The following is a 113,538-nucleotide window of genomic DNA, read 5'->3' as shown; positions in this document are numbered from 1 at the left end:
TCTTCCAAAGGACCCTGATTCAATTCCCAGCACCCACCAGTTCCACAGGTTCCAGCACCCTTACACAGACATATATGCGGGCAAAAGACCAATGCACACATGAGATAAAAATAAATTTAAAAAATTTTTAAAGTTAAGAACTTTAAAAAAGGTGAGACCTGTTTGAGGAGTGGCTGGAGAACCATGGGGAACAAGCCTGGAAGGGGAGGGCTTCGGGTATGGCAGGTCTAGAAGGCAATGGCGAAGAGTTTGTAAATGAGTGGCTTAGCTGGGTGTTTCAGCTGGGTGCCCTAGAAAACTGCACCCCACAAAACCCTTCGGCAAACTCTTCTGGGAAAAGCAATCCCGGAGAACCAGGCTGAAGGAAGATAGAACAAGGAAAGAAAGCTTCCTGGCCACCGTGCAGGCTCACGGGAAGCCACAGGACTTAGCCAGCCAGTAAGAGGTTGTCTGGTCAGGGAGGAAAGAACATTTCTGTAGCTTTCTCTCCACTTTCTCAGGACTCGTTTGAAACTGTGCTGTGATTCGGAAATGTCCCAAGGGACCAGAATCAGCCACAGCAGTGGCTATGAGAGCAGAGAACTGGCCCACAAATTAAGTCTGAGCCGGGGACCTGACCGCCCAGAGGGCGCTGTGTGCCAGTGACATCAGAGGTCCTGGCTAACTCTGTGGTGCGGGATGCTGGGCCAAGCCTTGTTTCTCCAGGAAACATCTGCTGAGAGTTAGAGCTGACAGAAAAGGAGCAAGAAAGGAAAGGATTTCTGAACCTGCGGAGTCTCTATCTGACCCTGAGGGGAGGCTCTGAGGGAGGATGGTCAGCAGCCATCCCCCAACTCATTGCTCAGCCATTGCTTAGGACTTGTCCTGAGGAAAGGCGCCTCAATCACAGACACAGAGGGGCATGGGGGTGTGGGGGGAGGGGTTCCCTGCTGAATTCAGCCCCTTCTGGCTCAATAACTGATTATTAAGTCTTCGGGAAATTTATGAGTCAAAGTTACACATAACCATTATTTAAAATGAAATCATGCAAGCTTACAATTAAATAAAGACGTACTGAAGGCAAACACAAGGCTGGCCAGATGTGGTGCAGTCGATAGGGTGCAGGATGCCTTGAGTTTGGTCCCCGGCGCTTCATAAACTGGACTTGTTGGTACATGTTGATCCCAGCACTCAGGAGGCAAAATGAGGAGAACCAGACATTTTAAGGTTATCCTCAGCTACCGAGCTAGTCCAAGGCCAGCCTGGGAGATGTAAAACCATGTTTCAGAACAAAAACACATTTAAAAACCATATCATAGTGTTGGTGATAAATGAGGACCTGACTAGAGAGGCTCAAGGTCATTGGCCACAAGGAAAATCCAAATCAGAGCTGGCAAGGGTAAGAGAAGACGGGACAATTGTGCTCTGGTGGGTGATGACAGAAGAGAGTCCACAGACTCTGGGAAGTAGTTTGGAAGTTTCTCCTAAAGTTAAGCAGGGCCGGATCATGTGACGTGCCTCTTCCTCCTGCGCGTTTATCCTAAGGAAATGAACATTTGTGTTGACATAAAACCTCAACAGCGTCCCAGACCTAAGGATATAAAGGAGGAAGCTTAATATGGCAGATGAAACTTGGAGATTTGTTGTGGTTGGAGACCTTACGTTACAGCTAGCACCAGCACATAAGCGGCATGTGCTTCCAGTACTGGGAGATGGTTTTCTGGTTCACAGAGAAGTCATCTGTGCCACCAAAGAAGGAGCCAAGTTCTCCGCGTGCATCTTTGTTGTTTTAGCTTCAGAACATCCCCTAACACAAACAAGTCATGCTTGACTCGTGCTTTGTCAGTTGCCGGCTGGACACAAAAGCTCAGAAGCAGGAACTAGGCAAATAGCAACAGAAGTTTTCTGGGAGACTTCACTGGCTGGGTGGATCCTACTTTATGCTCGATCATTGCTTCTAAGTTGTAATCGCAATGTGCACATGTGAAACATATAGTGTGTACTTCCTACTGCAAATCTTTTCTGCAGTGTGCCTACTTGTTAAATTTTGTTTGTGTAAGTTTCATTCCTGACCCTGGCTGCTTTCACAGTCTCCTGTAGGTGTGGAGGGGAGAGGAGGGGTTTTGATCTCTAGGCACGCATGCTCCCAGCTGAGTGAAACGTGTCCCTATTCTGCTCTGTCATTCACACTCTAAGACTAGTCCTGGCGGGCTGGAGAGATGGCTCAGTGGTTAAAAGCGCTACCTGCTCTTCCAAAGGTCCTGAGTTCAATTCCCAGCAATCACATGGTAGTTCATGACCATCTGTAATGTGATGTGGTCCCTTCCTCTGGCCTGCAGGTATACATGCAGGCAGAACACATAATAATAAATAAATCTTAAAAAGAAAAAACTAATCCTGGCTTATCTAGAGCCCATGTTTTCAAACCACTGGCCTTTGGTGTCGCTGTTGTTTAAAATAGTCTTCAAACTTAGTGTTCAAGTCCTGCCTAGTGCTCCTACAGCCAAGAAGCTTGTGACATATGTCATGGTGAAAGAAAGTATTACATAAGCTGTGTTTGGTGTGAGCTCTAGTGCTTCAGAGCCACAAGTTCAATGCTAATGAATCAACATCAAGCATGGGGAAAGGGGTCCTTAGACAGGAAGTCATGTAAAACAAGTGTACGGTATTTCTCCTTGGCTTTGCTTTCTGAAGTTGCAATTGCCCTTTATTAGCTACAGCCCAGAAATACTAAATGGAAAGTAATAATAAATGATAATTTATTATTTATTTATTGTTACACATTTACTATTTATAAATAAATATTATATACTTATTATTGATAGATAAACAATTTGCAAGTTTTAAATCAAGTCCTATTCTGAACCGCATGAGGTCTTGGTGTGCTGAGAATGATCCCGGTGTCTAGCCTCGCCACGCTGCACCCATTACCCACTTCTCAGCAGCACCTGTGGTCATCAGACCAGCTCTCTTGGCAGCACAGCGTTCATGTGAGAAGACACACCTCACAACACTGAGATCACACGCCTGCCTCACTCTGTCTCACGTCTTTCACTTCGAGAGAGTATAGAACACTAACGTGTTTTGAGAGAGGGAAAGACTGGATTCACATAATATTCATTATGTGGCTATGATTATTCTGTTTTGCTGTTAGTGTTCATCTGTGCCTGCTGTATGAGTTAAACTTGACTGGAGATTGGTAGAAACAGGAAAAATAGTATCCTTAGGACTCTGTACTATCCAAGGCACCCACGAGAGGGTCCTGGGACGCATCTCGTGTGGAGAAGGGGAGAGTGCTGCACATATTGGAGGGTTGATGAAACTGTGACCAGAGGCTCACAGGAGCCTAACTTCTTATTTCTTTTATAATTAACTATTCATTATTTCAGTGTTTGACCCAGTGTGCAGGGTTTACAGAACCAGAGACAAGAATGAGAACAGGGTCTATAGATGCAAAACTCCCCCCTCTGAGAGCTGGTTCTTAATTGTTGCCGGCACCCCAGTGACTGTAGGAGTTACCAAACGTGGCTGCCATCTGCTAAAACCACGCTGCCTGCAGCTGTGCCGTGCAGTCCTCTCTTGGAGCGAGACCAGAATGTTGTTATCTTCCAGGCCTTGAGTTTGGAAAAGTCGGTATTCTGGTCACCAAGACCCAAGTTCAAACCCACCTCATTGCCTTTGTGTGTGTGTGTGTGTGGCCGCCATTTTGTAGATACGGTGAGGATCCCAGCGAGACCCGTATTGAAAACGAAACACCCCATACAGAGCGCGGCACGGGGCAAACAATGACCGCGCACTCATCGTCCGGAACTCCACACTCCAGCAGGGAGTGAGTCATGGAAGGGACCCCCACCTCCTTCTCAGCCTGCACCCGATCCGGATCTCGGCAAGGCTGGGTCTGCAGCAGCGCTGTGCCAGGTAATCCTACATCAGCTTTTGGCACAGATGCTCACCGAGAGGCTCAAGCTGGTTTGCAGCGGAGGTGTTTAAACCTCAAAGTCTACAAGAGGGCTCTCTTCCTTATTATCTGTGCCTGTGGCTTCTGAGTGGCGTGGGGGTCAGCGCGGCCGTGGGTGGGGGTTTCGGGTGACAGGGTGGGTGTGTTTGCTTAGTGTATTTGCCTCTTCCTTTCTCGATGCCTTGGTCTGAGCCTCAGAGAAGCCCAGGCTGCCCCAGCCTGTGACTCAGCACTACCCCGGAGACACAGTTCCACGTCTGAGTCATCAGGCTGAGTTGCTTTCGAGGATAGCAGTCTGGCACTGGCCTCCATCTTCTGGGGAAAGGTGCTGTGCCTCCACACCCCAGTGCCAGCCCCATGCCTAATTAAGCTCACAGTGCCCAGAAATCAAGGAACACATTCTTGGAGGTGTCTGAGAGTGCAGAAGGGTTCCAAGACTGAGACTTGGAATGCCCAGGGTTCTGTTCCAGTTCAACCAAGTAGCCTGTGTGCCCTTGGGAGAGTCACTGAACATACCCAAAGCAGCCTCACACTCCCTCAGAGGGAAGAGGCTATCTGAACTGGGGGTCTGCTGCATAAGGATGTTGAGAGGCCAAACAAAACTGTGTGAAGCACAAGGTTACAGGGATGGGGCTTAGCGGTTTTAAGTATGATTTATTTATTTTTACTTTTTAATGTGTGAATATTTTACTTGCACTGTATGTATTTGCTCCATGTACATACATGCCTGGTGCCCCAGGAGGCCAGAAAAGGGGTAGAGTAGCCTGAAACTAAAGCTACCAGTTGTGAGCCAACATGCCAACACTGGGAATACAACCCCTGCCCCCTCCCCCACCCACCCACCCGCCGGCCCGCAAGAGCATCACAGGCTCCTAACTGCTGGACCATCTCTTCAGGGCCAGGCTTAGCATTTTTAAAATGAGTGGTCTAAAAATCCAGAGATCTCACTTAAGAATGTGGGTTTCTGGCTTCTCTGGGACCACCCCCCCCCCCCAGCTGCTCCAGTCATATAAGCTCCTTTCACTGGATGACAACTCCCCTCCCATAACTCCTTTGTGGGTCCCAGCACTGAGGCCAAGCCTCCATTCCCATTTTTTTACTGCTATCGTGAAAGCTTCGTGGAAATGAAGTCATCCTAATAACTATGTTTCTGTCGAAACGGAAATTAAATGTCCCTTGATTCAAATTATCTTTCCCATCTGGGTCACAATGTCAAAAATAAAACTCCTTGGGCTGCTTTCCGGGCGTGGGTGCTAGGAAGGTGGGCCAGGAGGGTCACAGCTGGGCTCTGGAGACTTGCTGGCTGCCATCTCCTTCCGCCCTGCCCTTTTATGTTGGTCCTCTCTGTAGGGGACAGGAGAAGCTACTCCACTCCTCTTTCCGGGTTGGTGCCCAAAGTGGTCCTTAGCTATCTGTGCATTCAAAGCAAGTGACTTTGAACTGGCACAAAGCTGCCGCGGAGGTGGGTGTATGAAGAGAAAGACAGGATTTTAGTGGGGCTGCAGCGCTGATTTGGGAGGAAATTGAAAAGGAAACGACTCAGAAGACAGTTAAATCTTGTGGTGGACGACCCTCACACTGTCACACCCCGGCTCACAGGATCTCGATCAGGCCTTGGTTCGAGTACTAACCTGGGCAGTTATTATACTGTCTGATATTGTTTCTCCATTATTGTGGGGACAGAAACGTCTAGACTCTACAGTCTAGAGTCTAGACGAACTTAGAGAAACGCACGGGGGAGTCCTGGGGAAATCTGGAAAGCGCGCTGTACAGGCTAGTTGGTTTTTTGTGGTTTTTTTGTTTTTGGTTTCTTTTCTAAAAGTTTTTCTTCTTAACTCTGTCCAAGGCTAAGACCCTCCCCTCGGTGTCGCAATTCTGCCCCTTCCTACACACCAAAGCCCGCGCCGCGTCAGAAAGGCGGGGACTCGGGTGGCGGCAGTGAGGATCCGGCTCCTGCGCTCCCAGTCCCGCAGCCGGCGCGGTGGGTGTGCCCGCAGCCAGTGCGCCCCTGCTCCAGGCCCAGACCGCAGACCAGAGGGCGCCTGGAGGGTGTGCGCGCCCCGGACAGCAGGGTGCGGCGGCGCGCGGTGCGTGCCAGGACGCGGACGGTGCAGAGGAGGGAGGATTGGGCCAGGGAAGACCGTGCAGCCGCAGCTGCGTGCACCCCAAAGCCGGGTGGGCGCCCGCGCTGCTCCTACACGGCGGTCAATTCCAGCCAGGACCCCGAGGCGCTCCAAGGTAAGCGACCCGGTGCCCTCTGGCCCCGAGCTCCAGCCCCCCGCGACGCAGGCTGCGCCCGCCGCCTCCACGACCCCTACTAGCGCCGTGTCCCCGCAGAGGCTGCGGCAGCCTGAGCCCAGCGTTCGGAGGATCGGAGACAGTGTAGGAAGGTAGCCGCTCTCGCTTTCCAGATCTGGGGACTGAGGAGCCGGTGGAAAGGGGACCGCGTCGTCCTTGAGACTCAAGTAGTGCAGACCCTCGCAGCAGTCCTCAGAGAGACTCTGCGGTCCTGGACGCAGCTTGCCGGACTTGGGGGGGGGGGCGCCTCCTGCCTGGCTTCGGGACTGTCTGCAAACCGCTGAGTCTCTTTCCTTTTACAAAGCATCGCGCCTGGTTCCCAGCCGCACCTCTCTTCTGGGTGAAGTTTCTAGAGCTACGATGGGATGCGACCTTGGGCAGAGAGGGAGGGCTGTCCAGGATCCCCGCGCTAGGCGCTGGTGTGCTAGGCGCTGGCTGAGGATACTTTGCCTACCCCAGCACCTCTTAGTTAGTTCTCTCCCCCCCCCCCCCGCTCCCCCATCCCCCACTCCCACCTCCCCCAATCTCCTTTAAGGTCAAATCTTTGACCCCCATACTTTGTCGCTGCGCACTAGCCAATTACAGACAGGGGCTGGAAAGTCCATGTGTTCTACACTTGTCTGGAACCTACTCTCACTCGTGGGTTGCAGAAATCCAGACTACTACTTCCCAAGCATCCTGGGATGCAGACTTGTAGGATGAGGATGGGCATTTTCCAGGAGAGAGAGATTATTCCATTTCAAGGATGACCACTGAGGCTTGCTCAAAGAGGGCTGGGGAGGACCACCTGCAGCCAGTGATGGGGTTACTGCCAAGAGAGAAGGCATCTCTAGTTTAAAGTGCAATCCCGAAGGACCTAACCAAGTAAACGAAATTGGATTCCTTAGCCTCTCAAGACCAGGCACAGAAAGGCATGTTACTACCCACAGAAGCAGAAGTCTGCTCTGATAGCGCCTTTGAAGTCCAGCCTCCAATCTCAAGGGGCTATAATGTGTTCCGGGGCCAGTGAGCTGTGGGAATGATGCAAGGTCCGCATGAAAAGCACAGAAGTTCAGAACCGGGCAATCAGGCAAGGTTTTCAGATACAAAGGTGATAAACAGAACGGTATACTGGCCTCAGGGAGCTTGCAGTCCAGTGTCCAAGACGGAGGCAAAGCACATCACTTGGGTGTAGAATTCCGCATAGCTGAGTTCTTTGATTCTAAACTTGAGTTCCCTGAGAACGGTGATGGACTGGCTGCGTGTCAGAAGACAGAAAGCTAACTGGTTAAATGGGTTGGTAGACTTTCCAAAGAAAGCGGCCGGAGGCAGAGTCTCAAAGCCTTTGTTTGCTGAAGACCAAGGGCCCAAGGTGGCTGCCCCTTAGCTCTGCATTCCACTCACTGGGCTAATCAGTGGGCTTTCTCAGCCATGATGTTGGATTATTAGAGGCCTCTGGCTAGGTCAAGTGTACAGGGGGAAATGACAGGGTTTTTTGTTTTGTTTTGGTTTTTGGTTGTTTTCTGGAGGGGGGGTTGTTTTTTGAGACAAGGTTTCTCTGTGTAGCCTTGGCTATTCTGGACTTGATTTATAAACCAGGCTGTCCTCGAACTCACAGAGATCCGACTGCCATTGCCTCCCAAGTGCTGGGACTAAAGGCTCCCTGTGAACAATGACAGTTTTTTACCTACACATTTGTTAAAATTCATGGGCTTCAGAGCAATGGTTCTTTGCTATGTTGTATCTCGCTGTCGCATCCAACCTGTAGCCTGAAAAAGCCTTTGCTCAGCATTCGAGGAAATACATGTTGGAAGTGGTGGCTCATGCAGTCCTGTGCGTTTAGACCTAGGGAAGAGGGAGGGCATAGGGTGGGGGTGGGGTGCCCACATGGCCCCTGCCAACCTCTCTAACCTCGGTCCGGCCTTCTACCATTCCCTGGCCTTCTAAGCTGCTGTGTTTCACTCCAAATTACAATGGAGTCAGTTCCTTGGCCATGTGTCGCTCTTGTACCTGGTGCTCTATCTAAAACGCTCCCCACTGACTCACCCAGTGAACGCACATACTTCATCAGCTTCAACGATTAAGTTTAAGCTCCTCCATAGAAGGCTTTCCTTAACCGTGTGAGTTCAATGGTGCCTTTTTCTTGTTTCCAATGTCCTTGGGACATGTTCCTGAAGTGATGAGCGTCAGTGGCACTGTGTACCCCTTAAGCAGGACTCTCCTGTCATATCTAAGTTTCAAGTGCCTGGTACAGAGCAAGGACACATAGATTATTTTTGGAGATGGAAGGCATCTAGCATTTTTTTTAAAACTTTTAGTGGGGAGAGGTGGCACTCACACATCTTTGGGAATCTGACGAAAACGACGAGTTCTCATCTCCAGCGCATGTGACTTTACAGTGTCCTGCGTTCAGTTCCCACATGGTTCACCCCATCTCCCAAAACTTGGCCTGTAATTTTCCAGGAAGCAGAGGTCAGAGAGGTGCAGTAACCGCCAAGCTCCCACAGCTAGTTAGGAGCAAAGAGTCCAAGCTACCGACTTCCAGGCTCAAGCCCCTTCTAGGACTCTAGGCTTTTCTGAGCCACGCTGCCGTCTGTTTCATCCCTGGCGTTTAGTGAAGGCCACTGCTCATGACTACAAGATGGGTGAGTATCTGGCTTTGTCTCGGTTCAGCATCAGCTTAAGGTGGAGCAGGGGGAAAGCCTTACTGTGGGCAGAGTTGACAACTAAGAAGACAGATGAGCTGTTTCCCTGCCCTGTGTGCCTCCCCTAGCCCACAGTGGCTGTTAGTACATCTGTTTCATCTGATGAAGGAGCACACTAATTTTGGTTAGCTTCTGAGCCATGGACTGAGTCTGACGGGCCAGGCAGTGAGAACAGAGGCTCAGCTATTGGCCTTGCCAAAGGCTTCTTCCCCACAGAGCAGGCTAGGAAGGGTATTATGGGGTGCTGGCCTGCTGCTGATGGAGCCTTGCCTGCTGCCCATGCCTTTTGCAACAAGACACCTGCTGCGGGCTTTCCTATTCCTGTGTGCATCTTCATTTGTTTAATTCAGCCATCAAAAGGGCATCATGCAGGCCTGGAGAGATGGCTCAGAGGTTAAGAGCACTGTCTGCTCTTCCAGAGGTCCTGAGTTCAATTCCCAGTAACCACATGGTGGCTCACAGCCATCTATAATGAGATCTAGTGCCCTCTTCTGGTGTGCAGGTGTATCTGCAGGATACTGTATACATAATAAATAAATCTTAAAAAAAAAAAAAAGAGGGGGGCATCATACCTCTGTAATGTGCCAGCCACTGTGCTGGTTCCAATCTCTAAGTGTGTGCGCAGGATGTGCACACATGCATGTGTGTGTATGTGTGTGGAACATTCATATGCATGCATGCGTGTGTTCCCCAGTACCTTGGCATGCTCTTCCTCCTACCGTGTTGGTCCTGGATACTAAACTTAGGTCATCAAGCATGATGGCAGTTGCCTTTACTTTGCTAGTATTTGAATGTTTTTTCTTTTTCTTTTTTCTCTTTTTGTTGATTAATTTATTTACTCTACATCCAGACCAGTTTCCCTCCCTCTTCTCTTTCCTCAGTCCCTCCACCACACCTCCCCTCCCCCACCCACTTCCAGTGCTTGAATTTTAACAGTGTTTTCATATGTCATTCATGTGATCTTCCAATAAATAACTACGTATCAAACATCATGACCCACTTGCAGGAATGTGGAGAGGAAGATAGGGCAAATGCTTCCCAGGTCATCAGTGCATTTGAGCCTGGCAGATTACCCAGAGTCACTTATCTTCAGCCTCCTCCACCAGAGAGCTGATTACCCTGAAGTATGGCTCTTCTGACTTGCAAGGCAGATGCCTGTAAGCTGGGAGGGAGGAAGAGAGGAGCTGGGTAAAGCAGCGTTGACATTAAGCCCAGGTTTGAGACAGCGATATTATGGTAAGGGACCTGCTGTAGGTTCAGCGGCACCGTCCACCTCATCCCTGGCCTGGCCCTTCCCTGAGTTCCAGAGAGCAGCCCAGCCACTGATCCTGTTCCTAGGAACTGGACTTCTCTTCCCCAGGACCTAGCAGGGGTCAGGCAGCCTGCGCACTGGCAGCTAAGAAGGGCTGTGTCTGTAGAACTGGGCCTTTGGGGCAGGAAGGGTGTGGTGAGGACTCTCAAAGACAAGAAGAGTGAGCTAGACCACACATGTTTATCCTGGGCCAATAACCCCAAATTTTCATTTACAAAATTTAAGAGGAGTCAGTGAACTTGAATTGGGGGATGGGGGAGGGATTGACATCTTTGTTTGACATTTCGTTTCCAATTGTCAGTGTTGGCAACAAACCACAGTTTATGTTCAGGATTCATATAAAATAAAATCGCCAATAAAAAATAATAGATCTTTCCACATTGCACTTTAGTTGCTATAGATATTGTGAAATATTATTTACCTTGATTGTGTTTGAGATGCCGGTAGTTGCTACATCAGCTTCTAAGATGTGTAATTTAATGTGTTAATAAAATAAAACATAGTGCTGTATTACACACTTGGCTTTTCAAACTGTAATAATTATATTTTACTTATATTGGTTTTCTTTGTAGTCAAGTTATGTATTTTCTTTTATGTTATTTTAAAACATCCTACGAGAGGGTTCATAAGCTTCACCAAAGGGGTGAAGGGTTAGTCAGGAGTCCTGAGAGGAAGTCTCCCACCCTGACCTGTCATGGCCTCATCTGTCTCCCTCTATTTAGCTTGCTTGGGGGGAGGTGCAGACGGGAGACTCCTGAATGGTAGTAAATCCCACTTAATAGTTGGCGGATCCTCAAAGGCTCAGTTATGGTTGGGGTAGAAGGCTTTGATGTACATCCCGAAGTCAACTTACAAAACTCAGGCAACACGTGGGAAACTAGTTCAGTCATTCCTAGCAGCCCACAAACCCAGCAGGCCCAGCTGTGTTGGCTCCACCAATCTCTGGCCCAGCTGTGTTGGCTCCACCAATCGTTGGCCCGGCTGTGTTGGCTCCACCAATCGCTGGCAAACAGTCATTAGGAGGATGATTGTCTTCCTGAGCCTTAGAGATTCTGCGCGGAGGAACTAGTGATTCACTTGATGAGAGACACCCTCCAGCCCTAGGAAGAGATGCAAAGACAGCAGCGTTGTAGAAGAGGTTCTGAGATGGAGGGAATGGAAGGAGGCAGCGTGGAGGGCCAGCGTGGACTGGCCAGAGGCTGATTGTGAGGAGCCAGGAGAGGGGAGAGCCACACAGCAGCTTTACATTAGGGGAATGGTTGGATTTTTTTGCTAGTTTTTATTTACTTATTCAGAGATGATGGAGCCCAGGCAGGCCTCAAACCCTCAATTGTCCAGTTTCAACATCCAGAGTGCTTGGCTACAGGCATGTGCCGCTGGACCCACTTTATGCTCCCTTCCATGGGATGTTTAATGGTTGTAGACACATTGTGCCAAAAGTCATTGATCCTTACCCACCACCCAACAAGGTCGGAGTGCCTTGGTCCTCATCATCACCTTCATTTGCTGAGCCAAAGAAAGTCCCAAGAGATTAAATATTTGCTTTAACATCATTGAGCATTAAGTGGAGGGACCCAGGAGTTCAGCCCAGATCTAGCTAACATTGGAACCCTGTACTTTAAAAAAAAAAAAAATTCCTTTAGGCAACCAGAGAAAAATCCACTAACCATCTTGTGTCAGTAGGAAAGCGATTGCTATCCACTCTCTTTGCTCCCTAGGGATCTTTTTAGCCTTTTCTCTGTTCTTAAGACACCTTCTTTTCCTTTCCTTAACCCTTAACCCAAGGAAGGGCACAGTCTGTGGGAATAAAGACAGATTAAAAATTACAAATGCCCTGGAGTTGGGCAGAACTGAGTTCTAATTCCACCTTTGTCACCTGACTCTGGCCATCTGAGAAATGGGAACAATAATGCCTCCTGCCTGAGCACACATGCTCTCTCTCTCTCTCTCTCTCTCTCTCTCTCTCTCTCTCTCTCTCTCTCTCTCTCTCTCTCTTGCCGGCCTTTCACTTGTGGGCCTCCAGCCTCTTTTTAGACTGGCAAGTACCTTGTTCCTCTTAGGCTCAGGCTCTGCTAGAGGGCTTCTGGGAGTCCCTCAGATGTAGCCTGGGGCAGCAGGCTTAACACCTCAGGGCAGCTGCCGGGCCTCTGCTGGGTGTTAAGGCATGGCACTGTCTCCTCACCCCTTCCCAGTGCTCAGCCTCACCTTGAACCTTCTCACTAAACAGCTTCCTAGCAGCTGGTGTTCATCCTTACTTTTTACAGGGCTCTTGCTCCGTCTTGGCACACACACGGGCACACCCCCATCTCCCTGAGCTGTACACCTGTTCAAGGGCTCCATCACCTTGACCTTGTTTTCTCCTCCTTTTGCATGCTGCCTCTTCTTCCCTCAGTGCCGTCCTGCTCCTTTTGTCCAACAGTGCTGCCATCCTCGGTCTGGGTTCACAGCACTCCAACCGATGTGTATTAGTGGAGGCCCAAGGAACCTCCCTGGTCCCCTAGACTACCTCCTCATCCCATGAGGGTACTGAGGGCCACCAAGGGCAGGTGCAGGCGTGGGTAGCACAGGGACTGAGTGGCTGAACTGAGTGAGAACACCAAGCCTCCTCTTCCAGCTCCTTGCCCTCCCTGCCAGGGTGACGCCGTGTCGTCCATACTGTAGATAGAATGGTGTTTTGGGTAGGGGGACATTCACGGAATACATTTTTCTGAAGATACGGGCTTGTGTTCCTTTTATGCTTGCCCAAGGCTAGCCACTTCTGGCCTACGCTTCTCCCTTATCTTCACCCCTTTCCCTCAGCGTTTCCAACCATCAAATGGAGCCCTGTATTATCTAGACCCATGGGTGATACCCAGTGGTGCCAAAAGGCTCTTGCCCAGAGCGCTCTGCCCACGGCCAGAGCTGAGGCCTGACATTCCCCACATTGGCGCCATTCCTTTGGACTATTGGGCCTTCAGAGAACTATTGTTTAAATACAGTCTGCCAGCCCACCACGGTGTAGTGCTTGAGTGGGGGAAGGCCAGAGCACTTCTCTGCTAGTCAGGGTCCTCCTGTAAACTGGGATGACAAAGACTCTTGTGGGATGCACAAACCTCTTAATATGTAACCATTAAAATTGGCTGTTGTCAAGCTGGGTGTGGTGGCTCATGCCTTTAATCCCAGCACTTGGGAGGCAAAGGCAGAGACAGGCAGATCTCTGTGAGATCAAGGCCAGCCCAGTCTACAGAGTGAATTCCAGGACAGCCACAGTTACACAGAGAAACCCTGTCTTGAGGGGGCAGGGTGGAACAAAACAACAACAACAACAACAAAAAGTGGCTATTTCCTCACGTTTTTCAAGTCATCAAGACTGTTAGTGAGCTCCTTATTCTGCTAGGTTTTATATATATATTTGAGATAGGGTCTCACTATGTGGTCTGGCTGGTCTAGAACTTACTATGTAGACCAGGTTGGCCTCAACATTGCTTGCTTCTGTTTCCCAGATACTGGAATTAAAGGATGTACCACCATACCCAGCCCTTTTAGCTTCTTAATAAGTATTTTGTCTATTTAAGATATATGACCTTTTTGTTTGAGTCTCTTTTTTCCCCCCTGTCCTTCTTCACTCTGATTATGAAATTGTTTTGAACTCCATTTTCTTGCCTGTAAGGTTTGTTTGGAATCCCACTTCACTGTTTTCATTGGGGATTTGATAAGCTGACCTACTGTGGACACCTGGCCTACCCATGACCCTCATGTGGCTTTATGCCACCATATGGAAGTTCGTGTCCTCCTGGCTCATTTTAAAATCCTACCCCTCAGTGTGGTGGCATTTTGGAAGGTAGTGACCATGTAGGTGGCGCTCTTGTGAAGGAGACTGCTCCTTATCAGACGAAACCCAGAGAACATTCTTGTTTCTTATCCTTTGTGAGGACATAGCAAGAAGCTGGCAGCCTGTTACCCTGGAAGTTGGCCTCACCAGAACTAGCCCAGGCTAGCGCCCTGGCCACAGCCTTCCAGGTCATAACTGTGGGAAGTGTCCCTTATATAAGCCACCTTGTTTCTGTCACAGTGGCACTCATAGGGTTAATCCTATAGGCGGTCCTTCTGTGGGTCACTGAGAAAGAGGAAAGAGCCAAGGAACTGATGGGTTCCCCCTCCTCCCCCTCTTTTCCCTCTCCCTCTCTTTCCCCTCCTCCTCATCCTCTCCTCTTGGCTGCCAGGAAGAAGTCTGGGTGAGGCAGGCTGGCCCCCACTCTCTCAGGCCATCTACCAAGGCTCTGAATTCTCTGCTTCACTGCCCTGCTGCTCCTCCCTCCCTGGCTTGGCTGGCGATTGCAGTGAGAAGAGTGGGTTCTCTTCAAGTTGATACCAGGGTGGGAATCAGTGGTTTGAGAGACACCCAGGCTCTGGAGAACGCAGGCAGCGCCAGCCTCTCTGTTGCTGCCGGGACCAGAATGGCAGATTCCTGCCTGGGTCAGAGAAGAGTAGCCTGGGCCTCCACCAGCCTGTTAAAGGGAAGGCAAGAGCACTGCTTCCCGAGTTGTTCTAGACCCACGGAGCCTCCTTTCCAGGGGTTTCTGTGAGCGTCCCCAGCTTGTCCTGAGTCGGCAAAGCCCACTCTCTGGACGGACAACTGCCTGGACATCTGAAATCTGGCCAGCTCTTTGTGCACATGGTCTGCTCTGAGCCTTCTCATCAACACTGGGAGGCCCTTACCCACTGTCACACTTCAGCTGGCTTCCCAAAGCAGAGCCTGACTGAGGTGGAAGATCTCTTTCCCTAGAGCTGGACGTCGGAGCAAAGGGTTCATGGAGGTGAATGGTTCCTGGGCCCAGAAGCCTTGAGCTTCCAGCCATGCCGGGGTGAAAAAAAATCCATACTGGGATAGGGCAACGACTGGGACCATTAGCCTATAGCACAGTACAGCTGCTATAATCTCAGCCAAATAGCTGGCTCTCTTCTGAAATAAAAATAATGTGTGTATTATTGGTTTTTGCCTGAATGTGTGTGTGTGTTTGTGTGTGTGTGTGTGTGTGTGTGTGTGTGTACCATGTGTGTGTTCAGTGCCCACGAAGGACAAAGGAGGCGCAGGATACCACTAAAGTGGAGGAACAGACTATTGTGAGTCACCATGGGGTACCAGGAACCAAACCAGGATCGTCTCTTAACAGCTGAGCCCCAAACCTCTCCAGTCCCGGGTCTCACACCTTTTAGTGGCCTGTGACTCCATTCTTTCACTCCTTCTTCCTCTTGTCTTTTCCTTCCTCCCTCCACCTCCCCCCTCCCCCCCACACACACACTTCCTGACAGCCAGTAAATGTTTCCTGATCATGGGCACTGGCCTAGGCACTCCACTAGGAAGGACTTCGTGATCTATCAGAAGAAATGAGATGGAGTTACCAAGCTATCTGATGTGGCCTGACAGACTGAGCAAATGCTGCAGGGCACAGGCATAGGGAGGGGACCCAGTGCCATCCGATGTGTGGGGTAAAGCAGATGCCCACAGGTAAAGCTGGATAGGAGTCACAGACTAAGAAAAGAGGAGAGTTTCAGTCAGGGGAATTGTCTCAGGAAGAGAGTCTACACGGCATGCAAAGCTATGGGGGCCACACAGAAGGTTGAAGATGGCCACAAACCACTCAAAGTCATAACTCAAAGCAAGAGTCCCGTTTTGCTTTTGTTTTTTTCTTTCTTCCAATGTGGGATCTAACAGAAAGATCCCAACACCGAGAGACCGCAGCAGTCGCAGAGAGTGTGAGGGGGTGCTAGTGACCAAGAGTGATGCAGACTGGACACAGGAGCGGTTTCTGAGGTGACCCAGGGAAAGGCGGTATTAACGGAGCCTGGACTTAGGAGTAAATCTATCTGCTACTGGGGCAGGTCCCTGAGGGATGCCCTGATGCGGTAGGCATGATGCTGGCGTTGGCACAGGCTGCCCAGGTCCAGCAGGAGCATGGACTGCCTTTATGGGCAGGGAACATGGAGGTCAGGCTAGAGCTATGGCCTGAAACCACATTTCCTACTTTGCTGCTTACACTGTTTCACCTGGTGGCATTTGTTCGTTTTGCCTGTACAGTATTTTAAAAACTAATTTTATTAATTCTTTGAGAATTTCATGACATGTGTTTTGATCTGTACAGTATTTTTTTAAAAAAGAAATTCAGTCACCATTTTTTAAAAAATGGGTTTTACATAAGTCCACATTCCTGCCTTCTTCTGAGAAAAGAAAAATCCAGTGTGGAAAATGCTGGCCTTGAATTAACCCACAGCTCTGTCTCCTGAAGTTGAGCCGTGGGTTTTCAGATAATAACTGTGGTTCCACAGTCACACAGCTTGCTTGAAATCTTCACACAATACCAGTCTGGGATCAATGTCATGTGCCCAGAACGTACCAAATAATTCATTACGTGGTAGGAGAAAGGAAATTCCAAAGGACGGGCGTTGTGATCCCTTTATCAGATTGGAGCAGTGAATGCTACCACTCTTTGGAGAATGTTTAATTGTCAATTAAAAAAAAAAAAGTAAGCATTTGAGGTGGGTGGGCATCTTGGAGCCTGGGTGGACAGGAAGTGAAAGGGTGGGTGCCACACCAGGAAGGATGCAATGGTGGGGCCTGGGGGTGAGCCCTTTTGATAGTATCAGTTCATAGCAAATATTTAAAATAATGGAGAAAACTCCAAACTGTACAGAGCTGGTGGGTGAGGGTATTCGAAAGTTTGAGCTGCTCTGGACTTAGCACTGTCCATGTAGACTCTCACTGTAACCCTGTATGTCTTTACTTCGATAGAACAGAGATGAATGGATGGGTGGGTGAAAAGACAGCTGTTGATCTATAGATAGACATTTTATAAACCAAATCGGAGCCTTACGGTCCCGCTGCCTGTATCCTCTGATGCTCTGTCTTGAGCAATTGAAGGTCTCTCATCATCACGTCCAGGCTTGTACAAAGAAAGCCTTATGGAAGGAAAGAGCAGGCTTTGGACTGTACCCCTCCAAACCCTCAGTTTTTCCTCCTCTATAAAACGGGAATGAGAGTTCCGTCTTTCAAAGGGCCACGGTGACGTTTTTAAGTACAGTATGAATGCCCTCGGTGCAGCTCTGGGGGTCCGGTGACCCCAGCCCACAGCACCATAGGCAAGAGCAAGCCCGGCCTATGTCTTCCGTTCTTGGGATTCCACATTCTCCACCCTTCACCGTGATGGGGGAGGGTTTGGAAGGAGAGCAAGCCTGGGATGAATTATAACTTTTCACTGTATAAAATCTTCTTCTTGGTGTTGGCCAGACTTAAAATCTCAAGTAGTTCATTAACAGCATGATTCAGGGGTTTTTGGGTTTTTGTTTTTGTTTTTGTTTTTTTCCCCTGAGATGCCCCTTTTTAAAATTCAACTGAAGGAAAAGTCCCAAAGCCAAATATGTATGCTCTGATGGAAAGGCTGTGTCCTGCCTTTGCTGGTCCTTGGGAGTTGGGGGTGGGGCGGGTGCTTTTCTACTAGTGGGGAAAGTCAACCCCTTAACAGAACACCCCCCCTACCTCTTCACTTCCCCAGCTAGATTCCAACAGCACCTCCACCTCCCTTATTATGTTTAGTTTGTGTGTGTGTGTGTGTGTGTGTGTGTGTGTGTGTGTGCGCGCGCGCGCGCGCACAAGTGCCCTGGGCAGCCAGGATCACCTGGAGCTGGAGTCACAGATGTCTGCACTGGAGCCGCTTGAGAGGGAACGGCATGCTGGCCCTCTTTATGAACACTAAGTCATCTCTCCAGCCTAGTCCTTTTCTGTTTTGTGACCTTTAATGAAGCAAACCCTGCTCCCATTGCCTCATTAATTCCACTCCCAAGACCATAGCTTTAAAATCAGAATTGCGAGACCAAAAAGGTTAAGAAGCTGAAGTCCAGAGGAGTTTTGATGAGCCTTAAACTCAAACAAACAAGCAACAACAAAAACTGACAGGCAAATCTGAGTTAGGATCTAGTCTCCCTGGCTTGCAGTCCATACTCCTGTATCACGTTGCTGCCTTCCTAATTGCTACCAGGCATCTTCTACAGGGGAATGGGGGTGGGGAGCGGGTCAGGGTTAGCAGTTGGGGGCTGGGGACATTTTAAAATTGTATGTGTGCACGATGCATGTTTGTCAGCAAGTATGCCACAGTGCACGTGTAGAGGTGGAAAGACAATTTGAGGGACTAGGTTCTCTCCTTCCAACATGTGGGTTCTGGGACCCAGACTCAGGTCATTAGGTTTGGCGGCAAGTACCTTTACCCACTGAGCCATTGCACTGGCCCCAGAGGAAATTCTTTGGGAGGCAGGATGTGTTTGGCACTGGTGCTCAGGGAGAGACTGATGGAAACAAGTGGAGGGGGTAGCAGTCAGGTCAGTGGTGGAAACAGAGTGCAGGGAGGTGGAGGGGGATGGGAATAAGGGGGGGGGAAGAGGGGGATGGGGATGGGGGATGGGAGTAGGGGGATGGGGATAAGGGGATGGGTATAGGGGATGGGGGATGGGGATGGGGGATGGGGGGATGGGGATGGGGGATGGGGATGGGGGATGGGGGGATGGGGATGGGGGATGGGGGATGGGGATAGGGGGATGGGTATAGGGAGATAGGGATGGGGGATGGGGATAGGAGGTTGGGGATAGGGGGATGGGGGATGGGGATGGGGGATGGGGATGGGGGATGGGGATGGGGGATGGGATGGGGGGATGGGATGGGGGATGGGGATGGGGATGGGGGATGGGGATGGGGGATGGGGATGGGGGGATGGGGGGATGGGGGGATGGGGATGGGGGTTGGGGATAGGGGGATGGGATAGGGGGATGGGAATAAGGGGGGGGGAAGAGGGGGATGGGGGATGGGGATGAGTAGGGAAGTAGGGGAGGTTGGTTGTGAATGACCTGCTACAGAGCCAGGGCACCAAAGTCGATTTTGAATCTGAAGTGGATCCAGGGTCAGTTTTTGTGGTCACTGGAGTCCGTGGGCCTTCTAGGCATTTCCTACCAAACCTTCACCAGCTCTACCTCCTTCTCTCAGAAGAGCTGTGAGTTCTGTCCACAGAAGCTCCTGCTTAAGTGGTCATAGGGGCCTCACACATTTAGCCTGAACTTAATATCACTGTTGCCTGAAAGATCAGTTTTTGCTAACTGCAGTATAGTTTGGGCCTCATTTGAAGCACTTAATAGAACAGAAAATAACAACAGGTAAACTAATTGTAAGTACATTTAGCACAATATATCCAAGATGTTTTGATGGACACTCAATGTTAAGAGAGCATTAGTGTTTCATGCTAAGCCTCTGGAGCCTACCTGTGGAGCATTTTATTTAGGCTAGCCACAGTCTAGTGCTGTATACACAGGAAGTCAATACACTGACTTCCTGTAAGTATTGGAAAGCTTGGGGCCCCTATTCAAATGAGTGCCTTGGGTAGGGTGACCAGTCAACAGACCTCAAATATCACATGACTCAGCTACACGCTTGTCCTCGCCATGCTGCCTGTTGGCGTGTATGGCAAGATATTTTAAAAAATACCCCCCTTTCCCAATTCTCTCCTTTGCTGTGTAATTCTCTTTTGTGCCCTAGAGCCGCTGTCTGCCCCCCCCCCACTCCCCTGTGGTTGAACTTCACTGCCCCATTTCCCTAACTCAAGACAACAAGATATGTAGGAAATCTATGCCCTTTGACCTCATCTGCTACATGGTCCCACTCATGTTTGTCCCAAAGACCACTCAGCAGCCCCATTTTCCTCACTGCCTGGTACAACTCTCAGCTGTTTTCCACAAGTTCCCAGAGCCTCCTGGACCCCTCACTTGTGGCTTAGATACCTCCATCTTCGCCACCCGTGTCTCTCCATCTTGCTTTTCCTTGCCAAAGACAAACTTCCAACGTCTTCTTCCCCTCTGCTGTGGCCAGAGCCTCTGGCTTCCAGTTTCAGGCCCCTCCAGTTGCTGATGTGTAAAAATCATCTTAACCTCTGGCTGGGTCTACTTGGGCTGCTGTCACAATCTGACATACACTGGGTGACTTAAAAACCAAAAATGTTTGCTTCTGACAGCTGTAGAAGCTGGACGCCAAAGATGTGACAGGCTTGGTGACTTCCTGGCTCTCGGAGGGCATCTTCTCCGTGTATGTTTTGATGTGTGGGAAGGGCAAGGTGGCTCTTGTAGGAGGCTTAGTGGCAATCAAGACGGCCCCACTTCACCCACCAGAGCCCACTCCTGACACCACCATATCCAGGAGTGGATTTAACCTGAACTGGGGCACAATACTCCATTTGCAACACTTTCCCTGTGTGTGGTTTCCTTTTTCTTTTTGCTTGGTGTTTTATTTGTTTGGTTTTGAGACAGGGTTTCACTGTGTAACCTTGGCTGTCCTAGACTCACTTTGTAGACCAGACTGGCCTTGAACTCACAGCAATCTGCCTGTCTCTGCCTCCTGAGTGCTGGGATGCCACTGGCTTTTTTTTTTTTTTTTTTTTTTTTTTTGGTAAAACATGAAATAAAATGACTAAAAGCACCCAGCTGCTGAGTCTCCATCACAAAAGGATTTAAGAATGAACTCAGAGGAAAGCTCAGAGACCATGTTATTAGTGTTTAAAAAGTAAAACCTCAAGATGGAAGCAGGCAAGGTGGAGTCTCAGCTGCTTCGTGGAGGAGGAAGATGGAGGATCGCGGAGGAACCAGAGCGTTTGGAAGCAGCCACACAGTGGGGAACAGGGCTTCAGAGAAAGAGCGAAGGAGTCTAAAGCACCAGGGAAATCATGCCTAAGCTCTGACCAGCATCCGAAGGAAACAGAAGAGAAGAAACAGAGGACGAGCTCAGAACTGTGGGCAGACTAGCAGACCCTCACAGCAGCTCTGTAGAGACTGATCTAGGGACAGAGTTGGGGGTGGGATTACATTATCTCATTAAGGGAATAAGTATTCCTCCCATCTCTTTAGCATAGGATGAGGTGAATCTACCTTCCTGGGGGGTGGTCCCTTGGTACCGAGGAGACAATTACGTGTCTCCACCCAGAGGTAGAGTACTTTCTCTTGACTAGCAGGAAATCACTTTTCCTTGGTGGTGTCATGTGCTACACTTGGACAGGCTCTATGCACTCCTTCCTCTGAGTTTCAGTGAGATATAGGAGTTGGGCTGGTTATCTACAAAGGCTGGTCCAGTGCTTACGCTCCACCAATCTGCTTGTATCCCTTTTCACTCGGAACCTACTTACGGTGTTCTCCGTACATGATAAAGGCTGCTTGGCAAGGCAGAGAGAGCACCAGAGACATCTTCCCAGCTGTGACAAGGCTCAAAGCAATTCAGGAGGGCAAAGCCGGCACACGGGGGAAACTGCCAGCGGTGTAACAGGTTATATGCCTAGGCCTGTATTTCACATATAGCTGCCGTTCGGTCAGTGAGATGCTCAGTGGGTCAACGGGCTTTGCTGTGCAAGTCTGAAAACCTGGGTTTCATCCCCAGAACCCAGATAGTGGGAGAAGAGAACTGACCTCTGGCCTCCACAGGTGTGCTATGGCATGCTCCTACCTGCATGTACATATCCACACACACAATAATACAAATAAAATTTAAACGTACTGCTGCTGTTCTTTTGACAAGCAACAACAAAAGGAGTGTCTAGTGAAGAGTCCTAAGTCTGGCCAAATTTCTCAGCAGGCTCACTGCTTCCTTCTCTTCCCTCCCAAAACCGGTTGTTGAGACTGTGCGTATCTGTTGAACATTCATTCTCTAAAGCGTAGTGTCTGGGGATATGCTTCGCTCACCCCAGGCCTGTATTCCTTCTTACTCCTCTCCTGCTAAAGAATTTAGGAGCAACCAGAGCAGACTTCCAGCCTTGCCTTCTCCATCACTGGCTGCTGCTGCCCAGCAGGCTGGCCAGGCATGTGATCACCTGAAGCTGCCACGGGTTTTTTTCTCAGCCCCATTTGCTTGATGAACTCTTATTCATCATTCAAAGGCCAGGTCAAGTTTGCGATGGTCTGTCCCCTCTCTGGAATCTCTCTGAAGCTTTATCTGCCCCCTTCTCACACCAGAAGTCCTTATTTAAGTCTCTAGTTTCCACCCGGGACACTGGACTGCTCAAAGGAAAGAACCCCATCTTATTCTTCCGCAAGCCCACAGAACCCGGCCCGATGTCTGGCCCATTGTTTCAGACAGATGGGTGCGAGTGCACATCTTGGAGACTGGCCTTTGCTGCTCAGCTGCTTGACTCCCAGCTCATGAATTCTGGCAACCTTATCATCACTATCTCCAATAGCAAACAGGGAGACCTGGCCCCTGGGGCGTCCCTGGCTTTGGAGGAGGACTTGCAGGGGCCACATGCTCCAAAGGGCGATGGTGAAGGCAGCCTTTATGTTTGGCTTTGTAGGCGGAGGTCTCGGTGCTCCAGAACACAAGTGGGTAAGTATGCTGGGCAGGCTCCAGGCTTCACACACATGCCAAGCGCCTGCCAACTGCAAAGAAAAGGAGGCCTTGTGTGCGCTGGCGGTGCTCCAAGGGAAATGGTCGGGTTGTTCTTCAGTGTTGAGCCGTAGCTCCCTCTTTTAAAGAAGAATAGCTCCAAAGAGACAGTCTCTCATGGAGTCTAACACATCTTACAGACCAAACCAAGTTTCAAACCACTTGCTGCCCTCAAAATGTATCTTGTCAAGGATTAATTGATGCAACCAGCATATCCTCATGGGGCATGGCTGTGGGTCAGCCCTGTGGTAGAGTAGAGCATGCGGTCCTCCTCGCTTTAGCTCCACTCCCTGTTGCCAGGGGTCTGAAGACCTTGGGCACATGACCCTCTTCCTTCTCCTGGCCCTGACCTCTCCTGGCTGAAGGCCTTACCTCTGCCTCTTCTCCACCTTAGCATCTGAAGTTTGCCTCCTGCTGGTTCCCCGTTCTAAGCCACCAGCTTCCCTCAAGCCAGGCCCGTCTGGTCTGGACAATTCTGGACTGAAGCAACCTAACTGGTAAAACTTAATCAGTTCTGTCCTGTGTGGTGTTTGTGACAGTGACTGACTTTCTAAACCTGTCTGTGCATTGGCCTCCAAATCTCCACATAGGAAAGATGTACGGTACTGGCAGAGGACAGTGCCAGGCAAGAGTAAGCGACAACAGTTTATTACTTGGCCTGTACATAGCTCTCCACAAACAAGGACAAAGCAACCAATAACTATTGAGTGCCTACTGTTTTCCTTCTTCCCTGGAACAACACGGTGTTAAGAATGGGTGTGTAGCTGGATATAGTAGATCATACCAGGAATCCCAAGGACTTGGGAGGTTGAGACAGGAGAGTTGCCTTGAGTTTGAGGTCAGTGTGGGCAACAGAATGACTTCCAGGAAGGTCTGGGTTATGTAGTGAGAACGTACCTGAATACAGACGCAGAGTGGGAGGGGAGGGAAGGAGAGAGAGAGAGAGAGAGAGAGAGAGAGAGAGAGAGAGAGAGAGAGAGAGATTCTGCCTCTAATAAGCAGACAACAGGAACAGGCTGGGAGATGGCTCCTTTAGAATGGTGCCTACTGTGCAAGCATGGGGCGCTGAGCTTGGATCTTGAGCACCACGTAAACCTGGGTGTGCCGCTGACTCCGCAGGCCTGCAGTCCTAGCACTGGGGATAGAGAGACAAGAGGAACCCCTGGGTTTACTGGTCAGCTAATCCTACCAAATCTGTGTGCTCCAGGTTCAGTGGGAGAGCTTGTCTCAAAAATAGTAAGGCGAAGAGTGACAGAGGGGAACACCTGGCATGCCTGTCTCTCCTCCACATCCACGTGCACACACACATATACACCTGGATACACAAAACAGCGGGGACAAACAGCAGGGTGGCCTTCTGAACAGTGTTAGGTAATGAGTATTTTACAGCTCCATCTTATAGCTGGGGAGCTCGGTCAGAAGGCAGAAAGACTTGCCCAACAGCAAGTCATTTGCAAACTCTGGAACATAGAATTGTGCTGAGAGATTTTTGTCTTGAAAAACAAAACAAACAGACAAACAAACACCACAAACAAAACAACAAAAAAAGGTTCCCTGTTACCCCAGTCAGACAGCATGCTAGAGAAATGTACTGAAAGATCATTTATTCATTGCAAGGAGGAAGGTAAGTTTGTTCAGCCCAAGTGGAAATCAGTGTGAAAGTTTCTCAAGAACTAGACATGGACACATCATTATGACCTGCCCTTACCACTTCTGGGTATATACCCAAAAAAATATAAAGTGCCATGCATCGTATTTGTTGCTGTGCTGGTTATAATACCCAAAAAATAGAACCAGCCTAGATGCTTATCAATAGATGAATGAATAAAGAAACTCACAGGCTGACCTCAAACTCACAGCGATCCACCTGCCTCTGCCTGCAAGTGCTGGGACTAAAGGCATGCACCACCACACTCGGCAGGTTTGTTGTTGTTAATATTTATTTATTTATTTATTTATTTATTTATTTATTTATTATATAGTGTTCTGCCTGCATGTAACATCTGCGGGCCAGTAGAGGGCACCAGATCTCATTATAGATGGTTAGGAGCCACCATGTGGTTTCTGGGAATTGAACTCAGGACTTTTGGAAGAGCAGACAGAGCTCTTAACCTCTGAGCCATCTCTCCAGCCCCCCACAGAGGGATTTTACAATGCCATAAAAATGAAATAATGAGGAAAAAAATGGATGCACCTGGAGATCATTATATTAAGTGAAATAAAAACAAAATTTATTATTTACTCTCATATGTGCAATTTAGATTTAATTTATACAAAATAAGCATTAATACTATAAATATAATAAACAAATATTCTACTTATTATACAAAAACAGATGTAAAGTAGATAAAAGCAGACAGGGTGACATATGCCTCTAATCCTAGTAGTAAGAAAACAGAGGCGAGAAGATAGGAAACTTGAGGCCAGCCTAGGCTATGAAGCAAGCTGTGTCCCAAGAAGCAAGCAAGCAGAGCGGCCAGTGAAGAGGTATCACTGGGAAGGCTGGGTTAAAGAGAGTCCAATCCGGCGTCCTTCCACCCGGCCATGCTCACACTGTCGTGCATCAGAGCTATAGGGCTGAACGTGGGACAGGGCTATGGCCTTGGGGTAGCTCCTGGCTTTTATCTGCGGCTGGGGCAGGCCAGGTTTGGGCTGCTGCTGCAGTGCGGCATCCCTCTGAGTCTGTGGGGAAATGCTTCACAGTCAGGGAGATACGTCTCCGTAGTTACGCAAGGTGGGAACCATGGATGTTGTCATCCCAGCTCTATACAACTCAGTGAGTGACAGGCAAACAAAATTAACTGGCAACCCCAAAACCCTTGTTTCTGTCTCAAAAATATGTCTACAGAATGGAAATTTTGACAGAATGCTGGTCTTGCAAATAACATTGTAGATAAAATTGATGACTGTGTAACTCAACGGCTGTTAAATAGCTGTTAAAACACCCCAAGTCTCCTTGGGATCTTTGAAGGTTATTTGAAATTGTATTTTATTGATTAAGTAAGACTGCACTTTTCCTACTCTACTACTTGGCAAATAAATGTATTTATGGACCTATTGCATGCCCTGAAAATATTTATATTTTAATAGTCACTTGATACCCAGTGAGCGTGGCTATGATGAAATCCAAGTCTAGACTGCTTCCTTTGTTGATCTTTTAAAATTGAAAACAATGTATTAGTTTTTGTTATTGGTGCTTTGCCTATATATATATGTCAGTGTACTACATGTTGAAGGAGGCTAGAATTGTAGACGGTTATGAGCCACCATGTAGGTGCTTGGAATTGGACCCAGGCTGTCTCTGGAAGAGCATCCAGGTCTCTTAACATTAAGCCATCTTTCCAGCCACCGTTGCTAATGTTTGGTTTCTTCTCTTTCGGTTTAGGCTCCAAACAACTTGTTTTACAGACAGTTACAGAAACTGGAACCCAAAGGATCCGCTCTGTGCTTCATAGCCCGGTGTGGTGGCGCACACCTTTAATCCCAGCACTCAAAAGGCAGAGGCAGGTGGATCTCTGTGAGTTCGAGCCCAGCCTGGTCTACAAAGTGAGTCCAGGGCAGCCAGGGCTGTTACACAAAGAAGCCCCGTCTCAAACAAAACAAAAACAAACAAACAAACAAAAAGAGTTTGCTCCGTGAAGTTGGTCAAACCCTGCCTCTTACTAGGTCTGGGCCCTGAGAAGGATATAATCTACTTAATATGACCACTAGCCGGTTATATAAGCACCCTTAGCATCTGTACAGGGCAGTATGCACATAACAGTTACTATTATAACCATGTAAGCTATTTGTGTTATGCTTAAGCCTTAGCTCTCTCACCATTGAACAGTAATGATGCAGAATAGAACTCTTTGTGAGCAGCCATAACTTTACCCATGAAGCCTTCTGGGTAATTCCTTTCTGAGGAAATGTAAGGCCAGCCTGCTTCATGGCTGTTCTCTTACTACGTAGACTGGACAATCCGCAGAGAATAAAGCCCCAGACACTGGGCCAGCGCTGGGATTGCTGGGGAGAGGGCAGAGAGAACTCGGTGGAGGTGAATTGTGCCAGGTGGGGAGGAGGGTGATGGAGGCGCCAGGAGATGATGCGCAGAGGATGCTGGGAACAAAGCTCTCTGCGGCTGGAGCAGCTGCTCTACTGGAACAAGGTGCCCAGAAAGGCACAGAGGAAAGCAGAAGTTTTGTTTTGCTCTTCTTCCCCTTCAGTATTTTCTCTGGAGACTGCAGCGAAGGCTTGGATTGCTTCCAGTTAATTTTTTATCTGCTTAGCTGCTGTTTCTTTGAACACGGCACTGAGCTTGGACTGGATCATGAGGCAGCCATCTTTATCTCGTTTGCCGAGGAGTCGCAACTGCAGGGCCCCAGGTGCTGAGGAGGGAGGAGCAAGGGATGGGACACAGAGAAGGCGCTTAATTGACGTTGGCAGCTGTTTTTATTATTGTGTTTGGCGCTGGCTCTGCAGCCAGAGGCTGCACGCAGAGGTCACCAGTGGGAGCAGGAGCGTTTTCTGGCGGGCAGTCGTCACTACATTGAAAGCTCCATTATTCTATGTGCGAACTGGGAATGCCAGCCACGTTGGTTTCAGAGAAACCACCAAGTCAGTTGTCCTTCAAAGCAGAAGGCAGGGCTGGAGAGATGGCTCAATGGTTAAGAGCACCGACGCACTTCTAGAGGTCCTGAGTTCAGTTCCCAGCAACCATGTGGTGGCTCACAACCATCTATAATGGAATCTGATTCCCTCTTCTGGTGTGCACGGAAAGCACAGCATTGGTATACATTAAATAAACAAACAAAGCACAAGGCAAGCAAGCACCACAGCATGAGCTTCCAATGCAAACACTAGACAGCGGACTGAGCGAGGAAGCAGATTTTGACTTCAGCTATGTATAACATACACGTGCTATGGGGCCTCAGTATCCCCATTAGCCAATGAAGATGATGTCCACCGTCCCGGATGGACACTCACCACTTGTAAAGCCCTGGCTGGAGCTGGGAAAGATTTGCAGAAGCAGGAACAGAGGCCTTTTGACTTGAAAGAAGTCGCAATGTGGCTTGAGGGAAGATGTAAGGAGAGGTCTAATGAAAGTCAGCCTGAGCCGGCCGGTGGTGGTGCACACCTTTAATCCCAGCACTCAGGAGGCAGAGGCAGGCGGATCTCTGTGAGTTCAAGGCCAGCCTGGCCTACAAAGAGAGTCCAGGACAGCCAAGGCCACACAGAGAAACCCTGTCTTGAAAAAAAGAAAAAAAGAAAGTCAGCATGTACCGTGTTATATGTCCAGCATGATGCCTCTGGGCTGCTCTCGGATGGTTTAAACCTGGGGCGTGACTTCCAGAAACATATTTCCTTAGTGACCTCACTACTAATTTTAGTCTGTTTTCTAAGATAATTCTAGGTAAGAGAATATCTGAAAGTGAGTAATTTCTCAAGAATAGGCCTCTAGTTGACTCATTGATCTTAGGCTGGGAAGCCCCAGAGCACGGTGCTGGCACTTCCAGAGGGACTTAGTGTTGTGCTAACCCTGTGAAAGAACACAGAGGGGAGAGAAAGAGACAAGCAATTAAGCAAGTAATGGGCAAACTCGCTTTTTTATGTGAGCATACTCTCTCAACAGCTAACCCTCTCCCAAGGTGTACCGTCCATCTACTCATGGGGGCATAGCCCTGGTGACCCCTAACCTCTTGTTAGGTCCCACTCTCCAAGATCGCTGCCCGGCTTAAGTTCCAACACCTGAGGTTTGAGAAACACATTGAAACACAGCACCTGCTTTAAGCACAACAAAACAAAACTCAGGTCAGAACAGTACCCAGCCTTCTCATGTACTGCCAGATGGCACACTGAGTGAGCCCCATCTGCTTCCAGAAAACATTTAAATCGATAGAAGTTTCTAGAGCCCTTTGTCTCTTTGGCTCATCTCCTCTGATGATACCCACTGTTCCTTAAGCTGACGTGTTGCTGAAAGTAAGTGCCCATCATCCTTATTTGATGCACATGGCAGACGTCTACTCTGCACACTGAACTTGTAGAAGGCTTCGTCAGGGTGTTATGCAACTAAAGAAAACAAAACAAAACAAACAGTATTGGCCCCGCGCAGATATCTGGGGATCACTTTTCATCTTCAGTTTTGTATAAACTGATTCCTGAGTGGGCGGGCTGTGTATATTGGAGCCAAGAAAAACCTTCCTCCCAACCCAGAAGGCAGAAGCCACAGCCCACGAAAGCTCTGAACAGCTGCACCTGGGGCTCAGGCGAGGCATCCATGCTGGTGCCTCAGAAGGTTTCAGTTGGATTCTATCCAACCAGTCATGCTAGGCTGGGGAACTGCCCATAGAGCTGCAGAGGTGCCTCCCACCCCCACCACCGGGAAGGTATCAGTCTCTGCCCATGAGATGGTCCCACTGAAGGGACCCAGGAAGGAGAAGTGGAGCTGAATTCCTGGTAAATATTTGCTCCAAGTTGTGGTTTTCAAACTATCCAGACGGCAGCCCACAGCATTGGAGCAAAAATCCTTGTGGTCTCCTGAGTCCACTCACTCCCATGGTCCAGCGGGGGTGGGGATGGTAATGATGGATTAAAGAGGAAGAGAAAAACAACGAAGTGGTGATAAAGCAACTACTCATGAGAGCAATCAACAAAAATTCCCTAAAATGATTTTATGAGTAACAGAAGTTAAAAGACTAATTTAACAGCCAAGCCTTATAGCTGGTGGGGGGGGTCATAGTTGCAAGCTTTTAGCCCACTCTAGCAAGCTTGCAGAAGAGGAGTTCATAAAGGATGCCAAGCAGCAGGAAGCTACTCCTCTGGCCTCCCAAAGTCACGACCCAGCAGTCTGTCTTCTGGACACTGCCTTTCAGGTGGGAGACTGGCCTGGGCATCTCCAGAGTCCACTTGGCTGGGTCCTAAGTGAAGTGGGCTGACACTGTGAATTCCAGTTTCAACCTTAGAGACTCACAACTCCTAAGGAGGGAGTCCTGCACACAGGCAGGGCGTTCACTGAGTTCCGGATGGCTGGGAGAAGCACAAATGTCTTCGGCACTAATAACAAAACGCCCTCTTTGAGAATGGCAGGAATTCCAGACCTTGAGTACCCAGGAGTTTTGCAGTATTGTCTGGTGGTGATAGAGGCCATCTTCTTCGCACACAGAATAGTCAATGTTCTTAGCATTCTTATAACAGACATATTTATTTATTTGTTTGTTCTGTTTTGTTTTTTAAAGACAGGGTTTCTCTGTGTAGCCCTGGCTGCCCTAGAACTCACTATGTAGACCAGGCTGGCCTCGGACTCAGAGATGGCCTGCCTCTGCCTCCCAAGTGCTAGGATTAAGGGTGTGTGCCACCACAACCCTGCCAGTTTTTGTTTACTAATGCCAGTATTTAATTAATTCACATATTTTGTTTCTAATTCCTTGTACCAATAAAGTCACATCACTAGGCTACTTACCTTTAAGAGTCAGAATTTGGGACCCATTTACATCTCTTTAGGGACCTTTCGCCCTCTTCCCCTGGACTTTGCTGTGAGAAATATAGGTTTTAGAAGCAGGTGTTTCCAGGATCCCATTTAAGAGCCTGGAAAGTTGAAAGTGGTGACACATGTCGATGATACGAGCACTTGGGAGGAAGATTAGGTATTCAAGTCATCCTTGGCTGCATAGCAACTCTGAGGTCAGCCTGGGCTGCAAGAGACCCTGTCCAGAACAAAACACAAACATGCACACTACAGATGACTTGCACGAGCAAGAGGAAGCCTTAGTGTTCGGCATCAAGGAACCTCCTGTGTATCAAGAGAAATTAAACAACAGTACAAGGGCGAGAAAGAAGGGAAAGGAAAATAGATGGCAGTAGAGTGCATATCTCTAGCATACATAAGCAAAGCATCCAATAAAGTAGCTTGAATAATTTTCAAATACATCTGATAAGAACTTAATATTTAGAATAATATAAACTGGGCATGGTGGTACATGTAATGCCGGGGAGGCTAAGGCGGGAGAGTGGTTGCAGGTCTTCGGCTCCCACAGTAGGACTCGTAACGAATCGTTCACGAATGCCTGTGCAATTGTATTGCAGCCGTCTGACACCCGTCTTCCCTGGACACTTTCTGGCTGATGGGAGAGTGCAGAATAAAACTTCCAGCAGGGAGTGGGTTTGCAAAACAATGCGCAAGTCAGTGCTCTCCTGTGCAGCCACGTGCAGTGATTACTATAAAGCAACCATGACTGCATTTTCAATTGCCTATGTGATAACACTTTAAATACAATATGGAAGTCACAATTGAATTTGTATTATAATAATCACTAGTGTGCTTATTTCCTGAGGAGACTCTGGCAGACTGTGTTCTGCTCACACTAAAGACCCTTTAGTTGTGTTAGGTTTTTAATCTCCCTAAATGCCTAAATGAGCTAAACAGTTGAACAAAGCTCATAGGGCGGGTACTGGGAACTATCCTTGCGTCTGAGCATTGTCACCTGGTACAGTCTCTGCTGAGATGGGAGGGCATCTCATTATATGATTAATGAGGATCTTTCAGGATCTTTCCTTGAAAGAAGTTTTTTGTTTGTTTGTTTGTTGTTCTTGTTGTTGTTTTTAATAAATGCCTTTATTTTGTTAAAGATTTGTTTATGTATAATTTATACAATATTCTGCCTGCATGTGTTCCTGCACACCAGAAGAGGGCACCAGATCTCATTATAAATGGTTGTGAGCCACTATGTGGTTTCTGAGAATTGAACTCAGGACCTTTGGAAGAGAAGCCAGTGCTCTTAATTTCTGAGCCATCTCTCCAGCCCCTGTTGTTTTGTATTTAATATAACAAGCAAGAGAGTGTGCTTCATGATTTACAACAGTGTGTTCACATTAGAAAAACATAAATTCAGCCGGGCGTGGTGGTGGCACACTCCTATAATCCCAGCACTCAGGAGGCAGAGGCAGGTGGATCTCTGTGAGTTTGAGGCCAGCCTGGTCTACAAAGCAAGTCTAGGACAGCCAAGGCTACACAGGGAGACCCTGTCTCGAAAAACCAAAAGCAAATAACAACAACAACAAAAACAACAACAACCCAAAGATACCGGCCATCTACATGTTTTCCTTAATGAACTGTCTGCTCTGCCTCTTTTCCTTGGTTATTTGCATCTTGTTCTACAGTATGTTTCAGCCAAAGACTAAGCTGCTTTTTTTTAAAGATGTATTTATTTATGATGTAGACAGTGTTCTGCTTGCATGTACACCTTCACACCAGAAGAGGGCACCAGATCTCATCATAGATGGTTGTGAGCCAACATGTGGTCACTGGGAATTGAACTCAGGACCTCTGGAAGAGCAGACAGTGCTCTTAACCTCTGAGCCATCTCTCCAGCCACCCACCCACCCACCCCCACACACACTTTTTTTCTTTCTTTCTTTCTTTTTTTTTTTTTTTTTTCTGGTTTATCAAGACAGGGTTTCTCTGTAGCCTTGGCTGTCCTAGACTCACTTTGTAGACCAGGCTGGCCTTGAACTCACAGTGATCCACCTGTCTCTGCCTCTTAAGTGCTGGGATTAAAGGCATGCACCACCACCACCCTAAGATTCTTATAGAAGGCTGAAGATACCAGAGTGTAGGTCTCCCACCCCACCCCACCCCACCCCACCCCACCCCGCTGTGATCCTATTCCACAGGAGTTTTGCCATTCTTCTACCTCCTTTTCTTTGCTTGGAGGAGAACATCTTAAGTGATTCACCTGCCTGGATTGCTATACCCATGCCTTCCCACTGATGATTTCTTTCTTTCTTTTCACTCCATGTGGGAGATTGTGGCCGTGGCCACTCTACTCAAAGAAGCTGTTTTGATCAGTGTATACCTGATACACACGCCTCTTCCCCTGCTGTCTGCCAAATAGCTGCCTTTTTTTTTTTTTTTTTTTTTTTTTTTTTTGAGAAAGTGTAGAAGCCTTCAAGACTGCTTAGAGGCAGGCACAAGCTTGCTGAATATTGCCGAGCCCCCATCTCATCGATGTTTTTCCATCATGAAACAGAAGGAGCATTGGTCACAGACGTAGGGTATTCCTATATTGCAAAGGGGATCAACCCTCTCTCCTGGTAATGATTCTCAACAGAAAAGCCATGGAAGAGAAATGCACTCAGGCCCGGAGATTCTCTTGGCTTTTACAACAAAGCTTGCTGTAAGTCCCAAGAGTGAAGCACCAGAGTGGGTCACTGCCTGACTGCAGAGACATCTTTCCAATGCAATGCAGACTCTCCCAGAGGAAATGGCTGAAGTACCCTGGAAAAATCTCCCCTCAAGATGGGACACAGAACCAGGCACAGTGGTACATGTCTTTAATCCCAGTAGAGGCAGGTGGATATCTGTGAGTTCGAGGCCAGCCTAGTCTACAAAGCAAGTCCAGGACAGCCAAGGCTACACAGAGAAACCCTGTCTTGAAAAACTACAAAAGAAGGTGGCACATGGTTTGGGCTGTGTGGTGTAATGGGAAGGGAATCGGGCTGGAAGGGAGGAAATCTGGCCTGCATCACAGCAGGGCCTTGTTTTAGCTCCGAAATGCTGAGAACAGACTTTGCTTCCTCATGTGGAAAGAGGGTCACCTTGCCTGCTCTGCTCCTCTCTTGGAGTTCCAGTGAGGGCACTAGGTGGGTTACAGAGACACCAGATGACTTCTCTTGTGTGAGATGCAGCCATTCAGCCCAGGGCCTGCATGGGTGTCTCACTGAAGGCCAGAAAATCGAGCACCATTTTGCTCCAGAGGGAGAGAGTATCTCTGCCCTTCAGCCATGTCTGGTCTGATTCTCCTCCCAAGTGCTGGCTTGCATGTATGTGCCACCAGGACCAGTTACATCTGTCTGTCTTTTATCCTGATTATCTAAGGCAAGCTGATTAGTGACGCTAGCACTATACACACACACATATATATATATACACACATATATATATGCATGCATCTATGTGAGCCTGTGTGTGTGTGTGTAGGTGTAGGTGTAGGTGTACAGGTGCATGTGCAAAGGCCAGGAGAGTGCTTCAGATCCTTTGGAGCAGGAGTTAAGGTGAAGCTGGAATTACAGGCATTTGCATAACTGTTACCTCAGTGTGGATGCAAACCCTGGTCCTCAAGATTGTTCACCAAGTGCTCTTAACCACGGAGCTGTCTCTTAAGCAACCCTTTTCCCCCCTTTACTTTTAATATTTGATTTTTTTCTTGAAGATTTAAGTGTGTGTGTGTGTGTGTGTGTGTGTGTGTGTGTGTGTGTGCGCACGCGTGCGTTGTGTGTTATTCAAGCATGCCCTAGAGCATGTGTGCTCCATCTGTGTGGTGGTGAGAGGGCAACTTGTTGGCTCTTTCTTTCCACCGAAGGGGTTGGTGGGAACAGAACTGAGCTTGTCAGGTTTGGCAGCTAGTATCTTTAGCCATGTCAAGCCCACTCCACCCCCCAAGCATGATTTTTATATTTATCAAATAATGGTCAACTCAGGAAAATCAGCTCACACTTAACACCATCTCCTTAAGTAGGTATAATGCACAGACCATCTAACTGTAACCTTGCACCCTTGATGGACCCACCCCCTCTATCCTTTCTACCCTCCGCTACCTCTGAGATTCACCTTTTACTTTATTGAGATGCCTGGAGCAGAGGTGTTCTCCTGGCACACAGAGGGTGTTTACTCACAGTAGTCACGGGTAAGTTCACTTCACGCGCTTTCTGGAGGCTGTGGTTGGGGTCAGGGACACAGACCCAGAGGCAACCACTGTAGCAGAGGACAGACAGGAAGGGTACGGTGGAAAGGTGACCACTGCACCTGGAGAGCTATGTGAGACTCAGAGGACAGACACACAGACAGCCTTTGAGAGCTGTGTCCACCTGTAGCTCAAGGAGCACTTTGTCCTGAGAAAGGGAAAGCCACCATCTGTCTCAGTCACACAGAACAGAGGGGAGGGTGACTTGCTGGAGAGGTACAAGACAAATGGAGGGCCTTTTCTTATCCCCTTTTCCACAGAAGTGTCTTGTGTGTCTAGCTGTCCTCTGGACCATTCCGAAGTGATGGACAGAGGGCCTTTCTAATGTATCCTAGAGAAAATTTGCTCCTCAGGGCATTTTTCATATAACCTTAGCACTCAAGCTATGTTGGGGATCCTTTTCTACGCTGGTGGTCTTGGTTGACCAAATACTTTTAACAACTGAAAAGCAAAAAATGCCAATTCTGTAGCTGTGTCTATAGCTGTAGGTATCATCCTGTGCCCTTCAGAAAGCCTGTTCATCTCTAGGTAAAGCAAGATGCTTGGAAACCTTCCAAGAAAGACTGAGAAGAACTCCATTCCACCCCAGGAGTTTGACTCCCAGGAGACCCAAGGGAATTCACTTAGACCATCCATCTTACTTTCCTTACCTGTACAACAGGAATACGTGAGCCTGGCCTGGCTGCACTAAGCATTGGTGTTGGGGGTTAAAGGGGACACAGAACGGAATGGTGTGCTTTCTGCGTGTGTGTTAGTGAGGGGCAGGCAGCAGTTCAGGGTGAGGTGACACTCAGTGCCAGCATCAAGTGCAGCACAAGTTTAACAGGAGCCTAATCTGAGCTGGAAAAAAGAGCTCAGTTAATCTATACGAGAGGCAGCTGCCTGTGACATGTCTTAAGGGGCCACTTAGAGCCCAGGTGGTATCAGGGGTTCAGGCCTCTCTAGTACTGGTGCTCTCCGAGCCCCTGCTGGGCGTGTCACCCCTGTCTATCTTCAGTAGGAACAGGAGAAGTGTCAGGTTTGCAGAGATTCGGCCCCATCTCACACCTGCCTCTGCTGTGAGAGCTGTAGCAACTCTAGACTGGACTCCGGTCTTATCTGCCATGTCTCTTCCATCACTTTCCTTCTCTGTCTGGCGCCTGCACTTTGCCCTGCCAAAATGCCGGGTCTTCCTTCCAGCAGGTAGAAACCAGGAGCAGGAGGCATCTGGCCCTGGGAACTCACTAGGCATCTTTCTAGCATCACCTCCACCCTACCAGCTTGACTTTAATTCACTTGAAGATCCAAGGGTGGCTGGTCCTGGGTGTTGGGGAGGGGAAGGACGCTTCTGAAGCTGAGCTCAGAAGACAGTGAAACCAGGAGTGTTTCCAGTCCAAAGGGGACTGCACTCCCGTTCCAGTCAGTGACGCTCACGAGCTGTAAAGCGGGAAGGGGGAGGGAAGGCCCTGAATTCCCAGATTCGGAGGCAACTAGGAAAAGGTTGTGTGTTTTGTGGGTGCCTTAAGATGTGCCCCTCTGAAACAATGGTAATTCCCCAGGAACAAAGTTTGTAGCTGACGGCTCTGAGCAGCCTCCTTCTTCCTGTCTGATCCCGTATTAACTTATTGAGCAGTGAATTCCTTCCTGACCCAGCTTTGCCTATTCCAGAGAGCAAAAAAGGAAGTCAGTATTTGCTTTTCCAACGAGGTCACGGATCACCTGACCGACCTTTAACAAACAGCTGGGAAGTGGACTGGGCTGTTCAGAACTTACCAGTTCCATTCCTGCAGCTTGAAGCCGGCCTGGTGGGAGGGAGCTGAGTCCTTCCTGCTTGGGCTGTGAGTGAAGGGCTTCTTGAGGAAGGCGATGCATACAGAGCTTGCTTCCTGCTGGCCTCTCTTCTCCAAGAAACCCCAGACGTAGCTGCTGCCCTGTGGGCAAAAACATAAGAGAAACTAGAAGAAAAGCATGGAGACGGAATGAATGAGATTGTGTTAATAATATGTGCCTTAGTGAGTCCTCTTCCTCCCCTCTCCTTTCTCCTCTTCCTCTCTCCTCCCTCCCCTCCACGCCCATCCCCCACCCTCCGCCCACACACGCCTTGGTAAGGGTACGGAGTGATCCTGGCTGAGAACTCAACAGGTAGAATCTTTTAGTAGTGCACCTCACTTCTTTGGTACCCCATCTTCAGCCATCATAGCATCTTAGCACAGGAAACAGTTCCTCTTGGAAAACTGGGGGTCCTGGCATGAATACTGAAAGTTCTCACAACATCACTGGGGTAAGGTCATCCTGGGTATGGGAAGCATTCTTTTCTCTTGGGAAAGAGTGCTTTGTCTCTGTTAGGTGATCATGAGGGGACCGGCGGGGCTGCTATTTGGTGTGCCACCAGGCTAAGTATTTGACTTTGTAAGGTTGAATTGTCCAAGAATTCTGTGGCAGTGAGGCTGTGCACTGAGCCAAGGCTCTCTTTTCAAGGAAATCCAAGGTGCTATTTATTTTGGCATGCAGCCTGTTCTGTGATGAAAAGTGGCATTTTTATTATTGCAGTATAAAGAGGGGTTTGAAGAGAACAGAAATGCAGATGCAGGTCTCAGTTTCAGGACTAAGGAAGGGACGCTTTTTTAGTGTTTCGACTTGAGGTTAAATGAGGTTTGAAAATAGCACCATAAAAGGAATAAATGTGGGTAGGGAGAGGGCAGGGGTGGTGCTGTGCAGGAGTTGGGCTGACTAAGGGAACCATTTGTATCTTTTTCTTTCTTTCTTTCTTTCTTTCTTTTTTTTTTTTTTTTTTTTGTTTGTTTTCCAGACAGGGTTTCTCTGTGTAGCCTTGGCTGTCCTGGACTTGCTTTGTAGACCAGGCTGGCCTCGAACTCACAGTGATCCGCTTGCCTCTGCCTCCCGAGTGCTGGGATTAAAGGCGTGCGCCACCACGCCTGACTAGGAAACCATTTCTAACAAGGCCTGGCTGCACAGAGACCGTCATGGCTGACACTGACTGCCTTGATGGACTGCACAGGCAACCTCAGGCCCTTCCTCCTCACCATCCCTAACTTTTGAACAGCGCTTGCCCTCCTGCCCCTAGCTAACTGGTGAACTAAACCTTAGGCTGGCCTCTTAGCCTCTGGCTGCCTCACTGTCCTCGTCTGTAATTCAGAGCCAGGTCTCAGGCTTGTTTGCTTGGGGGAGGGGGAGGCGACACCCAGTGTTCGGCTCCTGTTTATTCCTCCCCACAGTTCCGTTTGGAGATGATGGATAAAGTTGTTTCCTTCTTTTCCTTGCTTAAGAATCACACACAGAATGTCCAACAGGCTTTAAGTGGAGAGTCGGGGGGGGGGGTGTGAGGAGGGGTGTGATATGAAGGATGCATCTTGCAGGAATTCTGACCTTCAGGCGCCCTGCTGATAGGGAGAGGAGCTAGAAAGATAAAGCTATGTACTCCGAAAAGGTCGAGAGTGTAATGAGCTGGTGAGAAAGGCTGAGCCCTAACTGGGGATCCTTGAGCCTGGGACACACCGCGGACAACAGCAGCAGATCTTCACACCGGGGGTGGGGGTTGGGGGTGGGGAGATGGGGCAGCTGGTAGCTAAAAGTGGCTGTGTGTCAAAGCGCAAATGCCCCAGATAGTTGCCAGGTTCCACGTGGAAGGGGGAGTTATGCCTGACAATGCAATCCTCATGCTCATGCTTTGTGTTTCAAGCCGAGTAGCCAGTGCTAGTGCAGTAGACTTTGTCTGCTCACGTGACTGTCAAACATCCGCCCCACTTCAAGGAACCTCCCTTGGCCAAAACTCCAAGATGTCTACTGTAAGCATCGTGGGAGAAAGCGGACCCAGCTGGGGTGGGGAGGAGACTGGTGAATTCCTTCACTCACTTTCTGCGTTTAGCGCCCGTTAGAGTGAAAAGCCGTGGAGCCTTCCTCAGAGAGCTGGGTTCCAACTCCATTTAATATCTATAGCGTTGAAGCTATTAGTTTAAGTAAACTGCAAGTGGGGGCGGGAAGGGAGGCGGAGCATTAGAGGCCTCCGCAGAGTTTTTCCATCCTGCAAAATCCAGCCTGTGAGGAATGAGCCCTAGAAGTCATTGGATCCCACATCTCTTGGGCTGAATTCAGAATTCTAGCCAAAGGCAATAATAACTCTAGAGATCGCAGCCATGGGTCCAGCTACAGGTGGTGGTGTCCAGGTCAAGAGGCAGAGTCAGGAGGCCCGAGCAGTCCTTTCTTCTCCAGGCTCAGAGGCTTTTCATGAACTGAGTAGTGTTGGAAAAGGTATTGGTCAGAAACAGTCCCCTCCCAAGGAGAACAAAGGGACAGACAGCACAAGGGTGAATTGGGCTGGCCTACCAAAGGCCAGGTGTTCACAGCCACTACCCCTAGCACAGACTCGGGGCTGGCTAGGGCGAGAGCCCCTGCTACACATGCTTGTTAGGGGCCTTCACTCTTAGCCTCAGTTTCCCCATCTGAACAATGAGACTAATAATCCTACTGGGTTAAGGTAAGAACCATATGGGACAATTCATGTACATCAACAGCTTCCATCCCCACCCTAATGTTATAGTATGTGGGGGAGCAGGAAGCAAGATAAGAAAGGTTAAGCGAGTAGGGGGTTACCTCAGGCGTGGTGGTGTATGCCTTTAATGCCAGCACTTGGGAGGCAGAGGCAGGCTGGTCGCTGTGAGTTCCAGGCCAGTCTGGTCTACAAAGTGAGTCCAGGACAGCCAAGGCTACACAGAGAAACCCTGTCTTGGAAAAAAAGAAACAACAACAACAACAACAAAAAGATAATAGGGGGCCAAAAATCACTTCCTAAGCTTGGCTTGACACAGTCTACCGGCCTTCTGCCACCCCTCACCACCACCCCGACCACCTTGCCATTTCACCACAGAGGCTACAGATATGAGGTCATGGGAGAGTCTCCTCTTTACCACACACCAGCCCTCCCTCACCCCAGGTCAGAACCGTCCATGCTTTTCCACTATTCCCCTCCAAGGCCACTCAGCTCCAAGATAACTCCACCGTCAATGACTCACCGGGACTGTGATCTTCGTCATCCCTGGCATGTCTACTCCAGCTCTGTTCCCTACAACAATCGGGTGCTTGCTAACTCCAAACATGGTCAACACTGGCATTCTTGCAGGAGGGACTCTGCTTCCACAAAACATGTCTGCCCTTTGAGGCTCAGCCAGACTTCAGCAGGAACAGCCCTGTGGCTCATGCGGGGGCAGGGGAGGGGGAGCGGCAGGCTGGGAGGGGGAGGTGGCTGTGTGAAGGATCCCAGGTAAAAAGTAGGCCACAGGCTTGGGAGACACAGACAGCACTCACATGATTTATGTCACACATAGTATTGGGCAATACTGAATTTCCCTTACCTGGCAGGCAATAATGTCATCGATTGATTCTCCCCCACCCCGCCCCTCGGTCTGATGTGTGTCCTGGAGGGTCACTCCTCATTCCTAGACCCTTCCCTCATGTCTAGCCTCCCTGATCCCTCCTCTGGCTATTGCCAGACGCATTAAAATTCCTAAAACAACTCTGCTCCCATTGCTGTGGAAAAATGTATTATTCTAATGTAAATTGACTGATAGCCATAAAAAGCCGGTTTCTGGGTGACTTGTTGTAATAGGACAGGAGCTAGAGAGGGTCCTTAAAGTGGACTAAAACTTTGAGAACTGATGGCTGACCATTTCTTTTTTCTTTTCTTCCAGAACTCTCCACAAACTGCACGGGCTCAGTGGATGCGGAGTGCCTGAGAGACTGAACATTCACATGATGGAGAAGTCAGATGGTAGGCAAGGGGGTTTCCAGTCCCTGATTTAAAGGGTTAGTTGGTTTGTAAAGGGTTAATTAGCACCAGTCCCTGAGTGACACCCCAGAGAAGAGAGAAATTCTCCAAAGGGGCAGTTCTGGGACCCAGAGCACCCACTTTAGCTGTGAACCTTGGTGGATGGTAGAGAATGAAAATTGAGTCTTGTGAAGTTAAGAAAGAAATAAAGAGAGAAAGAAACAAAGGAAGAAAAAACATTAAATGCGAATAATGTATTTTTTTTTCTTTTTTATCTCATCCAACTATCAAGAATGGAATAGTATCCCTACCTTTATCACCTTAAAAAAAATGAGGGCATAAGAAGTTTTGTGACTTAAATAACATTTATTATTTTTCAAAAGCTCATGGAAGCCGTTGGAGGCAGTGTTCTGGTTTAGGCAGGTGTGGCTGATCTCTCTTGGGCGCATTCATGCCGATTCCTTGATGGTTAGGCTGGGTCTAGGTGGTTAAAAGCGGCCTTGTTTGGGTGTCTGATAGTTAACTTGTGGGCCGTCCGTCATGACCTAACCACATGTCGCTCATCACCCAGGAGGATAGCTGGGCGTCTTGCCATATGGAGGCAGAGGACAAGCACTGGAAGAACAAACACATCTCCATGGGCGGTCAGTGGTCATGATTCTGTCTACGTCATGATTGCTGACCCCTAACCCTCAGCCAAAGCCAGTTCATGGACTGGATGGTAGAAGAGTTACCCACCAGTGTATGATAGTGGATATTTCCCCCAAACTATCTGTCATACCTCATCTATAAGTGGGTATCAATACAGTCTCCCATGGCTGGTACAGAGGGAAGCAAGATGGTGCACATAAACTCACTGAGTAATAACCGTCTAGCATAGTGAATGCCTCCTCCCAAGAAACACTCTGCAGCCACCCACGCTCCCCACTCTGAGGGTCTTTTTCCAGATCACCCAGCTTCAGGAAATGGGAGAGCCCACAATCTTTCAGTCACGTGGCCCTGGCTAGTGCAGGACGTAGGACTAGATGTCATCCGCAGCCCTGCCTCTCGCTTGTATCCACATGCCCCGCCCTATATTTCTGGAGCCTGCCACTCCCCCACAGAGAGCTGCTTTTCCAGAGCACCCCTGGGAATGACCCTCTCCCCCCACCTCAGTGTCACTCCCCTTCACTGACTGGCCTACTCCCCCACCCAGTAACTCAAAAAAGGCGCCCCTCCCTTCGGGTGCATCCTCTGTATCCCGACTTCTTTTGCTTCAGACGGGGTGTCATTGTGCATCCCTGGCTGGCCTGAACCCTGCTATCTAGGCCAGACTGCCAGAGATCCTGCCTGCCTCCTACCTCTACCTCCCCAGAGTGCTGGGACTCAAGGCATGAGCTACCATGTTGCACTATCTTGGCTTTTCAAAGAAGTTCACTTAATATTCCTTCTTTGCAGCTTCTCTTTCAGCCACTTTTTCTTAGTTCTGTCTTTCCTATTTCCTACAGAAACTGATGGCAGACATTTTGCTCTCTCTCTCTCTCTCTCTCATGACTTCTGATTGATTCATTCACATAGCTTTTGAGGTAATCACTGTCACTCCCAGCTCCGTTCCTTTCCTACTCCCTGCCTCTGTGTGTGTGTGTGTGTGTGTGTGTGTGTGTGTGTGTGTGTGTGTGTGTTGTGTGTGTGTGTCTGTCTGTCTGTCTATAGTGGCTGTGTTTGCAGTTCGTTTCCAAGTGCCCACCACCCAACTTTGCTTTTTTGAAGCAGGACAGTTCCCAGCAGCTCTGAATCTCCTGTAGCCTGCGTTTTCTCTTCTCCCACCACGCCACGATTTGTTGTCCCCGTTTACCCAGTAATTTGGGGAGCTTTCACCACACCCCGCCGCCCCAATTAAGCTCTGAGCCTCACAGAGTTAGACAGCCCAGGGAAAGTCCACAGCCAGTGGTCCTCATCAGGCTCTCCCCATCACAGCTCTAGGAGCCTCACTAAGGGCCCACACAACCAGGCAGGCAGGCATCATTTCCTCTACTTTACAAAGAAAGAAAGAAAAAAAAGAAAGAAAGAAAGAAAAGAAAAGAAAATGAGATTCCTTTTTCAGAGCCACACGAACGGGAGGGTTGGTTTACCTGACCTAACTTTAGTTTTGAAGGGAGCCAATTCTAAGTACTCTTGCCTTGAGGCCATGCCTGAGCTCCTACAAACCAGTCACCAGCTAGAACTAACAAGAACACAACATAATGTGAGCTTGGGTCTCTGGCATAAAGGCTGAGGTTCCAGCATGACTGTGCCCCTGGGAGAAAAGAGGAGAGCAGAGGGCGGGTGGCATGCAGAGCAACATTGAGGATCACCAAGTTGATCTGAGAGAGAGAGAGAGAGAGAGTAGAAAGATGCCTCTTAAACTTCTCACCTCTTAAAAAGAAAAAGATATATTTTGGGGGCTGGAGAGATGGCTCAGTGGTTGGGAGAACTGGCCGAACTTCCAGAGGGCCTGAGTTCGATTCCCAGGACTCACATGGCAGTTCAAAACTGTCTGTAACTCACGCCTTCACACAGACATACATGCAGGCAAAACAAGCAATGCACATGAAATAAATAAATAATTTTAAAAAATATATTGCATTTATGTGCATATGTCTGGGTAAGCATACATTCTATGGGTGCCTTTGGAGGTCAGCTGCAGTTCCAGGCAGTTGTGAGCTGCCTGACATGCATGCCCTGGGGATGGAACCCAGGTCCTCTGGAAGAGCAGCAAGCACTCTAAGTGCTGAGCTGTCTCCCCAGATCCATAAACCTCTTACCTCTGATGTCTTCCCAGTTCTAGGCTCCTTTAACTCCCCTTGGCTCTCAGCTGAAAGATTTGGCTTTTCAACACTCTGCTTCCACTTGATGTTATATACGCACGCTCCAGAGCTACTCCCAGAGGCTGCTGGGAAACTTGGAGCATTTCTACTGCATAGAGAGAGGCAATAGACAAATACAATAAACAGTGCAGCCTCTCCTTTAGGAGAAGTCTCTCCTCTGGGTCCTGGGTCTGCTTGCTTAACTTTGGACAGACATCTCCTCTCAGACTTGGCTTGTCCTCCTAGTCCAGGGTTCTCCTGAGTGGACCAGTAGGTGTCCAAGTACAACTTGGGAAACAGAAGCTGTAACGGAGAATGTTTTCATTACGTTGATTGCAAATGTGTCTCCTTGGGAAGTGGGCAAGATGGGGAAGAAAGCTGTGTGGGTAGCTGGGAAGTTGCGTGGTTGTGTGGAGGGGCACAGTGCCTCCTTGTCTACCTGAAGTCTGAAGGCCAGCAGGGGCCATGGTGTGATAACAGCCCACAGCACTGGAGATCTATTCAGCAACAGAAATGCAGAGACTTCACGTGTCAGCTTGGCTCCATCCCATTCTCCAGCAATGACTTAGCAGAGATCCGCTGGGAAGGCATGTAACACCACTGCAAGGAGGCACCATCAGACACACAGCCCCAGGCGGTCTCCCCCAGCAAGCGCATCTTTAGTGCCTTCTTAAAGCCTGCCTCTTTCCCTCCAAATTACTTTCAGTTTCTCTCACCTTGGTCTTATCAACGCTCTCACTACTGGTCCCTGGCTTCTTATTTATCTTTCTTTTAATCTTTGGCAGGAATGTTCATTTTGAGCTGCACAGGATGTCACACAACTATAATCCCAGTGCTCCAGGGTCTGAGTGACTTAGAAAGAGTGATTTAGTTCAAGCTGGTCTGTGCTACACAGTGAGACCCTATCTTAAAACCAAAGTAAACCAAAGCAACTTAAGAAAAAAAAATTCTTCTTGAAATTTGACCAACCCACCTTTTATTTAGAGCCTGATAGTGAATCCTGTTACCTAGACACTAAGTCACGTGGTTGGCATATGTACAAGTTGCTCCGTGGTCCAGCTTTTTCTTTTTTAACTGTCTGCATTTTGTCTCCCTCTTCCTGCTCCTTCACCCCACAGGTCAAGTTGTGTAGGTAGACTTTGCCTACCCCTGACGTGCTGGGTGAGCTCACACGTCCATGTCTTTGCAATGTCTTTGCCATTTCTCTGACCTCTACCTAGAGAATGCCTGTTCTGACTACCTATTGCTGCACAGACCACCCTGAAACTCAATAGCCTCCCACAGGAGTTGATTATTGATCCATACATATTTAGCTGAGAGCCCCTCACTACTTGGGGTCCTTCCTATAGTCAGATGCTCCTAGCATTTGGGCTAAGGGGGCTAGAACTGTCCTTTTCCTTCTGTCCCTCTTCTTCTTCTTCTTCTTCTTCTTCTTCTTCTTCCTCCTCCTCCTCCTCCTCCTCCTCCTCCTCCTCCTCTTCCTTCTCCTCCTCCTCTTCCTCCTCCTCCTCCTCCTCCTCCTTCCTCTTCTCTTTTCCCCCCAAAACAGGGTTTCTCTATGTAGCCTTGGCTGTCCTGGACTTGCTTTGTAGACCAGGCTGGCCTCGAACTCACAGAGATCCACCTGTCTCTGCCTCCTGAGTGCTGGGATCACTGGCATGTGCCAATACACCTGGCTTCCAGGTAACTTCTATGGGAAGCTGCCTAAGCTTCCTCACGTCATGACAGCCAGATAGCCCTGGAGATTCATCTCTCGGTAGCTGGCCTCCCAACCATTCTGAGAGTCCCTGCTAGAACCTACCAGTTTCTTTATGGCTTAACTTTTGAGTTCTCTTAGCACCATCGCTGCCATATTCTTTTCAAAGCATCAAAAGCCAGTAGAGATCCAAAGGTGTGAAGGAATAGGTGGCTCCTTCTTAGTGGAGTTAGCTTGCTTGTCTAAACAGGCAGGGAGCTGATAGGGCTAGCTATCTTGGAGATAAACTGCTCCAAAGTCAGTTACCCTCTCGTTCTGGAAAATTCCTACTTGTTCACTTAATATTTCACATTAAGTCACTCTTGTGAAGTCTCCCTCCATTGGCAAGGCAAGTCTTTCCTTTACATCGAGAAGATACTTCCAGAGAAAGGAGGAAAGTAAATCACTGAAGAAGACGACTGACCATCAACCATGCCCTTACCATGCTTGCAGCTGCCTTGTTCTTTGTTTTTTGTTTGTTTTTTGTTTTTTTGAGGCAGGGTTTCTCTGTGTAGCCTTGCCTGTCCTGGACTCACTTTGTAAACCAGACTGGCCTTGAACTCACAGTGATCTACCTGCCTCTGCCTCCCGAGTGCTGGGATTAAAGGCGTGCACCACCACGCCCAGCCACAGCTGCCTTGTTTGATCATAAATCCTTTGAGAGAAATGGCTGTTCCTGACTTGTCTTTGTGTTTCTAGATATATAGCTCAGCAACCAACACATAGGTACTCAGTAAATAGAAGCTGGGGCAAATGGATTGAATTGCTGATCTTTTATATTTTTGCACTAAAACCCAGCAATCAATCAACCCCAGCGAGTGTGTGCTGGCCCTCCCTCATTTCCAGTGGTGAGTCATGTGTGCTCATATCCACCATGGGACCGCAGTCCTCTACCTTTTTTGCTTCCACAAAACCAGTACCTATAATATTGAGAACATTTATCATGCACCAGGCATGGGGCTGAGTATAATATCATATTCATTATTAATTAATTGGTGCTCAAAATAATCTTACATTGCCTATTATAATTCCCACTTTATGGATGATGAGACACAGAAAAGCTGAGTAAATTTCCCAAGGTCACAGAACAGAACAGAAGGTATTGGGACTTGAACTCCTGCCTCGGCCTTTGAGTGCTGGGATTATAGACGCACACCACTCCCCGGCCAGGCTCTGTATTCTTGACTTCTGAGCTCAGCTTTCTCACACCATGTTCAGAGGTGACAAGGGTGTCATATGAAGAGCACCGAAGGGTCAAAGACTATTTAGCCTGGGCTGGCGGGGGTGGGTGGGGGAGCAGGGGGGTTGGTGAAAATCCATATGCAAGTCCCAATGACTTCAAGTAAGTAGTCTTTGGACTGACAGGTTCCTCACGACTTCCGTGGGAGTCAGGAGGGAGACTGATGGTGGCTTACAGGAGAGCATTCTCCCTACCATGTCTCCCTCCCACCAAGGTTCGTGCTTTCCCTAAGAGGCCATGGGACCGACGCATCTAGGAAGATGTACGATTGTCCCTTTTTGACATTTATGGGCTTGCCTCCCTGGACAGTTGTTTCACAGTCCATGAAAAGGGTGGTATTTCCTCAGTAGCATGGGCTTTTAAAAGCAGAACTCATGTTGTTACCGCCCTAGGCAGTTCAGGGGGGAAAGAACACTGGGTATCCATGACCACCTGTTTCAGTTCCCTTTGGTCTTTAGGTAACCAGAGGCTCAGGCACCCCAGGAGCTTAAATAATGCAGGAGTCATAAATTATCAATAGCTTAGCCTTTTTTTTTTTTTTGCAAGATTTACTGGAGCCTATTTGAGGCATGCCAGTTTCTTTTCGAATGCTGAGGAAACTATCTCATCCTTCCGAATCTCCCATGTCCATAACAGCCAGTTGGTACCCTCCTCTGGCAAATTGCCAGACTTCAGCTCAGCAGATACAACCCAGAAAAACAGTGGGAGACGATGCTGTTTTCCTTTCTTGCAGGCATGTTCATGATAACCACTGAGGTGGCATACTGAAAATGAGAAAGTGCAGATGTTGGCTAAATACACATTGATTTGATAAGACGATATCCCAGCAGAGGCACCAAGCCCATAGGTGACGCAGCATCCTTCAGTGTGGCTAGAGCATTGGAGAGAGGCCTCATACGGCAGCGGGGGAGGTCAAAGTCACAGACACTCAGCCTCATTTTTAACTTTATGCATGTTTCTTTATGCCTCGTGTTTTCCAGGCAAGGACCCGTCCTCTCAGGCGGATGAAGAGAAAGATCCCCCAAAGAGCCTCCCTTATTCTGTGGAGACCCCATATGGCTTTCATTTGGACTTAGACTTCCTCAAATATGTGGATGACATTGAGAAGGGACACACCATCAAAAGGATCCCGATCCACAGGAGAGCCAAGCAAGCTAAATTCAGCACTCTGCCCCGAAACTTCAGCCTTCCCGACGGTGGGGCGCGCACCCACGCTGCTCCTCCCCAGCAAAACTGGTCTCCTGTGGTGCGCAGGAAGATATCCCTGGGGACCCAGGAGCAGTCTCAGTCTCTACAGCCGGGGAATCTCCTCCCCCAGGCCTCAGTGCAGGGCAGTGAGCCGAGCTACCATAGGAAGGCCCTGTTGACGGAGGATACCAGACAGGCAGAGGTTGGTACTCAGGAGGAGGCCGGGGCGTGTGGCCGGCCCCAGCTTCTGAGAGCATCCAGCATGCCTGCTACGCTGCTGCAAAACCGGGTCCCCGAGGAGCCTAGCCTGACCTCGGGTCCTTCCACACTTTTTGCCCTCCCTCTGCTCCAGGATGAAGGCGGTGTCTGTGATGGCACCTTTGACCCTGCTTCTGAAGGGCTCACAGGTTTCCAGGCGTCAACCCAGTCACCGGACAGAGACCTGGGGGAACTGGAACCAGCAGTTCCAGAGCTGGTCTGGGAGGGGGCTGAGCCTGAACAAGTCGACATCAGGGTTTCAAGTCACCTCTCTCAGCCAGGCCCTCCCCCCTCCTCAGTCCAGAATGTTCCCACAGCTCTAGAGGAAGCTAGAAAAGCAGAGGTAGTGTTAACTCCCGACTCCTCCACTCCAAGCCCTCCCCCTCTGCCATCCCCCATCCCTGAGAGTGAGCTGTCCCTGGAGGAAATTGAGCTCAGCATCAGTGAGATCCCGCCCCCTCCACCCATAGAGGTAGATGTGCAGAGCATTGGCATCTGGGTAACAGAGGAAAGCCTGGGCCTGGTTGGGAGGGATACCAGCAGTGTCTCCAGCCTGAAGAATCAGGTCTTGGCCCTTGAGAACAAGTTGTCAGCGAGAACAGAGGAGCTTGCCCACGTCAGAGCTGCCCTCGAGCAGCAGCAAGAGGCGACCAAGGCCGGGGAACAGAGAATTCAAGAGCTGGAGTGCACCGTAGCCCACTTAGAAGAAAGGCTTAGTCAGGAAAAGGCCAGCGACACTCTGGACCGGACTGATGTCACCGTGAACACTGACCCCCTTCAGGAACTCATCCCCAGAGAGTCATGTGACAAAAACATTGGGGTCAACCTGCTGAGCATCCCAGATCCTGAACGCTGGGCGCCTAAAGCAGAAAAGAATGGCTTCCCGTGGGTCCAAAACAGTCACAGACAAGGCCATCAGAGTCCCACAGAGCCTGTGCCGCCACCCCAGCTGTCACTGCCAAAGGGGCCTGAGCAGGTTCTCGCCTCCTCCTTATGTAGCTGCCTCTCCATGGAACTCCGGATCGAAGAAGAGACTGCTGAGCCCGAGAGAGGTCCCCAGGTGGGAGCTGAGGACTGGGGCAGGGCAGCAGGAGGCTCTCCCTGGGGTAGCAGCAGCAGAGAGTCGCTGGCCTCAGTGATCAGAGAGGAGGCCAGCTCAGAAACCCCAGGGCCAGAGCGTCCAGGAAGACCAGCGAGTTCCCCACAAGATGCCACAATTGGTCAGTATGTTAAGAAGATCCAAGAGCTACTGCAGGAGCAGTGGACCTGCCTGGAGCATGGCTACCCAGAGCTGGCCAGCGCCATCAAGCAGCCTGCCTCCAAACTCAGCAGCATCCAGAACCAGCTGCTCAGCTCCCTCAACCTGTTGCTCTCCGTGTACTCAGCCCAGGCCCCAGAGCAGAAGGAGCCCCCTGCCCCACCCTCCTCCACCCCTTCACCGACGCAGCCGCCACTGCAGGGTAAGTACTGATACCTATTTCTCCTTTGCATGACAAATTGTAGGGACTAGGGGTTTTAATTCTATGCATATGTTTTTGGAAAGAAAAAAAAAAACTTAAACACCCCCAGGGACTCAGGGGAGTAAAAACTGGTCTGTGGAGGCCTTGCTACTGGGTTATGTATAGCCGCAGGGCTGCTGCATACAGCTGCATAAACTGCACAGGCCACAGAGAGGGGTGGAGGAAAAGCCATTTGCTAAGCCCGGAGCCTGCAGTACTGAGTCTTCGCAGTCCTGGGCCAGGAGTCATACTGCCTGCACATGCTTCTCGCCCCTCGGCTGTCCCGCCTTTCCTTCCTGGACCCTAGAAATCTCCACCTTCCTTTTCTGGCTTTTCACATCCAAGGTTCTCTCTGGCTTGAAGAGATCTGAAATAGTTTGTTTGCTGTTTGGAGTGAGAAGATAAGGAAGCAGGAGGGAGGGAGGGAGAAACGGGTGGAAGGAGGGAGGCAAGGAGGAGGAAGGGAAGAAGGAATGCTCACATACAGACGTCACCTCTTAGCTGGGCACTGTGACACACTCCTGTAATCCCAGCACTCAGGGAGGCAGAGTCAGGCAGATCTCTGTGAGTTTGAAGTCAGCCTGGTCTACAAAGTGAGTCCAGAACAGCCAAGGCTACACAGACAAACCCTGTCATGGAAGAAAGGGGGGGGGGAGCCACCCCTTAGCTGAGCAGGAAAGACTAAGTCATCACATACACTCTCCTCTGTTGAGCAGAGGGGAATCACATATCACTCCTTGCAGAATACAAGTGGGTTCCCTGCCACAGGCCACAAACTGCTGCCGCCCTCTCACTTTTCTGCTACTTCTAGATTTTCCTGCGGGGGACTGTCCTCCATGCCATTACATAGCACAAGATTTGTGACCTGGTTCACGTACCAGTCACAAGTCCAGTGTCATCACAAGTGGCAGTTTGCATGCCACCCAAGGACTGCTGAGATGTCCCTGAGAAGAGATGGGTGTAGACCAGCACCCAAAGTTGTGCCATCCCATTCTGTGTGCATGTCTGAGCCCCCAATTTCCCAGCCCTGAGATAAAGACCACGCTGACACTACACACGTGGTTGTGAGACGTGCTCCAATACCTACTCCGACACTCAGACACAGAGAGGTACAACATTCCTGGGAACAGTTCTACAAACATTGACCGTTAGGGCCTCTGACTACCATCCCTTAAAAACCTGATCTGCATTACCTGCCCCTCTTTTTCCCTTTTCATATACCCATATCCTCTTAAAGCGATAGTCCTAGTTTGGTTACCCTGAGGTAATTCTAACCTGTGATATTGTGTCTGCCTAGAGATCTCTCCATCGACCAGCCTTAAATCCATAATGAAAAAGAAAGACTGTGGCTTCCGTGCAGGAGGTAATGGGACCAAAAAGAACCTTCAGTTTGTTGGGGTTAACGGTGGGTAAGCATCGCTTGTGAAGCTCAGACTGCCTTCCCTGCTACCTAACCCAGTGCTATCCTTAGTGCCCTTTCCCTGGGGGATATGTCTGTCTCTCATCCTTCTGCAGGGGCTCAATCTCCATGGCTTGTTAAAACTCCATGTCGGGTTTGCACATGTCTGACTCCTTGCCAGCTGTGCTGGTCTGTTGGAACCGCTACTTTTAATATGGCTTGTCCCGGTCTGTCCAGGGCCCACTGCCAGGTGGCTTGTGGGAGTTTTAGGGTTTCTGGGCCCTGTGAGGAAGGCCTCTGACTTGAGCACAACACAGAAACCAGCTTTGCTGGTTTATTGAACTTTAAGTTTGATCTCTTTGTTTATTGCCGGTGCTGAGACTTGAACCCAGGCCCAGGCTAACAGGCAACTCTGTCTACCACTGCACACCCAAGCCCAAACCAAAAACAACTAGCCTGTTGATACAGAACATAAGCCAAGCCTTCTCTAGGCTGGGGAGTCTGAGCATTAGATACGGTCGGACAGCAAGGATGCATTCTGAGAAAGGCATCCTTGGGGGATTTCATCACTGTGTGAACATCAGACTACTACACAAGCTAAGGCATTGGTGACATCACTAAGCAATATAATCTGGGGTGTATGCAGTCTGTGGTTGAATGAAACATTCTTAAACTACCTGACTGCAGCCGAAATTGGTTGTTTCACAATGTTCATTAAAAGACAGCTATATGCTAGGTGACAGGGTTAAAAAAAAATCAAGTAAATCTTGGTTGCTACCTTTAGCTCACAGGTAAGTCAAGAAACAAAGGGAGCCCAGGGAGGTGGCCTGGCAGGTGATGTGCTTGCCACCAAGCCTGAGGTCCCGAGTTAGTCCCCAGGAGAAAACTGACTCCTGTGTATGTGTGTGTTGTGTGTGTCTATATCTGTGTGTGTGCGTGTGCATGTGTGTGTGTTTGTGTGTGTCTGTATCTGTGTGTATGCGTGTGTGCACACGTGTGTGTTTGTGTGTATGAAAGAGACAGAGGGAGGGAGAACACAAATAATACATAGATGTAATACAATTTTTTTTTAATTTATAAGGAAGGAACTACTGATTGGCAGTTTCCTTGGCAAAGGAGTACAAGATGCTCCGGAATCCTGAACGAGCTCTGGCCCAGACCTGAAAAGGCCTTGATGGCTTGGCCGCCTTCCTCTCTTTCTGTTTGCTTGCCCTGCCCAGAGAGTCATCTCCTGGCCACTCCTCAGTATGTGTCACTCTAGAACCATGGTGCTCCTTGTGGCTGTACGCCGGAGACACCAAGCTTTGGAAATTCTCCATTGCAAACTTGGAGACTGGCACAGTCAGCTTGGAGTACACTCCACATACTGAGAATGCTAAAAAACCCCAAAGGTTCCGGTATCACACACACACACACACACACACACACACACACACACACAACATTCACTTCTGCAACAGGATCTTACTGTGTAGCCCAGGATAGCCACACACTCAGCTCTCCTACCTCAGTCCCTGAGTGCTGAAATTGCAGGTGTGTGCCACCATGCCCAGCTGTAGCCTATGTTCTGCTGGAAGCAAGTCTTCCTCCTTCACTGTCACTCACAGACATTTTTATGTGTGGCTATTGTCACATAGGGCCTGCATGAAGACGGTATTGAAGGGTTCACCATTGCCAGATGTAATCTGGGCTGGAGTAGGGGGTGCTTAAGGAAGAAACTTAAGGTGGATGTGGGGATGCTGAGACTTTGGGCTCCTCTCTGGACCTAACACTAGGACCCCAGAAGTATATTCTGGGGTTGACATGAACCACCAGCCCTGGTCAAGAAGGATAACCCCAATGGCCTTTGTCTGTTTCCCTAGCTACGAGAGCACATCTAGCGAGGACACCAGCGGCGAGGACAGCTCCCCCGAGGACTTGTCTGACAGTGAGACCGAGAAGAAACATGATTTCTCAGAGCCCAGAGAGGACAGAGACATGCACCCACATTGTGAGGCTAGCCAGCGTGTCCCGGAAGGCAGCAGTGACTCAGGCCGCACAGGTGGGCCTGGGGAGGAGGTCTCTCACCTGAGGCCTGAGAGGTGAGTCGCGTGTGGAAGAAGTGGGGTGCGTGTTCCTCTAAAGAGGGGAAAAGGCACATTTCTCCTTCATCTAGTCCAGTGTGTGTGTGTGTGTGTGTGTGTGTGTGTGTGTGTGTGTGTGTGTGCGCGCGCGCCTTTTTACCAATCCATTCGGCAGTGTTTGTTAAGGTTCTATTTTGTGCCAACCTCTGTGCTGAGTGAACTAAAGAAATGTGACTTTTGCCTTCATGAGGAACAACCCGGATGTCCCATGTTCTTTGTATATATAAAACCAGCATTTATTGGCACTGTACATATGACGGACTTGACACATGTTATGTTATGGAATCCTTGTAGCAATCCTGAAAGTAGATGTGGAAAACAAAGGCATTTGGAGATGAGGTGACGCCCGGAGTAGGGCAAGGACTTGGGCCCAGGGACGTCTGACTCCTACAGACTCTTTTTTGTTATTGTTCTTTTTAAAATATATATATATATATTTTATTAATTTATTCATATTACATCTCAATTGTTATCCCATCCCTTGGATCCTCCCATTCCTCCCTCCCTCCTGCCTTCCCCCTATTCCCCTCTCCTATGTCTGTGACTGAGGGGGACCTCCTCCCCCTTTATATGCTCATAGGATATCAAGTCTCTTCTTGGTAGCCTGCTGTCCTTCCTCTGAGTGCCACCAGGCCTCCCCATCCAGGGGATGAGGTCAAATATGGGGCACCAGAGTTTGTGTGAAAGTCAGACCCCACTCTCCACTCAACGGTGGAGAATGTCCTGTCCATTGACTGTTTGGTCATAGTCTGAGTGCTGGAGTTTCATGTGGCGGCAGCACCACACTTGCAGTTCCATACTTTGACCACCAGGGAAGCAAGGCAGTAGCAGCCATGATCTGAGGACTGTATGAAGAAACACCCTCAATGCGTAGAAACACGGCACCCAGGACTGCTGACGTCATCTCTGCCCTCCTCAGCCTGAGCGTGGAGGATGTAAGCACAGAGCTGACTGTCAAGCAGGCCCACAGGCTGCTCCACTGCAACAGCCCAAGACGACCATGCTGTTCGAGAAAGGATGTGCACCTCCTCATAGTCATGGCACAAGCGCTTGTCACCATGACACCCAGTGTCAGAAGTTTTTATTTTACCAACTCTGTTCATATTTCTGGTGTCCTTCATGGAGGACTTGCCGGAAGAATCTGCCGGTATGGGCTGGGTTCCTTGGATTTTTCTGTGCACCCAGGCAGAACGGCAGTGCTTTCCTTCCCAGCGAGGCAGTAACTACCACTGAGCCTTTGCCCCATGCCTGCCTCATCTGCTCCAGCCCCTGCCGAAAGCAGCATGAAAAGACAGAGTCTTCTGGCCTCCAGAAGCGCTCAGATGCTGAGCCACAGCGAACTGTGAGCAGCCATGTTTTTTTAGGACTGCCCCTCGTTGTGGGACCAGTCACACGCTTGATTGTTTGTGTGGCTGAAAGCAGAGAGTGAAAGTCCTTTTTGTCAGCACATTGAATTTGATACATAATCTCTCTGTTTTCTTTAGATATAAACCCACAGAGGAATTTCTTACTGCATGCCAGGCACTGAGCCAACACCTGCCGGAAACTGGGGCCACCACCGAGCAGCTCCTGGTACTTGGATTGTCCGTTGTCACACAGAGTTTTCCTGTGGGGTGACTTTGGTCCCTTTTCTGAGGCAGCAGTGTGTGTGCTGCATTCTGTGATTTACCCAAATGTTGTCCCTTCAGGAGATGGGCTAGGCTGAGGGAATAGTAGGATTAATACACACAAGAAAACTAAGCCCAGTATTGTTTTATAAAATTATCTGTATTACCTGTATTGTCTGTAGGCCTGATCAATCAAGACACAGACACTTGTTATATTTTAAAATAGCCTTAGTTAACCTGGGGCAGGGCAGATATCAATCCTCTAAACTACCTCCCATAGTGGGGCAGGCTTGGGATCCCTGTCGCAATCCCATGCCATCTGCTTCCAATAACTTCTATCAAGTTACCTCCCATCCATAATCCCAAATACTTGCTCACGTTCTTCATCTGGGCTGGATTCTCCATCCACGCCACTGGCCATGTGCTGCTCCTCCAGCTAAGCCATGGCGGCCTTCCTCTCTTCCCTTCAGGTCTCTCTCCTTTCTCTTCTCTCATGGCGGTCTCTCTTCCCAGAATTCCTTCCTCTCTAAGCCCCACCTATCTTCTGCCCAGGTGGGATGGCTTTTTATTAAGTAAAAGGTGGGTCAGACAGCAAGCAGTAATTAGCATCAAAATACACCAGATTATCCCCCAACAGCCCAGCACTTAGGAAGCAGAGGCAGTCAGATCTCTGTGAGTTCGAGGCCAGCCTGAGCTACAGAGCGAGTTTGAGGACAGCCAGGGCTATGCAGAGAAACCTTGTCTTAACTCCCCACCTCAACCCCAAATGAAGGTAGCCATAGGCTCAGAGGCATTTTACCATGTATTTTCGACTCTGTGGCTTAGGCGTCAAAGTGCCCAGCAGCTCACAAAATCATGGGTAAAGTGGAAGGGACATGTAGGACATGACCTAGGTTTTACTTCCCGGAGTTAATTCAATGCCCAGGGCCTGGTATCCCCATCAATAAATGACAGTGATTGCTGGCTTGTCTCCATCAACCTTGAGCACCCACATTTGAGTCTACCATGCCACTGCTTTGCTTAACGTATACTGATGGCCAAGAGACCAAAAATAAGAACATACCTTCATTCAATCTTCCTCACCCTCATGTCCCATGGGGACTTGAACCTGTAATTCTTATGTTCTGTTTTTAATCAGGAGACAGCTGTCAGACCCGAAGTGGAAAAACCTGTAAGCAGACACTTTCAGCGGCCATATGCTCCCTCGGAGGTGTAGCCCGGAGATTAAAAATGACCAATTCAGCAGCATTTGTTATTCGCCCGACCTACTTATTTATTTATTTATTTTTAGCTGATTTGCCAAATAGTATTTCCCAGTTTCCCAAAGAGACTGTTAAGGGGCCAAACATGAGATGGATGTTGATGGAGACTCTTGATGCTCAAATTATATAACTGGGCTCTGTTTTGACCATTCATTCATTCATTCATTTATTTATTCATTCATTCATTCATTTTGAGGTAAGGTTTCCTGTAGCCCAACCTGATCTCAAACTCATTATATAGCCAAGCATGACCTTGACCTTTCTGACCCTCCTGCCTGTGCCTGATTTTATGGGGTATTGAGAACTGGATACATCTAACAAGCATTCTGCCAGCTTCAGCTCTTTGTGGAAAATTTACCACTATGCTCCCTAATACCTGGGCCTTCCTGCAGAGTTTCTTTCTTTCTTCCTTAAGATTTATTTATTTGTTACACATACAGTATTCTGCCAACGTTACATGTGTACCTACACACCAGAAGAGGGCACCAGATCTCATTATATAGATGGTTGTGAGCCACCATGTGTTTGTGGGAATTGAACTCAGGACCTCTGGAAGAGCAGCCAGTGCTCTTAACCGCTGAGCCATCTCCCCAGCCTCCTGCAGAGTTTCTTGATTCCCTAGATAAAGAAGATATTCTGATATGTAGAAATGTTTCAGCCACAAACAATCCTTCTGTTTCTGCTCTGGAAACATGACAAAACCCCACGTACATGCAAGCTTGGCACCACCCCACACTAAATCAAACCTTAGGATAGGAATCCCTTTATCTCTGCCACCTTTTCCCTTCCTGAGAGACAAACTAGGTTTTAAAGTTACCTCACCAGCCTTTCATGGTGCATGCCTTTAATCTTAGCACTCACTTGGGAGGCAGAGGCAGGCGGACCGCTATGATTTGGAGGCCAGCCTGGTTTACATAAGTGAGTTCTGGGACAGCCAAGGTTACAAAGAGAAACCCTGTCTCTAAACAAACAGACAAACAAGTAAAAATTACCCTCACTCTATAGAATCATGGAAACCAGGAAGCCAGCCTCATTTTATAGCAAGGACAGGAAATGTTCAATGGAGGTGTTTGGTCACACAGCTGAGCCAGGACTTACATCTATACGGTCACGTGCATTAAATAACTAACCCTGGTGTCCCTTCCAGAATGAGCATACAACCATTTAAAGCAACTGCATCCCAGGAGCACCTCTTGCCCTTTCAGATAAAATATAAAATATTATAAACATGTGCCCTTAGCTATTGGGACTGTCATACACAGAGCTGATGTCTCCACTTCGTATCTGTTTTGTGCATGGTGCTAATGGGTGGGAGATGGGGCCCTGGGCGGATCACACAGGCATCGCGTGTGCTGTGGGATTCTTGCTCCTGCTATCTCAGATCCCCCAGATAAATCATTCCTTCGAAGAGCTGTGGAGAAGTGAGGGATGAGAGGCATCCGAAGCTGACCTGGCCAAGTGTCACTGGGCTCTCTAACTTGGGTTCCCAGGCCAGGGAAGCTCTTGTAACCAGAATCTTCTGGCGTTTCAGAGGCAGAGCTTGAATACCATCAGTCAAGAATGGTTCCGTGTGTCCAGCCGGAAGTTATCTAGCCCTGCCGTGGTGGCCGCCTACCTCCTCGAGGTCCAGCCTCACTCCCCACATCTTCTGAAGCTGCTTGTCAACTTGGCTGACCGAAGCGGGAACACAGCCCTTCACTACAGTGTGTCACACTCCAACTTTGCCGTAGTGAAGCTACTGCTGGACACAGGTTAGAACTGGTTGTTACAGTCTGTGTCCTCCTTGAAGGCCACCTTCTTGCTCTTATAAAATGGGACATATCTGTATTGCCCCAGCTATCCCTGCCCCAGCCTCTTGAGTAGCTTCCTGTATCACACTCCTTCTCTCATCATACTGCGTCCCTCTTATAGTGCAGGATCAGGGCCAGACCATGTGTCTGCTATTTTCTTTTCTTTTATTATTATTTTTTTCTTGGGCTTTTTTTTTTTCAAGCCAGTGTTTCACTAGGTAGCTTAGGCTGTCTGTAACTTACTATGTAGACCAGGCTGGCCTCAAACTCACTTGTCTGCCTCTGCCTAGCAAGTGCTGGGATTAAAGGTATATTTTGTTGTTATTGTTGTTTTAATATTTACTTATTATTTACACACTGTTCTTCCTGTACTCCAGAGCAGGGCACAAGATCTCATTATAGATGGTTGTGAGCCACCATGTGGTTGCTGGGAATTGAACTCAGGACCTTTGGAAGAACAGACAGTGCTCTTAACATCTGAACCATCTGTACAGCCCTTTGTTTTGTATTATTTTATGTGGAAACACTCACAGGTTTACATGTCTTCCTTGCACAGGACCCTCACTAATCTCTGCATTGTATCATCTTAGTAGATGCACAGCTAATACAAGTCCCCACTGCCTGTACTCTGTCATTTATTCTTTGAAATATTTCTTATCCCTTGTGTCATCAGTATTTGCAATTGAACAAATTGAGACTGGGGCTACAGAATTTGCTCAAGTTATACAGCAGATTTTGTGTTTGGTCTGTCCAACTCCAGAGCTGTACCATATCTTAGGAAGGCCACCTTCTCTTGTCCTCATAAAATATTATTTAACAAAAGCATGGGTCTAGTTAAGCAATTTGACAGATTTATCTCTCACCAAGTATCTATTGGTTACTTGTGACTTATGAATTAAGGATGCAGAAGTGAGCCAGGAATGAGCCCTTTGTTTCTCAGAAGCTTATAGTTTAAGTCAGAGCTGGGACTGGAAAGATGGCTCATCAGTTAGGAACGGGCCATACTTCCAGAGGACCCAGGTTCAATTCCCAGCCCCCCACACAGAGGCTCACGGCTGACTGTAACTCTAGTTCAGGGGATCTTATACCCTCTTCTGGCCTCTACAGGTAACAGGTACGCATGTGGTACACATACATACCTGCAGGCAAGACATCTATACACATAAGATGCTAAAATAATGATTAAAAAATCAGAGTAGCCAGGCATGGTGGGTCACACCTTTAATCCCAGCACTCAGGGAGACAAAGGCAGATGAATCGCTGTGAGTCCAAGGTCAGCCTGGGATACAAAGAGGGTCCAGGACAGCCAGGGGTACACAGACAAACCCTGTTTCAGGGGAAAAAAATATGAGTTGGGTGGGATGATGACCCAGAAGAAGGATCTAGATGTTATTTCAAGATGCAGAAGTGAGATGAGTCCAGTTCATGAGCAGGAAAGGTACCAAAAGCAGCCTGAGAAATGCCCAAGGAGAAGGGAGCACTGTGAAAGATGAGAAATGAAAAACTACCTGGGGCCAAAAAGCTTCTAGTTTGGACAGTAGGTGAATGGAGGTTGGGATGGTAAGCAGGAGCCACATGTGTAGGACCTTGGGTACTGATGGGATTTGAGTGCTGTTTGAAAGGAAGCTGAGCCAGCTTTTGTGTAGGAAGCACCCAGCCAACAAATCCTTCAGGAAGTGTCACTTTGTGGTAGGACTGGGTTAGCCACAGTTGAGGAGGTGGCGGGCAGAACAGAAGGCATCACAGGGGTCCACATAGAGACAGTGTAGGCTTGCAGTAGGTGTAGGTGATCACCTCAGGGGGTGGAAGAGACCAACTAGCTGTGAGGTGGAAGGAGAGCACCATGATCTGTCAAGCTCAGGTGGCTGAGAAGCTGACGATTCTAAAGACAGAGAGGGCTAGTGGTGGGAAACGCTGCATTTAGTGCGGAGAAGGTTTCCAGTTGCCAGTGGGTCATTCAGGGGTCAGAAGGGTATCGATCTCATATAGATAGATAGATAGATAGATAGATAGATAGATAGATAGATATAGATAGATGCAATCAACATACACACACACACACACACACACACACACACACACACACACACACACGAAATATAAAAACAAATTCCAGATCCAGGATCTGAGGAGAGGGTAAAGGCGCTTGCTGCCAAGCCTGGTGAACTGAGTTTGAGTCCTACGACCTACATAATGGAAGGAGAGAATTGACTCTTGAAAAATGTCCTCTGATCTCCATGTATGCATCATAACACACACACACACACACACACACACACACACACACACACACACACACACACAATTTTTTTTAATTAAAAACAAAACCAGACATGACAGCTTCTGTTTGTAAGCGTAGCATTTAGAAGGCTGACACAGAAATATTGCCATAGATGAAAGACCAGCCTGGGCTACAATATGAGATCCTGTCTCAAATACACCCAGTAACCAACTGTTGGTTCATCTTAGTTAAATGAGTGGGTGGTAGATGGATGGCTTCCATAAACTTCCAGTTTGACACAGTCCTGTTAAGTGGACTTGAGGTTCTTCCCAGGGGCAGCACAAATGGCAGCCTAAAATTCTCTTTGGTATACTGACCTCATCAAAGGATTAAACTGGAGTTCTGGCACTGAGCCAGCAGGACTGCTCTTCACGGGTTCAAAGGCTGCCATAAGAATAAAGAACTTAGTTGGGTGTGGACCTAGTGCATGGCTCTGTACTGTTCTTGGGCCCCTTGTTGGGGGTGGTTGGCAGAGCAGGAGCAGCAGCCACTATGCTGGTCTAGGTGAGAATGCACATACGTCTCCATCTACCCACAATCCTTACGTGGCTGTGGACCAGACACTAGTTGCACTTTCCAGGTGAGAAAACAGACTCAGAGATGCCACTAGTGAGATTCAAGTCTCAGAACCAGTAAGTAGCTAAGTCAGAATTCCAAACAAGATCTGACTGTTTCTACTGCCCAAAGCAGGTTCCAGGGATTGGACAGTGAGGCCTGAAAACAGCCGTTATGTGCTCAAAGAAGCCAAAGACTACAAACCTGGGCCAGATATAGTCCTTATCTTTAAGTAGCTCCAGGACTTGATGCCTGCTCAAAGCCAGGCCAGAGTCAAGAATGGATGACCTAAGATTTGACAGTGGTGAATTCTTGCTGCAGCTGACCAAGAGACCAGCCAGCACTCATTTAACTTGAAGCTTTCACCTTTGACACACTCAAGTGGCTGGGGAGGAGCAGAATGTGTCGTTCCTCCTCAACATCAGTGAAAGACTTTTCACACTCCAAACCTGTTTGTCCTGCATTGTTTTCATGCCCCTGGCACATGGTGTGTGAGCCCTCGGGAAGGCCCTACAGACTTGACAATCATCTTCAGCTCCGTGTAATATGAGCTAGCAAGAGTGGGCCTCTGGGCACATCTGTGAGCATTGTGTGTGTGTGTGGGGGGGTGAGCTCTGCAGCTGGATTGTCCTAAATCTTGCTGGGACCTCCTCCATCATATGGATAGTTTATGTGACCTCTCTGGATTTCAATATTCTCATGTAAGGAAGACCACGTGTTGTGCCTGGGGTTTGCAAAATAAAGTCATTGTCACTGACCCCTGTCTGTGTATCTCTGGCCTTTTGTGATCCTCTCTCCTGCTGGGTGTGCTCAGAAAACCTGGAGAGAACATTAGCCGGTTCTAACGGCTGCTAAAAATGTAAGCGGGTGACTCTGCTGTGGAGACACCAGCCCACGGTGTTTTAGCTAGCAAGCCGCACCTGTGGATTGTTGAGGTGCAGGTGCAGTCCGGCTATAACCTGGGCTGCTCCAGCACCCGTTCCCTCCCCTGTAGGTGTCTGCAACGTGGACCTTCAGAACAAAGCTGGCTACACTGCCGTGATGATCACCCCCTTGGCTTCTGCAGAGACGAAAGAAGACATGGCTGTTGTCTGGACGCTCTTGCGAGAAGGGGATGTGAACATCCAGGCAACTCAGGTAGGTGGAGAGCACTCGCTCTCTCTGCTTCTTGACAAACGTCAACCCTCTGCTTTCACTCTGCTGCTAGAGTGAGGGAATTCGGGGAGATCTGTGGAGACTTTTCCGTTCCAGAAATGCTGGGGGCCCCCAAAATGGAACCTACCCAAAGCTCTAACATTTGATCTTTCTTAAAGGCTCTCGGGACCTAGGCAGGTTGGCACAGGGGTCACTAAGCATCTGGTTTGTGCTCCAGGCTGAAAAGGGGGCAAATTCCTCCTGGACAGGACTTCACTGGGTGGCTGCTGCAGTCCGTCACCTCTGTGAGTGACTCACCACACCTTGACCCAGGACACTTAGGAAGCTCAGTACTTTAGAGTTAACATGTCCTCTCTCCATAGCCTTTTTAAAATTTGGTTGTTATTGTTGTGCTTTTGAGACAGGGTTTCTCTGTGTAGCCCTGGCTGTCCTGGAATCCACTCTGTAGACCAGTCTGGCCTTGAACTCAGAGGTCTGCCTCCTAAGTACTAGGATTACAGGCCTGTGCCATCACACCTGGCCATTTTAATATTTTTAAGTGTGTACGTGTGTGTGTGTGTGTGTGTGTGTGTGTGTGTGTGTGTGTGTGTGTGTACCTACCAGGTGTATGCAGGTACCCATGGAGGCCAGAGGTGTCAGACACTCAGGAATTGGATTTACAGGCTATTGTGAGCTGCCCCACATGGGTGCTAGGAACCAAATTCATATCATCTTTTAGAGAGACGCACACTCTTAGTCACTGAGCCATATCTCCAGCTTTCCCCCAAAGCCTTTTTTAAAAACAGAGTCATGAATCTCAATCAGACCAATGGAGAGAGAGTGTGGCTGACAGAGCAGGCAAGAGCTGTCACTAATTACTCACTCCCCGAGGCTATGAGGGTGCCTGCCTCCAAGGCCTCTTCTTACCCAGAGGGTTACTGTAGACTTCTGCTAGGACTGAGCAATATACCTCCCATGCCTCTTTGGTCCTTAAACTAATCAGGTCTTAAACCACTCCTGTCCTTCCTTAACTCCTTATCCCCCAACCAGAATGAGTGATACCTGAAGTAAGGAGGGAGGGAGGGTAAAAGGACACACTCACACACACACACACACACACACACACACACACACACGCACACACACGCGCACACGCGCGCACGCGCACACGCGCGCGCACACACACGCACACGCACACACACGCACGCACACACACACACACACACATACACACACACGCACGCGCACACACACACGCGCACACACACACTCGGTGGGGGTGGGGCGAGGGAGATATGAATATATTTGTAGTACCAGTATCACCTACAAGAGCCACTCTCATTAGACTCTACTTTTTAGATTCTCCCTCCTCCCAATGAGTCCACGCACTAGGTAACAAGCCTTAACACATGAGGACATTTGTCAGCAAGCCACAGCAGTTGTACTAGAGGAGAGAAGCCCTGAATTCGGAGAACGTCAATGTTTTATAACATGCAGTAAGCAAGCCTGACCTGTCATGGGAGACATTGCCTTTTCAAAAGCTGTTTGCTATGTAAACATACTTTAAAAGATCATCTGGGGGTCAGGAGATATGGTTCATTGCTTAAGAGCCCTGGATGCTCTTCCAGATGACCCAGATTCAGTTCCAAGCACCCACATGGATGTTCACAACCATCTGCAACTCCAGTTCCCGGGGATCCGATGCCCTCGACTGTCCTCCTTGGACATAGACATACGTGCAGTCAAACCACTCATACACATCAAATAAGAATAGTAAAAATTCAAAGTACTTCTGTTGCGCTCCACTCAGACAGTAGCCTGAATGACAACAAAGTCACTTTGCACAGCTCACCTAAGAGCTTTCAGGGACTTGGGAGATGGTTCCGTGGAGCCCCACACACACATAAAAAGCTGAGTGTGGCTCACACACACCTGTAACGCCAGGTCTGTGGTGGGCAGAGACAAGAGGGATGCTGAGGCTGCTAGCCAAGGGGTAAGACGGAGGATTATAGAGCACGAATGTCATACACTCTCATGCACAGCTACACACACACACACACACACACACACACACGAGAAGGCGGGACATCACTTGTGACAATCGCATGTTGCTGTTGTCTAGTAACTTCCTGTTCATGACAGCACACAGGTGTTTGTAACTCACTTTCTGGTTTTCAAAGTATCCTCACCCATGTACAATTGCTCTTCCATCAAGACTCCACACAGTGTTTTAATTTTAAATATTACCCTAAAAAGCATGTTCCTTTATTATTATTATTATTATTATTATTATTATTATTATTATTATTACAGTGCTCTGCCTGCATGTACACCTGAAGGCCAGAAGAACGTATCAAATCACATTACAAATGGCTGTAGCCTACCATGTGGTTGCTGGGAATTGAACTCAGAACCTCTGGAAAAGCAGCCAGTGCTCTTAACCTCGGAGCCATCTCTCCAGTCCCTGATTTTTTTTTTTTTAATTGGAAAAGAAGATGCTCGCCATGATGAATGACAGCCCCTCCTCTTTTCAGAGATGTAATGGGTTCTCGGGGTGGGGGGTGTCAGAGTTTCACCCAGGTCACCAAAGGAAAGCTGGGGATCCAAACCTGCAGCTGTTCTCCCTGTGCCCCTGGGACTCTGTGGGAAGGGGCCTGTGCCCAGCAGTAAGGGTATGAACTGGGGTTCTCTGAGGAATACATCTTCACAGGGGCACTGTAGGGCCTGGTGTATTTCCACTTTGGAAGTGACCGATACTGAGCTAAGTTGTATTAATCTTGCCGGAAGGAAGGTGAGGAGGAAGAGCCCCAGAGTCGAGCTGCGGGGCAGACAAGTGGTTGAGAAGAGGACCAGTTAACCTAGTGAGCAAGTGCTACCCCCAGGCTGAGCAACACTCCCAAAGGCAAACATGCCCCTCTGGAGAGGTCTGTCTGGGTTCCAGAGAAATGGGAACTCAGAACACCTAGGAACATGTACACTCACCAGCTGAGCAACTACGACCCCCTGCCTCTAACCACCCCAGTCCTCCCACACAGGAGACTGCAGCGCTGAACTTGAATGTGTCACCCACACCATTGCTGAGTGGCAGAGCCAGGAACTTACTGACTGCCGATCCCTTTTCCTATGGCCAAGGTGACTGGACTCCATCAGCAAAGTGTCGTTGGTGCTTTTTGACATGAAAGGCATTGTTTAGAGCAGAGGTTTTCAACTGGTCAAAGGACCCTTTCACAGAGGTAGCCTAAGACCATCAGAAAACACAGATACTTACGTTACGATTCATAACAGTAGCAAAATTACAGTTGTAAAGTAGCAAAGAAAGTAATGTTATGGGTGGGTGGGGGGGTCACCACAGCATGAGGAGCTGTATTAAAGGGTCGCAGCGTTAGGAAGGCTGAGGACCACTGGTTGAGGACCACAGAGGATCTGGAGGGAGAGAAGGCTGGAGCTTGTCTTATTCATGGGAACCTGGCACCCCAGCGGAGAGACGAGCCTGATCTTCAAACTCAAAAAGATTTGGGAAAATACAGTAAGTCAGAGGGAAGACCAGGCTGGCCTCGAACCCACAGAGATCCTCCTGCCTCTGCCTCCCAAGTACTGGGACTAAAGGTGTGCACCACCACCACCTGGCAGAAGTGTCACTTTTTAATCAGAAAAATTACCACCTCATATTACTGTGTTTATACCCTTTCTCTTACTTGATTCCCATAAGAGCCACATAAGGCACACAGGAAAAATAATTATAAGATCAATGTATAAGCAAAGAAAAACCAAGATGATTCAGAGACAATGGGAACCCGGCATGGTCACACATTACACTGCAGAGACACAGCGTGGGGTGGTTCTCTAGTCTAACCCATTGCTGTGTCCACTGATGGCCAGGGGGAGATGAAAAGATAGCCATGCTGTCACTGACCACAGGTTAGACACTATATGGGGCCTGCAAACAGAGATCTTGTTGAGACAAGAGGGTTGTGGGTATCCTTAAGCAAAACCCAAGAGGCATCGAGCAGACTGAGGCTCTCCAGAGAGAGCAGGCGTGTGCTAAAGCCACAGCCTTCATCTGCTCCTTTGGTCAGCACTAGCCATCACGTACTTGCTGCTAGGCCTTAGGGAGACTGACACAAAAACAACGGTCCCTGGGGGTGGCCCAGTAGCAGGGCACTTCCATAATGTGTGGGGCCCTGAGGAAGGAAGGAAGGAAGGAAGGAAGGAAGGAAGGAAGGAAGGAAGGGAAAGAAATAAAGAACAGTCCCTGCTGTCAACTTCTTAGCCCCTAAGAGTAAAGGGAAATTGCAAAGCAATCAGTAAGTGCTGTGTTGTTGCCCATGCTGGGAAGCCGGGAAAGCTTTGGAAAGGGCATAGGGTTTGACTGGAGTCATGGGAAAGCAAAAGTTAGACAGAAAGAAAAGGATGTGTCTGGTGTCACAAGCAGAGGGAATATGCAATCCATGGCCATTCGCTTGAGAAGTTTCACCAGGCACTCTCCGCTCCAGCCTGTGTCTGTCACTCTTTGTGCAGGGAGGCCAGACAGCACTGATGCTAGGAGTCAGCCACGACCGGGAGGACATGGTCCAAGCATTACTGAGCTGCCAGGCAGATGTCAACCTGCAGGACGATGATGGATCCTCTGCACTTATGCTGGCCTGTCACCAAGGCAACGCCGACCTGGTGCGACTGCTCCTGGCACATCCAGCCTGCAACAGCAGCCTGACTGACAAGGTAAGATTTACAGGCAGTTAACCAGTAGCCATTTAGCATCTGTCCTGAAAAGTGTCTTGTCAGCCACGGGAATTCAAGAAACCATATAGCGGGTCTGGAGAGATGGCTCAGTGGTTAAGAACACTGTCTGTTCTTCCAGGGGTCCTGAGTTCAATTCCCAGCAACCACATGGTGGCTCACAACCATCTATAATGAGATCTAGTATCCTCTTCTGATGTACAGGTGTATATGGAGGCAGAACACTGTGTATGTAATAAATAGATAAATAAATATTAAAAAAAAAAAGAAAGAAACCATATGGCGGTAGCAGTAAAGTCGACCTCATATGGCTGGCGTAGGGTTTAAATGGCATAACGGATGGCAAATGCTCTTAGTCTTGGTGCTGCAAAACTCAGAAGATTAAAACACTGTGCTGGGGAGATGTGCCTAGGCCGGGCTTGGGCCCTGGGCCTCCTCTGGCAATACCAGCATGTGGCTTTGCGGCAGCAGCTTGAATGGGACAGCCCTGTGTCCAGAAGAGACTTTGGGAAGCCAGGCGATGACAGTCTATAGAGAGTGACCCATTCTGCCAAGCAAGCCTGTTTGATGCGGCGCAGTCAGCGATAGTAAACTTCTTTGTAAGAAAAGGGCCTCTGGAAGGAGGAGAAGGTAGCCAACATGTTTGCTGATGTCCAGGATCAAAGCGTGTGAGCTTCAGGACAACCTGTGAGGTTGGTTCCACAGCTGCCGCCATCTTGCAGGAGGAAGCAGAGTCACCCAATGGTCAGGTACATGCCCACGTTGCCCAGATGGTAGAATCCAACTCCATGCTAAGCTCATGCCCATGACCGGAGCTCTGTCTCTCTACTGTCGCACTGACGGAGCCCAGCCTGGCCACTGGATCCCCTACATGTAGTAGAGTGCTTGCCACAGGTCAGCAACCCACCAACAATCGAATGAATGGCCCCTAAACCTTAGGGTTTGGCCACAAGAAAGTGACCACGTTGCTGATCGTTACAGTGGGCCACACGTCCACAGCGCCTGTGAGGCTAATCTTCAACTGCCACTCACCCGTGACCAGCCTAAGACTACAACAAGCAGTTCTTTGAGCAGAGACTGAGTCTGGGGCCCGGCAGTAGTAGCATTAATGTTGGCATCATAGTTTAATGCTATAAACTGGTATCTTTGTACTTGACATCCACAGTTCAGAGGGAGCAAGAGTCTGGAGAGGAAAAAAGCCCATTGCTAAGCGGGGATAGCAGTTCTTCCTGGACACTGTTGGACAGCTCAAGTATGATTGCTAGGACTGATTTTAAACTCAGCATTCACGAGTTTGGATCTGAGTTCAGGGACTATGTGCCTTCTGGTAGGTGAACAGATCACCCTAAGTCTCTGTGTATACATCTGTAAAATGGGTATAATGGCAAGCTACCCAAATGCTTAGTGTTTATAAGGCATCCTGCTGGCGAGGACCACAACACCTACAGCAAAGTCCCAGCGTTTCAACAGGCTTACCAAGTGTGTGTTGGGAGTGAGGACGAGGAAGATCTGAAGTCAGCCAAGCAGGGAGACTGGCCCCCAACTGAGAAGCCAGCTGGCTACTTCCTGTGGTCCTCAGGAGGGGTGACATTGCCATTCAGAGGACGTTTGGCACTGTCTGGAGACATTTGTGTTCGTCACAAGTTAGAAGAGTGCTCCTGGCATGTAGAGCCAGGAAAGTTGATGAACATCTGCAGTGCACAGGATCAGTAAAGAATTATGAATTACCTAGACCAAGCCAGACATGGTGGTGTGCACCTTTAATCCTAGCACTTGGGAGGCAGAGGCAAGTGAACGTCTGAGTTGAAAGGCAACTTGGTCTAAAAGCAAGTCCCAGTACAACCATGGCTACACAGAGAAACCCTGTCTCAAAAAACCTGGTCAAGGGTTGAGGGGAGGGAGAGCCAGGGCGACACCAAGGAGCAGGCTACTGCAGAGCAGGGCCTGGCAGGCAGCCCTCAGTGCTGGAGGAAAGGGAAGGCCAGCCCATGTGACCTTAGCTGGGGCTTGTAGGAGTCACCCAGGGCCTAATCGCACAGCAGCCTCTCAGATCAGGCCTCACTGAGGATCTTCACTCCAACTTCTTCAGGGCAAGGGAGAGCACAGGGTCTCCAGCAGACGAGTGAGAACTGCTGATGAGATCCACCAAGCACCAAGGACCCAGTGCCAGCTCACATCATAACACTGTCATCCTAGCCGTCCCCTGTCTTTGCAGTCTCAGGTGTCCACAGATCTCCCGGAAATTCACTTGGGACAGAGAATCATGCTCTGGAATGTTTTTGTGTCTCATCAACAAAGTTTGATAAAAGTACAGAGAACTGCAGGCATTTTCCCTAGGCTTAGGAGTCAAGTGGGGGGGTGGGGGACTACTATGCTTTTTCTGGGGCCCCCTCAGCGTGACAAGGAGCGGCAGTGAGGCCTGAGCACCAGATGCCAGCTTCTCACCGGGAAGGGCTTATTTGGAGGCTGTTTCAGAACATCCATCAGATGGGAACACTTCTGAGACAGATTGTGCTTTGATCACCTTTACCTGATATGCAGTGGGTTCGTGACGAGTCCTTGTCATATTGAAAGACCCTGCAGCATGCGCACGCGCACACACACACACACACACACAGACGCTGGCTGTGCAAACCCTCCACTCTAGCTCACAGTCAAGTGCGTGCCCAGCCTGCAGTGCTGTGGAGCATGGCTCACCAGACCTAGCTAACGCGAGAGCCTCCTTCTGTCCTTCCTTCCCCAGACTCTGGGGGGAGGCATTTACACGCACGGGACACTCTTCCTTCCTAGGTGCTCTCTTTCTCCCCACCCCCCATCCTCCTGTGCGCAGCTTAGAAGCCTACAGACGGAGGCCACCATCTCCAGATGGAGCCTGTCAGGAAACGCATAGCCTCTGGGACTGGCCCTGTGGCGCTTTCCCATGGTAACAGTCACCGCACTCCCTGTTTACAAAAAGCCCTGGATGGCAAAGGCCAGCTTGGAACACATGGTGAGGACAGCCATCCTTCCCCCCCACCCCTCCCCTGAGACAATGCAGGGCTTCCTGCTGAACAACCCCGCTCTGCTAACAGTACGTGAGGCCTGCACTGGCCTCGCTCCAGGCCTGCTCAGTCAAGAAAAGACTCCTTAGCATCATTTGGCTCCTTTACCAACTTGAACCACACACCCCTGCCTGCGCAGTCCAGCTCTCAAAAATGCTTAGGGCTGAGCAAGGCCGGGAGCCCACCTGTGCCAGGACCAGGCCGACTGAGCTCTTACACTTACAGAAACCAGAACTGACCCAGTGATCTCAAAGACTCCAGCCTAAAAAGAAAAGCACAGGTGGCGCGGCAGATGAAAGGCTAGCCTGGGATACATTAAAGGCTAGCCTGGGATACATTTGACCAAGTCACCCTTTCAAACAAAAGCAAGAGGTGGAGAGATGGCTCCGAGGCTCTAGGAAAGGATCTGGGTTCAGCTGCTAATTCCCACATCATGTGGCTCACAGTGCCTCTAGCTCTAGGGGCTCCAACTCTGTGAACACCTAACTCACACACACACACTCACACACAGACACTTTTTAAAAAGTCTTAAAAATGACAAAAAAGCAAAAAGGAGGTGGAGGACGTAGCTTGGCAGTAGAGAACTGGCCTGGAATTGTCGGAGGCCAGCCTGTTTGAGCCTCAGCACCACACAAAACTGGGCCACAGTGCCATACAGGCCTGTAGCCTCAGCATTCTACAGGTGGAAGCAGGGAGATCAGGCATCCAGGGCCATCCTTGACCTCAACTGATTCCTGGCCAATCTGAGACCTTGCCTCAAAACAACAGTGTACTCCTCCCTTGGAGCCCCTCCCAACCTCAGGTCCTCTCTCTGCTGTGGAACTAGGAATGCTTGTAGAACTTCGGTGGCACTTGGGTTCCATCCGCTGCAAAGGACTTGACATGTTGACATGTCCCACCTGCTCCTCTGAAAGATGTGCCGTATTTCAGGAAGTTAATTCTACATCTATACAGTCACAGTGAGAGCAAAATGTACAGTAAGCAACATAGACAGCCTCAGACTGGCTTTTACTTCCAAGTCAGTCATCAAAAGAAGTGCGGTTTCTTTTTTTTTTTTTTTTCTTTTTTTTTCGAGACAAGGTTTCTCTGTGTAGCCTTGGCCATCCTGGACTCACTTTGTAGACCAGGCTGGCCTCGAACTCACAGCGATCCACCTGCCTCTGCCTCCCGAGTGCTGGGATTAAAGGCGTGCGCCACCACGCCCGGCTAAGAAGTGCAGTTTCAAGCCGGGCGTGGTGGTGGCGGTGGCGGTGGCAGCGGCAGCGCACACCTTTAGTCCCAGCACTCGGGAGGCAGAGGCAGGTGGATTGCTGTGAGTTCGAGGCCAGCCTGCTCTACAAAGTGAGTCCAGGACAGCCAAGGCAACACAGAGAAACCCTGTCTTGAAAAACCAAGAAGAAGAGGAGGGGGAGGAGGAAGAGGAGGAAGTGTAGTTTCAAAGCCATTTAGCTTTCCTGAGAGACTGGCTGTCCCCTCGGAGCGCACCCTCTGACACGCAGGCTTTCCCTCCATCCCTGTGCAGCCAGCAGCCCTGCCTAAGGAGGTCCAGCTTCTTTAGATTGCAGGACTCAAGCTCTTGGCATAGTGGGCTGTGCAGTGGAGGGAGCGTTGCAGTGACTTCAGCCTGGGAATTATCCACCAGCTCAGCTGGCAAAGAACTTGCTATGTAAACATGAAGACCTGAGTTCAATCCCCCAGAACCCACAGCTGTAAAAGCATCCAGGCTTATAGCACATGCTTGTCACGGGCCTGCTAGCCTTGCCCACTTGGAAAGTTCCAGACCCTGTCTCAAAATGAACAAGGTAGACAGGACCTGAAGAACAACACCTTGTGCTGAACTTGCTGACACGTGTGCGCCGCGCGCGCAACACACACACACAGTGAAAAAATGCTTTGCCAATGAGCTTACGATTGTGTACTCATAGAAACAAGCTTCCAATATGTTGCAAATTTCTAGTATAAGAAGACACCTACATTATAAAGACTAACAATGGGGAAAACATCTAGTACACCACTGTAAGTTATAATAAAAGGAGGTTCAAGGTAGATTCGGGCCCCAAGTCCTCTACTTTAAAACCAACAATAAAGCTGAGTGGTGGCGACGCACACTTTAATCCCAGCTCTCCGGAGGCAGAGGCAGGCGGATCTTTATGAGTTTGAGGCCAGCCTGGTCTACAAAGCAAGTTCAGGACAGCCAAGGCTACACAGAGAAATCCTTTCTTGAAAAACAAAACCAAGCAAACAAACAAAAAAACAAAACCAACCAAAACAAAAACCCAACAATAGATTTGCCCAGGAGCAGTAATAACGGAAACACAACAAAATGCTAATGTTCACTTAGATCTCTGTTCTAGGATAGGAAGTGTTATTTTCTTTCCTGTTAAGTGTTGAAGGTCTGGCAGCTCCTTCTCTGTTCCCACTGGCACAGGCTCCCCAGGACTGAGGGCTGCTCCCAGGCCATTTGAGTCACATCTTCCTCTGGTCGGTCTGACGTTTCTAACATGCTTCTCAACATGGACCCTACACTTCTCACAGGGTTGAGAGGCAGATGATTTTTCCTTTCTTTCTTCCCTTCAGGCTGGCCGAACAGCTTTGTCCATCGCTCTGAATTCACCTGCCCACGTGGAAGTCGCAGAGCTTCTACAGGCCCACTTGGAGCAGGGCAGGGCCCGGGGCCTGTGGGAGCTGAAGAAGAACTAGCAGCCAGGAGGAAAGGGTTCTTTTTCTGGACTGTCCCCCACACTCCCCACTGCCTTTAGAGGAAGCTGGGGCACAGCTAGAGGACCACCATTCAGGAGGAGAAGCTATGTCAAATGTGCCCAATACATTCCCGCCATGTAATTCTGCTCATCAAGATGCTTAGTAGCTTTTTGCCTCAGGCCCAGCCCCTCCCCCACCCCAACTACATGGCCTTCAAAGCAGGGTGTGAGGTGCCGAGTGCAGGCTGCAGCGGGGTTGTCCAGAAATTCAAGACATCTTCAGCCTTGAATTCCTCTCAACTCTTGTCTTTGCAGCCCTGTGTAGCAAGCAGGTGGGTTAAGGCACAGTAGAAAAGCAATACTTTTTACATGGGACTTTAAAGTGCACTGCCTTTTTGTTTTTAATCAAGTATGTATACAAATATGTCTTACTGAATATGCATGTCTAGAGAGAATGGGAGAGGAAATCTAAATTCAGGCACGCTGGGACACTTCTGAGCACTCGGGGCCTGCAATTTCCCTTTCGGAAGTAAGCAGAAAATCTGATCAAACAGTTAATACTAGGTGCATGTTGGCAAAGTCCAGTTATTTCAGCTGTTCCCACACGATGAAAGAAGCAAGCCAGGCATGGTGGCTCATGCCATTTATCCCAACAATTGGGAGGCAGAGGCTGACAGATCTCTGTGAGTTCAAGACCAGCCTGCTCTACAAAGTGTGTCCGGGACAGCCAAGGCTACACAGAGAAACCCTGTCTCAAAAAACAAAACAAACAAACGTCCCCAGCTTCTTGCTGGGAATGGGTCATTGGAGAAATCAGCATTGCTGGAAGCACACGGCCCTGTGAGCAGGGACCCACTCTTGAGAACTTCCTGGTTCCTGGCTGCACAGAAGTCCAGCCTGGGCTGCTACCAGGGCAGAGCTTTCTGGACTGACATCGCTTAGCTTCCATGTCCCCTGGGCTACGAAAGGCTCATAGTCATTGCTCTGAAAGTTTCATGCAAAAAAAAAAAATTTATACACACACACACACGCACACACACACACACACATCCACATATGTTTCCTTTATATAAAAGGAAGAGTGTTAAAACTGATGATATGTAAATGCAAAGACAAGGGTTCTCATTTAGAGACTGTTTATTTGCTTGGTACCCCTTGGGTGAGTCACAAAGCCTTTGTGGGTGACAACTTCATCATCCCCAGAATAGAAGTGATCATACAACTGCTTCTGCGAGTCTTCATAAGAAATAGCTTGCGAAGGTTTTGGAATCCCAGTGATAACCCAGAAAGACTGTCTTCAGAAACTGCAGCAGACATCTTCCCACAGTGTGATTTGTGAGAGATGTCCCCAAATCCCTTGTGCAGATGCCTTCTCAGACATGAGAATAATGATGCAACAGATGAGCTTTAAAAAAAAATGCTTTGAGAAGATTTATTTCTATGTCAAAATACAATGTAGCAGCAAGCACATACGTTAATAAATGTTAGCTTCACGCTTTGCAAAGGTTAATGTGTCTCCAGCCCCTGGGGATCTTGTTATGCAGTGGGTCTGAGCGAGGCCTGAGTTTGTGTGTCTAACTGGGCCCAGAGGATGCTGATGTGATCAGGCCACAACCATGTTTTAAGTAACACAGCTCCGACCATCCTTATTGTTTATAAATTGAAATGTTGCTTCTCAGTCTGTCTGAAAAAAAAAAATCTCTTTGCTCCTGCTTCTTGGGAATTTGCAATGCAGGCCATATGGGCTAATTTCTTTTTGTTACAACAGAACACCCAAGGAAGGATGCGTCTGAAGAAAAAGGGAGTATGTACTAGCCCACAGTTTTGGAATCGCATCTGTGTGGTTCCGGGTCTGGGGAGGCCTGGGACAGACGGCAGGAGCCTGTGTAGAGGAGGAAGGGATCACAGCCGGATTTAGGAAGAGCAGGGGGGGGTGAAGTCCAGGTTTTGTTGTTGTTTTGGTTTTTCAAGACAGGGTTTCTCTGTGTAGCCTTGGCTGTCCTGGACTCCCTTCATAGACCAGGCTGGCCTCAGAACTCACAGCGATCCTCCTGCCTCTGCCTCTCTGAGTGCTGGGAATCAGAGGCATGCGCCACCATGCCCCGTTCAAGTCCAATTTTTGAACAGTGATCTTGTGACAGCTGCCCTGGGTCCCAGGAGGGATACCATACCATTGACAGCATGCCCCTAGGTGACTCAAGGGCCCCACCCCTTAAAGCTTCAGACTTCTCAGTGCAAGGGTAGGTAGGGGTGGGGTGCTGTAGAGACTGCCACATCTGGGGTGGGTCAGAGAAACCTCATGGAAGAGGCTTTGAGCTGAACGTATTACGTCAGCCAGGACGTCCTAGAGAGCGCGGTGAGACTGAAATGATCATGGCCCCACAGAGATAGGATTTCAGATGACTTCAGCTTCGGTTCCTGGGAGAGGGGAAGGACATATGGTCCTGTTTACTGTATTTTTATATTAGAGATTTGGACTTGCGCCTAAACTTGAGAGGGCTGTCACACAGACTATGTTAAAAATCCAAACTGCTTTCAGGGAAAACACACATGTGTGCTAAGCTCTACTCTTAAAACCCCACTGCTGGGGGCTCCAGTAGGAAAAGGTGCTTGCTGCCAAGCCTGACGACCTGAGTTTGACTTCAGGCCCCACATGGTGGAAGACCAGAACCAATTTCAGGCAAGTTTTCTGTCCACTGACTGGTAGGTTGTCCTCTAGGCAAGCTATCCTCCACAGGAACACTGCGCACACTGAATGAACGAATAAATAAATGCAATTTTAAAATAGTTCTAATCCCACTGCTCAGCTGAAAATAGAGCTGAGGGATGGAACACTTGTGTGTTTGAGGCTCTTGGGATTATGTGCAAAGTGATGTGCACAGACTTAGGACAAAGGGAAGCGACCTGTACCTCCCTTTTCCCCACTAGCTGGGATGCTGCAGCCATCCAGCTTGATCCATAAAGACAAAGCTAATGCTCCCAAAAACAAAGCAGGAGACAGAAGGAGACGGGGGTCCTATTACAGCTGCTCTGGGCTGCTTATTCCTCATTTAACAAAATCTAAAAGTGTTCTCACTTGTGTGAACCACTGTCAGGGACATCTCTTGCAACAGACAACATCCCTGAAACCTCAAGACAGTCCAAGGGCATCAGGATAAGCCGTTCTGATGCCAGGTGTGACTGATGCCAGGTGTGACGGCACATGCTCTTATTCCCAGCACTCAGGAGGCGAGGCAGGAAGATCTCTGAATTTGAGGCCACCCTGGTCTGCAGAGTAAGTTCCTGGACAGCCAAGGCTACACAGAGAAACCCTGTCACAGAGAGACAGATGGGGGGGGGGGGAGTGAGGGAAGAGAGGAAAGGGAGGGGGAAAAAGAAAGGGAAGAAGGAAGGAAGGAAGGGGCGAGAGAAGGGGAGAAAAGAAAGAAAAACCAGTAAGTTTGACTTCCAACTCTTGCTTTATAAACAAAACCCCAAATGTTTGATTTTACCAGTAAAGACTCAGGAGCCAGATGCTGGGGTGAAAACTTTCTGGCTGAGAGAGGCAGAGGAAGCGCCCAGCTGACCTTCCTACTCAGCTGCCATCTCAGAAGGAAAAAAATGCCTGTCTCCTTCTCCACGCTGTCTTTAAAAACCCTTCAAACGGAATGTCCCTTTTTTCTACTTCCTGTGTGTCTTTCTTTCTTTCTTTCTTTCTTTCTTTCTTTCTTTTTTTTTTTTTTGGTTTTTCGAGACAGAGTTTCTCTGTGTAGCCTTGGCTCTCCTGGACTTGCTTTGTAGACCAGGCTGGCCTCGAACTCACAGAGATCCACCTGCCTCTGCCTCCCAAGTGCTGGTATTAAAGGTGTGCGCCACCACGCCTGGCCTATGTGTCTCTCTATCCATCCTCCAGACTTTTTCTCACTCTGTTTTCTTCCTATGTTCACTCCCTGTCAACTGGCTGCTTGCTCCACCTGTTGACTTCGGGTTGACTTTATTTAGCTCTTGTTTACAGAAAGCTCTCGGATTAAAGGTGTTTGCTAGGGCTGCGCCACACCACAAGAAGCACAATCTCAGAGTGCACAATGTGATCAAATATCCTAAAACATGGATCACACAGCCTAGTAAACTTCAGGCCCAGGACTACAAACCAGCCAGTCAGGCTAGTTTTTTGTCAGTCTGACACAAACTATAGTCATATGAAAACAGGAGACCCCAGTTCAGAAAATCCCTCCATAAGATGAGGCTGCCGGGCATTTTCTTAATTAGTGATTAGTGGGGAATGTTCCGGTCCACTGTGTGTGGTTTGCCCCATGAGCTGGTGGTCCTAGCTTCTATAAGGAAGAAAGCTGAACAAACCATGAAGAATGAGCCAGTAAGCATCACCCACCCATGGCATCTGCATTAGTTCCTGCCTCCGGCCGGGATCTTGCCCTGTTTGAGATCCTCCCCTGGCTTTCCTCAATGAGACTATGATGTGAAAGTGTAAGCCAAATAAACTTTCTCTTTCCCAACTTGCTTTTGGTTGTGATGTTTCTTCATAGTAATAGTAACCCTAAGATAGGCTCTATGAAAAAATTCCACTACCACACCCCCTATATCTTTTCTTGCCCCCTATTAATACCCCAGGCTAGGGAAAGGGTACCTGGCTGCAGAAGATAGACATTGCTTAAAGCACAAAGCTGCTTTGGGGGCTGAAGGTTAAAGCAGTGTCTGACCTGCAAGTCTGTCAGGGCCACCTCTCAGGGGACAGTTGAGGACTGAAGAGATGACTCAGTGGTTAAGAAGACTCACTGTTCCTCCAGAGGACCTGGGCTCAATTCCCAGCACCCACATGTCAGCTTACAAATGTCTGTAATTCCAACATCTGACACCTTCATACGAACATACATTTGTGGGTAAGGTTGAAGTCTGACTTCTTTGGATAGCCATTTTGTGCTTGATCTTGAAGGAACCAGCCCCCTTAAGGACCCCCATTAAGGCCAAAGTCTGGAAAAATGTAAAAGTCAGCCTACTCAGTCCTCCCTTAAAGACCCCCATTAAGGCCAAAGCATGTAAAATTCTAGAGGGTCCAGCTTGAACCAAGGGCAGACAGATATCAGATCACTGTATGTGTGTGGCAGGGACAGGAAAAACCTTGAAGAGTCCAACTTGACTCAAGGTCTCAGTCTGTGCTCAGACTCAAGGACAGCCAGCTGTGTTTAAAATTTCCACTACCCCTCCCCAACTAAAAAAGTTCCTAAACACTCCCTGTGGCTGCTTCAACCAATCTTTCCCATAGGTCAGCTTGCTCCTCCACGCACTATCCAACCACCAAACGCCAAGACTTGCAACTCCCTGCTTGCAGCTTTTCTGCCCAAATGCCAACCAATCACATACTGTAAAACTCATTTCTTTGTCTAAAACTTATAAAAGGCCTGTGCCTCTGTTTCTCGGGGTCTGCAGCTTGAAAGAGCTGGACAGACCCCAGCGCGATGGCTCAATAAATTCCTATTCCTATGCACTTATATCGACAATGGACTCCGTCTCTTAGTGGGGACTCTGGGAATACACTAGAGATCTCTCTAGAGGTCTCAGTCTTACAATCTGTGAAGGTGGACTCCCATTTCTCAGCAGGATTCTCACTCCACCTGACCTGGTAACCCCAGATTTTGTAAGGGGTGTCACATAGTACTAAAAGAAAAAAAAATACACACACACACACACATATATATATACACACACACAGGCCCGATCCTTTCCCGATAAGGAACTTTAACAAGCACAGGGTATTTCCAGAAGTACCCCGCCCCATGCTGAGATCCTAGCTTCCAGCAAATGGCCCTTAACTGTACCGAGGAGTCATCCCCTCACAGCAGGATAATTAAGTACTGTTTTCTCCTTCTTGTGATAGGCCCCCATGTTACTGAGGCATTGTATCTCTGTATGCACCCTTAGCCCTAGCAAACCAGACACATTCAAAACTTGTGCTCATGCCTGGGATCATGCTCTCTTGCTCGCCATCCCTCCTCCACCACCGTCTGAGACTCCATTTAATCCTGGGGTAACCGCCTCTAAACACCCGGCGGTCAAGCAGCAATGGCAGAACCGCCTCTGCAGCCCCTGGGGCCTGCTCAACCACTGCTGATAGCTCGGTGCTGCCCCCTAGTGAAGCACTGAAGGGCCTGCATCTCATCCTGCCTGCCCGCGGGGTTTGGAACATTGACCTACTTCCGCTGCTGTGGCGCAAAAACAAGGAGCCAGGACACTTGTGGAGCTCCCGAGTCTCCGCTGCCTTTTGAGACTCGCAGTATCTTTCTAAAAAGAGCTACTGTAACACCCAGTGTGGAAACTCATGTTCCACTTCCTCCAGAGAGGCTGGGAACCTGGCTTTGTTCCCAGGCTGCAAGCTTCACCCCGGAGCACTTTAAATCTGCCCCTGAGCAAGAAACGGGACCTTGGGACCTTTGATCTTGAGGTCTGTCCCTTCTTGCCAGGAGGAAAGCAACACCTGGACTGACCTGCCGGAAGTGGGACCCAGGCCGGACACTGGACAAACAACGGCATACATTCAGGCAAAACATCAATGCATATAAAATAAAATAAAAAAATACATTTTTTAAAAAGTGTGACAGTTGTGATGTCAAATGCCTGTTTCAGCATTTCTTGGAAGAAAGGAGCCTCTGTTGAGGGCACAGACGTCTGAACCTTGCATTGCCTCAATGGCTGGAAGAAGGAAGTCTTTCCTGGGACCCTAATTTGGGGTTGAGTCCCCAGAATGGTGTCCTGGACACCAATACAGCCTTCCCACAGAAGATGTGGGGTTTTCTGAAGCTCCACAGAAAATTTCTTGGGTGTATATATATATATATAGATTATGTTTTTCTTTTCTTTTCCCTCTTATTAAGTGGCCCTAGCTTGTTTCAAACTCACAGCAATCCTCCTGGCTCTACCTCTCAGGTGCTGGAACTATAGACACGCCCCCATCACATCCAGACAGGTCCTTGGGCATCTTGAAGGGCATGACCTCCCTCACTGACTACCACAGAGGTGGCAACCGAATCTTCTAGTCTAATGTCCACACAGGTCACCGGGAAGTCTTGTTAAAGCACAGGCCCTTGTTCTTGAGTCTGGGTTGGGTCTGGGATTCTGTGTCCTGTCAAGTTCCCAGTGCTGCTGGGGAGTAACCCACGGCGGAAAGCGAGGGACCAGACACCCACTCTGGGAAGTCCTCTTGGAAGAGGTAGAGGGGGAAGAAGGGGGCAGGAAACTTCGCTGTATTCTATTTGAGACCTCATTATTTTTTTCTGTAATTGTATGCAGATGCCATTTACTTTAGAAAAACCAGTTGAAGGCCGGGTGTGGTGGCGCATGCCTTTAATCCCAGCACTTGGGAGGCAGAGGCAGACGGATCTCTGTGAGTTCGAGGCTAGCCTGGTCTACAAAGTGAGTCCAGGACAGCCAAGGCTAACACAGAGAAACCCTGTCTCGAAAAACCATAAAATAAAGATAAAAAAATAAAGAAAGAAAAATCAGTCGAGGGGGTACAAGGATAGTTTCACTTAGCCAAAGTTGGCCTGGAACTCACTAAGTAGCCAAGGGTGACCTGGAACTCACTAAGTAGCCAAAGTTGGCCTGGAACTCACTAAGTAGCCGAGGGTGACTGGAACTCCTGATTCTCCTGTCTCTGCTCCCCAAGTGCTGTGATTTCAGAGGTGGGCCACTGAACCAGCTCTGGAAACTACAGATGTTGAAAACACTAATTCTAGAATCAAGTTTAAACTTTGAACTCTACCACCAATGACCGACAGTGTCTGCCACACCTGTTTCCCTAGCGACTGGCTCTTTCTGACAGAGTTTTCTCCCAAGGACCCAGGCCATCTACCTGCCCCACAGCCTCGCTTCTTCCCTAGATTGTAGTGGCTTCATTTTTAAAAAAAGAAAGAAAGAAAAGAAATTTTTGTTCTTTGTTGGTTTGGTTTGGCTTTTTGAGATAGGCTCTCACTCTATAGCCAGCCCATGCTGGTCTAGCCTTGCCTCCATCATGACCCAAAAGAGACAGTCAAGATCAAATGAATTTCTCTTATCTCCCAGACCCCTCTATAGTCCACACAAGTATTTGCTGGTCACATTTGATGACCCTGGCAACCTTTTTTCATGCCCCTCCTAGGCTGTGTCATCGGGAAGCAGGAAGCCTCCCCTGCAGCCCACAGTGACTATCCCACTGCAGGGCACACATAGCAGGCTTAGCAAGATTGAATATTGATATACCAGGAAAGGTCACTACCCATGCCAGGAAGCATAGGGCCACTAGCTGCAAAAGACATGCTCTCATTTCTAATCAAGAAGAAACTACCTCCCTGGGATGATTTGCCTAAAAACTGTTTATTGTTTTTAAATTGCATGTATTATCTGTAGGCCCAGCTAGCAATCAGTTAAGACACAGACACTTGTTATATTTTAAAATAGCCGTAGTTAACCTGGGGCAGGGCACATATCAATCCTCTAAACTACCTCCCATAGTGGGGCAGGCTTGGGATCCCTGCCTCAATCCCATGCCATCTGCTTCTAATAACGTCTATCAAGTTACCTCCCACCATAATCCCAAATACTTGCTAATGTTCTTCATCTGGGCTGGATTCTCCATCCACGCTGGCCATGTGCTTCTCCAGCTAACCCATGGCGGCCTCCTCTCTTCCCTTCAGGTCTCTCTCCTTTCTCCTTGTGGCCATCTTTCTTCTTCCCAGAATTCCTCTCTCTCCCAGCCCCACCTATCTCCTTTGCCCTGCCCAGGTGGGATGGCTTTTTATTAAGCAAAAAGTGGGTCACAGAGACAGCAAGCAGTAATTAGCATCAAAATACATCAGACCATCCCCCAACACTGTTTCGAGTGGGCAGAGTTGGTGGGAAGTTTAAGGACTAAAACCTGTAGAGTCTGCAAGGGCATTTGCATTGCAAAGCTTAGCTTTTGCTTTCCAAGAAGGGTCTCACTCTGAAGTGCAGCCTAGCCACAAACTCCTGCTCTGTACTGGGACTACAGCCCTGTGCCACCCACCATGCCCAGCTGCAGAGCCATGATCTTCACAAGCAGAACACACTTTTATGACCTAAGAGAGACCCTGTTTACAGGAAACCTGCAACAATACAGATACAAAGCAAAAGGGCTCTGGGTCGGCTTCCCACACACCTGGCTACCTCTGACAAAATCTATTACTCAGAAGAAGGCACAGGCTGATATTTTCCACTTAATGTGCCCTAGCCAGTCAGCTAAAGAGAAACTGAACCTCCCAGCAACCAAACAGTTCTCTAGAAATGTGGGAATGGGACTGGAGAGATGGCTCAGAGGTTAAGAGCCCTGGCTGGCTCTTCCAAATGGTCCTAGAGTTCAATTCCCAGCAACCACATGATGGCTCACAACCATCTATAATGAAATCTCCTTCCCTCTTCCAGCATGCAGGTGTTAAATAAATAAAACTTTTTAAAAAAAATGTGTGAACGGAGCAAATGCGTTACCTGCCTGCAGGAAGAGGGCTGAAGACCGTAATCTAACCAGGGAGATTTTAACGCACAGAGCTACATGTGTGCGCTCAAGCCCAGCAAAAAAGCCAGGAAGATTGTTTTATTCCTGGCTGGAGTCTGAACCCCGGGCGGGGCCTGGAGAGATGCTCAGCAACTAAGAGCACTGCAGCTTCAGTCCCTGGGATCCTGGGCACTCTTCTGGTTTTCTTGGGCACCAGACACTCCACTCACATGGTACACACACACACACACACACACACACACACACACACACACACACACACACACACAGAGATTTTGTTTTTGTTTGAGACTTGGTTTCTCTAAATAATCCTGGCTGTTCTGGAACTTACTCTGTAGACCAGAGTGGCCTCAGACTACCTGCCTGTGCCTCCTGAGATCTGGGATTACAGGCATGAGCCTCCACAGCCAGCAATTTAAATCTTAAAATTAAAAGAAGAAGAAGAAGAAGAAGAAGAAGAAGAAGAAGAAGAAGAAGAAGAAGAAGAAACTGAAATTTCAGCTACCATTAACCCTTAAGATCAAAGTCTCAAATGGGGAAATTGAGGAAGGATAGAAAAAGTGAGAAAACTAAGAGACATATTCTTTTTTAAAATAATTATTTAATATGCATTGGTGTTTTTGCCTGTTTCACACATGTGTGAAGACATCAGACCTAGGAGTTACAGGCATTTACGAGCTGCCATGTGGGTGCTGGGGAATTGAACCCTGGTCCTCTAGAAGAGCAGTCAGTGCTCTTACCTGCCAAGCCATGTCTCTGCCCCCTGCCCGCCCCCCCCCCCCCCCCCGCTTGTATTTCTTGTTAGCTGAGAGTCAAGTATTTTGACAAAGAGGCGGGAATACAGAGGTGGTGGTTGGTGTCACAGGCTAGGGGTGAGCACTGGACAGCAGGAGCCCGCCGCTGAGCAGCTGGCCTAGGGACTGAGCAAGGCGACCACTCTATCAGCTACAGGACCCTAGCCCAGAAGAGCAGCCAGGAACTGGGTGAAGATGGTGACCTATACAAGGACAAGGAGGTCCTACAGGGCCCAGTGGCTGTCTCTGCAGACCCCAATGTTCCCGACATCATAGCGACCTGACTGACCTTTGTGCAGCAGGGCATGGGTGATCTGAAGAGCTTAGAGAAACAGTCATTTGTATTGAAAAAAAATAAGGTTGGAGCACAGGTGAACAGAGAGATGGTGTCAGGCATGACACACACCCAGCATACACACAGGACCAGCAGTAAGACCAACAGGAATGACTACATGGTCCATAGCTATGGCCTCTGGGCTGAGGAATATGAGTTCCTGACACCCACGGGGAGGCCCCCCAAGGCATGCTTGCTTTGGGAAACCATAGCATTACATTCCAAATCTCAGATGGCACCAAGACTGAGCACCTGTGCTTGGAATGGAACCTTGCCATTCGAAAGGAAAGGAAGGTCCAGCAGCTAGGGCAGGGTCAAATTGCCCAAACTCAATGCCTCTATCCTGGTCTAGGAGGCAGGATGGGGCGGGTGGGGCTAATTTCTCTGCCTTCTTTTAGAATTTGGTTTACTTTCCTCTTCTACAAAGAGCATATATATATATATATATATATATAATTTTATTTGCATTGGTGTTTTGCCTGCATGTATGTCTGTGAGGGATGTCAGGAACTGAGACTCTGGAACTGGAGTTACAGTTGTGAGCTGCCATGTGCATACCAGGTATTGAACTCAGGACCTCTGGAAGAGTAGAGAGTGGTCTTAATCCACTGAGCCATCTCTCTAGGCCCTACAAAGAGCCTTTTAATATTGTAGTCCTATTCAAACAGCAAGATTTCTAGTGAGGGGCAAACAGCCAACCAACCTCACTTCCACTATGTGTGTAACCTTCTGCAGGCAATTGTGGGACTAAGGACGCCAAAGGGGGCTGGCAACCCAATGTGGCCAGGAGTAAACTGGCTCCTCATTCTTTCAGGACTCCCCAGTGATGATCTTGGGGTTGGTTGTGTTTCTCACTTCCAAAATCAGATCACATAAGCCCATCCGATAGGCTAAAACCGCAATCTTATGAGCATTTATGATTGCTCTGGTGCTGGAATCGTACCCAGGGTCTCAACTGTTAAGTAGGTACTCTACCACGAACACATATAACAGCCAGTATATGTTTTTCTTTTTGGTTGGGACAGGGTTTGTTTTAAGCCTGGCTCTCCTGGAACTCACTCTGTAGACGAAGCTGGCCTCGAACTCAGATATGCCTGCCCCTGCCCCTCAAGTGCTGGGATTAAAGGCATGCGCCACTACCATCCATCCTCTGCTTTTTTGTTTGTCTTTGAGACAGGGTTTCTCTGTGTAAGAGGCATGGCTGTCCCAGACTCTTTGTAGACCAGACTGTCCTGGAACTCATAGATCAACCTGCCTCTGCCTCCTGGAGTGCTGGGATTAAAGGCGTGTGCCACCATACCTGGTCTATTTGTCTCTTTTAAACGCAGGTATTGTAATTAAACTATAGGTCTCCTTAATTTACCCAACACCAAGATTAGTAGGGAGGCCTGTCCGAATTATTAAACCTGGTGCCTGGCCTGCAGTGGCGCCAATACTGGTAAAACGCTCAAGATGATACAACTGAAGGTTATATCTTTCCTTCAACCTGCATGAAATTGCTTTTTCGCCTCATGGACAAAACAAAGACTCACATTGGAGCATCTTTCCTGCACTGCTTTACTGTTGTGGAGGATGAGATCTGCCCGTAGACCATTATTACTGGCTTTGACCACCCTGTCAACCTCCCATACAGTTGGGATTCACAAGCTAACATGCCTAGTTCACATCTAAAGCTTGAAGCCCTTGGACATCCTGTTCAGTCAGTCTCCCTGTGCGGCTTAGTCTGGGTTCTGGTCCCTAGATTCACTTATCCCTCTATAATCTCCTAGTGGCTGGAACTGAAGGTTGGGGTGAAGTTTGATTTTAAGATTATTACTTGTATGGGGATTTTTGCCTGCATTTATCTTATGTCCCATGCCTGTGGTTCCCATGGAGGCCAGAAGAAAACACTGGAACCTTGGAAGTGGAGTTACAGATGGTTATGAACTGCCCAGGTCCTAAGTGGTTAAAAGCACTGGGCGCTGAGCCATTCATCTCTCCAGCCCCGGAATCTGTTACTATCTAGTTTGTGCTAGTTTGTTACGGTGGCACAGCTACAAGTAGACACGGAGGTAATTTCCTGGCAGGCACTCAAAGTGCGGCAGCGCAGCAACAGACAACACAAGATAGCTCGGTGGTTCTAAGTGCTGCCTGCTCGACCAGAGGACCCAGGTTCAAGTGCCAGCACCTCCCAGGTGGCTTGTCATCACCTGTAACCCATCCCAGGGCACCAGGCATGATGTGGTGCACACACACGCATGCAGACTAAACACTCGTGCATAATTAACTTTTTAGAGAAGCAACACAGTAGCAAGGGCAATTGTGTACATTTCACATCTGACATTTGTGTGTCTGGGTGGCGGCACAGCAAAAGAGTTAGTGTTCTTGGTTCTGCCCCACATGTGTGTGGAGAGGGACACATACACACAAACCAGGGGTGCTTAGCACTATCCATCTTATGTAGATGCCCCAACTTTACAGGTGTGGTAGGACTCACTCAGTTGTCCTAACTTGCTCCAGGACTAGACACTATTTTCATGGCAAAGTACTTAAAAAAAAAAAAGCCCATGATTTCAACCCTTGACAGGCTAAGGCGGGAGGGTGGTCCTAGCTGCACAAGGGGTTCAAGGACAATTTGGGCTGCTGGGGACCATTGCAAAATGGAACATTCCATTTCACCCTCCTTGATTTCTTCGGTGCCTCCTCACTGAAGACCATCTACACACTGTCACATATTAAGATAAATGCTCCATTAATGAATGGGTTGAAGCAATAAAATGTTAGAAGTTATTAGACAGTACAGTTAACAGCAAGGCACTCTAGTATGAGCAGGAATATTAAATAAACAAAGGACATATTAAAATCTCAAGCTTTAATAGAAACACTGCAAAGGGCAAACGATAAAGTAATATAACCTGGTGAGTCCGTCTATGCAGGCATCTAACTCTCCCATCCCTCTAGTACTTTCTACCTCTTGTACAGTTGCAGACAAGGTGGGTCCTTATCAGGGCAGACAGCTATTAAAAAGCCACATATGCTGTCTAATTCAACCAACATTCGGGTAGTGACATTGCTTCCCCCTCCCCCCGCCCCCGCCCCCGCAAAACAAAGTCAGCTGTCCACCCCCCAGGATAGAGATGTGATGGTTCTCCGTCTAATGCTAATTGGGTTTTTGGACGTACTGACGGACAGAAAGCACTCCGGATTGCTAGAGTATATTGTCCAACCGTTCTTTCAAAAAGGGCATATTAGAAATAAACTTCATGAATTCTTCAATATCAAAAAATACCTTGGTTTTACCCTTAAACTCAAATGCCAGTTTGGCAGGATAAAGGAGTCTCGGATGAAAGCCTTCTTCTTGAAGAACTTTTATGATTCCAGACCACTGACTTCTCGCATGTATAGTGCCAGGTGCTAAGTCAGCGGTCAGCCTGATTTTTGACCCTCGGTAGGTTATTTCTTTTCTTGCTCTGGAAGCTTTCAGGATTTTTTGTTTATCACCAGTACTCCAAAACTTCACCAGGATGTGTCTGGGCGTGAGTCTGTGTTCATCCACGGAGTTCGGGATTCGATGAGCACTGACAATCTCGAGATGCTGGTCTTCTAGCTCAGCAAAGTTGTCTTTAATTATTTCCTTAATTATGTCTTCTGCCCCATTCTCACGGTTTTCTTTTTCTGGAATTCCTATCACTCGGATGTTGGAGCTTCGCAATCTATCCTCTCTCTCTCTCAGCTTCTCATTAACGTCGACCTCCTTGGCCAACCGCAGTGTCTCATTAGTCAACTCCTCCACGATGTCCTCTTGCTTGCTCACTCTTGCTTCAATCACGCGAGCCAAGGAACTCAGATCATCCACCAAGTTCTTCATGTTTAAGACATCAAAAAAGTAAAGTTTCCTGATATTTTCAACCTCCCTTTGCATCTGTCTGATGATACTGATCACACCTCTCCTGAAGTTCTCTTTGGTTTCATGGAGCAAGTCTGCCATTAGCTCTTCCATCTGTGAAGTCTTATTGTATCTCTCTTTTTCTATGTTCGTTAAAAGTGGAGCGACTTGTGATGGGACACTCAAGTTTGTATGTGAATGGCTCTTGGCACCATCACTGCCTGCCTGTTGTGATTCTGATGGGGAAGCCAAATATAAGGTGAGGCAGGGTGTCGTCCCAGCGCGGTGACCGTCGCTCAGGACACCTGCTCCTCCCTCCTGGCACTTCATCAGCTTTTTCTCCTTAGAGTCCCAAACCAAGTAACTAAAGGCAAGATCTTTAAGTTCATGGAAGGTCTCCTTTTTCTTACTCTGGGATGACGTGTTTCCGTTTACTTCTTCCTCTGATTCAGAATCTACTACCAAACCAATCAAGCCAATGTCCTCACCGCTCTTGGGGACTGTCTCAACTCCATGCTTTTCTACCACAGTGAGGCCATGGAAGATTGAGCCTTGCGTTTCATGTGGTATGGAGGAGGCCTCTTCCTCTTCCCCTACCTCTGAATTCTCTTCTCCCTCTTCCTCCCCGCCTGAGGTCTGCTCTTCCTCCTCTTCCCCTGAGCCCTCTTCTTCCTCCTCTTCCCCTGAGTCCTCCTCTTCCTCCTCCATCTCTGAGGCCTCTTCCTCTGAAGTTTCTCCTTCCTCTGCCTCTGGGGTGTCTTCTTCCTCCACTGTCCTCGAGGTCCCTTGCTTTTTGAGAGTTTCTTCATCCTTCTGTTCCGCTTCTTTTTGGTAAGTCTTCACTTCCAGACTATCAACTTTTACCTCTTTGATGAACAGGAAGCTCAAACTATCACCTGCTGCTCTTCCGGCTTCGTGCTTCGTATCTGCTAGAGTTTTACCCTAGAAGTTAAAAAAAAAAAAAAGTCCTTTAAGTCATTTTTTTTCAATGAATTAAATGTTCTATTTTACCCTCTAAATTTAAAATACTTGCCACGACAATAAACAAATATCTGTAAAATTGCTTAAGTATATTATTTCCTGTGGTGATAAAGAGGAAACTCAGGGCCTGACGTGGTAAGTGACAAAGCTCCCACACTGCGCGTGGCAGACTTATTACCTAGCCTCAAATACAGGACTCAGTTTCCTGTTATGATCCTAACAAATTGCTTCTTCCGAAGTACTCAGGACACATGTCCACAAGATTATGCTGCTCTGACTTTCTGTTCCCTTCATACTTAATGTGTTGCATTGGACTGACCTGGCACATTTAATGATCTCTCTTCGGGTTTAGCACAACCTTATAAAATTAAGACCCTTGTAGCTGGGCGGTGATGGCTCATGCCTTTAATGCCAGTACTTGGGAGGCAGAGGCAGGCAGATCGTTGTGAGTTCAAGGCCAGCCTGGTCTACAAAGGGAGTCCAGGACAGCCAAGGCTAACACAGAGAGACCCTGTCTCAGAAAAAAAAAAAAAGAAAAGAAAAGAAAAGCAAAAACATCATATCTACCAAAATTTTAGAGCAAATCACAAAGTAGAAAACTACGAAGTAGAAAATACAAAGGAGAGGAGTATCACTCTCCACAAGAGTTCTTTTAAACCGGGCATGGTGGCGCACGCCTTTAATCCCAGAACTAGGGAGGCAAAGACAGGCATATCGCTGTGAGTTCAAAGCCAGCCTGGTCTACAGAGTGAGCCCAGGACAGCCAAGGCTACACAAAAAAGCCCTGTCTGTAAAAACAAACAAACAAACAAACAAACAAAAAACCCAACAGCAAACCTAAAAGCTCAACAAAGGCTTGAAAAGAAACTCAGCCTTCCTAATGGGCCGATGTAAACCCAAACCACAGAGCTACGGCGCACACCAGCCTGATTACCCATAAAATCCTCTGACCAGGGGGAGGCAGCTGTGGGATTTCTCACACGTACATGCAGCAGTACCACCAGCGTGCACGTAATAGACATCATCTACAATAAATCAAAAATTTCTCAGGAAACGAGAGAGAAATAGCAGGTATGGTAGAACACACCTGAAATTCCAATACTATGGAGGCTGAGGCAGGAGAAAAGTAAGTGTGAAACTGGTCTGGGCTACACAGCAAGACCCTGTGAAGATACCTGCAGCCCATAGCAATCTGAAATTATTTATTAATCAATTGAATATGGAAGAAAAATGAATGGAAGACTTGGAAGACAGAGTGGTCAATAAAAAGCCCCTTTGGCTTGAGGCAGGGCTAAGTGAGACACCGAGTGCAGACTGCAGTGAGAGGACAGTTGAAGGTAAGCGTACGGACTTAAGGCATGGCCAAAATGGCTACAGGCTCTTGCAGAGGACCCAAGGTCACTTCCCAGCACCCACATGGGGTGGCCCATGGGTATCTGATGTTTCCTTCTGGCCTCTCAGGCCACCAGGCAAGGCATACACATGACTACAGTACTTACACATATAATGAAATATTTTTAGAAAGAAAACTGAGCCCAGCTACTTATACCCAAATAGCCCCATTGCTGGTCCCAATGCTTAAAGCTTTGGTTGTACCCACTCATCTGTTCTCTTTTAGTGGGTTTTGAGAAAAGATACTCGGTTTTACCCTTAAATTTTAACATACCTAAAATATTTTCCTATCAATTTCTAGAACTCCTTTCAAGCAAACCTTGATTCCCTGGCTCATCTCTCCCAACAGGACTCTTGTTTCCAACTTAAAAGTATAATATTAATATGAATAAATTAATAAAAAATATTTTTAAAAGTATAATATTAGAATTTTCACAGTATGCTTTTCTTTAGGAATGATCTTAGATTGGACTTACTCCTCAAAACAGCCACACTAACTCTTGAGCCCTACACTCTTGAGTGCTTACCAGTCTTCCTTGAAGCCCATTTCTTCTTCCTCTTTCATTTCCTGGGAGTACATCTTTCAGTAATTCTTTCAGAAAAAGCTTCCCGTTGGTAAACTGTCGGAGGCTGTGAAGGTCTGAAAAAGCCCTGGTTTCGCCGCCACACTTAAACGCTAGCGTTACCGTGCACCGCAGCTCGGGCTCCAGCTCCTTTGCCTTCAGGAGGCGGAAGACCTGGCCCCACTGCTGGCTGACGTCCAGCGTCGCTGAGGAGAAGTCAGCAGCCAGCCTCAGGATGGCGCCTTCCTCCGGGGCGCTGTCTTCTCTCGGGGCGTGTGGAAGGCTCTCGTTATTCCGGTGCCCTGCTTCTTTGGATGGTTTCGTGTTCTCCCCTTCTACAACTTCTCCAGGGCCACCGCTCTCTGTACGCCCGTCACCCGCACCGTGCGGCCTCTCTCCCACCCTCCCTAGCGATGGTTTCACGGCGTGGTCGCTATTGAGTGGTTTAGCCTTGTCCTGCTTCCTATTCAGTTTACTCCCGCCCTTGCTTCTCGCAGTCAGGTTTTCAGTGTCCTCTTCTGTTCCAGAACTTTCCTCTTCCGCTTTCTCTCCTGGTTTCAGACATCCTGAGGCTCGATCTTTTCTTTCTTGGTGCTCTGTCCCGTCCCCCGAACCCTTCACATCAGGAGATGCACGTTTTATCATCATTTCCTTTAGACCATTAAGGCTTTCTCTCATCTCTATAAACATTGTATCTTGCTTTTCCACGAAAGCATTAAACTCCTTCATCACGACTGCCGATAAATCACTGTACTTTAAATCCACCGATGCAGCCATTCGTCTCTCCGTGGCTCCTGGCTCCCGTTCTTTCTGCTCCTTTTGAAGCCTGGCTGCTTTTGACTGCACGCCTGACATTGTAGATGCACCTTCTCCTGGTGAGGATGCCAGAAACTCAAAATCCTAAGAGAAAAGAAAGAGGGGGGGGGGGGGAGAAGGTCACCTGAAGCCCGGAAACAGAGGCTTAATCCCAGTACTTGGAAGGCAGAGGCAGTTTGAGTCCAGCCTGGTCTACAGATCTAGTTCCAGAATAAGCAGGGCTACACAGAGAAACCCTGTCTCAAAAAAAGAAAAGAAAAGTATGCTATGTGTACCTCATAAATATTTAATATAGAGCTGGAGAGATGGCTCAGAGGTTAAGAAAACTGGCTGTTCTTCTAAAGGTCCTGAGTTAATTCCCAGCAACTACATGGTGGCTCACAATTATGTATAATGAGATCTGGTGCTCTCCTCTTCTGGCCTGCTGTCTCACATGCAGGCAGAATAGTGTATAAATAAACAATAAATTAAAATATTTAATACAAACTGTCACCAATGAGATGGGCACATGGGGCTGGGCATAGCTGCACACACCTTTAATCCCAGCACTTGGGAGGCAGAGGCAGGCCAGTGAGTTCAAGGCCAATCTGGTCTACAAAGCGAGTCTAGGATAGATAGCTAAGGATACATAGAGAAAAATCCTGTCTAAAAAAAAAAAAACAAACAAACCAAAAGAGAGAGAGAGATGTATACATGGATATGATCACAAGAAAAAGAAAATTCAGCTTATGCATGATAACTAAAATCCATTGGGGGCAACATGCCCGTGCCCAACTGTAGCTAGCTCCACCTAATTAGGAGATCAAAGTAGGGAGGGGACCAGGAGTTGGTAGGCAACAGAGTGAGACTCCCATCTCTCAAGGGCTGGAGAAGTAGCTTGGTAATAAAGCACACATAAAATAGTTCTAAAAAAGACATTTTTAAAAAGAACTGGCAAGCCAGCATGGTGATACATGCCTTTGATCCCACTACTTGGGAGGCAACTTGGGAGGCAAAGGTAAGTGAGTCTGTGAGTTTAAGGCAGGAGTGGTCTACATAATAAATGTGAAGGCAGTCAGAGCTACAGAGTAAGATCCTGCCTCAAGAAATGCAACAGAGCTGGCGAGATGGCTCAGAGGGTGGGGAGTTTGACCCTAGGGACCCACAAGCAAAGACAGAACCCATTTTTAATAACTGACCTCTGACCTCACATGCACACCCATACACACAAGAAATATAACAAGAAACTAAACTGAAAAATAAAAGGAAGTTTTGAGGTCAACCTAGGAACATTATTTTTCCAGAGCACAAAATGTTAATTCAGCCATTTATAGTGGTACAAGCCTTTAATCCCAACAGTCTGGGAGGCAGAGACAGGTGGATTATGATGTGAATTGGAGGTCAGCCTGGTCTACAAATAAGTCCAAGACAGCCAGGGCCACACAGAGAAATCCTGTCTCAAAAAATCAAAACAAGGGGCTGGAGAGATGGCTCAGCAGTTAAGAGCACTGTCTGCTCTTCCAGAGGTCCTGAGTTCAAAACCCAGCACCACATGGTGGCTCACAACCATCCTTAACGGAATCTGATTCCCATTTCTGCTGTGAATGAACAGAGCACTCATATACATACAATAAATAAAACCCTTAAAAGAAAAGAAAGTTCTGTCTTGCTGGGCATTGATGGCTGACAGCTTTTAAAAACAGAAAAATAAAAACAAAAAAAAAGTTGGACACTCCCTGAGGGTTCCTCCTCCCACAGGCCCAATCTGTGCATAAGAGCCTTTAGACTGTGGCTCTCCAAACAGGCAAAGTAGGAAAGGAGAGGCCAGTCCATTCCAGCAACAGCATTTAATATGGACAGGATGAGGGAGGGCCTAACACTCCCACTACAACGAGCACAGTAAAACATGCCTTTTACACATGTGTAGTTTAGTCAAGAACCCCACTGCACCCAAGGCTGCACCTGACAACCAGAACCCAGTGACATCACTCACTCAAGATAACCAGACAGTCCTAGAACCCTATGACGCCCACTGGACAGTATATAGATAGACTGCAGGCAACAATCTGCACATCTGGAGGGTCTCCCACAGGACCCTGACCATCAAACCAGAGACTACAGAGACTGGACCTGACTTTCAGAGAAGGTACATCACACAGGCTAGGGGAGACCTTTCCTCTTGCTGTGACACCCTCTCAGAGGGCGGCCCTTGGCATGGATTCCAGACCCACTGTGGCTATGTCTAAGCACAGAAGCCCACCACCTGCTGGCTTAGCACTGCAAGCCATACCCACACTACCTGAAGAACCAGAAAACAGACAACCAAGGACAGATACTGGGAAGACCCAAAACCATCTCCAGGGAAACCAAACATCTTGAGCAGCAGGGCCATAAATGAGCATTTGGCAGAGGATATAGGGGACAGGTCTTTTGACTTGGTTTCCTAAGTTTTCCTTTACTGTCACAAAATACCATGACAAACATGTTAATGAAACAAGGTTTCTTTTGGTTGAGTTTCAGGTTTTAGCACACGTCTGCTTGACCCCCTTGGGCCTTTCAGATCAACATGTCTCATGGTAGAAACTTGTGGAGCCTACGTCTGCCCATCATGTGATGGGGAGAAAGGCACTAGGACCTCAAAATCTCTCATGTGACCTCACTGTAGGCCCACTGGGCTGTCTGCCAAGCTGGCAGCATCGGCTTGTGGGGACCACACAGGATGCAAATGGAAACAGTTCTTCTCGCTGAAAGGTGATGCCCACCATGCAAACAAACGCGAGCAAGGGAAGAGCCCTTGCGTACATAGGTTGATGTGGGTCTGAGGCTCCTTGCATATGCTGGGCTGACCCAGGAGCCCCAACCTGCTGCTCCTTCTGCCTCTGAAGTGCTGGGACCCCTGTTGTGTGTGACCTCTGTTTCTGAGGGTGACAACACAAAACCTTTTTTTCCGAGACAGGAGTTCTCTATGCTAATTTGGCCATCCTGGACTCTGTAGACCAGGCTGGCCTCGAACCCACAGCAATCTGCCTGCCTCTGCCTCCCGGTGCTGGGATTAAAGGCGTGCACCACCACATACAGCTTCGAGACAGGATTTCATTCAGCCCTACCTGCCCTGAAACTTGCTATGTAGTTGAGGCTGACCTTTAACCTCTGTCCCTTCTGCCTCTAGCTCCCAGCTGCTAGAGGCCTGAACCACTGTACACAGCATATAACAGTGTCTGAATTTTTTCCCCCTCCTTTTTACACAGGGTTTCTCTGTGCAGTCCTGGCTGTCCTACAATGTACTCTATATACAGACCAGGCTGGACTCAGAATCAAAGATCTGCCTGCCTCTGCATCTTGAGTGCTAGGATCAAGTGTTTGCTCCACAACTGCCCAGCTCAATGTCTGGATTTTTATATTTGATAAACCCAAGGCCTTTTTATGGTGGACGAGTGTTCTCAGGGATCCCTAGTCCCTGAGAAAGTTTTAAAGCATTAATATTCTTTGCAGTTATCCATGCTTCCAACATGTCTCTTTTTAAGATGTATTTATTTATTATGTATAAAGTGTACATGTATGCCTGCATGTCAGAAGACAGCACCAGATCTCATTACATGTAAGCCATCATGTGGTTGCTGAGAACTGAACTCAGGACCTCTGGAAGAGCAGACAGTGCTCTTAACCTCTGAGCCATCTCTCCAGCTCGACATGTTCTTTTTTTATAGGATTTTTATTAATTATTATTATTATGTATACAGTGGTCTGCCTGCATGTACACCTGCACACCAGAAGAGGGCAGCAGATAACATTACAGATGGTTTTGTGAGCCACCATGTGGTTGCTGGGAATTGAACTCAGGACCTTTGGAAGAGTAGGCGGTGCTCTTAACCACTGAGCCATCTCTCCAGCCCCCCCAACATGTTCTTAACACAGTCCAAGAACAAAACAAATGAGTCTATGATCCAGTCACTTTCTATATTATATATAAAGGTACAAAGGTAGGTGAGGCTTTAGCCACAGGGCTTGCCTACCTTGTAAAGGCCCTGGGCTCTGTCTATGCAACACACTCGACCCCCATGCCCAACTCCCTTTAGACCAGGCATGGAGGCTCATGCCAGTAATCTCAGCACTAGGGAAGCTGAGGTGGGAGGGTTATGCATATAGACCAGCCTGGGTTACAGTGACTCTATCTCAAAACACACACACACACACACACACACACACACACACACACACACAAATATATATTAAAAATATATTAGATTCAACAAGTTCGACCATCAGGATCCATATGGCCGGAGACTGACTGCTTCAAGTTGTCCTGACTTCCACACTGGTGCCTTGACACAGAAGCACACACAAATAAATAAAATACAATTTGAAAACTTAAAATACAGCACTTGTAAAGTCAATCAGTAGGATCTCTATATATCTGAGGCTAGTCTGGTCTACATAGAGAACTCTAGGCCAGCCAGAGATACACAGTGAGACCTTGTCTCAAAAACAGGCACAGAAACAGCAACAATGTAGAGAATATGTTTTCCTATTTAATCTGGAAGTTTGAAGCACATTTGTTTCGCTTTATTTTGGTTCAGAACTTGTTAGAACCAAACCTGCATCAGCCCTCCCTCTGCCTCACACAGGAAGCCAGCACTAAGCTGAATGCTGGGGATACAGGCCTGTGCCATGAACCGCGACTTAGAAAAGTTTTCTTAGTTATATCCAAACCCAAGAATTCTAGAAACTAGTAAAAAAGAAATACTTCAATAACTGTACGAGGCTAGATAAAGTCGGGTGTGGTGGCACATGCCTGTAATCCCAGCACTCGGGGAGGCAGCGGCAGGCAGATCTCTGTAAATTCAGGCCAGCCTGGTCTACAGAGCTAGTTCCAGGACAGCCAAGACTACATAAAGAAACCCTGCGTAGAAAAGAAAAAAAAAGAGCACACATCCAGCATTTAGAAGGCCCTAAGTTCAGATCGCCAACATAACAGAATACATCTGCGACTTCTAAAGTTCCTGTTTAATATGTATGAGCCTCCTTGTCAAACAGGAAACACCTCTGGCTCCTGGAGAGCTTATATATTGAGAGAAGCTAAAGTTAAAATTTTGTAGAAGAATACAAAATATTACTACACATGAAAAGAAGCTAGTATAGTTGACAGGATCACAGAAACAAACAAACAAGGCCAGCACTCTGCAGCCGGTGCACAGGAGAACTCCCGGAAAGATGCTGCGTCTGCTGAGTCCAATTGGTGGCCTAGACCCGCAGTACTGGGGAGACGGGAATGCTGCTGCAGTTCCAGGGTTAATTAATCATCTTCTCTTGCACCAGTTCTAGCTCTCCAGAACACCAGTCATTCCTTGACTGCCTGTGTCTTATGACTAACAGATAACGTCCTAGAATCCATTAACTTAGCAGACCACAAACCCAAACGCTAAGAGTTGAGAATGTTATCGGGCAGCATCTCTGGCCTGCAGAGGCTTTCCCAAACCCACTGGACCCGCCTCCCTGCTGGACCCACAGACGCACGACATCCTGTAAAACCATAAAACTCCATAAAAGAAACTGCTTCCATGCTGGGATATGGAATTCGTGGTAACCTAAGCCTGTGGTCCTCGGCTCTGGACAATCAAAATAGCGCCATAATAAAACTATCCCTTATGTCCTCTAAGATAAGAGCTGCGGTTTTTGCAATGGCACCAAAGGTAAATTAAAAGCAGGGTGGTGGTGAGCAAGACTGAAACCCCAGCACATGGGGTCGAAGCCGAGGTAGGATACACAGCCAACTATCAGCCTACCCAGGGCTTTTTTGGTTAGACTCTGCCTCAAAAACAAGTCAAAAAGCCGTACACTCGGCCATGGGAAAACCACTAGTACGGAAGAAAACCAGGCGTGTCAATGGCCTGTAATCCCAGCAGAAGGATCAGCTCAAGACCAGTCCTGGCTACACCTGGAGGGCGACCTGGAAGATATTAAGGCCCCCACTTCAAAAGGGACAAATAAAGAGGGGCTGCTCAGCAGCTAAGAGAGTACTGGCTGCTCTCCCAGAGGACCTGGGTTCAAGCTAACAAGCCTGAGGCTCTAGCTCCAGGGAATCTGATACCGTTTTCTGGCCTCAGCTAATGCGCGAACACACAGGCAAAGCAACCATACAGACAACATAAAATTAAAAGTAAATAAATAAATAAAAGGAGAAATCTTTTGAACCAGGTCACTGCTGTGACCCAGCACTGGGGAGGCTGAAGGTACAAGGCCAATCTCTGCCACAGAACAAGATCTTGTCTTAAAATAAACCTTAGGTGTGATCCAAATACATAATAGATCTCAGTATTGGATAATTTGGTTTTACATGTTTGAGAAAAGGGTCTCACCATTCTGCAGGCAGGCTTCCCAAGAACTCATTATGTACCTCAGCTGCCAGGAACTAATAGCAACGACCCTGCCTCAGCCTCCCATGTGCTGGGACTGGACCCAAAGCTATCACATTTGACTCAGGATCAGTAACTGACAACCAGTACTGGGGGTAGGCATCACTTGTTCCCTAGACTTATGGGTGACTGACTTGGCAGAAGTCCCACTGTTCACTATGGGACTTTTTTTTTGGGGGGGGGGTTTGAGACAGGGTCTCTCTGGGTTAGCTGTGGCTGTCCTGGACTCACTTTGTAGACCAGACTGGCCTCGAACTCCCAGCGATCCACCTGCCTCTGCCTCCTGAGTGCTGGGATTAAAGGTGTGTGCCACCACGCCTGGCCACTATGGGACTTTCAGTGTGATGCACCACCATGGAAAATTGGGGAATGCTTCAAACTGTTGGGAGGCCAGATAGGATGAGCTCAGCAGTGCAGCTTCACACAGCAGAGCGGGACCTGTGCGCCGGCTGCAGGTCCACTCTCGAAAAAGTAAGAAAAAACCTAACGCGGGGTACAAAGGGCAAAGTCAGGAGGGCGACCACTGGAGTCAGGACAGGAGCTTGGAGGCTGTTTTTTGTCTAAAGCACGGGCTCCTCTGGGATCCAAAGGTCGAAAGCCTTGCAGCAGCGTCCTTCATCGGGGCATGGTGGCGTCCATGCCACCGCAGCACAGGCTGCGGACTGGAGGACTAGGCTTTGGCCTCACATCAAGGTCAAGGAAGCAACCAACTAAAAAAAAAAAAAGGCCAGGCTGGGTGGCCTAAGCCTTTACCGTCACTTTGGGAGGTGGGGCTGAGAAGATGAGGAGCCACCCTTGGCCACCCACGTGACTTGGAGGACAGCTTGGGCTCTGTGGGGTTCTCTCGCAAGCACATTATCAAATCAAACCAATTGCAAGCAAGATGAGGAATTTATTTATTTTTCTTCACCCTGCAGTACTGGATGGATGTAGATCCAGGGCACAAGCTAAGCAGCCCCAGCTACACACACCCTAACAACCTCTAAAGTGCGGAATAACCCACAATCCTGCCTGCTGGGAAGTCGAGGGAGGAGCTCTACAATAAAGAACAAGTTGCTAATTTGAAAATGCAAAATGGAGATAATAAACATCTGAAAAGAGGACAGAGGATGACAAGAGGGACCAGGCAAAGGCCAAGGAAATGCAAATCCAGAAGGCTCTACCCCCCACCCCCACCCCTTGCCCCCCCAGAGACAGGAAGACACACCCTTCCCTCCCCTAAAGGCCTGAGTCTGACTTGCTCTGCTAAATTCTCCGAAGTCCTCACAGGCAGCTTTTCCGCAGCCCAGAAGGCCCGCCAGAACCATTTAAATGCAAATCAAGCTGCTGGGGCTGGGGAGGCAGAAAGCAGAGAATCACAGCTCCACCAGCTCGTTAAGGGAGTCAACAGCGAACCACACCACCAACCCAGCCAGAGCTCACCACCTCCCCCAATCACTTGCCAGCTTTAATAACGGTCATCAAACCTGACTTGAAACACCTACTTGGCTCAGTTCTTCACGCTAAGGAAGTTCATGCGTTTCAGACTACATACGATCTCGGGTGGGGAAAAGAGATCTTACATGTTTTGAGACAGGGTTATCACGAAGCTGTCCCAGTGAGTCTTCAAGGGAACCTTTTGCCTCAGGCCCCGAAGTAGCTGGGGCCATAGATAGGCATGCTCTAACCGTCTGTTTTCTGCCATTTATTATTTGTCCGAGACAGAGTTTCTCTAGATAGCCGTGGCTGTCCTGGAGCTCACTATGTAAATTAGGCTGGCTTCGAACTCAAGAGATCCATTTACCACAGCCTCTGAGTGCTGGGTTCAAAGCTCGGCTTCTTTTCTGCTTTCAACTCTGGGGATTTAAAATGGTTCCTAGTTTGGGCGTCAGTGCTCTCAAAACATTCTTGATACTAGGGGGGTTAAAGACCCCCATCCTAAGATTACAGGCAACACCCACCCACTTCAATCCAAGACACTTGTGTCACATTCCAGCGGGCCCTTCTCCAGAGCCCCAAGAGCACACTGCAGCTTACCCAAACCTGCGCCTTCTCCGGGAAGGAACCAGCTCGCTCTCCACAGGATTGCTCTGTCCACCTGCACACGCCTCTCCTTAGCACCTGGAATTAAGTGCGCATCCCAAAAGTCAAGTTGTAACTCATTGTGTAGAAAACCAGCCACGTGTCAACAGTCAAAGATATTAAGCGTGTGTTTGTTTAATCAGCATCCACAAGGGACACTGAGGTGGGGGTAGGGAGAGGGGAACACCCGGGACCCGAATTCAAGGAGGCAAAAGGAGGGCGTGAGGATGGCGGCTTCTGCCCCGTGTACGACACTAACATGGCACCTTTAATCAGTTGAGGAAAAGAATTCTGCCCATTTTTTTTCTCTAGCAAACTTTGTAAAGAAACTGGCGGAAACGCCCTCCCAGCCAAAGACTGAGTTAAGTGTTCGACATTGCAAGTCGGGAAGGGTCTGAAAACCTGGGGCCCCAGGATCTTTGCAAAGCTCCTTCTAAGGGCCGCCTCTCCAACTTACCTCCGCCCTCGTGCAGCTCCCGCCGGGCTGTCTCGCTATCCCCGCTTTGCGAGTGGAGTAGCGATTCTCACTCCGTGAAGCCGGCCAGGCCGAGCGGGGTGAGACGCACCGGGACAACGGGGCCAACTAGCCCGGAGCAGCCTTACCTGGAACCACGAGGTGCGGCTCGGAGGTCACACGCGCCAACAAAAGCGGTCCGGGGCGTCTGACCGCAGGGGGACTCACCGACCGTCTGATGCTGACTCCTCCCCTCCCTCTGTGAAGTTTACAGGTTTCTAGGCCCAACCCCCTCGCCACCGGCTTCCCTAGCCCCCTCCCCGAAACTCATTAGGGCCTGAGCCTGCGGGGCATGGTGGCCCACGCCCACAGCCCATACACTCTGGAAGCCAGTTAGGGCGCACATTTATTGAAAAGTTAAAATTGCCTCAGTGTTGCTCACGCTAACCAGCTGGGGGAAACGTATGCATACACACACCCCTGTCCTGACTTCAGGTCACGGTCGCCCTGAAAGCTAAGAGCCCAGGTGAGAACCTCGGTGTCATTCTCAGCACCTCCCTTGAAGCCGGTTGATGAGGCAGGCGACCCTCCGACACTTTTCTGCTCCCGGACATTTGCACAGGCGGTCTTTCTATGAGTGCTTCGTCTCCCAGGTCACCTTTAGAGTGAGATTTCCTCATCCTGTATGTAGCTAACTCCCAGTTTCTGATCTTCTGGCCTCCACTTTTCCTAGAGCGGGGATTACAGGCCTGTGAGCCAGGGAGTAAGTGACTTGAGTGTGTAAGGCAAGCACTTTGAGTTACGCCACCGGTCCTCCGTACTTTCTCACTTCTTTCAAAGCTGACTGTTTTTTTCCATCCCCAGACCTCTCAGGTCAACGATTAACTCCTGCAGGCAGAGTGGCAGAGCTTATAGACCTCCAGCTGTTCTGGAGATAGAAGGATCGCTTTGTGCGCAGGAATCGGGGCTAGCTTGGTTACTATAGTGAGACCGCCGTCTCCTTAAAACAAAATCCAAGCTCTTTAAGTGGCCTCTGAGCCAACCCTTCCTAAAGAAGACACACTCACTACCTCCAATGGCAAAGCTCTATCATAGTATTCTGAGCGCGCGCGTGCGCGCGCACACACACACACACTTTTTGGAGACAAATATCTTGCTAGGTAGCCCAGGCTTCAGCTTCCTGTGTAGCTCAGATTGACCTCAAACTCCAGGCACGCCCTCGGTTTCCACCTTCCAAGTGCTGGGATTTCAGGTGCACAGCTGCTCTTGATTGCCAGTTACCAGGAGCCAAATGTATTCAATAATTGCATTTACTTTTCACATCTCTCTGTTCTCCCACTCCCTTGCAGAATGCAATTTCAAACAGACAAGACTTGTATCTTTCTCACTCACGGGTTTATTCACTGTATCTAGGATCGGGACTAGGATGTGCTGCAGCCTCTTGTTAGACCACGCCTCCTGCCATAGCCACCTGCCAGATGGTACCACTAAGTGTTTACCATCTTCTCTGCAGGATTAAGGAGGTTGGCGCTCCAGAGACAGCTCAGTGGTTAAGAGCACTTGCTCTTGCAGAGGACCCAGGTTCAACCCCCAGCACCCACAAGGCGGTTTGCAACCATCTGTAACTCGTTTCAGAGGATTTGATGACCCTGTCTGATCTCTGAGAATACCAACCATACACACAGAATACACAGATTTATATGTGCGGGTAAACAAACAAATAAAAAGAAGATGGTTTGCTGGATACGGTGGCACACACTGTTAGTCACAGCACTCGGGAGGCAGAGGCAAGCGGATCTCTGTTAGCTCCAGGCCACTCTCCTATGCATCGGTGAGTGCCAGGACCACCAGAGCTGTATAGGGAGATTTTGTCTTTTAAAAAAGAATGTGTGCCAGGCGTGGTGGCGCATGCCTTTAATCCCAGCACTTGGAAGGCAGAGGCAGGCGGATCTCTCTGAGTTCAAGGCCAGCCTGGTCTACAAAGTGAGCCTAGAACAGCCAAGGCTACACAGGAAAACCCTGTCTTGAAAAACAAAAACAAAAACAAAACAAACAAACAAACAAACAAGATGTGTGAACCAGGCAGGCCCACGCCTTCAATCCCAGCAGTTGGGAGGCAGAGGCAGGTAGATCTCTGTGAGTTTAAGGCCAGCCTAGAGTACAAAGAGAGTCCAGGACAGCCAGGGCTCAGTGTAACAGAGAAACCCTATTAAAAAAAAAAAAGAAAACAACAACAACAACAACAACAAAAGAAGGATGTGCCAGGCATTTGTCCTGAGTTAGAGATTTTGGGGTTCTGAGTGGCTGGACTCAGGCAGAAAGTATTAGTTTATACAGCTAGCTCATGAATAGTAAAACCTCACTAAGTGCATGTAGTGAACTTTTCTTTCTTTTCCTTTTCCTTTTATTTTAGTTTTTCAAGACAGGGTTTCTCTGTGTTAGCCTTGGCTGTCCTGGACTCACTTTGTAGATCAGGCTGACCTCGAACTCGCAGGGATCCACCTGCCTCTGACACAGTAGCTGAGAGCTGATGTCTGGGAGTCTTCTGAAACCTCCAGGCCCATCTACAGTGACCCGCCTCCTCCAGCAAGGCCACACCTCTGAGTCCTCCCCAAACCGGTCCACCAACTGGAGACCAACTATTAAAACAGATGAGACAACGGGAGCCGTTCTCATTTAAATAACACATTAACAAGCGGGGCGTGGTGGCACACAATCCCAGCACTCGGGAGGCAGAGGCAGGTGGATCGCTGTGAGTTCGAGGCCAGCCTGGTCTACAAAGCAGGTCCAGGACAGCCAAGGCTACACAGAGAAATCCTGTCTCGAAAAACCAAAACAAACCAAAACAAACAAAACAAAACAAAAACCACATTAACAACGCCCTTTCAGTCAGGCTAGTGGTGGGCACAAACCCTTAATCCCAGAACTCAGGAGGTAGGCAGGTGGATCCATGTGAAGAAAAGGCCAGGCTGGTCAACAAATCGAGTCCAGGACAGCCAAGGCTACACAGAGAAACCCTGTCTTGAAACACCAAGCAATCAAAAAAGAGAGAGCCCCTTAGGGGCATAGTGTTGCATGCCTGTAATCCCAGAATTTGGGAGGCAGAGGCAGCTGGATCTTTGACAGTTCAAGGCCAGCCTGGTCTATAAAGCGAGTCCAAAACTATTCAGAGAAACCCTTTCTTGAAAAAAACAGAGAGAGAGAGAAAAATAAAATAAAATGATAGAAAGACTACAGGTATAGCTCAGTGGTAGAGCACTTGCCTTGAATGCAAAATGTCCTAGATTCTACCCTCATCAACACACACACACACACACACACACACACACACACACACACACACTGCAGGCATACACATATGCACATTCAAGGTTGAATGCCAGTTATGGTTCATGAAAAGACAGACGTGAGTTAGAGCAGTATTAAATGTACTGTAGGAATGCAGGCAACAGTACAGAATACAGCCAGCCATTCAAAAATGTTCTAATTTATTTTATTTAAATGCTATCTTATTAATATTTAATCTATTTGTGGGGGTGGGGGCGGTAAGTGTGCCAAAGCACCTGTGTGGTGCTCAGAGGACAACTTTCATCACTCTTCTTTCAACATGTAGCTCTCCAGACTGGAACTCAGTTCATCCAGCTTGGCAGCAAGGATCTTCACCCAGTGATCGGCTTCCCTGGGACCTAATTTCTCCTTTTCTTTGTTTTGCAATGCTGGGGGAGTTTTTGGTTTCAAATACACTAGACAAGGCCTCTACTGCTGAGCTATACAAACTGGCCTAACGTCCTCAACTGCAAGGACACTGAGGAGAAGGCAGGGGCGTCAGGATTTTGGGGCTGTCCTCAGCTACACAGTTTGAAGGCAGCCTGGACTATAAAGGGACACTGTCTCGCACTCGGGAGGCAGAGGCAGGCGGATCGCTGGGAGTTCAAGGCCAGCCTGGTCAAGCCATTCTAGGACAGCCAGGACTACACAGAGAAAACTTGTCTCAAAAAACCAAAGAGCGGAGAGAGAGAGAGAGAGAGAGAGAGAGAGAGAGAGAGAGAGAGAGAGAGAGAGAGAGAGAGAGAGAGACTGTCTCAGCCAGGCATGGTGGGGCACGCCTTTAATCCCAGCACTTGGGAGGCAGAGGCAGGCCGGTCTTTATGAGTTTAAGGCCAGCCTGATTTACAAAGAGACTCGAGGCCAGCCAAGTCTGTTACACAGAGAAACCTTGTCTCAAAAACCAAAAACCCCCAAACGAAAACACAACAAAAAGAGACACTGTTTCAGAAAGCCAAACTAAGCAAACAAATAAATAAACATCAAAGAGGAAGTGGGAGTCAGATGATTGTCTATGACAGCGCTTGCCTTGTCTGTTCCCTGCCAACCTGAGTTTCCTTCCGAGAACCAAGTAAAGAAAGAAATGTTAAAGTATCTCTTATTTGCCTGTTGTAATTGTCATCTCCGAGGCTTGCTACCTCTGTCCTGGAAGCATCCAATGTCCCCACAATCTAATTTAGGCCTAGAATGTTTTCAGCCTCTGAGACTTACTTCTGAATAAGCTCACGCTTTCTAGCTCTTTCTAAACTCGGGCTGTCCAGTTCAACTCAGCTGTTCTGGCTCAAACTCCTCTCCCAGCTGACAGATTCAATCTGGCTTTTCTCAGTTTCTCACTGAATTGCTCTGTTTGGCCTCAAACTAACTCTAGCAATCTGTTCTCATCTTCTGGCTCCTTCTCATTCTCTGGCTCCTTCTGTCTTCACCTGTGTCTAGCTTGCTCTTTCTTCAACCTTTCTCTGTAAAACTCTCCCAGTAAAACTGCCTGTGAACTGCTATAAACTCAACTCCACTGCACTGCCTCTCAGTGCACTCTCAGCCGAACTGCCTGAACAGCACTGACTGGAACTCAGAGATCTGCTTTCCCCTGTCTCCTGGAGTGCTGGATTAAAGCATTTTTGCATTCCAGCCAGATTACACAGACCTAAAATATCTTTGCATGAAATCTCTTGCCAGAGCAGCCATGTTCCGCTACAAAAAAGGACTGATGTCACAGTGTTTTCCTCTGACCTCCACACATTCACTGTGACATGCATGTGACCCCACAGACTCATCACACATACATACCACTAATAAATGCTTTTCACATGAAGGAATAGAGAGTAAGGAAAAAGTATAGATTAAACTTCAATCATACAGCCTGTAGTGGTGCACATGCCTTTAATCGCAGCACTCCAGAGGCAGAGGCAGGCAGATTGATTTGAGTTCAAGGCCAGCCTAGCCAGCCAAGGATACACAGAGAAACCCTGCCTCGAAAAACCAAAACAAACAAAAAAAGTATTGATGCTGGGTGGTGGTGCATGCCTTTAATCCTAGCTCTTGGGAGGCAGAGACTGAACAGAGCAGAATTTTAAAGAAAGTTTTGTAGCTGAGCGGTGGTGGCACACACCTTTAATCCCAGCACTTGGGAGGCAGAGGCAGAGGGATCATTGTGAGTTCGAGGCCAGCCTAGTCTACAAAGTGAGTCCAGCCCAGCCAAGGCTATATAGAGAAACTCTGTCTCAAAAAACAAAAACAAACAAATAATAATAATAAAATAAAAGAAAGTTTTGTAAAGAACAGACACTGGTAGCTGGGCCTGGTGGTGCACAGGGGAGGCAGAGGCAGGCAGATCTCTGTGAGTTCGAGGTCAGCTTGGTCTACAAAGAGTGTTCCAGGACAGGCAGGGATACATAGAGAGACCCCTCTCAAAAAAACAAACAAAAAGAATAGACACTGGGCAGTGAGGTCTGGGCTATAGAGCAAGTTCCTGGACCACAAGGGCTACACACAGAGACACTCTGTCTCAAATCTGTCTGTTTCTGTCTCTTTATGTCTCTGTCTGTCTGTCTGTCTGTCTCTTTCTCTCTCTGACACACACACACACACACACACACACACACACACACACACACTCACAATGTAGACAGAAACACAAGGGTTCTAAGAACTGGCAGACCTCATGAAGCTGTAAGGGCTTCTGTCTACTTATCATTTCAACCAAACCAAATAAATAAATAAATAAAAAGCAAAAAAACTGGGGTCAGGCCGTGGTGGCGCATGGGTCTTTAATCCCAGCACTCAGGAGGCAGGGGCAGGCAGATCTCTGTGAGTCTGAGGCCAGCCTGCTCTACAGAGCAAGCTCCAGGGCAGCCAGGGCTATTACACTGAGAAACTAAAAAAAAAAAAAAGTCTGGAAAAAACAAAAACAAAACCAACCCCCCCCCCCCAAAAAAAAAAAAAACCTCTGGGAAATGGAGAGGTGGCACAGTAGTTAAGAGCAGTCAGTGTTCCGGGCAAAACCAAACCAAACCAAACCAAAACAAAACAAAACAAAAAACCCCAACAAACCCAACATTTTTAAAAAACAGATTTATTTGTTATTTATACAGCATGTGTGCCTGCACACCATAAGAGGGCACCAGATCTTACTTTCCACTTCTTACTTTCCACTTTAAAAAGAAGTATTTATAGAGCTGGAGAGATGGCTCAGAGGTTAAGAGCGCTGCCTGCTCTTCTAGAGGTCCTGAGTTCAATTCCCAGCAACCACATGGTGGCTCACAGCCATCTATAATGCAATCTGATACCATCTTCTGCAGATAAAGCACTCATATGCAATAAATAAAAAATAATAAGTAAAGAAAAAAAAGTATTTATTATTGTGTATACAGTGCTCTGCCTGCATGTACACCTACAGGCCAGAAGAGGGCACCAGATCTCATTGTAGATGGTTGTGAGCTACCATGTGGTTGCTGAGAATTGAACTCAGGACCTCTGTAAGAGGAGCCAGTGTTCTAAACCTCCAAGCCATCTCTCCAGTCCCTATTTTCCACTTCTATTGATGTACCTGCAAAATTCACTTTTTGAAGATGTAGTCATTTTTATGTATATGAGTATTTGGGTTTTTGTTTTAGTTAGTTAGTTTGTTTTATTTTTTTGAGACAGGGGTTCTCTGTGTAGCCTTGGCTGTCCTGGAGTCTCTTTCTAGACCAGGCTGGCTTCAATCAAGTTCACAGTGATTCCCAGTGCTGGGATTAAAGGCATGCACCACCACCACCACCGCCTGGGTGTGTGCTTGGTTTTTTGAGACAGGATCTCACTGTGCGGTTCTGGCTGGCTTGAAACAAGTTGGCCTCAGTTTTCAGTAATTCTCTAGCCTCTGTCTCCTAAGTGCTGGGTTATGGTGTGAGCCACCATATCTACCCTGGAAACATGTCTCATTCAGTCCCTAACTTCTGAGCCTACTTTGGTTTTCCAGTGGAGGCTCTTAGTGTGGCCAAGGCCTAAGTTAGGCTCTGTCTGGCTACAGAGGGAGGGAGCATGGTGGGTCCCAGCCTCCTGTGGTGGCCGAAGGGGAGAGACAGCCATAGGGGCTGCTGTGGCTCAGTCCTCTGGGAAAGCAGCCCTGCATAACTCTTAAATCTAATATAGTCAGCCTTAACGCCCATTGCAGATAGGAGAAAAACCTTACTGCATCTTACCTGCGGGTTTTATGTATAAACAGTTTCATGTTTGTTTATATATTATCCATCACACACATATTACATACATTTACATGTTACATAGTCCCATTTGCTATGTAGCTTAGGATGACTTTGAACTCCTGACCTTCCTGTGTCCTGAATGCTCAGATGACAGGCATGTGCACCATGCCTAGTTTATGCCAGCGAAGGAGTGCAGAGCTTTGTGCATGTGAAGCTACCGACCCAGTTACATCTTCAGCAAAGGCCAGTTTTATTAACGGTTCAACTTGCAAGTATTACGTTCATTCTCAATAGCATTTAGAAAGCGTACATACAAAAAGTAAGTCCTAGCAACAAGGCTCCCCAACCGTGCCTACCCCGGAAGTAGAGAGAAGAGGAGGGGGCCCCAAGCCCCCAAGAATGCACATCATGTATTATTGCAGTGTCATGGGCAACTGCTCCAGCTGGTTAATGGGAAGGGAAGACCTGGACGGCAATGGAACCTCGTCTTGGAGACTAAACACCAATTTCGAAGGATGTATTCCTTCCTGTGCTGTCTGTCGAGAGCCTGGTTCGATGTGAGGCTGACATTCAGGAAAGTCATGAAAGCCCTCCTTGCAGACGCATTTTCTGCCAGACCCCTGGCTCACCTGCTTGGAGCGCTGGTCAAACGCCTCATGCTCACGGTGTCTCTTGCGCCACCACGTGGCCACCTGCGGTATCGAGGCTTCTGTACTCTGAAGCCCCGCAGCAGGGGTTATCAGAAGATACAGCAAGTTTAGCAGGGTGGATTTCATTCATGCCTAGCGTGTGCTCAAGCAGTGTGGCCTTCCTTGCCGGGAGCTCTCGGTTTCAGCAGCCCGAGTTCCCTTATTCCTTATACTGTGACTCAGGTAAAACTCTACCCTCGGTGTGCGGCAGAAAAGAGCTCAGGAAGAGGAGCCAATATGAAGCAGAACTGAGGTTTATTAAAGGGCATCTGAAATACAGGTTTTCAGCAGCTGGAGAAAGGCGCTGGGAAGAAATTGTGGGCTTCTCCCAGAGTCCCATTTCGCTGCCTTTTAAATGGCCGCGTTCTTGTTCTCCTTGGTGGGGTGTGAGGCTCTGGTCTTGGAAGGACGGCTAGGACTTTGGACAGGTGGTTACAGAGGTGCATAGGGCAGGACTACAACAGGCAGGGTAAAGCCGTTCTTGAGGGAAGGTAGGGGAACATTCCTGTAAGCAAAGGCAGCAGACTCTTAAAAAAATAAAAGATTTGTTTTTGTTTTTAGGGCTGAAAGGTGATGGAGCAACCTTTAATCACAGCACTCCGGAGGCAGAGGCAGGCAGATCTTTGTGAGAGGCCAACCTGGTCTACAGAGCGAGTTCTAGGACAGCCAGGGCTACACAGAGAAACCGTGTCTTAAAGAAAACAAGACAAAAACATTTTTTAGGCCATTATATTTTTAGGCATATGATGCATATGACATCAATCCCAGCTCTAAAGCACAGAAGCAGGTGGATCTCTGAGTTTGAGGCCAGCCTGGTCTACAGAGGGAATTCCAAAACAGCCAGGGCTACACAGAAAAAGCCTGTCTTGAAAGACACCAAAAAAAAAAAAAAAAAAACAAAAACAAAAAATCCAACGACAACAACAACAACCAAATACAAGATTTTAATTTTGGAGGCAGGTGAGCTGCCTAAAGCACCCACATGGTGGCTCACGACTTCAGGTCTCAGAGATCTGAGGTTCTACGCTGGCCCGCTCAGGCTCTTACATCTGTGTGGCACATATAAACCCATGCAGGCAAACACACACATAAGACATATAAATAAGCCGTCTTTAAAAGATTGTAATTTTTGTTATTTTAAAATATAGTTCAGGTACATGCAGTACCTTAAGGAGTCAGAAGAGGGCCCTGTACCAAATGAGCTACATCCTCCGCTGAGATTCCCATATTACAATATGGAGGACATTGTAAAAGCTGAACTAAAGCACAAAGTAAAATTAGATGCAGAGATCAAATGTGTAAACTACCTACCATGTCTTTGCCTGCTCATTGGGCAGCTGCCTTGACTTAGAACCTTTAGAAATACATCCTGGGCTAACTCCAATTAACGATATTAATTCTAGAGTTAAATGGCCAATATATATATATAATATATATATATATGTACTTTTAAGAAAACTACCTTTGCAAATTACTGCATTCTTTTTGTTGTTGTTTTTGTTTTGTTTTGTGGAGACAGGGCTTCTCTGTATAGCCGTGGCTGTCCTGGACTCGCTTTGTAGACCAGACTGGCCTCAAATTCACAGTGATCCGCCTACCTCTGCCTCCTGAGTGCTGGGATTAAAGGTGTGCACCACCACACCAGCGACATCAAAGCTCTTTTGGCACAGCAGTTTCTAGTCCTGTGGAAAGAGGCAGGGTCCCTGAGGAGCGTGATGTATAAAGTATCACAATCACTTCATTAACAGACTTCCAATAGCATTCCCTAAAAGGATGATGTGTAAAGAAAGACACAACAACAACACATTATTTCAAAATGGGTATTTAATGTCATTCCATCAAAATTAAGCAGAATCATACTTGAAAAGCATTAACACTTAAGCATTATCTCTTAAGGTGCATTTCATTTGGGCTTCACTTGGTACCTGGGCTTGAGGTGTTTGTGCAGGTGCCATTCACACAGAACACTGAGGTTGGTGGCTTCTCGTGAACTGGGAGATGAGATCCTAACAAAACCATGTACCCTGGATACATCAGAAAATCCAAAACCCTATAGAATATCAAAAAACTTAATACCAGTCATTGAAATACACTGTCAACATAAATTTGAGTCATTCTGCATTTTAGATCAGCCACCAAAAAAAAAAAAAAAAAAATCTCAGCAAGAGTCAATGCACTTTGTGATTACATCTTCTCAAAGGTAATGTCAGTTAAAAATCTCCCCTAATTAAGTAACACTTTAAATTAGGGCCTGTTAAATTCTGGTAATTACTGAACAATTTGCAGCATCAAGTTATAGTTAAATAATGGGGGTGCTGCGTCTATTGCTGACCCGGTTCTCACCCTGCCTTTGTTGTCAACAGAGGACTCTACAGTGCGCGGTGCTCAGCTTTGTCCCTTTCCAGCACACTTCACTCTGCAAGTGCTCTTGCGCTTTCTTCACTGCAGCGCTCCAGGCAGCAGGAGGCGGAGACTGGGAAAAGCAAGCGAGGCACTTCCCTTTCCCACTCCCAGGCCATTTGCTCAGTTACTTGACGGTCTAGTGCTGCCCAGAGCTGCTGCAGGCCGAGCCACTGTGCAGCTAGCATGGAAGTAAAGCAAAGGCGAGCCAGACTTGCCACTCACTTTGAAGAAGGCTGAGGCCACTCAAATTCACTTACCTCTACTGTGTGGTGTGCTCCCAAGGTTCCACCTCCTCCCCTGCAGCCTACAGGGATGGGGAATGGGCAACACTGACCTGCTAAGATGCCTGTCCCTAGGGGAGCTGCCCAGCAGTGTGAGCGAGTGTGGCTAGAACTCAGCACTCTGAGGGCTCCTCGCGCGCGCGGAGGTCGCAGCCCACTTGCTAAGCAGTGAGCCTGAGATGGGCTATGAGTCACACGCAACAGTCCGCAGTAATTCCCAGCGGCAGCGTGTGAGTAGTTCGTTGTGAGGAAGGTAAGTACGCTGCTAATGTGTTCCGGCTTATTTGAAGAGACAAATTAGCATAAGTAAATCTCGAGTTAAAACGACAAGCTAAGCCTCTGTTTCCACGCATTAGGTGGGATCACAGGAGCTTGCAGTTAAACCTCTGTGGGAGTAGGGGTGCACATAGGAAGCAGAGACTTCACCTCCAGTCTCTGCAAACAGAGTCCGAGCCAGTGATGTGCCGAGTTTTATCCACACCAGAAGCCACAGCATTCCGTCATATCCTCCTCAGAGTCTATGTCATGATAGGAACTGCGGCTCACCACAGCGCAGTCCCGGCCACAGTCCCTCTGCTGCTTGCTCTTGAGTAACTTCTTTAGGGGCTCACCACTGACAGCTGAGATCTGGTCCCCTCGCTTTAATCAGCCGTCCTCTGCAGCTGCTCCCTACAAACAAGAAACGGTCCAGCTTAACTCAGTGCCAAGCAGTTTAGATCAATATCAAAACCTCTACCCTATGTCTATGTGCTTATCAAAGACTTACTTTAAAACTTCAATTAATTTTGTTGTTGTTGTTGTTGTTTTTAATTTTTGAGACAGGGTTTCTCTGGCTGTCCTAGAACTCACTCTGTAGACCAGGCTGGCCTTGAACTTAGAGACCTACCTGCCTCTGCCTCTTGGGTGCGGAGGAAGAAGGGGGAAGAGGTCAGAGGAAAGTTTGGGGAGTCAGTCAGTTCTTTTCTTCCACCATGGTGGTTCTGGGGATCAAACCCAGGTCTAAAGACAAGAGCCTGGGGATGGGGTAGACAAGAGCCTGGGGATGGGGCAGACAAGTGCCTAGGGATGGGGCAGACAAGTGCCTAGGGATGGGGCAGACAAGAGCCTGGGGGAGGGGCAGACAAGAGCCTGGGGGTGGGGCAGACAAGAGCCTGGGGGAGGGGCAGACAAGAGCCTGGGGGAGGGGGAGACAAGAGCCTGGGGGTGGGGCAGACAAGTGCCTAGGGATGGGGCAGACAAGAGCCTGGGGGAGGGGCAGACAAGAGCCTGGGGGTGGGGCAGACAAGAGCCTGGGGGAGGGGCAGACAAGAGCCTGGGGGAGGGGCAGACAAGAGCCTGGGGGAGGGGCAGACAAGAGCCTGGGGGTGGGGCAGACAAGAGCCTGGGGGTGGGGCAGACAAGAGCCTGGGGGTGGGGCAGACAAGAGCCTGGGGGTGGGGCAGACAAGAGCCTGGGGGTGGGGCAGACAAGAGCCTGGGGATGGGGCAGACAAGAGCCTGGGGGTGGGGCAGACAAGTGCCTGGGGGAGGGGCAGACAAGTGCCTGGGGGTGGGGCAGACAAGAGCCTGGGGGTGGGGCAGACAAGAGCCTGGGGGTGGGGCAGACAAGAGCCTGGGGGTGGGGCAGACAAGAGCCTGGGGATGGGGCAGACAAGAGCCTGGGGGTGGGGCAGACAAGAGCCTGGGGATGGGGCAGACAAGAGCCTGGGGGTGGGGCAGACAAGTGCCTGGGGGAGGGGCAGACAAGTGCCTGAGGGTGGGGCAGACAAGAGCCTGGGGGTGGGGCAGACAAGAGCCTGGGGGTGGGGCAGACAAGAGCCTGGGGGTGGGGCAGACAAGTGCCTGGGGGTGGGGCAGACAAGTGCCTGGGGGTGGGGCAGACAAGTGCCTGGGGGTGGGGCAGACAAGTGCCTGGGGGTGGGGCAGACAAGTGCCTGGGGGTGGGGCAGACAAGAGCCTGAGGGTGGGGCAGACAAGTGCCTGAGGGTGGGGCAGACAAGTGCCTGAGGGTGGGGCAGACAAGTGCCTGGGGGTGGGGCAGACAAGTGCCTGGGGGAGGGGCAGACAAGAGCCTGGGGGTGGGGCAGACAAGTGCCTGGGGATGGGGCAGACAAGTGCCTGAGGGTGGGGCAGACAAGTGCCTGGGGGTGGGGCAGACAAGTGCCTGGGGGTGGGGCAGACAAGAGCCTGGGGGTGGGGCAGACAAGAGCCTGGGGGTGGGGCAGACAAGAGCCTGGGGGTGGGGCAGACAAGAGCCTGGGGGTGGGGCAGACAAGAGCCTGGGGGTGGGGCAGACAAGTGCCTGGGGGTGGGGCAGACAAGTGCCTGGGGGTGGGGCAGACAAGTGCCTGGGGGTGGGGCAGACAAGAGCCTGGGGGTGGGGCAGACAAGAGCCTGGGGGTGGGGCAGACAAGTGCCTGAGGGTGGGGCAGACAAGTGCCTGAGGGTGGGGCAGTCAAGTGCCTGGGGGTGGGGCAGACAAGTGCCTGAGGGTGGGGCAGTCAAGTGCCTGGGGGTGGGGCAGACAAGTGCCTGGGGGTGGGGGAGACAAGAGCCTGGGGGTGGGGCAGACAAGAGCCTGGGGGTGGGGCAGACAAGAGCCTGGGGGTGGGGCAGACAAGAGCCTGGGGGTGGGGGAGACAAGAGCCTGGGGGTGGGGCAGATAAGAGCCTGGGGATGGGGCAGACAAGAGCCTGGGGGTGGGGCAGACAAGAGCCTGGGGGTGGGGCAGACAAGAGGCTGGGGATGGGGCAGACAAGAGCCTGAGGATGGGGCAGACAAGTGCCTGAGGGTGGGGCAGACAAGAGCCTGGGGGTGGGGCAGTCAAGTGCCTGGGGGTGGGGCAGACAAGTGCCTGAGGGTGGGGCAGACAAGTGCCTGGGGGTGGGGCAGACAAGAGCCTGGGGATGGGGCAGACAAGTGCCTGGGGATGGGGCAGACAAGAGCCTGGGGGTGGGGCAGACAAGAGCCTGGGGGTGGGGCAGACAAGTGCCTGGGGGTGGGGCAGACAAGTGCCTGAGGGTGGGGCAGACAAGTGCCTGGGGGTGGGGCAGACAAGTGCCTGGGGGAGGGGCAGACAAGAGCCTGGGGGTGGGGCAGACAAGTGCCTGGGGATGGGGCAGACAAGTGCCTGAGGGTGGGGCAGACAAGTGCCTGAGGGTGGGGCAGTCAAGTGCCTGGGGGTGGGGCAGACAAGTGCCTGGGGGTGGGGCAGACAAGTGCCTGGGGGTGGGGGAGACAAGAGCCTGGGGGTGGGGCAGACAAGAGCCTGGGGGTGGGGCAGACAAGAGCCTGGGGATGGGGCAGACAAGAGCCTGGGGGTGGGGCAGACAAGAGCCTGGGGGTGGGGCAGACAAGAGCCTGGGGGTGGGGTAGACAAGTGCCTGGGGGTGGGGCAGACAAGAGCCTGGGGGTGGGGCAGACAAGTGCCTGAGGGTGGGGCAGACAAGTGCCTGAGGGTGGGGCAGTCAAGTGCCTGGGGGTGGGGCAGACAAGTGCCTGGGGGTGGGGGAGACAAGAGCCTGGGGGTGGGGCAGACAAGTGCCTGGGGATGGGGCAGACAAGTGCCTGAGGGTGGGCAGACAAGTGCCTGGGGGTGGGGCAGTCAAGTGCCTGGGGGTGGGGCAGACAAGAGCCTGGGGGTGGGGCAGACAAGTGCCTGAGGGTGGGGCAGACAAGAGCCTGGGGGTGGGGCAGACAAGAGCCTGGGGGTGGGGCAGACAAGTGCCTGGGGGTGGGGCAGACAAGAGCCTGGGGGTGGGGCAGACAAGAGCCTGGGGGTGGGGCAGACAAGTGCCTGGGGGTGGGGCAGACAAGTGCCTGGGGGTGGGGCAGACAAGTGCCTGGGGGTGGGGCAGACAAGTGCCTGGGGGTGGGGCAGACAAGTGCCTGGGGGTGGGGCAGACAAGAGCCTGAGGGTGGGGCAGACAAGTGCCTGAGGGTGGGGCAGACAAGTGCCTGAGGGTGGGGCAGACAAGTGCCTGGGGGTGGGGCAG

The 113,538-nt window shown here is 48.9% G+C and overlaps 3 protein-coding genes and 1 long non-coding RNA gene across 8 annotated transcripts in view; 1 reads left to right on the top strand and 3 right to left on the bottom strand.

The window, feature by feature from the left end:
• The first annotated feature begins 5,780 nt into the window (after positions 1 to 5,780).
• KANK4 (KN motif and ankyrin repeat domains 4) lies at positions 5,781 to 73,193 on the top strand. 2 transcript variants are annotated; one of them, XM_084777122.1, is made up of 10 exons: positions 5,781 to 6,175; positions 40,066 to 40,145; positions 46,923 to 48,848; positions 50,185 to 50,296; positions 52,149 to 52,367; positions 53,894 to 53,981; positions 56,810 to 57,029; positions 60,878 to 61,041; positions 65,557 to 65,757; positions 71,394 to 73,193. In XM_084777122.1, exons 2-10 carry the CDS (start codon positions 40,127 to 40,129, stop codon positions 71,514 to 71,516), a joined length of 3,072 nt encoding a protein of 1,023 aa, XP_084633248.1. In that variant the 5' UTR covers positions 5,781 to 6,175; positions 40,066 to 40,126; the 3' UTR covers positions 71,517 to 73,193. The 2 variants fall into 2 exon arrangements, with proteins under 2 accessions (XP_084633248.1, XP_084633249.1); XM_084777123.1 differs by having other exon boundaries at positions 5,790 to 6,175; positions 60,899 to 61,041.
• Positions 27,077 to 80,284, bottom strand: LOC311594991. Of its 2 annotated transcripts, XR_014778277.1 has the most exons (4): positions 80,086 to 80,284; positions 36,134 to 36,291; positions 28,595 to 28,712; positions 27,077 to 28,182 (listed from the first exon to the last, which is right to left on the bottom strand). It is a non-coding gene; the product is annotated as an uncharacterized lncRNA (long non-coding RNA). The 2 variants fall into 2 exon arrangements; XR_014778278.1 differs by lacking the exon at positions 80,086 to 80,284 and having other exon boundaries at positions 36,134 to 36,345.
• Positions 80,285 to 84,978: 4,694 nt separating this feature from the next.
• Positions 84,979 to 98,776, bottom strand: L1TD1 (LINE1 type transposase domain containing 1). The gene is made up of 4 exons (XM_084777191.1): positions 98,670 to 98,776; positions 98,168 to 98,251; positions 88,908 to 89,843; positions 84,979 to 86,949 (listed from the first exon to the last, which is right to left on the bottom strand). The coding sequence occupies exons 3-4, from the start codon at positions 89,796 to 89,798 to the stop codon at positions 85,330 to 85,332; spliced, it is 2,511 nt and encodes an 836-aa protein (XP_084633317.1). The 5' UTR covers positions 89,799 to 89,843; positions 98,168 to 98,251; positions 98,670 to 98,776; the 3' UTR covers positions 84,979 to 85,329.
• Positions 98,777 to 108,666: 9,890 nt separating this feature from the next.
• Positions 108,667 to 113,538, bottom strand: part of PATJ (PATJ crumbs cell polarity complex component) — a 324,218-nt gene continuing 319,346 nt past the window's right edge. For all 3 annotated transcript variants that reach the window (XM_084769227.1, XM_084769228.1, XM_084769229.1), the window contains one exon: positions 108,667 to 110,213. In XM_084769227.1, coding sequence (XP_084625353.1) covers positions 110,186 to 110,213 — 28 coding nt within the window. In that variant the 3' untranslated portion in view covers positions 108,667 to 110,185. The remainder of the gene's footprint in view (positions 110,214 to 113,538) is intronic.

The sequence above is a fragment of the Acomys minous genome, assembly GCF_964271855.1.
Source record: "Acomys minous genome assembly, chromosome: 1".
NCBI lineage: Eukaryota > Metazoa > Chordata > Mammalia > Rodentia > Muridae > Acomys > Acomys minous.
The sequence above is the reverse complement of the archived record's forward strand: the minus strand, read 5'-3'. Positions and strand labels throughout refer to the sequence as shown.

Excerpts from the sequence above, each read along its gene's own strand:
- KANK4 (XM_084777122.1), top strand. Across the intron at positions 48,849-50,184 it reads GACGCAGCCGCCACTGCAGG|AGATCTCTCCATCGACCAGC; the intron begins GTAAGTACTGAT and ends GTGTCTGCCTAG. Across the intron at positions 53,982-56,809 it reads CCACCACCGAGCAGCTCCTG|AGGCAGAGCTTGAATACCAT; the intron begins GTACTTGGATTG and ends CTGGCGTTTCAG.
- L1TD1 (XM_084777191.1), bottom strand. The coding sequence starts at position 89,798 with ATGTCAGGCGTGCAGTCAAAAGCAGCCAGGCTTCAAAAGGAGCAGAAA. Across the intron at positions 86,950-88,907 it reads ATGGGCTTCAAGGAAGACTG|GGTAAAACTCTAGCAGATAC; the intron begins GTAAGCACTCAA and ends TTTAACTTCTAG.